General features: G+C 39.9%; 7 protein-coding genes and 1 long non-coding RNA gene across 19 annotated transcripts in view; 6 read left to right on the top strand and 2 right to left on the bottom strand.

Moving 5' to 3' along the window:
- The first annotated feature begins 9,459 nt into the window (after positions 1-9,459).
- Positions 9,460-16,775, top strand: LOC115010169 (neuroepithelial cell-transforming gene 1 protein-like). Its single transcript, XM_029434630.1, has 12 exons — positions 9,460-9,754; positions 11,367-11,433; positions 11,662-11,721; positions 12,242-12,349; positions 12,448-12,615; positions 12,710-12,772; positions 12,873-12,969; positions 13,362-13,438; positions 13,527-13,784; positions 13,900-14,070; positions 14,171-14,357; positions 14,955-16,775. The coding sequence occupies exons 1-12, from the start codon at positions 9,615-9,617 to the stop codon at positions 15,284-15,286; spliced, it is 1,728 nt and encodes a 575-aa protein (XP_029290490.1). The 5' UTR covers positions 9,460-9,614; the 3' UTR covers positions 15,287-16,775.
- A 1,404-nt stretch (positions 16,776-18,179) lies between these two features.
- Positions 18,180-24,085, bottom strand: asb13b (ankyrin repeat and SOCS box containing 13b). Of its 2 annotated transcripts, none has more exons than XM_029434567.1 (6): positions 23,646-24,085; positions 22,560-22,759; positions 22,321-22,471; positions 21,468-21,602; positions 20,703-20,894; positions 18,180-20,608 (listed from the first exon to the last, which is right to left on the bottom strand). In XM_029434567.1, the coding sequence occupies exons 1-6, from the start codon at positions 23,686-23,688 to the stop codon at positions 20,427-20,429; spliced, it is 903 nt and encodes a 300-aa protein (XP_029290427.1). In that variant the 5' UTR covers positions 23,689-24,085; the 3' UTR covers positions 18,180-20,426. The 2 variants fall into 2 exon arrangements, with proteins under 2 accessions (XP_029290427.1, XP_029290428.1); XM_029434568.1 differs by having other exon boundaries at positions 22,617-22,759.
- A 2,774-nt stretch (positions 24,086-26,859) lies between these two features.
- On the bottom strand, positions 26,860-29,127 carry LOC115010019 (uncharacterized). The gene is made up of 2 exons (XR_003832403.1): positions 29,023-29,127; positions 26,860-28,644 (listed from the first exon to the last, which is right to left on the bottom strand). It is a non-coding gene; the product is annotated as an uncharacterized LOC115010019 (long non-coding RNA).
- tasor2 (transcription activation suppressor family member 2) lies at positions 27,577-45,431 on the top strand. 3 transcript variants are annotated; one of them, XM_029434388.1, is made up of 22 exons: positions 27,577-27,717; positions 28,023-28,171; positions 28,522-28,617; positions 28,713-28,785; positions 30,503-30,594; positions 30,703-30,840; positions 31,033-31,166; positions 31,281-31,297; positions 31,966-32,065; positions 32,176-32,270; positions 32,448-32,554; positions 33,014-33,086; positions 33,212-33,283; positions 33,384-33,491; positions 36,386-36,701; positions 36,909-37,371; positions 38,594-42,210; positions 43,213-43,335; positions 43,416-43,569; positions 43,668-43,773; positions 44,051-44,232; positions 44,541-45,431. In XM_029434388.1, the coding sequence occupies exons 1-17, from the start codon at positions 27,684-27,686 to the stop codon at positions 39,488-39,490; spliced, it is 2,964 nt and encodes a 987-aa protein (XP_029290248.1). In that variant the 5' UTR covers positions 27,577-27,683; the 3' UTR covers positions 39,491-42,210; positions 43,213-43,335; positions 43,416-43,569; positions 43,668-43,773; positions 44,051-44,232; positions 44,541-45,431. The 3 variants fall into 3 exon arrangements, with proteins under 3 accessions (XP_029290248.1, XP_029290247.1, XP_029290246.1); XM_029434387.1 differs by having other exon boundaries at positions 33,384-35,561; XM_029434386.1 differs by having other exon boundaries at positions 33,384-35,561; positions 35,948-36,701.
- Positions 45,432-48,038: 2,607 nt separating this feature from the next.
- Positions 48,039-54,719, top strand: taf3 (TAF3 RNA polymerase II, TATA box binding protein (TBP)-associated facto). 2 transcript variants are annotated; one of them, XM_029434390.1, is made up of 7 exons: positions 48,039-48,460; positions 48,919-49,161; positions 49,955-51,765; positions 51,848-51,930; positions 52,290-52,545; positions 52,826-52,932; positions 53,836-54,719. In XM_029434390.1, the coding sequence occupies exons 1-7, from the start codon at positions 48,295-48,297 to the stop codon at positions 53,948-53,950; spliced, it is 2,781 nt and encodes a 926-aa protein (XP_029290250.1). In that variant the 5' UTR covers positions 48,039-48,294; the 3' UTR covers positions 53,951-54,719. The 2 variants fall into 2 exon arrangements, with proteins under 2 accessions (XP_029290250.1, XP_029290249.1); XM_029434389.1 differs by having other exon boundaries at positions 48,057-48,460; positions 52,290-52,560.
- A 3,828-nt stretch (positions 54,720-58,547) lies between these two features.
- Positions 58,548-86,944, top strand: LOC115010123 (CUGBP Elav-like family member 2). 8 transcript variants are annotated; one of them, XM_029434547.1, is made up of 15 exons: positions 67,199-67,215; positions 67,491-67,565; positions 68,671-68,867; positions 72,284-72,366; positions 74,003-74,051; positions 74,546-74,680; positions 75,585-75,664; positions 76,862-77,023; positions 78,310-78,373; positions 78,809-78,943; positions 79,941-80,060; positions 80,784-80,957; positions 81,277-81,423; positions 82,185-82,366; positions 83,259-86,944. In XM_029434547.1, coding segments are annotated over exons 1-14 (1,551 nt in total). In that variant the 5' UTR covers positions 67,199-67,213; the 3' UTR covers positions 82,313-82,366; positions 83,259-86,944. The 8 variants fall into 8 exon arrangements, with proteins under 8 accessions (XP_029290406.1, XP_029290405.1, XP_029290404.1 ...); XM_029434546.1 differs by lacking the exons at positions 67,199-67,215; positions 67,491-67,565 and adding an exon at positions 58,548-58,780 and having other exon boundaries at positions 78,812-78,943; positions 81,280-81,423; XM_029434545.1 differs by lacking the exons at positions 67,199-67,215; positions 67,491-67,565 and adding an exon at positions 58,551-58,780 and having other exon boundaries at positions 78,812-78,943.
- Positions 86,945-90,236: 3,292 nt separating this feature from the next.
- On the top strand, positions 90,237-102,424 carry dhtkd1 (dehydrogenase E1 and transketolase domain containing 1). The gene is made up of 17 exons (XM_029434465.1): positions 90,237-90,500; positions 90,795-90,947; positions 91,210-91,421; positions 92,153-92,347; positions 92,532-92,801; positions 93,723-93,894; positions 94,156-94,354; positions 95,172-95,484; positions 96,025-96,109; positions 96,199-96,338; positions 96,475-96,625; positions 96,733-96,839; positions 98,424-98,588; positions 98,672-98,754; positions 99,066-99,232; positions 101,089-101,174; positions 101,280-102,424. Exons 1-17 carry the CDS (start codon positions 90,329-90,331, stop codon positions 101,379-101,381), a joined length of 2,772 nt encoding a protein of 923 aa, XP_029290325.1. The 5' UTR covers positions 90,237-90,328; the 3' UTR covers positions 101,382-102,424.
- A 1,369-nt stretch (positions 102,425-103,793) lies between these two features.
- Positions 103,794-109,288, top strand: part of camk1db (calcium/calmodulin-dependent protein kinase 1Db) — a 21,197-nt gene continuing 15,702 nt past the window's right edge. Inside the window, exon 1 of the mRNA XM_029434057.1 lies at positions 103,794-104,500. Coding sequence (XP_029289917.1) covers positions 104,406-104,500 — 95 coding nt within the window. The 5' untranslated portion in view covers positions 103,794-104,405. The remainder of the gene's footprint in view (positions 104,501-109,288) is intronic.

Below are 109,288 nucleotides of genomic sequence, written 5' to 3'. Positions count from 1 at the left end.
TGAGTGAGCACAGCTTTTTGAATCAATACAACATTAACATTCTGAATTCTCACAGTTGTTGTTGTTGGAGCACTAATAACGGATTTATTTTTCTATCGCTTGTGTTCGTAATGTGAAAGATGTACCATATGTTTTGGGCAAAACAATCTTCACACAATATATTTCTGTCTTGAGGCGTCTGATACAAAATCATTCTGTGAAAATTAGTAAAATCAGAGTAACTGTAGCATTTCGATTTGTTTGAAAAATGTAGGTTTCCTCATTCCACAGATGAAAGTGTCTTCATTGTTGCCCTGTTCATCTGTCCCTGTCTCCAGCTTCTGCTCACTTCCCTCAGGCCATGTACCCTCCTCTCACTCCCCAGACCTGCCATCTTTAAATCATCCACCAGATGCCCTCAGACTTTCTTGCCAGTTGTCTCCTGACATCCCCTCCCACCCACACACACACCTGTTGCCATTTCCCTCATCAGCTCCCTGGCTTTCCCCGCCCACCTCCCCGCCTGCATATGAGTCACTCGTCAGCCACTGCACACATATAGAGGGGTTCCCACTGGAATCATATCACAACGTATCATCACATAAGCTTAGAGTGTCTACAAAAAGATCTAAAATGTATATCCACTGATGAATTTAAGAGCGTTAAAGATTGTGATGATGGAGGCGTGCGTGTGTGTGTGTGTGTGTGTGTGTGTGTGTGTGTGTGTGTGTGTGTGTGTGTGTGTGTGTGTGTGTGTGTGTGTGTGTGGCTTTGCTGAAATAATCCTAACTTTAGGTACTGAAACATAAAGATCCAAGCATCAAAGTCTTCTCAGTGTTACCTGAACTGTACCTACTGTATGTGGGTTTATATCTGCTGCATTTAGCTGGCATTCGAAGGCATTGAGTTTGTCGTTATGCAATCCTGTCCTTTCTTTGGTTGTGCTATAGTGATTGTTACCAAGGACATTGTCTGAAGCCTTCAGACTACTTTAGTAGTTTGTTACATAACGTGGTTTTCTGTTGTCCCCTTGTTACCTGCTCAACCTGCAGGAGAGTGAACAACACAATCCACTTGTGACAAAAGGTTTTCATGCACCAGTGGTTTTATTACAACCTGCAATGTTTACTTGGTCATTTTTCAACATATAGATATTTCATCAAGCTTTATATTTATCAGACAAACATAAGAGTGGTATCGATCTTCTCGTCTAACTCTCTGCCAGAAAACAAATAAGCATTTCCCAAAATGTCAAACTACTCCTTTGATTCAAGTCTTCAACTTCTGCTTCATGTTCTGCCAACAAGTACGAAAGTAACACCCACCAAAGCAGTCAGGCTATCTGGGTGTAGCTCTAAGTCGAGCACAGACTGAGAAGTTAAACTGAGCATTCAGCAGTCTGGATATAGCTCATGTCTGTATGCTGGTTGTCAGAGTAACGCAAACAGAGAGAGGGGAAGGTGCCTTAGCGCCTGTAAAAGAAAAGTGATACTAAGTCATTTTAATTGAGATAAGTAATTATTTAAATAAGTTTGTAGTTATTTTGAATTACATCATTATTTTGAGAAAGTTTCACAATATTTTGAGTTTCTCCTCATTTCCCCCCGAAAAAGTGTTCATCTCATCCATATGCATCAGAGAGAAGAGTCTTTATAGCAGAGCTGTCGTCGGGTGAGGATGGTCAGGATGTTGGGCAGCAGACAGAGGCCGACTGCGGGACTTTGGACATCTGGAGAGGCATTCCTTGTGATGCTGCGGCTGTGGATTCACGCACAGCTGGAAGCATGCATTAGAGTGAAAGAGAGGAGAGTGGGAGGTCAGAGGAGGAGATAGTGGGAGCAGGTGCACACAGCGCTGGAGGAGGATGCTGGACGACTGATAGCAGGATCAAAGTGTAGATGTTGTTTGGATATGAGGAGGAGGAGGGGGTTTTGGGGTGATATTTGATGTTACTCAGCCTTTACAGCCACTTCCTTTGGCATCTTCAGTATGGCAAGATAAAAGGAGGAGAGGGAGCGACTCATCGTGTGGTCAGCTGACTCACCATATTGGAACGGATACTGGGAAAGGAAGCATGTGCTGGGTAATGGGTGACCGGCGGGCTGGGCTTATGTATACATGTTTATGAGTGCTTTATGCCTTTGGTGTTTGACAGAGGCACAATTATTCCATTTCCCGTCACATCAGAGGAATGCAGGGTGAGATTCCTGCTCTGTGAGTCGTGCCCTCTCACCTGCATCACCATGCGGATACTATTTCATTCTTCCCTTTCGCCCCTCGGCCGGGAAATTCCCCAGTTTGTGTGCTTTTACTCAAGGAGGAAGTTACAGAGTTTTTATAAACTGTCTTGTTCTGGCAATCATTGGATACAAGTTGTGGCTTAGTTCAACAATATGTTCCTGTTTTCTCTCTTTCACACTTTATTTTGCTCATTTGAAGAAGGTCAGGAGTCTAATCCAGTCATAAAAGAGTGTAAACAAGGAAAAATACTGATAATTTATGCTGGTCACTTAAAAGCATGGAGAAAATAAAGCATGAGGATCATGTGAATGAAGTGGGTAAATGGGGTAAATTGCATGTTTGCGTTGGCGAGAAAGAAAGGGTGCTTTGTCATGCTGAGTGTGTAATGTTTGTAAGGGAGTGAGCTTTATTGTACATTTTATTTCCTGTATGGTTAATTATCTTGGCTTATTAATATATTCGCTGTTAACTTACATAAATACATATATTAATACAGGGCATTTTGTGGGTGTGTGGTGTGTGTGTGAGCCCGTGTTGACTCACAGTTACAATAATGACTCTGGCAGAGCAGTTGGGTGAACAGCTCACGCTGACTGTAAAGAGAGGAGAAAGGAGAGGGGGCTGTGCTCTCTCTGGCATCTCCATCTCATAACTCCTCTGCCGCTCAGTGTGTTACACACACACACGCAGAGAAACGCACACATTCATACAGCCTGAAGACAACCCTGAGGACTACAGCACCTGTACAGTTCAGTATAATGGGCTTCTTCAGTCGCAGCAGCGATTCTAAAAACGTCTCCAGGAGGAAATAAGGCATTGTGTGGTGATTGACGGATCATTTGCAACAGGTTAGTGTTAATCATGATTGAGCTCATTTGTTTTGGTTATTTCGTGTTGTAAAGAACAATATCCTGTTTAGTTACTCTACTACTGTTTCACAACTTAAACAGATAATATGTATGGGTTGTTACTGAAAGTGACGTAGCAGTTTCACTTTCAGTCTATTGTTAAATCACTGTCACCTATAACCATGCAGAGTGACTTATATCACGTCTCCAACTTGTTGGGCTTTAAATGTATTTACTGGGAAAAGTAAACAACTCTGACGTGAACAAGATGAACACGTTTGTGTTGATGGTGGGAGGGAAGTAATCAGCAATCTTACCAGGAGGAGATCCAACATGGAGGTTTCTTCTCTGAGTTACTATCTAGAGATTTCAAATGAAATGACACAAAGTATTAGAGGTAGTCCTGCTGTCTCTTCTCAGAGATTCTCTATCACTCTGTCTGCACCCACAGAGAAATGTGTTTCTACTTGAGTCTGTGAGATTTCAAGATGTAAGATCCTTCCTTAATACTTGAATAATCTTGTCTGTATGGCACTTTCTGTCTTTAGTGTTGCGTATGTGAGTGCCAGGTGATCACACCTGGATCCTATCTACATTGGTTCAGGTATATATAGCTATAGTACACATTCCCTGCAAACCTCATTCTGTCTTTTCAATCCTGCTTGTTATGAAGTCTTTCTTTGTCACTGATCTCAGGCAAGGCGTTAAAGGTCCAGACTAATTAACGGCAGACTGGCAGGTCTCTAAAATCCCCTAGTGGTTACTTATCCTCCAACTTCAAATAAGGTGACATGTTTTTCCATTTTTTTTTCCACAAGTAAATCAGTTTCTGCTTCTCTTACGCACTCGTCTTCATACATAACCATCACCGTGCAGAGACAGATACAGGATATCATGAACAGGAGACCGTCGCTGTCTCTTCAAAATGAAAAGCCCAGGAAATATTTTCTATGACTTATCTGTCACAAGGTATAAGACAAGTTAAAGAATCAGAGTTGTTGTGTTGGCACATGACTCACATCTCAGTTTGTCAAGTGTTCACATGATGTTCACATGAGGCTGTATTTGGGAGGTGGATTGACTAATCTCCAGTTCAGTGTCCTATAGTTAAAGACAGTGGGGGTTTGGCTTCCTCCATGTGGCCGAATGTCCAGAGCTTTACGAGTTTCTTCAACAGCGTCCAGTAGATTCTCATAAAGCAATAGAGATTTTAGGAAATATACTTTGCTTTCTTGTTGATAGTTTGATGAGAAGATTAAAAAAACCACTGTCCATTCAATATGTAACTATGGCCAGCAGCCGGTTAGCTTAGCTTAGCATAGGCTACAGACTGGAAACAGATGTAAATGGCTAGCTTGGGTCGGTCCAAACAAAATCCACCTCTAAAGCTCATGAAATCCACAATTTGTTGTTTTTACACTTCGGTTTTGTACAGATTAAACAAGAAATTGTTAATTTGAGAACTTTGGAGTCAGGCTAACTACTCCTGTCTTTATGCTACGCTAACCAGCTGCTGGCCATAGCTTCATATTTGACTGACAGATATGAGAGGTATTGCACTTCTTACATAACCCTCACAAGACAGAATAAGTGTATTTCATGAAATGTAGAACTACTCCTCCTCTAACCTTAAGGAAGCAGGGGCTTTTTGATAATGCTAATATGTGTCTGCATCTCACAAGAGTAAAAAAAAGCCTGATCATTGGGAGTGGCTCATCATCAGAATGATCCACCAGTACTTGTTCTGCTTTGTTGCTGTAAGTAGAAGTGCTGTCTAGGACTGTTAATGCTTCAAATACTTTAGTTTCACTCACCCAAAGATGTGACTCATGGTCCCCTCCCCTCCTAAACGTCAGAACTTCAGGAACCTCAATGTCAATTCTGATTTGCTTGGGATAACATGCCTCTCTGTTAATGGTTTGATGAATAGGAAACTTTTCCATTAGATTCACTCCTTCCTCCCTTCCTCATCTGTCTGCCTCATGAGCACATGATTTCACATATTCATAGGGTTTTATCTTCCACCATTAAGGATAATTGCTCTGCTTGCCCTCGGCATGAACTCGCTTAAGCATTCTGAAGAGCATTCAGTCCAATACGAACATGAAGCTGCAACGAGAGACACACCAGCCTTCACAAAGGGATGGCCTCGCAAGTTGCATTTGCATTATATGGGAGGCCTCTGTGTGGTGTTTTTAAACTTGAGTAGGTTTGTTCCCAGTAAATGTCCCGTTCCTTACAATCAAGGGGTCCTTCAAATTAAAGCTGTATATTTGTCCTTTTCAAGTAATAACTCTCACTGCCACAGGGGAGAGACAAAATGTACACTCCAGCTTTAACTTGCACTTTGAAATTCAGTTACGGCTTTTGGATTTGGTGTGCCAGCCCAAGATTGTCATGGGCCCCATCCGTCCACTCCTATGAAAGTGTCTGGGGGCACCACTCAAGAGCTTAGGGGATAGATATGGTGCAAATATCATATCTTCCTCCTCCATGAGTCTCCACTGAATTTGGCTCCTCATATCCAACTGACTCACTCTCGCTCTAAATTCTGAGATGCTTGATGACTCCAGACTAAAATATTGGGAGCGATGAGGGATACATTGATGACTACAGTCTCTTTGAATGCCTCCTATGCTCTCTCTCATTAAGTTGTGGCTCAGTCATTGTCCCTGTTTGGTAATGCAGAGCATTTACCATCAAACCCAGAGGACATAATTACATTTCCTGTCACTTAACTCATCCGGGGTTGATTTGATGTGACGTAGCAAAGATTGCACTGCAACAAACCTTTTTGTCTCTGCATGTCATTTTAATATTTCTTTAGATGGGATTTGGCCAACGTGGTACAGTAGGAAGGGGAAGAGGAGGTGTGATGAACAGTGTGTCATATGATACACCTTCACCCCCTCCAACTCCTGTTCAAAGGAAGCCATCTGGGAACAAATGTGAGTCATAGCATTATTATTGGACCTGATACCTTTTATGTTGCACATTTAATGTCAACAGTATTTCTATAGCTCAGGTCTGATTATTCAACCGTGTTATTTGTCCACGTCTTGCTTAATTTCCTGCTGCTGTTTCTTTGTTCCTAAGATCTTTATTTTTTTGACCAATGTTTAACCTTATAGGCGAACCTGAACGTTGGATTTGTCCTTGTAAGACAACGACTGATACACTTCCCTGACATGAGAGGGGCAGCATTGAGGTGTCCACCTTGCTTTTGCAACATTTCATACTCAAGTAGTGGTTTGACATTTTAGGAAAACATGCTTGAGTTAGAGGAGAATATCAATACCAGTCGAGAGTGGTATCAATCTTCTCATCTTATTCTAAGCAAGAAAACGAAAAAGCGTTTTCCCAAAATGTCAAACTTTTACTCTTATCAATGCTAAAATCTAAATAAGAATAATAATAATACCAAAAATGTCCGTTTTTTCCTGTTGTAACCTGATGTACGAGAGCATGTCTGTCTGATTGTACTGTAATGTTTGTGTGTGATGAGTCTTTAGGTGGAGTACCAGAAGACACGCGGGGGCTCCCTCCAAGTTTGTCGCCACAAAAATATCCCTTTTGAACTTCATGAGGTTCACTTAAAATGTTCCTCCAACACGGGGTCACTGGTTTGGCTCTGCATTTCAATGTAACCATACCCTCTACTGTTCATTTGTAGAATAGGCCATCGTGCAGCGAGAGGAGCAAACAGAAGACGGCCTCCCTCTCCAAACAACAGCTACTTTAGACCAACATCTTCAACCTGTTAGCAGCACAAGTCCATATTATGCAATATCTCTCTTTTCTGTATCCAACATGTCTCGTATTGCAATGTCTCAAGAACAATGCACTGTCTATAAAATCCGAAGACTGCACTCAGAAACTGATTTCATTTGGTGACATAGATGTTTGTACCCAGTCTCTAGCACCATATGAAATCAGAGTTCTGGGAGGTGGATGATCAGCATGTATAGGCGCTGTACTACGATGTTTTTTAGTAATGCCACACAGTAGGTCATGTTTGTATAAATTACCATACTTTCCTGCTTCATTCACTAACTGGTCACAGCTGCTGCCCTGATTCTTGTTAAGAAGTTTCTCTCTCTGTGTCTCCCATTGCCTCAAACATACTTTTATCATGAATTCACTTTCATTGATAAATTCTGAACCCATTAGCTTTGCTGTTTAATGCATTTAAGATATTTAATACAGTTTTATACGGTTTTGAGGCAAAGGTTGCTTCACATATTTATAAATACTGAAATGAATTTGTATTTTGTTGTCATACAATTATCCTGCATGTTTGTTGTGTCCTTAATAAACCTCCCAGCACCAAAATAACTCACAATAAAGCTTTTCATTGCAGCTACTGGTACATTTACACTCCTCTGTATTCAACTAGAGGTAATGGATTTAATCCATCTGCCTCATTTGTTGAAAATATATTACATAGGAAAAGTTTAAAAGCCTTAAATGGATTTAATGGATTACATTATTATTAAAAAAAATGTAATACCTCCAAGTTGAGAGTGCAAGTTCTTCCTAACCTTGGAGAGTTCATTTAATTGCTGCTTTTGGGTTTGTACATGTCAAGGAATTGTTGAAATCTCTGCACTTTTGTTCTCGCCCATGTTGGTTTGCAAGGTCAGATTAATTGTATATGACTAAGAGGCTCCAGAACAGCCACTAAATGGTCCTTGTAGGATTGTTTTCAAGAATTATCCTTCAGTCTAAACTTTTGCTGACACAGATAAGAAGTGCGGAAAAATAAATGACAATTTCAGGACAATTGGGCAAACATCGGCTGAGGAAGTCTGTCAGATACGATAGAAAGCTCCAAAATACACTAAATGTTACTTGAGGTGAGAGTGGTTTATCAAATATATCCATGTGTTTTGTTTTTCTCTCATCCAACTATAAACACACACTACTACTAATACTTCAGATGGTAAAGTCTTTCAAAATGCCCTCTCCACCCTGACGTTATGAAGACACTACAGCCGTGATGTCAGGCAATATATTTCATGTGACTGACAGGTATGTTGATTAAAGTGGAAATGGATGGCCGCACTGAGGTGATGATGTGCTCATGAAGGACAGAGCTGCAGGGTTCGGGAGCTCACCGTGTCATGTCCTATAAGGGATGGTCAAACAGGCTCAGGGAGTATCTATAAAATCTAATCCTGATCTTTATGTTTTAGTCAATTATCTCCTTTAAGTCCCTTCATAAAACATACTTTTATCAAAAGGCCTTTCCTTATTTTATTTGTGTTAATTTCCTTTGAACTGTCTTTTATTTCCTTTGTTTTTATACACCAAATTGTTTTTGTTTTTCTTTAATTTGTCTTCTTTTAAAGGGTTCATAAAGAGTTTTTCAGGTTCAGGTTCATATTTGTATTTTGGGCTTCTATTAGAGCATGCTTACGTGCTTTAATATTCCAAAAACACATTATTTTCTCATACTATCTGTCTGAATCTACCTGTATTTTTTTTAATACTTGCTTTTATTTTTTATTTAATTTCCCCTTGCTTTGTTCATGTTTTGCACTAATACACTAAAGCAAATTCCTTCTTTTTTTAAATATACTTGGTAATAAATGATCAAGTATGTTTACTAAATATACAAATGTGAGAGAGAAAATCTAAACCGAGGTACACAAAGACATAGCTGCTATTTACAGGCAAGTATTAAAATAAATATATGTATCAAACATTTGGACAACAAACATATAGCAGCTATGCACAGTTCAAATTGTTACTGTAAATTGTTTATACAAGGTTGTGGTCCAGTTGTTATTGTGCTGTTGCCTTCGAGTAGTGAAAGAGGGCATGGTAGACTACTGGAATAAATATTGTATGAGTATACAATAAATAAATCTATATACAGAGGTCGTATGTGCATTATTGATGGATAGAGTATGTACAGCATATCATATGTCACCTTGTGCTCCAGAAACCATACAAGCTCCTCCTTACAAGTTACAAGTAAATATGTAATATGACTGTTTGGATACATAAATGTGAAATGCCACTGTTTCAAGGCCATTATCACTTCTATTTTGGTGCAAATTATCAAAATGATTTGAGGCAAGAAAGCATGGCCGAGAGATTAAATGAATTAATATCAATCTGAATTTAAAAAATAATAATAATCTGATAAAAAAAAATGTTTTATTGTTATTGTTATCAATTACAAGTGGGACAACTTCATATATATATTTATTATTATCGTAATTATAATGTATTTCACTATTGGCTTGCTTTCCATTATCCCCCAATGGTAAGAAACTATGCTACATTCAAGGACCTTTTAGTCTCACTGGCCCCTCCCACCTCATGGTATCCTAGCAGCGGAGCTCTGAACCCTCTCCTGATTGGGCCATTTCCAAGAATCCGCCATATTCAAACTTCCGCCGTGGTGCGTTCTGTTGTCATCGATCCTCCTCTTTCTTTGTACACATCGGGTCAGTTTTCATACGTCTGGACTTTTTGTTTGCTTTAGCCATAAATACGTCTCGGTATTACTGATCTCACAACGAAGCCTTCTGCGAAATGGAAGAAAATGAAGAAGTTTGTGTAAGGTCGGTGAGAAACAAAAAACCGAAACTACGCAGGATGTCATCGAGGACGTCAACTACATCAGTTATCAGCGCCGCGTCTCCACAAATACTGCGGAGAAACAACTCCAAGAAGTGAGTAGATCACGTCAAAAAAGACGTGATATTATATCATCATAACGTCATGTATATATTATTTATTTAGAAGCTCTGTTTGTAATGTAAAACGACTTTAGCACATTTTGAGCTAACGCTATCAGTTAGCCAACTGTGACGTGCAGGGCTGTTATTGTAACTGGCGAAGGCTGCGTTCAAGTGCACCTCGGAACATATTTAATGGATGTTGTCTCCATTATTCGCCATGCTTCAACCCAGTTGTGCCCAAAGAGTATATTTAGTACGATAAAGAAAAATGCTACAAAAGTTGTTCTGATTGGTCTAAAGTATAACTTTGACATTTTTAGATCACATGAAAAATCACTTTAATCAATTGTCAAAGTCTTTTAAATTAGGAAAAACGTGAATATTAGGTTTATTAAATGTCCTCCATATGAATACTTTTTTACAATGCATATCTGTGCATATGATTTATATTCAACCTTTTATGGGTATATAGATACCAAATACTTGATTGTGGTCCTTGTAGTAGCGATAAAGCAATTTATATTACTATATTTAGTCTTTGACTACTGTTTTTTCCTCAAATATTATGAAAAATAGAGAAAGACATCACTGTATTCCCAGAATGTAGTAATGTAAGATTACAAAGAACCCCCTACAAATCACTTCTCAATGACTTGGCTTTCAGATAAATACAACTTCATGTAATGTTATCCTCACTTTCTTTGATATTTCACTCTCCACTCATAGTTCTGTTATTTCCAACATGTCTTGAAGGCAGGATTACAATGAGGGTGTTGTGTAGCCTGTGTTCAGCTGACCTTGGCCTTAACAGCAACCTCGGGGTGTTATTCACTGAGAAGAAGACATTGTAACTCTGTGGCTGCATTGTTTTGTCACCATAACTGACTTTTTTCTGCAGCAGCAGAGGGCAGTCCAGCTCCTTATTTGGTTTTGAATATCAACGTGCCTCTGGTATTATCCTCACTGATTGACATGTTTGAAACATAGCAGTGACTGGAGCAAACACGGCATAAAAAGGCATCCATCATATTAACAAAGCTGAAATGCATTCCCTGTGAAAACAATAATGCAGTTATGTTCGTGTTAGGGCTGCACAATATATGTTTTTTTTATTGTCATTGCAATGTGAACTTGTACGATAAACACATAGGAAAAGTTAGTTGAAAGAGAGTATCAATACAAAACTGCACTTTAGACTGAAACTCATTCTTTTTATTATTGGTGCCTTTTGTGTTCAGTTCAATTTGTTCAATAAAAGAATCATAGAAATAATTTCCCTTTATTATTCAACAAGCAACTTGTTGTATTTTAGCAGTGAAGCAGCAGAACTGAGTACACTTTATATCTGTTTATTTATCGCAAGTATAATGTCATTGTGACATTCAGCAACGTTATCGCAGCCCTAGATTGTTTGCCTCAACATGCTGTTTGTGCAGCGTTTCGGCTGCCAGTGGCTGCACGTTTGATTAGATTCTGTACGTTTTTCATTCAATAGAAGACAAAGAAACACTCTCTGAAGAGTAGTAGGCAGTCACTCTGCAATGTAGATATAAACTTTTTGTCATTGTGCTTGACCGTTGCTTATCTGTCTCATTTCCCGAAGACCTCCACTGCAGAGAGGCAGCTCCTTCACCTTTCTCACTCCTGGGACTCCGTGGGACTTCAGTCTAGTGAGTTAATGTTAAAAACAACAACCGTTAGGTTGCAGTGGTCACCTATGATCTGTTGAAGCGACTATGTGACTGTTATTTTAATTATTCTACATGTATCACTAATATGTGGAAGTATTTTGGGCTGTGATCCTTTTACATGCATTTTAGAAATGTTGCTGCCAATGTGCTGTTTGAATGATCATCAGATTGTGAAAGTAACCATTTTGTATTCTTATGTTACTTCAGAAGAGAAAGCGCAAAGAGAAGGATGATGACACAGTCAGTCTGTCCAGCTTCGACCTCAAGGTGAGAGTCAGGGCAAACTTTAATCCTCTGTGTGACTCAGGCACTCGCCACAGATGACCATGAGTGCTCTTGTGCGTTATGAGCTCAGGATAATCCCACCATCCCTTTAGACTGTTACAAGCTGCTGTCTGAGGAAATGATAATGGTGACAGAAGATCTGAGACACATTGTCCTTCAGCATGATCACAGTCTCTTGGCTCTTTGAAAGTGGTTTAATACACTTTTCTAAAATTGACAGCATACACAAACAATTGTGTAACTTTTATTTTCTGGAAAATTTAAGTTTAATTAAAAAAGAAGAAAAAAACCTTGACTTTTAAGTAACTTTTCTCCAAAACTGCACCAAGTTACAGGACCTTCTTGTTGTCCAGACCTTGTTTCTAAGTTTTATTTACAGTGTGTTATTGAGAGCCTTGTATCCAACAGCACTGTATTGTTCAAGGTATTGTTACACAACTGCAGTTTACAACCTCAATACAATCGAGTGGATCTGAAGACCATTTATTTCCTTGATTCCCAGGAACCCACTAACAAGCGTGTCCGACCTCTGACCAAAGTTTCTTCCCTCGTCAACTTGATATCTCCATCAAAGAATGGAGCCGTGCGGCGCTTTGGACAGACCATCCAGGTACATTTCAGAATCTTGTGACGCTTACTATTTACGTTATAGAAATTTAAATGTATAGAATTTGTGTTAGACTTTAAAATAATATTTTTTTTCCCTAGTCAATGTCATTGCGTGGTGACAGCAAGTCACCAGGGATGTCCCTCAGAGCTGGCAGCAAGGCAGCAGGTCCCACTCCCACTAAACGCAGAAGCAGCATGTTGTGGTCGGAGACGCTGGACGTCCATCAGAAGAGCACTTTCTCCACCAAAGAGATCAAGAGACAAGAGGTTCTGCAGTTCAGTCTTTTTAAAGTTTACAGCACAGTCAGAGAATACAGAGAGCAGAAAAAAGTAACTTCTCCTGCTGTGGTTTCTTCTTCAGGCTATTCATGAGCTTTACAGGGGAGAGCAGGATCTCATAGAAGATCTCCAACTTGCACGAAAGGTTAGAAAATCTTTAAATTTAAAATTGTACAAAAAAATCAATCAATTTGTACCGTAAATGTTTTTTTGTGCGCTCACACTGCTGCTTTTCTCACATTCAGGCATACCATGATCCGATGCTAAAACTCTCCATCATGACGGAAGAAGAACTAGCTCACATATTTGGGGACCTGGATGCATACATCCCCTTACATGAGGGTAAATGACCACTAACCATTCTTAGTGCTTTAATTGATGCCTGAATTGTTTCTTAAAGTAGCCCTGAGAACACAATGCAATGCACATGTAATAAGACGCAAACATGTGAAGAAACATTAGCACCAATTTGACAACACAGCATATAGAAAAAGCACTGCAAGAAGATCAGAACACAACGGAAACTGTTTTCAGGGGACACTAAAAAGTGACGCACACGGCTAGTACACGCTTTTTGCCATGGTTTGTGTTTTAGGAAGTTATTGAAGCCGGCTTTCCATCATTGTAATCGCATTATTCAGAATTTATAATAAATGTTGTCCTAATTTGCAGTGCTTTGAGCTCTCAGGGCCACCGTAGTTTCTGACCGTGTGGTTTTTGTTTTTAATCTGCAGATTTATTGATGAAACTGACGGAGGGAACTGGCTCCGATGGAACCGTAGCTCAGATTGGACAGATAGTTATAGACTGGGTATGTGTTGATGTTTACCTTACACACATTATCTTCAAATATGATCAAACTCTGCAAACAGTTCGTAACTGTCACCGTATCTTCTCAGCTGCCTGGTCTGAACGCTTACAAAGTATACTGCAGCAACCAGCTCGCAGCCAAAGCCCTGCTAGACCAGAAAAAGCAGGACAGGCGGGTCCAGGACTTCCTGCAGCGCTGCCTGGAGTCCCCCTTCAGCAGGAAGCTTGACCTCTGGAGCTTCCTAGACATCCCACGTTCACGCCTGGTGAAATACCCGCTGCTGCTGCGAGAGATCCTCAGACACACTCCTCCTGATCACCTGGACGTAGCCAGTCTGGAGAGAGCTGTATGTTCTCCACCTTTTTATATTTAGCTGCACAATCTGATAATTAACACGGCTATTATTTCACACAGTCTTGTGGGTTTTGCCAAACTAATTAAATCTTTTTTTAATCATCCAGATCACTATAATCCAGGAGATTCTGTCTGATATCAACGTGAGAAAAGGGGAGTCTGAGTGCCAGTACTATATAGACAAACTGGAGTATCTGGATGATAAGCAGCGGGACCCTCTCATAGATAACTGCAAGACTCTACTTTGTCATGGCGAGCTGCGGAACAAGAGTGGCTCTGTGAGAATTAGGATTACTCTCTTTGCTATTATCACCCACATAACATTGTGTTTGTCTTGTATTAAAATAAGTTTAATTCTTTATTAATGTTTCTTCGCAGAGGCTGCATGTGTTCCTCTTCTCTGAGCTCATGATTATGACCCGACCGGTGACCCGGAACGACAGGAGCTGCTTCCAGGTGTATCGACAGCCCATCCCAGTGCAGGACTTGGCTCTAGAGGACCTGCTGGATGGAGAGATCCGCATGGGGGGGTCCTTCAGAGGGGCTTTCACCAATGGAGAGAAAAGTGGGTTGAGTTGTAAATGTGATGTTTGTCAGAACATAGTTTGAAGACGTTACTTTGGGCTCTGAGAGATTTCTTTTCAGACTTTTTATTGACTAAATGATGAATACAAAATGTATTCACAGATTAATCTAAAATGAAAACCCTCTGTGGTATTTTCTGCCTCAATGTTGTTTGCTCACTATGATCAAAAAGTACTTAAACAAACAATACTTACAGTACCATTAGACAAAGACAAATCAAGAGCCATACACTATAATTCACCACCAACATAACCTGACACTTCATTAAGTCTAATTATTCGTTCTTTAAACATTTTCTTGAACTGAACAATATTTATGTAACCCTTTTAAATCATTCTGTAGAGTTCTCTACGCCAACACTGAAATACACATCTGCTTTAAAGTAATCCATACTATTGTCCTCTTCCTCTGAACTAAAAGCAAACAACTTTTGTATATTTTCTGATGATACTCTGCATTTTGCCCTGGACATAATTCAGTCAGTAACTCAACTAAAACTTTAAGTTTCAATAGACTGAATACTGACGTTGCTGCCTGTTGTCCAGCTGACTGAACTGTTTTCTGTCTGTCCCTCTAGCTAAGAACGTTTTCCGTGTGAGCTCTCTGGATCCCTCCCATGGCCAGTCCCACACCCTGCATGTCAATGATGTCTACCACAAACAGCAGTGGCTCAACTGTCTGCGTACTGCGATGGCCCAACAACAGGGGCCTGCACCCAGAGTTCAGCCGGGAGAAGCTGTCAGAGCCAAGCGTCGCTCCTCCACTGTCTCAGCCACCATGTCTGACGAGGAGACAGACGAGAACTGTCCGCCTGTCTCTGGCCCCAAACTCAGGCCTCAGACACTCTCCAAAGCCCGACTAGACCAGAAGTTACAAGGCTCGCTAAAGAGGAAGGAGACTGGAGTGTAGACATTTAACCCGACTCAAGGGTTCCTTTCGGACAGATGTGCGCACCATGAGTCCTGTTTTGTCACATGTCTGTCTGTGAATTTCATGCAACCACCATTGTTATTCTTTTGCTTTGTCCTTGTCTGTAGCTGCACTGAAAAAGGCCTTTTCAATAGTGTCCGTCCAAATGTATTGTCAAATTTCAGTTTTTAAAAAGTGTAATTAGTTTACAAAAAAAAGTGAAATGTGTCTGTAATGTGTGTTTACACGAGCTAAATGTGTGTGGAATTGTTATGTGTTGACCTACCTATGTTTAAACAACTTTATACCACTTGTAGCTGAAATTCATTCCAGTTACTGACATTTTTAAACTTTCTGTTTTTATTTGCTGCAATCAAAATGTCAATGGATTTATATTTTAGGCCATATGTGTGCAGTTGTCAGTTATTATAAGTGGTATCTGTGTTAAGGAATCAAGAAACTGAGAAACTGTGATGTCTTCAGCAATCTGTGCAGCAAGCCGACCAGTCTAAAAATGTTTGAGGTTAGTTATGAGATAATGAGCAGAAATTAAGGAGGAACACTGACCATGAATAAGAAATTAAAAACATTTCTTGAAAGGAAGAAATTTAATGAATTTAGACAAGTTGTTAAATAGAAAAGGATACAACATTTTGTACTTTTAAAAGAGTCTTGGATATGAGTGAGATTGTATGTTACAACACACCAACATCCTCTTGGTTGTACTTTGACCGCCTCTGTCACTTCCTTTCACTGTTGACATAGCTGTTCAGTGTTGCAACATTTGTCAGGCAAAATGGGGGGGGGGGGAAAGGAAAACTCTGAAGTGTGCTCCTTTCCACTGTGTTGAAATCCTACATCTGCTTATTGTAGTTTTGTTCATTTCTAAGTTTAGAATGCTAGAGTTGTAAAGGCCGTTAGAAATAATGTCTTGAAACATTAAAAACCCATTAAAAGTCAAAAATAACTTTTACCTATTTGCAGTTCGGGAGCACGTTTGACTCCCATTTACTACCTTCACACTGTAGTTCTTATCAAATGCTGATGACTGCTTGGGGAGACTTGTTCGTAAATGATCTGCCCTCTAAACAAGCTTCTTTTTGGCCTGATAGACTTTGAATACTGACAAAGCATTAACAGTGCAGTGTTTATGTATTTGCAAAGCTATCTGATCTGTGTCTCGTACTATGCCATGTTGGGTCCTTGAATGTGATGTTTAAGAAGGTGTGGGAACCCTGTTTGCATGCAAGTAAACTATAGCTGACTATCTCTTGCAATGCTTTGGTTTGTACTTGTGGTAAAGCCAATGATTATCAACATTTTGAGAGATGTCAAGAGTGACACGCTAGATCTTCAGATAAGAAAAGGAGATGTACTTTGTCATGCTTGACTTTATCAGACTTATTTATGCAGAATTGTAATGTTTAAAATTCAAACAGGCAACATCACTGCAGAGTTTCATATGGAAATAAAAGTGCTCAAAAAGGAACTAACTTTTGAATTATTTGTGTCCTAGCACTGCAATTGGTGTGCAGGTGTCTGGGACATAAAGTTAAACCAACATGTGCTATGCCTTTCAAAGTTTCTTTTTACACGAGTTACATGGCGGTTGTATTTTCCTACTTCCTTCTTTCTGATGCCTGCTGGTACAGTGATAACCCTGGCTGCACTGTCAGCTGCTGAACATGCTGTATTTATAGCTCATGGTGAGCCATAACCACTAACAGCTTCTCAACAGCCCTGTTGATACCATCATCCACAAGGTGTGTTCTGCTGAAGTAAGATGCTGTTGGAGTCTTTCTTATAGGGTTATAAAGCCAACAGTTCATGTAAAACCATCTGACATTTCTCTCTCCCAATTCACCATCCCCCCCCGATTATTATTTTTGGTAAGCATTAGCTCAACGGTGCCCCAAGGAAACAAATATCTTGCTATTCCTGATGCCCTACTCTTATAAACCTTAACACCTCCTTTCCCTAGAGGTGATCAGTGGAGACAGCTGACTGAGCCACTGTGGTTCAGGTAGGATCAAATGACAACAAGCTCAGGGAAGCACAAAGGTGTTCAATACCTCCAAAGAATGTGTCAGTCTTTCTTTTTCACCATTAATAACCAAACACATTTAACTTGTGAATTGTTTGCCAATTCAAGAAAAAAGTTAACCTCTCAGACCTAATTTAGCTGATATTCTTTCCATAATTTCCTTCAACACTCCTTTATAAAGATCTTTGTTTCTAGGCTTGTTTACTGACCTGTTAACTACCGGTTATTCCTATTTTTAGAGTCAGTTTGCACAACTCCTGCCATAAATGTGTTTCTGCCATTGGGAATATCCAGTATGTCCTGTTCTTCCGGTCAGCTCCGGGAGGTAGGCTATCAAAGGCTTTTGTTTTTATCATTCTTTATATATTGAAATTAAATTAATTAATGCGCTATAATTATGAAACCATGTCCTAGCGTTATTTCATCCATTCCCCAAAGTTGAGGATTCAAGTGTGACGTTATTGTGTTAGTAGGAACTAGTGTTACAGGTAGTTAGTCCGGTTAAACCGGAAGTAGCACCAAGCTAACTGTTAGCCGCAGGCTAGCCGCTGAGGACAGGATGTGTCGAAACCAGGGACACAATCCTTACCTGCCTTAACATATTTAAGCTGATTGAATCCAAATTCAGTTTCAAAGCCTTTTATAAACTGTCAGGAATAATTCTGTTGGAGAAATGCTGCGTATTTTATATCACAGCAGTTTGATATATTTTGTTAAATGAAAAAAATCTAATCTCCAATGTAAGGAGTCGTAAAGTCACACATATTGATTCCCAAACCTTTAACCCTTTGTCTGTTATTTTCTTTTCTTTTTAAATATATTGAGTTTAAACATACTGGAATGAGCCTGTAAAATACCCAACATAAGTGTTTATTTGTAGACTGTAAACTCCCACAAGTTGCAAAAAGCTTAAAATATCTCCAAAGCATGACCTTATATGTATATTTCCAATCTCCAAGATCACATGTCTGTTAAAATGGTTTCAGTTCATGTAAATAACTATCAGTTAAAACTGTTTTATTGCATTGTTATAGTATTTTTATTCTTATATTTTATTGTAATTTTTCTCTTCGATATTTCTGTACTTGACTTTTGCCTGTATTTCTATTTCATCTTAATATGTTTATTGTAATCACCAAACACCAAGGCAAGTGAAGAACCTACTTGGCAATAAAGCTTATTCTGATTCTGACCAATACAAAACATTTCACACCCGATACCTCTGTAGCAGCGATGCAAGTTCAGACATGTTTTTGTGTAAGTCAGACTGAATGAATGCAGCTATTATCTGTGCGTGGGTGCATCTCATTTCTCTCATTTTCATTTCAGGTTGTAGCTCCATGTTGTCTTAATATAATCTTCTGTAGGTTCCTCTCTAACCCACTACCCTGATATCTGCACTGAGACGACCTTGACGAGGCCAGTGGTGCTGTCAGCCTTTCATTATTATTGACATTACATGACAGTTACATAATTATTGCTTTTTACAAAAAATTGCCCTTACAGAAATTCTTCAAAAATGATCATTTGTCAATTACACATCCTGTGTTACCTTGAGTTTGTGAAGAAAAGTGCATTTTCTCGAAAACACTTTGGAGACCAGTAAGTGTTTTAAATAGTAAAGTTTAAGCAAATTTGCACTGGATAAATGAGACTTGGGTTATACTGCACGAGTTGTGTGAGAGTTTGTAAATGAATGTTTTGTTGTTGTTAAACACGGCCCCCATTTACTTCAATTTATCAAGACTCTTCATTCAATGTGGAGACATGCTATAAAAACAAGGTGTTCTTCCCGAATTCAAGGTAACATGCGCTGAGTAATTAATATACAAATGGTCATTTTTGGTGGGAATATTTTTTTAATTCAGATGGAAATTATGAACTAAATTACCTCACAACAATATTATAGTTTTGCCAAGTGCAGACGTTTTGAAGCAATATTTTCCTGAAACATTATCAACAAACAAAACAACAAAAACTGCGTGTAGTTCAGTTACAACAGAAGACACAACTCTGAAGAATTATTTTAAAAATATTCCTGTAGTAGTCTATTAATTTACACAAATTAAATAGAGGTAGAACCATCTGTATTATTTACAAATTTACATTAAAAATATATTCTTCCATAATATATACAAATACATAGTGATATAATCATAGTAATCAAACTTATTCATGTTCCATCTGGGTTCAATGAAATATTACAACATCTTTGATGAAGTCACACTAACTTGATCATGATGATCAACCCAAGTTCATGTTTATATATTTCAAGATTAAGCCATTGTTCTGATAAAGCTTCTGGGAATGAATTGATAAGGGCCCTAAACTCCCGCACAGGTGTGGCTGATAAGGCCTTTGCTCAGGGTAAACTATGATGGAAGTTATGCATTTGTTGCCGTAACAAGTGCAAATAGCTAACAGGAGAGTCTGTTTGAAATCACATCCTAACACACTATTCTTACTAAGTACACATAATGTTGTATATAGTGCATTCCAGCTGCATACTATGTGGATTTTGTGTACGTGAGAAATGCCAGGATGTATACTAGATTAGCAAGAATTTCTAGGTATGAGAGAATGAGACGTGAGTTTACTGCACATGCTTGACCGCCCCCACAATGCATTGCGGCTCTTCAGACGGAGCAATGGTGGACTGCGATGCACACGGTAAAAATATTGAATTGTGTGCATTAACTAATTGTAAATGATTTATCACTAAAAAAGAATATATATTTCAATTTGCTTTAAAATAATGCTGGAAAATATGAAATGGAGTGGAAGAGGTGATTCGATTTATATTATGTGATAAACAATTTTGTTGTGTTTGCTGCATGTGTAACCATGCAGTTGTTTGCTGACAGGTTCGCCAGAACATCTCGAGAAGCTGATGGTACATAAATCAAGGCTGTCTAATTTGATTGGGTAAACTAATTATTTATGTTGTGAAATCTCTCTGCACCCAACTGGTGTCTTCACAACAGTGTGAAGACATTTCTTCTGTGCCGCACCTCTGCAGCTTCAACATCCTGTCATATGCCATTCTGATGAGGTATCCAAGGAGTCAGCAGACATAACCGGTCTCGATTTAACCTTCTAAGAGCTGCATCTTGAGTTTCTCATAGGCGATTCAATTTCAATGACTGGAAGTGGCATGTAAGAAAGAAAACGTATGATGCGATTGGGCAAGCCCAGCTTGGAAACAACTTCACATGCTCTTATGCCAAGAGCCCCTCTCACAGCCACTCTGCTGATCTGCTGTAGACTGAGAGGGGTATCTACGGAAGAGAAAACAACAGAGATGAAATTTTATCTGTGCTCTTAGATTATCTATATTTTTAGCAGTGACACACTTTAAATAAACAAACGTACTCTCGTAGAACTCAAGGCAGAGATAAGAGGGAGATCCCAGACTGGTGTAGTGGATGGGTTTTTTTTTCAGGTTATCTCTGGCGTACACGTTCCCCCCAAACTCCACAAGTAGATCGATCAAGTCAACGCTCTTTGCTTTGGCTGCATGATGAAGGGTCGTCTCGTGCAGCTTGGCAGCATTCACATTTGCCCCTTCGGGAAAGAAAGACATGTAAAACTGTATGAGAGAGAGCAGTCTATCCTGTCTGGGAGCATTTGTGTTTACACACTTATTATAAATGCCATAATAATCACTTTATAATAGAATATAATTAGCAGTGATGATAATGAACCAGCAGTGAGCTCTAGACACATTATAGGCAAGGTGCACAGAGTTATTTTGCAACATATCTACACACGATATTTAAAAATACATATAGTTACCATTCTTTAAATGATTTAAATCTCAATGAACATTAGTAAATACAGTGATTTACAAAATAAATCCTTACAACTCATCTTACAGTGATATCAATATAGTTACATAGTGACACCTAACTTTGATATGGTAATAAGCTGGTTACTATAATTATTATATATTAAATGTTTGGTTTTATTAAGTGGTTGATTGATAAATAAGTACCAAAAGTCCTTGTGACTTAAAAACGTTGCTGCCTTGAAATAGTTACAACCAAAATATCACAAATTATGCACATCCAGGTTTTGACCCAAAAATATTGTGACACTTAATTTTACCCAGCTCGGGTGCAGAGAAGAAAACCTCACCTGCATTGAGGAGAACTTTGGTGCAGTCGTAATGTTGCCTTGCACAGGCTACATGAAGCGGTGTCCCATAGTGGCAGTCATGAGCCTCCATGAAAGCTCCTCGATCAATCATTAGCTGAACACAATCTGAATTACCTATTGTGAGAGACAGAAGAATTGTCTGTTTAGTACAAAAATAAATGCTCTGAGTGACTTTCCTACCACAGCTGAGAAATAAATCACGTATGCAACAATCATTTCCTGTGGGCTTTAATGGGGGCTGTTATTTGGTTGCAGTTTCATCCTCCACAGTACAGGAGCTGTTGCTCAGCATGAATCGATTTTGGCTGGAGTTTCAATTTAAAGCTTTCTATTTACTGGTTTTAAAATCAATACTGCAATCATCCAAGTGTGTACCTTAGCAAGCATAGCCAGTACACCCATAGTCTTACTGGTAATTGTGTTTCTGTTTTATTGCTACATCTTGATAAGCTTTTAATTAATAATCAAGAGCTCAAGAGTCACGAGCTCTGGTACTGCATTCCGCTCTCCCTTCCTGTTTTGTCTTCCTGTTTTGTCTTCCCTCTTGGAAACATTTCATATTCATTTTTTTTTTTTTTTTTTTTACAACCTGAACACAACGAATGGCATAAGCCATGAGCAAAATGTGCTCCCAGCACTATTTAGAAAAAACACTGAATAACCTTTATGATTGATTTATTCACTACTAGTTTTTCCACTTCTCACCTGCATTGACACAGTACAAACACTGTATGAAATCGGTTCTGGCAATGCAGATGAAAAAAGGGACAGATACTTGGCTCAACATCCAGTACTTCCATTCCTGTACAATGTTGTATGTAACAAGACGCACCTCCCATGCAAGCCTCGTGAAGCGGAGAGAAGGTAAATAGTGGAGGATTAACTGTTGCTCCGTACTCCAACAGCAGCTTGACACATTCAAGGCTGCCGGCTGCGCAGGCATCACACAGCGGAGTACTGCCATCGATGTTACGAGCATCCACCTGGAAGACACAGAATTATATAAAGTCAAAACCAAAGTCAATCCTGTACTGATGAAGGAAGCCATCAACATTACTGACTCCATCTCACATGTGCACCAGCTTCCAGCAGCAGTCTGACGCATTGGGTTTGTCCCTTTATACATGCCTCATGCAGGGGGGTGATAGATTCAACTGCCACGATGTTAACTGCTGCACCTCCCTCGATCAGCTGCTGCAGCTGGAGGGCCCTGCCCTGTGCAGCGGCCTCATGCACTGCTGACCGGTCCGTCCAGAATCCAAGACCCTGAGCTGCAAATATGTGAAATCAAACAAGACTGAGCCTTTAAAGTCATGATGTTGAAATCTTTTTTGTCTCTAATGACTTATGATTAACCGTGATGATTAATAACCGCTTCAAGCTTTCAACGTCTATAACACTAGTTCATCCTTACTTTTGTAGTTCATAATACCTATTTATTTATTCATTTCAACTAATTATTTGTTTTGGTTATAGTCGACAGCCCTAAGTCTTTGGTGAACCACTGTACTGCCTTGTTGGCTACATATTGTTTTAAGTTGATTGAAGCTGTGTGTCGAACTATTTCCCAAGCTAAATTTCCCCTTGGGGACAATGACATACATGTTATTTTGTCTTATCTCAACAAAATTCTCTCTTTGTTTATTTTGTCATTGGCTGAAATATTTTCTTTTTTTCATTATACCTACATATTTAGGTCTTCATCCTGGAATAAAAGTACTTCATCTTCAAGTTTGGAAGCTCAAGACCATCTATATTATCGGGCACTGATAGAGGCATAATAAAATCACTCATGTAAACTACAGCAGGAGCCACACCATCACTAGGTATAGCACTAGTGTCTTGGTTTGTATTACATTGTAAGGTGTGTGTTATTGTGCCCATTGACCTGCACATTCATACAGTGAATATGTTGTATAATAGGCCTATATATTTCTAAGTATGTCACATTTGCTAAGTGCTAAGTGGACTTCAGTGCCTGCTGGCTTAACTAACGAGCTAAATCTAGCTATCTTGCTGTCATGCTATGAAACTAGCATCCACTTTAACACAAACACAGAAAGCTAGCCACCATGAAGCTGATGAAGGCTATGCTAGATCCATCCGGTCAAACTGTTGTCCTGGGTTACTGTTGGTCACCAACTGTAAGCTACTTACCGATTTCTCCATACAAGGACGGTCTGGCCCGAGTCATCTCCATTTCATGTTACCGTTTTCTTCTCCGTTAACCCCGTAGATTCAGCCACATTTGTTATTCATTTTTGAAGCGAAAGAATAAAGCCTAATATGGCTGCATTACTGTAAATCCCGCTGGAGCAGCCCCGTGCTCAGTAAAAGAGAGCAGCGGAGGTTCAGTCCAAATAAACAATGGCTGGGAATTCTGGGATATGTAGGCGACGGACCTACATGAGAGAGAGTCCAGTCATGGTGTCCTATCTATGTGTCCTGCATTCAAGTTAAATAATTGACTGAAAATAGACACTAATAAATACTAAAAAAAACATATTTTACATTCGTGTTAATATTGTTATTCAACAATGCAGAAGAAATTAGACAAATGTAATTATTTACTAGCTTGTTTACTTGCACATGATCTCTGGCTAATGTTAGCTAGCACAATCATTATAGCTTTTGTGCTAGCTAACATGTTAGCATTAACCCATTCAAAGAAAGTTTTTAACTAAATCAACATGATTCAAAACTGTATTGATGAGTATATTACACTTGCTAATACATGATGTGTTGTATCTTGTGTGGATTTGCATTTTTTGTGTTTCTACCATTTGCAGCATCTGCATTCATTTTATGTTTGAAAGGTGTCATTTTGTGCGAACATGATTAGAGTTAATTGAAAAAGATATAGGCTAAATCTGCACTTCATTGTGAGAGAACTCAAAACTTAATATGATAACACAAAAATGGTAACACAAAAGTTATTGTAAGGGATTGCAAGGTTACTCAAAAGTATTGCGGGGAAACAACACTTTACATCACTTACAATCTTCCTGTTAACCTCCAGAGTGATGACCCTTAACCTCCCTATAGAGTGGGAACAGTTGTTTTCCCAATTAATATCCAACACAGTAGATCACAAATGTTTTTTGGAACTTTTTTGATTAACCTAGTAGTCCTACTTACTTATTCTCTTATATTACTCATTTGTGTAGGTCATGTGGTTAGATGTTTCAACAATATCAAATTTTTAGGATTGCATCACACATTAAATCCTAGTTAAGAAAGACACGTTGCCTTTCATGTCAGTAGCAACAGTTGAACATCATCAAGATTGAGTTGCAAAGAAAAACACCAAATATCCCCATGTGTAGTGGCCAATTATTAGTGACTTCTTGCACACTGCAGCTAAATATGTTTAGGTGAAGATACAGATGGCTCAGAAACTCCTAGAGTTCCCCTTGGAAAAACCCTAATGCTTCGGCAGGAACATGCGGCCTTGTGGTCTTACAACTCTGAGGAGTATGAGCTGAATTTTAGAGCCTTAATGCTATGCAAGTGGTACATTAACTTGACAACTAAATATATTGAAAGAGCAGTAACCTCTCTCACCAGCTATTAAGATAACATTATATTATAGCAATAAGGGCTGGGATATGTCGCCACTTCTCAACATTTCATAATATGAATTGCTAATCTTAAGAAGGCTACAGAGTTCCGTTGCTATCGCCGCAGTACAAAATCGTTGCTTTGCAGTAGAATCTAACAGACTATTTTTCTTTGCTGAAGCAATACAATAATATTTAAATCTATAAAAACAATTTTTAAATCATATTTTTAATCATAAATTATTTATATATTCTGTAAGTAGCCGTGTAATAAGCAGGATAATACACAGCGAGCCGGTCATTATGGTAAAATTAACCCCGAAAGTGTGAGCAGGACTCTTGCATTTTGAATAACCCTGAAGGGCTTGCGGTCCATTGTCCCTTATACCAATCAGTGATATGTGGATACCAGCAAAATAGCGTGTATTTGCCAGGGCAAATACGAGAAAATGTCCCAAGTAATGCCAAGGTAATGCAAAAGTAGTTCAAAAAAGAAATTACCACCATGACCCTTTGGGGGCGTCGTACATTTTGTATTGTAATGCAAAAATAAAACACAAAGCATTGATTGTAACTTACAATTTGTATATGTTGGCGGTGAGAGGAACCACAGGACTGAAACCATGAAGTGGTTTTCAGCTGCACAGAGATAGATAATTGGGGGCTAATTGATTCTCAGTTGATTCGGCACTACTAATGACCATTTCATATTATACACTTATTCACAATATATATATATATATATATATATATATATATATATATATATATATATAATAATATATATACATTGTTTAATGGAGCTTTAAAATCTCATAAAAGGCTCCCTTCACTGGCTACCAGTGGCGGCCCGAATCTGCTTCAAGACTCTGGTGCTGGCCTACCGTGCTGTGAATGGATCAGCCCCTTCCTACATCCAGGCCATGGTCGAACCATACACCCCAGCGTGTTCACTTCGATCTGCTTGGACCAATCGGCTCGACAACTCCCTCACTACGAGTGGGACCCAGATTTCCCTCAAACAAAACCCGCCTGTTTGCTATCCTGGCTCCAAAATGGTGGAACGACCTCCCCATTGATGTGAGGTCAGCAGACAGTCTTCACACCTTCCGTCGCAGACTGAAAACTCACCTGTGTCGACTGCACCTCGGCGAATGAAGAAAACAAAATAACTGTTCTTTGTATCTTGCACTTATATTGGTTTGGCTTATTTATAGCTAATAGTTGAATTTGTATTCTGTTGTTTCTGTATGTTGCACTTCAAACTGGCTTATTTGAAGACAGTGTTCACTTATACAATTGTACCTATTTGAAGCTATTGTACTTACAAGATTCTTGCTGTTCGGAGTTAATAATAATAATAATAATAATAATAATAATAATAATAATTATATTTATAAAGCACCTTTCAAAGCTAAAAGCAATCTCAAGGCGCTAGAGGAGTTGTATCTCCATGATTGTTTGCACTTTTTGTACGTCGCTTTGGACAAAAGCGTCAGCTAAATGAACTGTAATGTAATGTAATGTAATGTAATGTTAGTGATCACTATATAACAACTCAAGATCACAAATAACAACTCACAGAGGCAGAACGGTCTTCAATCCAAATTGTCAAAGTAGCCTACTGGTATATTGTAGAGCTGCAACGATTAGTCGATTGACAGAAAAATAATCAGCAACTATTTTGATAATCGATAAAGTCATTTGTCATGCTAAAATGGAAGTAAATTGTGTTTTCAGAGATTTCCTGCTGTTATATAACATACTAAACTGAACACATTTGGATTGACAAAAAGACAAGACATATTTCACTATTTTTCTGACATTTTATAGACCACACGATTAATCAATGAATCTAAAAAGAATAAGTAGGTCACTTGTCAATTAACATTATTATTTTCCGCCCTAGTTTCTTTACACAAATACATCATAATACCAGCAGAGACAAACAGGAACTAAAGCTTGGTGCTGTGTGTCCATGTGAGAGTCGGTTATGTCTCCACCCAATCTCTAGTTACACCAAACTAAACTACGTGCATATAAATTGTACATGTATAATCCACGCTACAACCTTCAAAACGGTCACTCTGTATCACGTTGAGGGACGAAACAGGCTTTTTTTTTTTGTCTATGCCATTTTGTGTACAGTTAGCAATCATTAATTTCTGACTGCAAAGAGGAACGCAGACACACAGGAGGAGAAGTGAACCGCAGGCGCAGACTAGCTTCAACAATCACCAGCACCACAGTTTGGTGTACACTTTCAAGATGGATGCTTCCCCCTCGATAGGTTTCTGTTTCTTTTTCGAAACGGACTTGGATGCGTCGACCACCCATGCATGACGAATTGAGGAGATATAAACATTAAGCGGATTTACTACCTGTGAAACCATGAAAGTGGATTTAACTGGATATTTGTATGTCTACGTGGTCGGACTGTCGCCTCTTTTGTAACTTCCTGGTTGTCGCATAAATATGTCTGTTGGAACTGCGGCTCAGGCTCAAGTTACTTTAAAAGGTTTACTGGATACAGGCTACATGGGACTTCGTATTTCTGTTGTAATGTTTAAAACCAGAGAGAACTGTTTTCAACGAAGGGCAAAGGGAGAAAGACAGATTTCTTAAGTGTACAGCAATGGAAAGTGGGAATGGTGGTGCCTCGAGCAAAGGTGACGAGCTTCTTCTTCTTCTCTTTCTCCTCGTGTGACTTTCACTTTTAGGTTTAACAAATGTGGATCGGATGGTTTATTTCCTCCTTAACTGTAGGCTACTCGAGACATAAGCCTACTGCTGTTGTATGATTAGATCAAAAAAGTACATGTAGTTCTGCTATGTCGTGTCTCACAGGACAAATAGTTTTCGGAAACTTTTTGTTGTTGCTGGGAAAAAAGAAAACGCAGTGGGCTTTAATTTTCACAATGTCGCTTGTATACTATTCTCATGTTTGCCCCCTTTTTTTTCTTCTTTTTTTTAGGTGTTTTAATACCTGTCTCAGAAAGTTCTCTGGTCTTTCTAAACAATATTCTGGCTCCAGTTAAAAGTGCGTACTTGTATGAGGAGTCAAAGCAGTCTTTCAGGTATACGTCCGCTGCCTTGGTAAAGAATCCAGTACTGGAAGAAAAGGTCAGTGCATATCTTATTCCTCATGTTTCAACATTTAGATGTCATTAAACATGAAGCCGAGATTGTTAACCTTACATCTGTTCACATTTATTAAATAGCTGCACAGAACTTGATGTCATAATCTCATACAGTGTATATATATATTTATAGATACCATTATGATTACTGAATCTTTTAAACATTATCAGTAGCTACTAGGAGACTTAATTTGTATATTAAATCCTTTATGTCAGAAAAGAATGAAGTGAATATGTGAACATAGGCACTTTCTATTAAAGGGATCCTCAAACATGAAATCTAAATAACATTTGACAGCTTTCATACTGATTTCTTCTTCTTTTTTATATCAGTATAATGCTTTCCGAGCAAACAGAAGAGACGTAGGATATTCAGAGGAGGATCTGGAGGAATCCTATGGGTTTTTGCTGTTTGATGATGTCAACAAGGTAAAACAACTTGAAATACTGGCACACCTGAAAAAAAACAGGTTCTAACTATTATTCCTGATCTTGCTCATACCCATATTTTCATTTGTTTAAAGGCTAATGCACTTGGTGAAACTGGTGTGCTCATCGGGAACAGCACATGCACAACTCTGGGAGATCCCTCAAACGGTAAAATATAATGATTCATGTGTTTTCTCCCCCTCATACGGCTACAACCAGTAGTGAGATCACAGTGTCCTTTTAGTATGGACAGCTCAGCCACAGCAAACGAGGTCATATTACTATGCAGAAAACATGAGATTTGTACACAACATTTTCTGTTACATATAACATTGATACATTTACTTGGATTTGCAAATGCAAATAATTAAAATAATACTTTCTCATGAATTTAAAGTATTTTACCTTGATGGCTCTATCCAGGACATTACCCATGCTTGCAGCCTATCCAAAGTATCTGGAGTGCAGATCATGCACCAAGGAATAATCCCTGTTGATTTACTGGTGCTCCACTGCATATGAAAGTGAAAGCTTAAAAGCTGTACAAATGTATATAAATGAAAGTGGAAGAATGTCTGTTGTGAAACAGAAAGTGCAAGTTGGTGCATAGCAGTTCAGGATATGAATTGTGTTAAAGATGACATCAGCATTTATATCATGTACAACATGGATCACATTTAACTGTAACATGTATTCCTGTAATATCTGTTTTTCTTTATATTGTAACATTTGAAATGTGATGAGAAGATTTAGTCTGTTATCCCTCCACTCACTCTTTTCTGTGATAAGTGTGGAATTCATCAGATACGTTGGTCAAAGTCCTTGTTTTTCTGTCAACGGTGGTATAAAACCACACTGGAGGTGAACATGACAACAAGAACTCCACTGTTTCACATGTAATTGAATGTAGCAGTGTTGCATGGGGTTAATCCGATTCGATCTGTTAAGTTCCTGTGCAGATCGCAATGCTACTATAACTATAACTTCAATAATAAACTATAATTTCCTCAAATACCTTCTCATACCAGACACATGCATGTCTTAATGGCTGAAAGAGACATTTGGAAAGGTGATGCAGTTAGTATTTGTTCTTTTTACATGTCGTAACTGTCTTCTCTTTGTCAGCACACTGATGGTGTAAACCTATAAACCTACCAAACTGGTTATAGGCTCTTTGTTTAGCCTCCTGTGTTAAGATTTGCAACCTGAGAGAACTGAATGTCGCTCATTGTCCAGTGTCTCATCTATCCATTTTCATATTCCAGTGCATTGAAATGATTGAATTATACTTTTTTATATTTTAATAACACAAGGTCTAAAGCCCTATTGATAACAATTGGCTCTTAAGAAAATACAGTATGTTGTAAGACATGAACAGGAATATAAATGTGGCCTTTAGTGAGGAAGCAGCAACACCCGCTCCTTATTCTTCAACCAGCGAATGTTGGACTTCTGTCAATACGTTTTTAATAAATCTTCTCCAAGATACATCAGAAGTAGTGAAAGTAACTAGTAAAATCCAAGAGTCTGGCCATTAGAAGTACTTTCTGCTGCTAGGAGTCTACACTTTCTCCTTGTGGAGTCAACAAAGTTTATTGATTTGCTACGATCTATAAAAAAGCAAAAAAGATTGTCTTAAGTATCTATAGTATTCACTCTTGTTGGTAAGTGCAGAGAAATGTATGTTTTATGACTGAGACACATTCACGTTTCAAGGTGCAGCTTCGCTGCTGTAGGAGTGTCAGTTGTTAAAGAAATGCACTTTGAAGTTAGGAGATAATTATTGTAGTTTTTTATGATGTCCTCAAATCTTGATAAGTAACTCTCCCTGTACTTCTTTTTAAACTGAAAACATAATAAGTGAAACTTTTCTGTGTTTATTCAGGTGTTTACATTTCAATGTACTCTGACTGTTTGGATCTGAATCGCTGGTATCATGGGAAATCTGGATACATTGCCATCATCAGGCTGACAAAGGTACTAAAAAAATATATTGTGATAGATTGCTTAGGTATGTTGTCATTGAAAAATGATAAATTATTATTATTAATGATCAACATAATTGTCCTTTCTTGTTACCAACAGGGTAGAGTGAAGAAGGTTTTAGAGAACTACACGCAGAATCTCACCGCGCCCACTGTGGGGTTTGACTGTCATGTGTCCGAACAGTTGCCTTCGGTATCTTCCAAAACCAGCTCTTTTCTTGCCTTCGAGAGAACCCAGGTAAGAAGAGGCATGTGACTGGTGATAAAAAGCGTCAGTGATGATACTATGTGTCTTTCTTATCTATCTGTGTGTAAATGCATCCTTGTGAGCACACTAGTGTTGAGTACCTTAATGCATGATTGCATGTTAAGAAGGGAAAAGTTGCAGAAACACCAGGCATCTCAAGTGCGTCTTGTTTTGTCCTTGCAGTATTACATGTATGAGCTGCTAAATGATGACAGCAATGTGACAACTCAATCTCCCAGCGCTGCCTGTCCTTTTGCCATTGTATCATTTTCATATACGGATACCAAAGCAACACTAGTAGCACCCCAGGAGAAAAGGTACTGTGTTGCTACAGCAAAGCACATTCTCACCCCTGAGTGTTTTCACAATCACATACAAATTGAGAATGTTTAAGTCATATGAATGAATTGTTTCCTGATTTCTCTTTTCAGTGAGGAGAAAAAACTTGGTAAGTAACATGTAATTAAGCGAACGTGTTTCTTCCTACATATTGCTGTCAAAAGGAAATACTAAAGCTCTATCATAAAGGAGTTCAGCACAATAACAGCCCATATGGACCACTGTTTAACCTTTTACTATTCCAAGGGGGGGTAGGGGTGGGGAACAGGGGATTTTCCGGAGTAGATAAAAAGTCAACAGTACTTTTAACAATTCTTTACCACTCGATAATTGACTAAATGGTCAAAACGCCCTCCAAAATGCCACACTATGACACCAAGGCCTTAAGGAACATCATAGAAAACTCATGCTGTGATTCGATATCAAAAACCTTTGACATTTGGAGATTTGCAATGCGAGAATTGCATTTTTCGGCAATTATATGGCGAGCACATCTGTTCTGGAAGTTGCTCAGAAAACTCCTTATTTAAATCCCTCAGTCTGTAGTTTGTGGTTGTAAAGTTTCATTCGGCTGTGATTATCCTAGAGGTCAGAACAGTTAATTATATACAGGGAGGTCAAGTTTGAATATTGGTCACTCTTAAAAAAATTAAGAATTTAAAGAATGTCGTCATAATGAATAGATTGCAATTTAATAATTAAATATTCTTGCACCTTTTTTTAACCATTTACTAAAAATATACTGTCTAACTGTTTTATTTAATGATTTTTTGATAGTTTGTTATTACTTTCCGTGGAGGGGTCAGCTTCAAATAGACACACTGTTCTATGACGTTGGGCTGAGGTCTACGGCAGGAGCCTTAATCCCTGTAGAACTGTAAGTTAAAATGTCAACATGAAAAATACAACAAGAAATGTTAAATCTTACATTTCTTTTATGAATTATCTAACCTATTTTCTGTGCTCTGTCTCTTTTTGTCATTTAAGGCCATCAGTGGTGAAAATTAGCCGAGCCATTTCCATGTTAGATCTGAGACAGCTGTTGCCAAAGGCCGTCTTTGAAACCTGCTTCTCTGGTGAAGGTTAGAAAATATTATAACAAATCTGACTTAGACTCAGAAGTGAGTAAACACAGAACAGTTTCACTTTATGTGTTTTCAATTAAGTTCAGAAGTTAAAGTTTCAAAGAGTGTCTGAACACATAGCTTAGATTAATTGAACATTTGATTAAATAATTTTGTTTTTTGGCTGTCTCTCAGTCTTTCTAGATGGCTTATACTACACTCTGTGTGAGCTGGTTTCTACGGGGACGGTAGAAACCCAGTCACTCTCTCTGCTTCTGCGGGAGATCAAGGAGAAAGATCTTGTGAGTTTCTGTTTATTATCATCATTTCAGAGGTAGTAGGGACAGTCATTCCATAAAAGTGTCAAAAAAGAATAACAAATACCTATCACAATTCATCAGAGCCCAAAGTGGTGGTTTATTTGGTTTGGCTAACAGTCAGAAACCTAAAGTATTCCATTTATACTGATATGAAATGCCAAAAACCAAACAAACCCTTACATTTCTACAATTATAACCGGCAAGTGATTGGGAATTCTTTTTAATTTTTTATCAAAGAATGATTATTAACTATAATATTGTCAATCATTTTCTCTGTTAATTGTCTAGTCAATAGTTTCAGAACTGGAAATGTCCTATGCCTTACAACAGTCTGTCTCTTTTTTGTATCAGTTTGCACTACAAGATTATATTTTTGTCGAGTTTTACTTGCTACCCAACATCCAAAAACTGTATCTGACAAACTTGCTCATTTATGCACAGGCTCTCACTATTCAGCTGCACAGTGGTGGATTTCTTATCCTGCTGCACTCCTCCCATTTTCTCACATATGATGGTAAGATATAAAAATGATGAGCGTACTATGTTGTCAATCTCACAACAAAACATGCTGAATTCTATCATTGTTCATAATTCCACTTCATATCGGCCACATACAGTCTCTTTGCTTTTTCTTCTCAGATACTGGGTCCAATGCAACTGAGGTTCTGCAAGGCATGTTTGTGTTTCCAGCCTCACATGTAATACAGAGAGGTGATTACAGCATGTTTTAACAGTGGATATTTCCATTTGATATGTTGAAATGTTAATTAATACAAAAGCAGAGATCAAAGTACTTTCTTGTTTTTCACAGACACAAAATGTGGACATCAAAAGACTGCCATGTCATCTGAACTCCTGCGGGTTTTACCGGTGCTAAGTTATGCAGAGGGTGAAGTTGAGAAAACACCCATTGACCCAGGTGAAGAGCTGTGTGAAGTATTGTCACAGCATATGCAGAGTTACGCAGCACTGATAAATCCTGGGTTGGCATTAAGTCCCTCTAGGGAAGTCAGCATCTTTCCAGATCAGTATGACGTGCCGGATGCCCACAAGCACTTCTACACATCCCCGGAGTGGACTAACAGGGCATGGCAGAGCTTCAGGACATACCTGAACAAACCAGTCTCTTTTCAAATGCTAGTGTCCAAGGCTTCAGAAATCCTGGCAGCTGGACAAGAGCGAATAGAAGACCTTGATGATGATGTCTACATCTGTCTGTCATCTCCTGAGGAGGCACCAGCTAATCCTGTTAGCATGGAGTCAGAAGACCAGTTGACAGGCCAGAGATCTCCTGTAAACGTTGAAACACCTGTGGACAGTTGTATAACAAATGCTGAAGCACAAGTGGACTTAACAACTGTGCCTCAAAATGTTGTAGCAGAGGATTTGCAAGCTGGAGATGCTACCAAAGACACTGGCAAATTTGATTTGACTGTGCTGATCAAAACTGATGACATGGGGGCAAAAGATCTCCCGTCTCCCTCTACATCGGATGACCTTCCTGCAGAGCTGATTGTCAGCATCACTTCGGCAGAGCGAACTGTCACTAATGAGAGTTTAAGTATAATCAGTACTGTGTCTGCCACAGAGCATAAAGACTTTCAGCTTTCCTGTTATTCAACAGCCAAACTACAAACGGCAGGAGTGAACTCTCTGAATGATGAGACTGTTACAACCAAAAAGGTTTTGGATTGTCCCGAGGTCACCAATCTCACAAAATCTAAACGGAGGAGACTACGCAGGGGACATTTCAAAGGTCGGAAAAAGGTATCTAAAACTTGTGTTGAGACTCCCAGTTTACAAATACCAGTGGAGGATGACAACTTCAAGAGTCAGAAAGAAGGTCAGGCCAAGGAATCATCAGGCCACCCACAGTTAAGTAATCCTTCAGATATTGATCGGAGGGAAGTTCAGCAAAAGTGCAAATTGAGAAAACGGTCATCAAAAAATGAAACGGTTGGATCGGCTTCTGTTGGATTAGCAGTACCAGAGGAGAAAGAAACCGACCCTGGACAGCAGAGCTTGGAAAGCACCATTTTAATGGAACTTGAAGCTTGTCCTCTGAGAAGAAAAACAGAGCGCTGGGACTTAAAGCCGGTCATCAGCGAATGTGGCAGAATATTGGTTCCTCATGGCTCTGTAGATATTGCTGATCAGATTAAGTCTTTAAAGGATAAACTTCAATCTACAAAAGATGAACAGTGCCCTGGAGAAATGTTGGTTGATGACTCTGCGAATGCTAATGACACAGTCGAAATGGAGCAAGAGTCTAGCACTGCTTCAGAGACGGCAGTGGACAAAACAGAGGCCACAACATCCAAGGATGGAGGGAACTATCTTCAAAGTGTTGTGGACAATGATGTTAATCCTGAACACAATATTTTGAGAGTGTCAGATGATGGCAATGGTTCATTGACTTTGAATCAAGAGAGTAGTGAGCATTCTTCGAAGACCGCAGCAACGCCTCCCTCAGAAGCAGTTAAAGAAAAATTCACTAATACCCTCTCTCCAGAAAAGATTGCCACAAAGGGTGCATTATTGTTGAGTAAATTAAAATCAGTTCTTTTAAGAGGAAAGAGAAAAACGGATCTCCTTGTGTCAGAGAAAATAACTGCAGATGTTGCTCAAGACACTGAGCCCTGTCTCAAGAAGGGCAAAGTTGAGACACACACCATGATGCTGAAGAGTAATTATACAATCACAAGTGTCCAGGACACTAATGTGCATGTCAAGGAAGTGTCAAACATGCTGTCAGTTGACCCTCTCTTTGCATTTGCCCTCGGCCTTACCCCGAAGGAGACACCAGATAAGATACAGAAAACTAAGGATACTCAACAAGGGACAGACTCATCAGAGACGCAAGAACAAACCATTTTAGACAAACAACCTCAAATCGTACCAAGGCCTCCATCAATCTTTCCGAGAAGAGGAAGGATTAAAATGCTCAAAAAGCATCAAGGCATCTCTACAGAGTATGTCAAAAAGAAATGTAAGTCAAATTTCTACAAATATTGAATGCTTGTTTTTATGTGCATGATGTGTAACATCTCCAGTATTATGTATGACATTGAAACTGACTGACCCTTTTCTTGGATCTGGCCCTCTGCATCTGTCCTAAGTGTGCTTTTGTATCCTTTTTTGCTAAGTCTCTGCTAGTTCTTTATTTGCTTATGCTTTTGCTGCATGTTTGCATCTGCACCCTAATGTGGTGGTATTGACTGATAAACCAATCCCTTTGTTTGAAACAATAGTATAGTTTACAAGTTGGTGACAGGTTCCTAATAGTAATACATTAGTATATTTCAAATGCTTTCAATGTGCTACTTTTTATTTTCATGCTGTTTTTCTTTTTTCTCCTCTGTTTTGTCTTCACAGGGTGGTTGCATTTTCAAACCCCAGCTTGTTATGCCAGTGACAAACTCAAAAACAAAGAGAGTACTAGGGATAATTCTGTAACGAAGACTGTTAAGGAAAAAATGAACAGTGCTTGCTCATCAACAGATGCTTTGAACTTACTTGCTGACTTGGCACTCAGTGTCAGTAATGACCAGGTCCCACCACAACCAGACCCAGCACTTGAGCGAAAACCTGAGAAAAATTTGAAGAAGTGTGACCTTACAAAAGATGTTACCAGTACTGAACAAGAGTCAGTTCTTCATGCTCTGCTTAGACAGCCTGCTGTTAGACCAATGCAACCTCTTGAGTCTCTTTCAACAAGCCATCTTGGCGGAATCAATGAATTGGTTGGTTTGCTATCTAAAGAACATGCTTACTCATTGCCACCGTCTTCCTCTCTACTATTGGGTTTGCCAGGTACGCCTTTCCAGGTTTCCCCTTTAAGTGGTTCGACCAGACTGCTGCACCATCACCAGACAAAGTATGGCGATGGAATTAAAACACTACACCCCTCTGTCAGCCAGAAAGTCAGAAGTGAACAAAACCACATGACTCCAGAAAACTTGAAGAAACACATAATGCGCAGAAGAAAGTTCAGACACTCCCGTACCTTTGTTAACAATGATGAATCTATCCAAGTCACAAAGCAATGGAAAGAAAACTATGACTTTGATCTAGACAGCAAGTTTACAAATGACTCGAAGGATAGAACTATCGTCCGAGCCTTGCATGGGTACGTACATTGTTTTACTTATTTATACAAGGAATCTCAACATAAAAGTTAAAATGTATCTCTTCACATCATTTCAGTGTTATACTTGTTTGTATTTAGTTAACAAATGTGGGCAATATGCGGTAAATTGAGTTTTAGTTCAGATGACACGATCATCAGTTATTCAGCTGAAAGTGCTAATTCTTGTACATTTCACATCTTCGATAGCTCATGGGATTTCTCCATGCAAGACACCAGTGAAGAGGTGCGGCTGATCGTCCACATGTGGATAGGTTTGTTCTACAGTCGGTCTACAGCCAGGTTCTTTAATGTTGACTCGTACCCATGTTCCGAAGAAAGTGATTCTTTGGAAATGTCCAGTGGAATACTATCAACCACAGCACAGTCTGAGCTCAAGGCCAATTCATTTGCTCTACTCCCAAGTGTGACAGCCACTGCAAACCCTTCCATTTCAAAAGCTTTGGACCTCACCAAAAAAGATGACTCTGTGTTGGATCAAGGATCTGTGATTTTGGACTTGTCACTGAAAAACTCCAATGCGAAGATTGTCACCGCAGAGCCACAAGTCAACAGAAAAAAGACTTTTGTGTGTGGTAATCTGAAAGAAACCAGTGATACATTGAACACACTCAAGTCATCCGTGGGACTACAGGAGGCTATCACAATTCAGGTTTGGTTCTAATGTTACTTTTGTGCCAATTTCTTATGCATTTTATATTTTATCATGATTTTCAGATTGTCTTTAGAATATATAACAATTGAAAGAATCTGATCTGAAGCACACGCTTGTCATGTAATAATAGACATGCCATCGTCGACATAATTAAGGGACTACCAATAACGAACTGTTGAAGGGGGTTAGTTGAAAGGGACAATCCAGTTTGCCTTTGCAGAATGCATTTGAATGGGAGTCACAAGCTCTCTCCACATATCCCCTCAGACCTTTTGGCCACAGCTCCAAACAGTTCTCACTGCATTGGAGACTTTGAACAGACCTGACTTTCTAGCTTCCCCTGGGATGCTGAAATATATGTGGCTCTGACAGAAATTCAGAGTTCCATTCACTCCACCTTTAATAGAATCAGAGGGATGAAACCCTCTTTTTAATGGTCACACATGCAGAGTACACAGCACACACAGTGAAATGTGTTCTCTGCTTTTAACCCATCCTAGTACCAGGAGTCGTCTACTAGGAGCAGTGGGCAGCTAATGTACAGCGCCCGGGGAGCAATGGGAGTGAGGGGGGAAGGGGGATGTCCAGTGCCTTGCTCAAGGGCACCACAGCAGGGCAGGAGGTGAACTGGGACCTCTCCAAGTAGCAGTCACACTCCATTTTTTTTTAGGTCTGGTCGGTGACTTGAACCAGCAACCCTACGGGTCACAGTCCAAGTCCCTACTGACTGAGCCACTGCCGGACAAGGTTTTAGGTTTATTCTGTCAATATACCAGGTTATATCACCATCTGACCAAAGACTCTGAAATGCTGTTTGACACAGGCACAAACACAACTCCAGATTCTAGCTTCTATACAGGAACCCAACCACATATAGTGCACAAGCCTTAGCTCCTCCACCAAAGGTGACATTCTACATACTGACTAGAAACGGTCTGCACCTTTTACCTGCTGCCCAACTAACTATGTACCAGACCTTTTATTCCTTTCCTTGCAGGTGGTGTTCTCAGAACAGAAAAGACCCTGTCTTCTTTGTTTGGAACCTACCTTCTTAATATCTAACTTGATACAATGCATGTATCTACATTTTTTTAATTGCTGGTTGACCTTTAAAAAATCAGGGCAAATCCTTCAAAACATTTAAAAACTCACAGAGAAACAGCAGTAATGGTTTTCACTGATAATATGTCATTCTTATTCTGTTTTCTTTTTATTGCAGTGTTACAAAAAAATGGTACAGTCCACAGAGATTATCAATGAGTTGAATGATCTCAAAAGAACATATGAAAATGAGAGGACTTGTACCCCTTCACAAAAAGCTGGGAGCCTGGAGCACACTGCTGTACAAGCTTGTAAAGATGATGGAACATTCCTTCTTATACAAGAAGAGATGAAAAAGGTATCCCTTCAGCCAGAAATCTATCAGATTTCTTCAGGAATTGGCCATATTTTACATGGATGCAACCATGAGAAGATCGATATGAAAGATGGCATTGAAAATTTGGAAGCTACAGAGATGAGTTTATTGCAAAAACATGGAAGGGATTCATCCAAATCTGTGACCGACATAGAGGTAGACTCCAACAAAGACACCGGTGATATGGTTCATACAGTTAAGCATGATGAAATTGAATTGAAAGAAAAGCCATGCCAAGAAGGCAATGTAGAACCTTCTCCAAAAGTGATTCATACAGATGATGACTCAAAAGAAGAATTGGGTATAGTCTGCAATGGAAGTCTTTTGGAAGATGAGAAGCAGTCATCTGGAGTGGAACCTATAACAGTCTCACTAGGCAAGGCTGAAAATGTTAAAGATGTGGATTGTTGTACAGTACACAACGGTAAAGTGATTGAAGATCCCTGTGGAAAGGAAAATGGACTTGATGAGAAAGACCGTTGTGTTTCACCTGTGGACTTAGTAAATAAGGACTGCATCACAGAGTGTAATCACAAACCACCATTGGATGAGCAACCACCTGAAGCAAACAACGAAGAAGTTGCCTGTCATGATTTGCATTTCAGAAAACCTTTTGCAAATGGTAGTCCATTGATAGGAGGAAAATGCCATTTCAGAAAAATCTCCTCAAGCGCCATCAGAAATGGAGCCTTTGTCTGATGAACCTTCAATTGAGGAAAATTCAGAAAATGCTAATTGTTTGGCAGATAGGACACATCTTCAGAAGGCAGCATTACCCATGTCTGATGAGAACAACTGTTCATTAGATGAGTCCTACGCAGATGGGCATATTCCCCAGACAAATGACACAGGACAAACAGAAAGCCACAACAAAGTAATGGCAAACTTCAATCTGAGTAGTGAGGGTCACAAAGATCAGGATACAAAATCAATTGAGGGAGAGCAAGAGGTTGGTAAGACAACTGAAAAAGAACGGATTCATCATCAGTCTCATTCACCTCAGTGTGAAGCTGAAGTGGCACTGACAAAAGAAACAAATGAGGGATTGGAAAAGATCCACAATTTGGTTTTAATTCCATTTATTGGAATAGACACGTCCAGAGAGGATACAGTACAACCACACAACTTACGCTCCCAAAGCAATATTGAAAAAGTTGGCCAGGAAGAAGTACCTTGTATTAGGGAAACTACCTACTCTGAAATGGTCTTTCCCACGGGGGTATGCAGTACATCTAAAATGAACAGTAAAAAGGAAGAACTGCCTGCTGGCAAAAGAAGAACTGCCTGCTGGCAAAAAGGAAGAACTGTCTGCTGGCAAAATATCTCTTTCACTTCTTGATGTAAATGAAACCAACCAGCCATTGGTCTCGGGAAGTGAGTCTGACGACCGGTGCTCTACCCCAACTATGGATGAGAAGCCATATGAGTTCTTAACTTGCTCTGGCCCAGGTAGTACTAGTGCTTCTGCTTTTAGTGGCAGTGAAAACTCCGAAAATATGAATCAGAAATGTCTTAACAGAGACTTAACATTCCTGCAGGATGAGATACCTCACAAGTCTACAGTTAACAGTGATGCCAACCCTCATCGTGATCTTGACCCTGACGTTGAACAACGAACTCTAAGAGTTCTACAAAGTATTGACAAGTTCCTCTCCAAATCAAGCCAACCTGACACATCCAGCCAGATTGAAGTGGCTGACATGAAACAATCCCTTGATCAAATCAACCATAACCCCAGAAGCAAGTCCATCCCCACTTGCTTAGTCCCATGCCACACCTCATCTGACTTTAAGGACACCAAAATGAGCAATACAACGCCAGCTGTGGTGTCAGCCTCTACCTCACAAGAACTGCACACAGAATCAACAGGTCACTTTCTCATATCACCTTTCAAATGTAAATTAGAGGAAGTACTTGGTGTAAAGTTGCAGCTTCAGGAAACGGTCTCATCAGTTCATCAACCCTATTTTGAAAAAACAGATACATTAAAGGAAACCTCCGTAGAGCAAGATTGTTGTCATCCCTACAGATCTGTTCCCTCTACTAAGAGTTTGCAAGCCATTATACCAAATATTGACCAAGATGGACATAAAACAACATCAGAGACCAATTTAAGTCAAGAACCACGTTCATACAGTCAGCGTCCTGTCATGGCAGTGAAACCATCTAAGAGTGATGAAAGTCTTGCAGATTACATCTCTAAAGACAAACAAATTGAAAACGCTGTAATGTCACATTTTTCAAAAAATGAACACCCTGTAGTCACAATTACCACACCCATTACCATGCCCTCGGAGAAAAAGACAGAAAGTGTCATGGTTACTTCTGGAGGACTAAATGATGATAAGCAAGAAACCAGTGAGCTTCCTTCGAAGAGCAGTTGGTTATCAAATGTTAGTGACAGTACGCCTACATCAGATCAAGCTAAATGTGTACTTCTAGATCCCTTATATCAGCACCAAGGAAGGGACCTTTCCAAATGTGTCAAGATTCCTTTACCGTCTCTCCCTTTGCAGTCTTTTGAATCTGTAAAAAGTTCCTTTGAACTTGTTGATGGAAACCAAGGTTTCATGACTCATAGTATAGTTGAGAAAGTTGGGCAAACAACTAAACAGAGCATTGAGATGGATCAGAAAAACTTCTCTGACACATCAACTTCACATGCAGATCATAAAGATGGTGGCATAATAGAGGACAGTCTTTCACTTGGACCTCAAAGCTCAATCATGTGTACAGTCTATAATACCAGCAGGAAGCGATCTCATTCTTTTTTGGAGCAGGTTTCTCAGAGGTGCATACAAGATGACCCAACTGATGCGTCAATGGAGCAGGAGTGCCTGATCTTCTCAGAGAGAATGAAACAACTTTTGAAAAGGAGTAAGAAGGGAGTCATCTGCCAACAGGACACACATGACAAACTGAATTTGTCTTGCGCCAGTCCGGTGACTGTGCACTTTTGCAGTCTAGAGGAGCAGGAGGATTTTGTGAATCCCTTGATGGCACATTTTGATGGACAGTCACTTGATGGACACATCATTAAGGTAGACATGTCTGACAGGAAAGACCTGGCAGACACCACAGAGGAAGAAAATAGTAAATTATCTCAAGGACCAGAGAACCCAATGGAACATGCTGGAGTTTCTGGTTTGACTTCAGAGTGTGCCAGACTGTACAAAGAAATGATGAATGATGTTTGTACTGTCAAAAATGTCACATCTAGACCTAAGCACTTCAGAATGGATAGAGGTTACCCAAAGACTGAACCAAGTAACCATTTTGACTTCTGTGATCAAATGAAGAGAGAGATGGATGAGAGTTTTCGCAGTAATCTGAATTCAGTCGTGAAGAAATTCTGTAAAACAAAGTACAGATTCTACGTATTGGTGACGTCGGAGGATACCTTCTTTGAGGAAACCAAGGTAATACATTTTTACAAACTTCCAATGCAGTATTTCTATTAACTATATTTTTTCTAAGGTATATTTATGAGATGTATATTCTTATAGCTTGAATTGCTGAACTAACTGAAGTGATATGCCACGCAAAATGTATTTTTTGACAACCCATAAAATGTGCCAGTAGAATTTCTATTTTTTGCTCCTTAATGGAGGTCAGAGGTTGTGGTCAGCTTGGATTCAAGTTTGCACAGCCAAAATATTTATACAAACTTCTATGTCTACTTCTCTGGAAAAAGCTCTATCTATCTATCTAGCTCCATCTCTTTTTTGTTCATTTGTTGCAATAAACGGTTAGATGAAAAGTTGCAGAAGAATTTTACAAGCCTTGAATTTCCAATTAAGCGGCGTCTTTCCCTTTGCTACAGCGAAGGGCTGTATGGGCTCTGATTACAGCCTGAAAAAGTGCACAGCTAACAGCAGTTTGCAAGCTAGATTGCAAATCAACAGGTCAGCTACAGCACAATAAATGGCATGTACAGTACATGCACCTAGATATATCACTTCTGTTCATTTAGGTGCAGGTGTAGTCCTTACTCTTCAATACCACTAATGTGTGTATGTGACAGCGCAAGTTTGCTTACTTCCCCACTTTCCCCTACCGGTGCTCAGCCTAACGGCTCCTGTCAATGAAACACAGACACCAACACGCACCACTGAGATGAAAAGAAATATTTCCCCATAAATCTTTTTTCTTTCTTTTAATAATAAAGAACTAGTTACAATACTGTTTTTCAAAGCAGTGTATTCCTGTATCACTGGAAGACACTGAGTAATATGCTATGAGCAGCAGGAGATGGTAGGGAGTTCCCATGGTCATTCTCATACTTTTTTACACCATACAAAATTGTCACAATTGTACTCAAAATATTATAAAGGAAGTCAAGACGGGACTAATTTTAATGTAAGCAGTTTAATACTTTCTAATGGAAAATGGCTTTTAAAGTTTGGGTAATTTCTCCTTAGGCAAAGTTAGAGGCAGAGGGCCACACTGCTGTACAGCCAACAGAGTTCTTCCTTGGTGAGGGTAGTCCTTCATCTCTACTCATCATCCTCAGGAATGAAGACATTGCAGCGCACATTTGTGAGGTAATTGATCAGCTGGTGAAAAAGATCAAGACGTGACTTTTGCAACAGGTAATCACAAATTAATGACTCTGCAATCTCAGGTCCCGCAGTTGCTCGAGCTGAAGAAGTCACCAGGTGTGCAGTTTGCTGGAATTGACGAACCAGATGATGTTGTGAATCTTACCCATCAGGAGCTCTTCACGAGGGGTGGCTTTATAATGTTCGACAGAGCAGAACTGGAGCATCTCAGCCTTTGTATGTGCACTTTTAACTGAATACCAGCTCTCTGCTGTTTAAGATTGTGTCTCGTAAGCAGCCAGTTTAACTCGTATCAAATTTGTTTGAATTTTAAGGCAACATCAAAAAAATGTCAGACATTTTGCAAGAGCGAAGCAGAACGGGGAAGTGGAAATGGATGTTGCACTACAGAGACAGCCGTCGACTGAAAGAAAATGCAAGGTAGGGATCGGGTCAACTTTGGAAAAATAACTAAAATAAATAAGGGTGTATAGAAGGTTACAGGGAACAAGTCTTTTTTGGTCATTTAATTAGCTTACTGACCTGGCATCGACCGCAATGATTTTCCATATATCCTCTTTGATATTTTAATTCAGATCTTATTCACACATATTGTTTCCCATAATTTTATGAAAGACTGATGCTGATTGTCCAGTTTATAAAAGCCTTTCTGTTCAAATGTTTCCTGTCTGAATATTATGTCTCCTCTCACATCCAGGTTGAGTGCAGAGGGAAAAGAGAAGAAGCACTTACTTAACTGTTGCCAAGAAGCTGGGATATTGGAGGTCTTGCCTTATCATGAGTGCGACCTCATGTCGAGAGATCAGCCCGACTATCTTGCATGTTTGGTCCGTTTGCAGGTCCAGAATATAACCGCGCGTTTCCCTGTTTTTATAACCGGTGAGACACTAATGCACAAATACATTAACTATCTTTTACATTCAATGAGTCCCATGATATTGTGGTTTTATTTCAAAGGCGTCATTTGCAAGAAATCTTTAATAAACATCCGTAATACATAATTTAAATTGATTGCTTTTAATCCTGCAGTGCCTCAAAACCGTTGAGACACTGAATTTTATTTGGAAATTAAAAAGATCCTCAAAAGACACATAGTGCTTGTTGAGTTGAGCATTGTATTTAGGTTAACCTGGAGAGGTTTTAGTTATTGTGCAAAAAGAATGACATGTTTTTTCTTATTCTTACAGATACAACAGACAATGAATTTGCAAAGAATGGAATTTTAACAATGACTTTCAACTCTTTCCTGACGTATTCTCCAAGTGAAACATTTACAGCCTGACCTGGACAAAGTCAGATGGGCACTCTTTAAGTTGTGCTAATTCAACAACCACACGACAAATAACTCACGGGATGGGTGAAAACAATCAGTAATTTAACATTTTATGGTGATTTCACACATACTACATTTTAATTATTTATTTTTTTGAGTACATCACTTTAACTCTTTTGTATGGAGCAATAATTATTGATTTATTATTTGTCATGTTTTTTTGTTTCATTTGTCATCTAAGTTATCATTCAGTTAATGAATATAGTGACAAAAATGCCGAAATAAAGGCAGGTTACTGTATATACTGTATGCATTTTGTATTATATTTTTATTGTAAATTGTTTGGTTTTTTTACACTATATTTTTTTTGTCTTCACCATCTCAACTTTATACATTTGCTGCAGAATCATTATTACCTCTGTCGAGAAGGTTATATTTTAGGTTGTTAGTTTGGTTGGGTTAGGGTGTAGCAGGGTTAAGGTGTATTATAGGTACATTCTTCACTTACAAAAACAGCCTTGGCCTTAGTTTTTGAGTAAAATTTAACAACACAGCTAAATTAGGCTGTTTTCAAATGGTGTATATTTTATATATGTAAATATACTATGGTACACTGTTGAGGTTTCTGACTGATTCCTAAATAGTGAGTGTTGAATAGTTGGAGCACAACCATTTCACATTATTACTAAGCACATAATGTGTGTATATACATGACTGTACAGAGCAACTTGACTGATAATAAAGATGTTTCTTTAATTGTTTTGCATTAATAAAAAAAAATCAGCCATACAGGCTGAATAATCTACACTTTGAGCCTCACTTCACTTTCACAGACCACCCTTAGAAATAAGATTAAGATGAAGTTGCCTTTATCGTGGGAATAAACTCAAATCAGCAAATTAACCGTCTTTACTCAACTGAAAAAAAAGAAAGATTTGTGTGTTTGTATAGTGACACATAAAACATGCAATGTAAAATTATAAGAACTTTAACCAGGAGAGGGCCTCACTGAGAATAAAAATGACAGGAGTGTCCTGTACAAGACATCAGGGTTGCAAAACATTAATGTCAGACTTATTAATTACATTAAATTAAATATGAAACTGATAAAATAACAGTACATATAACACAGGGACAGGGAATATAAAAACATGTATATGCATAGGCTTCAAATTCGTCAAAATAATACAATACAAAGGATAAATAAAACACTGATCATTATTTATCCAGACATTCCTAACAGACTGACAGTTCAACTTACTCAACATCTGTAAGATTTTGGATGTGATTTAAACCAAATGAGGAAAAGTTCCTTTAAATAGTATTCATAAGTCTAAGTCCTATTTCGCCTGTCCACTTAACATTTTAGTTTAGAGGTGAATAGGAGCAGATCTGTGAATTTGTTCGAAAAAGGGACGAGTCGTATCTTGTAAATAAAAGCATGAAGTTTGTGTGTGATTTTGACAATTAAGCTAAAGTTGACATTTAAAGGTACTGTAGGTAACAATGTATTAATTGCTTTGTATTGCCAATGCGTGAACAGATTGTATCACAATTTAAAAACTGAAACCTTCCCCAACTTTCTCGGTTGTCCACTCTACACTGCTCTCTTGCTCCCTTCACTGGTTACCAGTGGCGGCCCGAATCTGCTTCAAGACACTGGTACTGGCCTGCTGTGCTGTGAATGGATCAGGCCCATCCTACATCCAGACAATGGTCAAACCATACACTCCAACTCACTCACTTCGTTTTGCATCGTGAGCTAAGGTGGGACGCTTAGGAAAAGAGAGAAAAAACCTGACTTGGCATTATTGTTAATGCCGGAGTTCTGTCATAACCTCTTGCAGTTCTGTGACTTTTCTTTGTATCTCTTCCTAAGTACTTTGGACTTGGTGATTAGCTGGACCATGGCAGTGCCTGATTTAGGATACCATCAGTTTGTCTGCATCTCTATCCAGGCTGTTTTCTACCTCACTCAGTGTAATCTTCTTTTTGAGCTGCTAAAGGTGCTGCTCTCCTGCTTTCTTTGTGTATTGCTCACCTTCTTCCTCTTTTCCTGGTCTGAGGTTTAGCCAATACAGAGATTTTGCTGAAGCTGCCAGGAGCTCCTTCTTCATAGGTACTAGGCCACTATCTTATCAACATTGCTTGTATGTAATGACATTGACTTGGGCACATTTACATCATTTGAGTATCTCGCTATTGAGCTCAAAGCAGAACTATCTTTGCTCATCATCACATTGTACAGGCCACCAAAATATTCAGCACTATTTCTACAGGAATTCTCAGAGCTGATTTCACTCAGCATCACTAGATGTGAAAGAATAATCCTGCATGGAGACCTAAATATTCACGTAAATAAGAAGAATGACCCCAAGATTATTGAACTTGAAATGTTACTAGACAGCTACGATCTATAACAAAATATCAGTGAAGCCACTCATCAGCATGGTAACGACAAGGCTGGATATCGATAAAGTCTCAGTAATCGAATTACCAATATCTGACCATCACGGTGTGTTGTGTTGTGATGCTAACCTAATCTTAACAAAGACCAAAAGAGAGACAGTAGAATACTAGATGACACAGCAGAGGAAACACTCTCTAACATCATGAGATCATTTGAGCCATGCTCAGACTGGTCCTTAAATTGCATGGGTGAAAATCTAAACAACACCTTGTCATCTACCCTGGATACTGTTGCTCCATTAGAGAAGGTTCTTGTAAAACAGTCCAGAGCTCAGAGGAGCATTGAAGAGGAGTCCATGCAGAAACATCCAGCCTCCAGAAGAGGATTCAGCTTTTGAATCCAGAGAAAATAAGTTTCCAAATTGCTGGGCAATTGTTGTAAAACAGATTAACACAAAAATAAATAGCCTAACACAATAAATAAATTAATGTAATGAGTAAAAAAAATACTGAAGCAGAAAAATATCACAGGTATCAGGTCCCTGAATGCGTGATATCGAAAACACAACCGGAAATGAATTTGAACCGACTCTCTTGCCGTTTTAATTATTTTTTAAATTGAAAGCATGTAGGCTAGTATATGCAGACTATACACGACTTAAATAGAAGCTGAACTAAACAGTTTCTAAAGTTTTGCTTTGGGTATCTGAACAAGAAATCGTTGACGGCGTTATCTCCATTTACAGCGCGACACGGCGGATGTGTATGTGAAGCAAAAACCGAAACTGATCGTCGGTGTTTGTTTTGCAACGTTACGTAAAAACTATTACTGAGCAAATAGCCAGTAACTCGTTAATGGCCAGTCCTCTTCAGTCAATATTTTCACGGTCCAACAGATGAACTGCCTCAGTTTGTGCTACATATTATTAGCTACATTCATTAAACTAACGTTTCTTTGACAGACGGAGCCGTTGCTGCGCATCGTCAGCCGTTGATGAACCGCTCGAATACAACAGAGCCGTGTAGGCAGACGCTGATTTCTGCGCATGTGCAATCTGGATTTCGGGGATGGGTCTATCGATGGAATCAAGATGGCGACTCTGGCGAAAGCGCCAATATATTTACTGAAGTAGATGTCCAAAATCATCTGCGGTAGCGGGTTTTCTCAAGCCCCTGAGGGGTTCCGTGAAACATGAAGACCGGAAACATGTTTTGGAAAAGGAACTGACTGGAATTAATACCGTAACAAAGTCAGCGAGATGTGCGAGAGCTATGCCCGCTCGCTGCTGCGCGTTTCGGTGGCGCAGATCTGCCAGGCTCTGGGCTGGGATGCGGTTCAGCTCACTGCATGCGATCAGCTGTCTGATGTGCTGCATCGATATATCCAGCAGCTGGCAAGGGTCTGCCATCGGTACTCTGAACTCTGTAAGTGCTTGGTTTAGGTCCTGGATTACTTTTTTAACCCATCAACCTGAAGTAGTCGATCACGTTGTTTTTGCCTGGGTCTGTAGCTGGCGCCCCCTAGCAAAGGTTGATGTGTCAAAAAGTACAGTAGCTACATAGCTAAGTAGCCTCCATGTATTGTTATTATTATGGCTATGATGCCTTCCAGTTGTGGTAACTACAATGTTAGTAGAGTAAGTATTTTTATCTCTACAAAGATTTACTCTATCAACCTGTTGAGCATTGCTTCTTGCTTCAGGTTGGATGTCAACATCAGTCAGGACACCTCCTTGTATCTGCAGCACAATCACTAGTATGCAGTCAATATTCTTCCCTTAGCTACTATTAACCTTAGCAGTATAGTTTTGTGATCAAGGGGCATGTAGAGTGTGTGTGTGTGTGCTCTTGGTTTAATGGTTTGTTGTGATGCTGCATTTCAGATGGAAGAACAGATCCGGTCCTGGATGATGTCAGCCAGGCCTTCAGACTGCTGGGGGTGAGTCTGAGTGAACTGGAGGACTACGTCCACAACCTGGAGCCTGTGGCCTTCGCCCAACAAACGGCACTCTTTCCTGTCAGCAAAAACAACGTCCTGCAGTTTCCCCAGCCTGGAGCTCGAGATGCAGAGGAAAGGAAAGATTACATTCCAGATCATATGCCACCCCTGGTCTCCTTAGAAGAAGGTCAGTAAATATAATGACTATATGCACATCTCTGAGTGCGGCTGTATTCAGTGTTTTCCGCAGCGTTTGTTTTTGGTAGATAACATGTTTTCAACTAATCCATAGTTTATAGAATATACATAATACTTCATCTAACGTAGACTGCAATTAATCCTATGTTCATGATGGTTACAATGATTACTTTTTGTTGACTCTCAGCATAACTCAGTACAATTCAGTAGCACCGTAAACTACATCCTCTACAATTATCATAAAGTCGAATCAACATCTTTCTGTAACAGTTTGGAAAAAAGGTGATAACATTATAGACTTTGTGAAAGTCCGATTGTATTAGACTTGTGTTGTTACGCTACTGGGATACAATACCGTGAAAGATATTGATAGTCAATATCATTTTTGATACCATTTGATGGTAAAACTAACGTAACATTAAAGGCATATGTTTTTAAAAGAGAAATATAACAACGACAACTTTTCTTTTCTTGGCTTGTCGCAGAGAATCAGCAGAACAACTGTAGAAAACATTAACAGTAACTCAATCTTTTTGACATGAATGTAAACTATTTTAGTTTTTTAAGGAAGTGCACATGTTCAAAAGCCTCTGAGATTGTCACACAATCAAATAAAAAAACAAAACTGTACAATCTAATGTATTTGTAACCATGTAACAAACGGTTTGGATGGGCCACCATAGTATCCTGTATATGTGTTGCAACATGTGATGTGGTTGTGAGAATCCTTTTCATTCATTCAAAATGATGATCATCTCATTTTCTGTCCCTTTCCTCTCTAGAAGAGGAGGAGGAGGAAGTCCTTCCTGACATGGGCACCTCAGCCGAAGCTATGCAGGTGGCACTGGAAGAGGATGAGGAGGAAATGGACGAAGATGAGACGGTCAACGATGAGAACCACCCACTGAAGAGGCACCCTGACAGTCCTGATGCAGCTATGGGCATGATGCCTACCTCCAAGAGACCACGCATGTACACTGGTCTCAGCCCAGAATGGGCGGTTGAGCCCAGGGAGCCCCTTACCTCTCTCAACCCTCAACGTGTTCCCCCAGGCATGCTGCCTTCTCATGATAGCCTTGACCCCATGTCACCTGAAACACCTTCTGGAGTCCTGCCTTCCTTCAGACCTCAGCCAGTAGTACCAAAACACTCTGATCAAAAGGGCCTCACCACTCCAGGAAGAAAGCCTAAGGTCTCATCGCCTGGCAGACAACGGACTAAGTCCCCAAAAGGGGTCATTCCTGTTCCGGTGGGTGGAAGTCCCATACATTCTCCTAAACCGTCTAAGGAAAAGAAGAAGTCCCCAGGGAGGACAAAGAGTCCTAAAAGCCCCAAGAGCCCAAAGATGGTTTCAGCCAAAGCACCCCAACCCCAGAGCAAGACTGATGGTGTGCATAAGCTACCGCTGTCTGCACTGAGTGAGAGGATGGGCAAAGAGAACATCCATATGCGTCAAAATATAGAGGACAGGGAGTTGGATGCGGGCCCCTTCAAGAAACTAGAGCCTGATAATGCAGCCATCGATGACTCCATTGATGCTGTGATTGCCAGAGCGTGTGCTGAGCGGGAGCCTGATCCTTTTGCCTTCTCCTCGGGCTCTGATTCGGATAGCAATGGATTCTCTAGCCCCAGGAGGCTGACTATCATGGAGCCATCTACACCTAAACTCTCGATTGGGATCCCTGTAAAAGACACATCAACACCACTTCACCTACAGGCACATGCAGGCCTCGGAAATTGGACTATGGATGATTCAATCAATGAGGTGATCCGAAAAGTCAACCAGGGGGGTCCGTCCGCACCCCCACCAAACCAAGGTGACTATGTCTCATCAGGATCAGCCTCACCACCTACTCCTGAACCTTTACTCAAGGTGTTTGAGGAGAAGAACAAGATTGTGTCGTCAGTAGATGTCAAGAAAAAGCTGAAGAAGGAGCTCAAAACTAAAATGAAGAAGAAGGAGAAGGACAAGCCAAAAGACAAAGATCGGGAAAAGGATAAGAGCAAGCTGAAAGAGAAGAACAAGGAAAAGAACCGGGATAAAAACAAGGACTTTTTCAAGGATGGCAAGATGGCCTGGAAGGAGTTTGGAATGAAAGATGATGAACACTTCCTTCAGCGAGACTTTACTCTGCCTGAGGGCTCAATCAAGATAAAAACCCGAGATGGAGATGGCCCTAAGAAGGAGAAGGAGAAACACAAAGACAAAAAGAAGGATAAAGAAAAAAGTAAAAAGGACAAAGATAAGAGGGACAAGGGTAAAGACAGAAACAAGGAGGACAGACAGAAACAATCTGCTTTAGCCCCCTTTGCTCTGGGTGAAATCCAACCACTGTTCAGCCCCTCTGCCTGCCTGCGCATCCCCTCTATGCTCCCTCCTTTGGCCCCCATCCTCCAGGATAAGGAAATAAAGAGTAAGGACAAGAAGAAAGACAAGAAGGAGAAGAAGAAAAAGAAAGACAAGGAGAAGGAGAAGGAGCGAGAGAAGGCCAAAGAAAAGGAGAGGGAGAAAGAAGAGAAGAGGAAAGAAAAGGAGAGGGAAAAGGAAAAGCGAGAAAAGGAGAAAGAAAAAGAGAGAATTCGATTGGAGAAGGTAACTTTTTATCCTTGTTATGTCATGATGTGTTTGTGTTAGAGTGTCTCTGTTATTTACCTTGTCCTTCCTGTTTCCTCAGGTGAAAGTAGAGACTCCAGTAGCTCTGCCATCTCCAGTGATCCCCAGACTGACGCTCAGAGTGGGAGCAGGCCAGGACAAAATGTAAGCACTGAATAAGTGTTCAGATTCATAGTCTTAATTACTTTTTTGATAAGCTAGTTCCTGATTTCTCAAAATGTTACCAATTGTAGACTAATTATGCAACATGAGCAGAAAAAAAACAAACCAAGTAGACAACAATCCAATAAAAACAAATCAATACAGGGAAATGAAGAAACGATACGGAGAAGTTGTTAAAGCAATATTATTACAACATATTTCATTCACTTCGTGGTTAAAATGATTCTGATGATATTTATATTCTTACATTAATAACCTAATATCTCCTCATTTTATTATGGTTATTATTATTATTATTATTATATTTGTGTTAACTAGTATTTGTCTCTGTCTGTCACCAGTGTCATCAGCAAGGTGGTTCCAAATTCAGAGCCCAAGACGCCAGCACCAAGGACCCCTGCTGCCAAGTCTGGGCCTGGGAATCGCCCTCGGACGCCGCCGCCGCCCCCAGTGCTCGCCCCAGTGGTACCCAGTCTGCCCCCTCCTCCCTCTCCACTTCTACCAGCTCCTGCCCCATCATCGTTGCTCTCCGCTGCCCCTATGCTCTCTCCTGCCGCATCCTTCAAAACACCGGTCCGCAGCGTAGTAACAGAGACGGTCAGTACTTACGTGGTGAGTGCTTGTACTTTTGGTTATTGATAATTGGTGCATATGATAACATAATATGCATATGGTACACAAGTACATGCAGTGCATTTGAACTTAAATAGTTTCTTTTGAGTCTAGGTGAATTAAGTACACCTAAGAGAAAACAAATATGGTTATTCATGTTATCTTTTGCCTCTTTTATCACTAATCACTAATTCTTTATGTAATAGTCATTTTGTTATTGAGCGGTGTGTTACCAGTTCTTTCTGTTATATGTATTTTTTACTAGATACGAGATGAATGGGGAAACCAGATCTGGATTTGTCCTGGATGCACAAAACCTGATGATGGCAGTCCCATGATAGGATGTGATGACTGTGATGACTGGTATCATTGGTAAGAGACTAATGACTCCCTTTGTACCATGTTGTGTTTTATATAAGATTATAGTTCATTAAAGGATTATTTACACAATATTATCATATGTGTATTATTAACATGTCATTAACATATCAATGTTTCATTTTTAAATATCACTCTTTTCGTCAATAACGGTATATCGCGATTTTATATTTTCTAACCATTTTCTCCCGCTTCGACTGAGAATCAGGCTCATTAGATCGAATAGTCGACAATTCAGTTTCACCTCTAATATTTGCAAATGTAAGTAGGTAAGTATCCGAGTAGGGCAGTGGATAATTCCTGGATGGCTGCAGCTTGTCTTTGACTGAAATGCACATGTCAAGGAACATTATAGGGACGCTCAAGCCCTGTAATCCACAAACTGGAGTGATGGTGTTGCCAACAGCTTGTTTTGTTGTTTTAACTTTCCAGAGACAAAATGTCCCCAAAAAGCAAAACAAAACAGAAATATATATATATAGATATAGATATAGATATAGATATATATATATATATATATATATATATATATATATATATATATATATATATATATATATATATATATATATATATATATATATATATATAGATGTGTGTGTATATATATACATATAGATATATATATAGATATAGATATATATATAGATATATATATTACCTTGTAGCTGGTCTACCGCTGCCTCGATCAGTTAGTTTGTTTGTGTTATTGTGTGACTTTGGTTAATCCGAACTAACCAAAGTACATTGGAAGTACATTGCTTTACTTCATTGAACGTACTCCTGTCGGTTTTTCCGAACTGGGGGCGTACCGACTGTCATCGACTCTGTTTGGGACAAATGCATCCTCTGCACCTTTTCATTAAACTGAGCGCTCTTCTTCTCTTGTCTCCTCAGGCCTTGTGTTGGGATACTTACAGCCCCTCCCGAGGACCAGCAGTGGTTCTGTGTTAAATGTTCCAGCAAGAAGAAGGACAAAAAACACAAGAAAAGGAAACACAAACTGCATTGAGACTATGCAAAAAGCACATATTTTGGACTTTTTTTGGACTTGAAGCCATCACTGAACACTAGTGGCACTGCTGTAAAATAAAAAAGAAAGTTTAAAATATGGCTGATAATAACATCTGATGATTTTTTTAAATGATGTCAGCCATGATGCGTTGTGAGTTGGAAAGAAGAAAAAAGGCTTTAACCAGCACATATCCAGCCTTAGTTCTCGTGTGGGCTCTGTGGTTTTCTCTTTTCACTTGTAAATTGTTTGCTCGTTGTTTTGGATGTCCAATCGTAGGAGATCATGACAATAATGTTTGTATAAGGAGACCATGACAATTTGTCTAAGAGGAGAGCTCAACAAAGCTGAAAACCACATTCATTGTCTTTTATTTCTGTTTCCTTTGTGTTGCCACAAAAGGAATGACCAGCAAGTCAAACCTTTCCCCAGTTTTCTGCAGTACCATTGACATGTCATGTATATAACGATGATGACATCAGGTGTGTATAAATGTGTCTACCAACTTCCAAGCCAAGTGCATTTTGTTCTTAGGATTCTGACTTGTTAAATCCATTTTCAGATATTGGTTTTTAACTCAAATGATTTTCTGTAATTTCTGTACATTTTTTAAATTTAAATTTAAAGTTTGTATTTTTATTTTTTCTTCATATGGATATGTCCTGGAGTTAATACTGTAGCTGTGCTTGTAATGTAATTCATTTCGCTGATATTTCAATATTAAAGATGAACGGTCTGTGCACTCACAGACTTTACGATGTAAATCTCATTACCATCAAAATTGTACCCTAAACTTTCAACCACTTCTGTGCATCTTTTTACTTTCAACTCGGACAGCCGTCTGTAAAAACAAAAACATTTATAGTAGCTGATGGTTTGAATTTGCTTGACAAATGGAATAGATTGGAAATATTTTTAACAAACGAGTTTCAGATGTTGAATTTTGTTCCTGCTCATTTCAAACTTGATGACAACTATGTGTCAAATTCAGGATCCTCCCTTGCAGCGGTCTGTGCGATGCATTAGCCTAGATTTGGGTTTTTTATCTGCTGAGTTTTCATCCTGCACTTAACCTACATGAGCTACGTTGGAGAGCGCGCGGCAGTCACATTGCACAGGGGGGGAATTTCTAAACGATCCATTGTGGATTGTGAGGACGTTTCTCTCGTCTTTTGAAGTCTGTCTTGACGATGCTCCATTAATTTGCAGCAGGGTTTTTGCTTTTCCCCTCAATGACCACACGGTGTCATTCTTTATGCACTGTAGCGTGCAGCTCATGGTGTACAGACACTACAGCAGGCTCACAGCTCACAAACCACATTATGAATGTAAGAAATGTGACTGGTGTCTCTTAGTTGATGCATGTGGAATCCTTATCTAACAAGTAAAACCAGCTCCTCATGAGAAGAAGTATAGATGAAATAGGATGTACAGCCTCGCGAAGACTTAAATACAGAAGAGACTGAGAGATAGTGAAGAGTGTCCCCAGTTATCGGTGGACTATTGTTTTTTATGAGGCAGGTTTCTGCATGTTTAAACTGGCCTTTTCCATTCAAGTCCAATGCTCCAGTGAACATTTTGCAACTGTTACGTCTATCGCAGAAGATTTTATTACCACTTAAGCTTTACTTCATGATCTGAACTCTGAAAGGTTGAGATGTTTATCAGATTCTCTGTTCTATTTATTTCTGCGAACAATCAGCAGACCAGTGCTGGCCTCAGAAGTCTACTTGCTTGATGCTATAGCATATCAGAAATGCATTTTGCTGCAAAACCATTTAATGATTTATAAACAGTAGCAGTACTTTAAAATCAATTATGGTGTGTGGTGTGCAGAGCAGCATTGTTCTGAACGAGCTGTCAGATAGCTCTTAAGAAAACCTATGTAAAGCCCATTAAAGTCTTTCAACCTACTATGGGTAAAAACATGGATTGTTTCAGTTTTAATCTCATTTAATCGAAGGAAATTGTGTCACACCCACTCATTTATTTATTTGGTGAGTTCAGTCACAGACAATACTCATAGTTTCTTAATAAATAAGATTAATCCTCGGGGCTTAGATACCTTGATTATATAGGACTGGTTCATATTATCTACAGCTGCACATCTGACTTTTGAAGCTTGTGCACTATTCCGATAACAAAAACTCAAAGAGGAAGTGGAAAGAATGTTGTCTGACTGAAGTAAAAGGGGAAGTAAAATGACTTCTGCTCATGCAAAACAAGCTGACATTTCAATGTGGTGTTGCTTTTATCATGGGAGAAGCATTCACTCATGCAAGCTTACGTGAGCATTCATTTCACACAGAGTTAGACGGGAACATCGAGTGTATTAATAAATAAGTGTGTAAAAAGTAAAGAAAATAATTCACCAAAAGGTTTTGTTGTGACGGACAGATGAAACTTTATATGAATTAAAATGTCAAGAAGGTCATAGATAGCTGTGTCCTCTGATGCTAAAAGGCTAACTCCACTCGTGGCTGCGGGCCTCTCGCTGTCTCTCCCCCTCTTCAGTCACACATGCTGGTGTCAGGTCTCGTACAGTCGAAGCTTGTTGCTAGCATCTGTTGGATCATAAATTTCACTGCCAAGTGCCGGTAAAGATAGACCTCTGCCACGTCTGGCTTAAAAAGGATTAAGTCTTTATTTCACAGTAGGTAAAAAATGTTTTCACCATCTATGCTGCCTCATAAACAGAAGATAGATCGGATGTAATACAGAATAGGAATTCTTCAATGTTAAAACTCACATGTGCAGTACTGTTCATAAGCACACGCTACAGAGCACAATGTGCACCGAACTGTAACAGTTTCAGTTTTAATACACAAAACCACAGACAGCATTTGTTTGTGCAATCAGTCCCAAGAGAGCCCAAAGTGGCAAAAAGGGAGAGCTGATGGTTGCTGTCACTCACCACGAGGCCACCTGCAGTGCCGTAAACATGTGTTGGAATTTGAAATATTGCATGACAGGCATGAGTGCGTTTTTGTCATGCATTAAGACACACTAACACAACACCACCTTTCTCTTCACTGTGGATGTGAACAGGATGTGGTGGTTTTCTCACAGCAATTTATCTTTGCTGCGTGTATTTACGGCTTTCACAAGATGCAATTCATACAGCATTCGAACACCATTTTGTGTTGTATTATTTTACTGCTGCAACCTCTTTTGAATGAGGTTTCAACTGGAAAGCTATAGTGCACACACCATTATCATACTGAGCGTTTTCCATTGCTCTTACATGTTGGTAGATCAGAGCTCTGTGAGATCCTGTGCTCTGCATGACGCCCATGGCACTGACAGTCATACTAAGCAGCAACACATCATAAAAAACTGGATTTCAACATCAGTGTTTAAAATATTCATGTCAGCAGGAAAGTGCAGGGCTGAAATGAAGAGGGTTTTGTGCTATGATCAGAGGAAGTGGAGCCCCTTCGTGCTGATCTTCTCAGCTATGATACCAGCACACCGACATGACCCTGTTTCAGATGACTTTCCTAGTTAATGTCATGTGACTCTAACAGAACACAACACCTATGGGAGAATGAGACCTAGATTTCATTTCTCCTGGGTTTTGTGATAAGAATATTGTAACACATTGCTTTCAAATTTGTAATCTAATGGAAAAGTGACAGCAAAACATGCTTTAAGTGTTGTTAGTTAAAATATGTGTACTGCAGCTTTAACAACTGCTTTGCCTTCATCATATTCCCAGCTTTATGGCTCAGAACATAGGCAAATTATTCTCTGTCCAAGGGAAGTTAACATGCAAGGACTTTTTCCATAACACTGTTGTTGAGTCTTTCAATAGGCCATCAGTTGATGGTTAGGGCTTTTAGTAATCTAATTGTAATGTGGAAAAACATTTTCTATCCTAGATCATTCTGCAGAATGACATACGTATGTACCGGTATGTCATAAGTATACGTACATTATGCTCTGGAATACTGTAGGTAGGCCCGTAGTGGGCCTGCAGCAGAGTCACGGGCAGTATGTGCATGTATTTCAGAGGTAGACAAGTATTCATGCTGACTACAATGTAGGCTTATATTCTAGCAGGCTATCTTTATCCCTATCCACTCCAGAATAATAATGACATGAGGTTGTCAGCTCTCAGCTCTCTACCTGTCACCCACTGGTTTATCACCAGCCAGCTCATAGAGGAACAGTGACATGTACATCCCCACAGGAGCTGAATATAGAAAGGTTGTAATATTTACCTACAATATGTACAGGTGATGAGCAGAATGTTTCATATTTAAAAAAAACTTATAATGGACACAGTTTTTATAGGATACCAGGCTTGACAACATCGATTTGCAGGAATGTGCCTTGTGGATGAGATATTGTGGCAACTGTTTCGATGTTTCCTCTAATTTCCCCCTATCTGACAGTGGGAATAAATCATCCATGTCCAATTTGCTGAAGTTTTCCTAATATGGGTGTCAATTAGTCCAAGAGTGCTACTGTGGCCACAGCTTTACAGGCTGCAAACTGGGCTGCCGCAGGCAGCACAATGCATTAGCGCACGATGAGCTGTCAGAGAGGATTATTTCAGCCACGCCAGTCAGCGAAGGGGGTGGGCGCCGCTCTGCTGCACTAAACCGAGGAGAAAGAGTGGGTGGGAGACAGAGAAAGGGAGAGAAACACATAGAGGAAAGAGGGAAAGAAAAGAAAGTGTCCATTACACCGGGTGGATTTTTCCAGAGCACCGATGTTGGAACACTCTTCTGAGCTGGCCCTGGTGCAGAGTTTGTATGCCAACAGCATGCGATGTCCCCCCTCTGCAGCCGGGATCTCTGTCAGGAATGAGGACCTTCCTATGAGGTACGTTGGGGTTGGTCCCTCATTCAAATCCCGTATTTGGACTGCTTCTTTGTCTGGGCTGAATATTGTCATAGGATGTATTGTTTCCAGCTGAGGCGTTCTCTCATGCTGTGACTGTGGGCAGGGTGGTGTTCCTCTTGTGTCCCAGTATGTTTTCCCCCCCTAGCATCCCAGAAACCATGTATTTTAATGTTTTAGTTCATGTCAATCCCTTCTTCCCTAGTCCAACATGATTCACTCAGGAGGTAGTGGATTAGTTTTAAATTGTGTCGGAATAGAAAAATCTATAAACAGCATTCTCATGTCATTTAATTACCTTCCTCTTTATCTCAAAGTTCCACAGGGGCTCAGATTCTTGCATGAAGAAATAAAGAAAGAGAGATGAATCAGTGTCAGTGATGCAAATGACAAACCCGTGTAATTAGATATCCACTGAAACCAGCCCCAGCCTTGCTTCACTCCCTCAGTCAAAAACGACAAAAAAATATAATTCATCTTTAAAAAAAACAAGAAGGAACATTTATATCCATCTTGAAATTTGCATAAATTTAGAGGAACTGGACCCTGTTAAGGCAGTGTTATCATGCATGCTTAGTACATCTCGACCCAGTTGATAAGAAAGCATGATAAGATGAAGTTCTCTCTCTCCATTTTGAGAGCTCTTTAGTTGGTCGCCATTCTGCAATTGCTTTCACGAAAGGCAGAGCTGGGAAAAAGCGTGCCGCCAAGTTCAAGGCGACGTGTTCAAAAAAACATGATGTGACCCATTTGGGTTTGAAGCTGGCCTATTTTTACACAGTGCAGTTTGTCACGAAGGGGTTCAAATTTAAATTTGATGATGATGATGATGGGGATGATTGGGACTTCAGCTCCACTGAATGAATGGAAAACATTTGATGTAAACAACAAAAGCATGGGTGTAGAAGATTATGATAGGATTACAGTAGTAATAATAATCTGAGATTAATAATAGGAGGCTAGTATTAGAAGGTGAAAGCAACTAGCCATCCGCCATCATCTCTTAGAAAAGACAAGGAGATGCAAAAACTTGTGCGATGGCATTATGAATTGTTCAGAAATCTGCATATATTGTACATACTCACAAAATAAACAGGGGCTGCTCTTTACAAGAATGTGGCTCCTTTTAAATCAAATCTATTCAATAAGATCCCCTGAGATCTAATTGAGTCAAAGGAAATATGTGGATGCTGCGGATGGGATAGCATCATTGTATTTTTCCTCCATTTTAATGAAACCTGATTCTCCAGAGAGGTTCAGATTATCTTTTTATAGAAGCCCCTCAAGCTAAATGGTAATGCATGTTGCATAGTGGGCTTTTCAGCATGTATGGCAAAATAGGTCGCATATCACATGCATATGCATACAAACCTCTTTTAGGCACTGTTTAATAAAGCATGTTCTGCACTGGTGCCAAGTTGCCTTGAAATTGCTATGGATACAAGGATTAAATCGGATTCCATGAATGTGATGTTTCTTAACGCTCGCTAAGAATAATATTTTTGGATTGTGCAGCTGCTGGAGCAATAATGAATGGTTTGCTAATTAGGATAGACTCCCAGCCTCTCTGCTATGGCAAACAGTACTTGACAGCAGCCCCCCTACCTTTCCCTCCAAGTGTAGAGGCCTCGCCCTGCAAGTCCAGAACAACAAAAGAAGATAAGCTTCCCCTCCCCCAGGGAAACAACAGCCCAGCACAAAGGGGAACATGACCTATGACCCTGGTGAAAAGCATGACTGAAGATAGCAAGAAAACAGCATTTTAACCATCCCACTTTTGTTGGAAAAGATTTATGGACCTATGCGCAATGTAAGGCAACAACAAAAAACAAGCTGGAAATAGTCTTACTTATTTGCGTAATCCAATCAGTGCTTAATTTAGAGTCTTGAGAAAATATGGAAACAGGAGCAGCATTATTAAGCTTCATTATAGAGGCCTGGGTTTTATATTTAAACGTTTTAAATGGCCCTCTCATCAGGATCATTAGTTCCCTGACTCATTCACAGACTAACCAATAGAGAAGGACATGATCTAATTCTTTTAAAAGGCTACATAATATAAATCATAACGAGAGTATATGTCACAGCAGATAAAACATCATAAACTACAAATAGGTCATTAAAGTCTTTATAGAAGATCACGTGCCAGACCTTATGGGACATTACAGTAATTTTACATCGGGGTAGAGGCGCTGTGAGCAGCAGCAGGCAGCATGGTTTCAGACTTTTGTTGAAAAGGCCACGCCTCTGGTTTGCTGCAGCTCGGTGTGCAGTGTGACAGCGGCTTGCCTGAATTTATTTCAGTCGGAGACGAGAGAGAGAAATTAAGAGGAAGGAATAAAGGCGGATACTGGTTCCCTCTCGCTCCCTCTCTCTCATGCAGTTTTGAAGAAGACGCCCCCTCCCTGCACCTGCTCTGCTTCGTCTTGTCTCGCAGGAGTTGAGCCTCTTGCGAGTGAGCGGACGTCGCTTCTCATTGTTAGATAGACGTTGTTTTGAGCATGACTTCGGCGTACAACCTGGATTTCCACCCTCTCACCGAAAGTCGGTTAATGACTTCGAGCGACACAATGTAAGTAATCCAACTATCGATCCGCTTTGTGTGCCTGTCTCTGTGCGTTAGCAACGCCACCATATGTGAGTGTTTTTACAGCGAAACAACACCGTTCAGGGGCGAGTTGGGAGTTAGCTACCGTTAGCTCAACTGCCAACTGGGATGCTAACGTTGCTAATCATACGAGCAAAGACGATACGCTCACCTGGAGTTGAAGTAGTTTATTTAACTTAGATCATAAAGAAAGTACCCTCAACAGAAGTCATTTAAGTAAATGTAGTGCCGACAAGGACACAGTTTGGGCTAACACCATATTACCCGAAGTTACTGGATAATAAACGCAGTTTGCTAGCTATCGGATACTAGGCGCGCTACAATAGTCAAGTGACATGTGCTTCCGGAGATCACACGTTTCGGTATCAGACTAGAAAAACATTTATGAGCTTTCAAACACAATATATTGGTTGTCTATTTTGTGTTAGTTTGCTTGTCGAAAAACCACACCATATTCCGAGTAAGTTGAACAAGTTTCACGTTGACGTGAGCTCGATCGAAACTGAGAGTTAGGTGTTACAACAGTCAATTATCAACGGGTTAAAGGGAAGTGTGTTGAGTAGATTTGTCCTAAAGTCTGCTAATAATACATATTTTTGACCACCTGATTTAGTTTGCTTTTTAGTGTTATTAGATTAAGCTAAACCGTAGAAGTGAAGCTTGTTTGCAGGCAGCACACGGGCTATTAGCTTGCCTGGCGCTCTCCCAGTCCCTCCCTCTGCTAGCTCTCGAGCTAGCTAACATCGTTAGCTTGGGTACCCCCGTCCATGTTGAATGTAGAGTGCTTACTTAACGGCAGAAACACGTGGTTTGCTACATTATTGAGCCATTAATGGAAATCTTGTGACAGGGCATGTACACACAAGGGAGAAGAAACATTCACCAAGTACATAGGGCCATATTATAACTCTGTCCTCTCGACATAACGCCAGCTAATCCTGTTAGACAAAAACATTTCCATAACCACAGGCCTGCTTTTACAAGACTGTTTTGGAAATTTAAAATCTTACACTTTCAGGAGTGCTGCCTTTATTTTGCAGCAAAATGGGCCTGGGCCTGTTTTATTTAATGTTTTACACTTAGGACATGTCATGATCAAACTGTTTTTTTTGTAGGAACTATTTCTTCAGACCTTTTTTTTTTTTAGTTTTATCATTAACTTATGTCAGTGTGTGTTTTGTGAATGGCTGCAAGGTCAGGTCTTGATGTGTACTTTTGAGCCCTTTTATTACATTTTGTGATTTATAGCTGAAACGGTCAATAAATACACAAATTATTGCCGATGCTTTTGTCATTTTTCAATTAAAAAATACCAACATTATCTAATTCCTGCTTAATAAATGTGAGGGTTTGTGGCTTTTTTTGTCTATAGGATATCTTTTTAGGTTTATTGAATGTTAGGACAAAGCAAGCAAATTGAAAATGTAACCTTGGGATAAAGGAAATTGTGATGGATGTCTTTCACTATTTTATAACAGTTAGTTGATTGGGCTAATTGGGAAAATAATTGGCCAAATAATTATTGTAATAATAAAACACATTTTTCACAACCATACGATGGCGATTGGAGGAATGCTTAGCAAAATTACGGTGTTTAAATATACTGAATGGTTTAATTTTTATAATATTTCACACTTTTACAGATATTCTTTAAAAAATATGGACTTGGAGATAGTGAGGTGGCGATTAGATCTTGTCCCAGCTGTATTTGATTGATTTATCCCCCTGATTGTTGACCATGAGAGAGACTATGTGGGCTTAAGTGTGATCCTTTGGCAGCCAACACAGCCATAGTGCTATGTCAGTAAGCTAAGCATCACAGTGATCCCCTTTGTTGTGGTCGGGACGCTGTTGATCAGTGCAAAGTGTAGGATCTTGGCACTGGGTCTGGGGGCTGCCCAGGCCAGCTGTTCTGCTCACTGTGAGGGTGGTAGTGGGAGAGTGCCATGCAGCCAGATGTTGAAGGCCAACAGTAGGAGGGCTCTGATCTGCCCTGTCACCTGTTTCTCTGCTCCTGCTGCTAGGTTGACGCTGCAATAATTACACGACTGGCTGTCCTGGCGCTATGTGCACACACAGCCTTGAAACGGTCATAATCACGTCCCCTATGCGGGGTGGTGTGATCGAAGGTTGAGCAAATTCCTCGCCAAGCTTTACAAACAGATATTGTGAGACAGGGTTACATAACACCAGATGCACCCACCATGTCCATGAAATTGTCAGTACTGTGCGGCTGTTTGGTTATTAACCAAGTCCATACTAGAGGCATATTAAATCAGCAAAATAATCAGATGTTTGAGGTTATGATTCTAATGTTGGATATCAATTAGCATATTTGTTTTTCAAGATTATGCACTGTTCAGGTCAGCATGTTTCTGAAAAAGCGCTTGTTGAGTGGATAGGTCAAGAGTAGCAGTAATGGATTGGATCGAAGGGATGTGACAACAAGAGAACCTCTCTTTTGGATTGATGGCTTTATGGAGCAGAACGCTTCTTTCAGAAAATGGTTATTTACTATATAGTGTAAATGTCTGCCATTTTTATTTGAGTGTTCAGATTCAGAGTGAATTTTATGCATTATATATATTGCCTCATAGCATGTACAGAACTCAGTGCTTACAGTCTATTAATTACGGTTGTGATACAAAATCTTTCAAATCTTTTTATTTACATGCTCGCTATAGTTTAAACTAAAGTGCTAGTGTCTACAGTGGTATTTGTAAGAAAAATAAAAAACATGTCAAGTACGGGGAGTTTTGTATTAATTAAAGATGTCCTGTTGCCTATCACAGGTAAGGATAATGGATGACTAGGTAGGGCAGTATCAGAATCAGAAATCCTTTATTAGTCCCACAACGGGGAAATTTAAGCACACTCTGTCAAAGTAATGAAGTGTAATTGCTGATTTTAGTGGGCTGTTTGTCTCTTCATTTGGAGATGCATTGGTAAGGCTGCTGCCTTTCCGGTGAGCTCCACCTGAAGATTTAAATTCATGCTCCACCTGACACAAACAGAGGTGTGATCACAGTTAATTTAGTTGGATTTGTGACTGTTCGTTCACACAAGCTTTACTTTAGCAATGTCATCCATAACCGCCAGGGATGCTTGGTGTGATTATGGAGCTAATGGGGCGGGCCTAGTCATCAGATGCTGGCCGTCTGTTAACATGCGGCCCATTCAGAGGCTGATTGAAGATGTCTGTCTTCATCAGGTGGAATGCAACAATGAAATCAAGCCATATTGAGCTGAATTGGAGTTAATGCCAAGATGATGTATCATAATGACTTCATCAGAACCACAATGTGCTGATTAGGGTTGACCACTTGGTATGGAAATCAAATATGACACAGCCCTCCTGTTTCTTCTTTTTGGCCTCAAGCGACAACCATCCATGGTCGTCATTTGTTCTTTCAAACCTGGGCCACGAGTCTGACTGGTTCTTCCTCGGGGGTCCTTCAGTAAATGTTATGTAAATCCTGCTGCTGTCTTCTGTGACCGGTTTTTAAGTTACAACTCCAAGCCTGTCTGGAAGATATTTTTATGCCAAGCTTTTGAAACCTTCAACCTGTCAAATGATAATCAGCCTCTTTTTGTAGTAGTGGAGAAAATAGATGGAGCTAAAAGAGTTCGCCTTCATCTTCTGTTTGACAGCTGTCAAATATATTGCCACGTCATTAGAGGCATTCTGTGTCTCGTTGAATCAGCTTATAAGGCCACTGGTTTCCTAAAAGAAAAAGCAACTCATGATGTTTCTGAGGGTATTACTAGCAAACAGCTGTTTCAGTCGAGTGATTTTCCTCTTTTCTCAGAAGCATTACGTTTGTCCATGTGATCTCTGACTTTCTTTTCATCCCCAATAAAGCATGACAGTAGTGTGTTGCTGGTTGCCAAAACAGCCCAGGCCAAAGGAGTTTTAGTTTATTACTCAAAACAGGAAGAGACTAAGCATCATGTGTAACATTGCTTAATATTTTATTCAAAGCAACATTGTGATAGTTTAATTTGAGTACCAAATAACATTAATGAATGTCTAGTGTTGCTATAAATAAAATGATAGCATGTTTTTTCTTTTATAAATATAAGTGACCACAACTATTGCTTTTTATCAGCAGTGGTTGCAAAACAAAATCATGTTATGTGACATGTGTTGCTGCTCTGACCCCTGATGGTTTAGGGATGAGTAACGTAACACAATGCTGAGCTTTCTAAATCTTGTGCATTACTAGGCAAATTGGCTGGCTTTCTATTATGGGCACAGCAAAGGTGTCGCTGGCATACTTGCGCGGTCAGAGGGAGCTCACCAACAGGACAGACACATGGTCCAGATAAATCACCTGTTTTTATGGGTGGTGCAGCAGTGAGCATGCAACTGTCGTGGCTCTGAATGACTTGTCAGCTGCTGCAGGGTGTCTTGGAGCTCGATGAAATGCCACATCGCAGGGCTGTTCGTGGAAGCTCAGCAAACGACTTAATCACGCCTGTCTGGGAGCACCTTTGCCGGGCCATGTAGGGAGTGGGGCTGAGCACTATTGACGGAATCAATTATGGTATTTTTGAATCTGTATCCTTATCAATGATGTGCCAACATTTATTGTATTTCTGTTTGTGCCTTTTTTTAATTAAATATGTAATTTGAAGTAGGGCTGACTGATTTAAAGGCTTGAAACTTTAATTCCACTGACACTACTTAATCAGCAGGTGTCACTTCAAACTGATATGCTACTGGCAGATGCTTTTTGGTTTCCTTTCGAGAGTTAAATGAGAAGCCAAACTGTTTATTAGCCTGTACTGAGCTTTAGAGGTGTTGATGGATGAATTTTGTAGCCATTTGGACAGAGCTAGGCTTACGGTTTCCCCCCCCCATTTCCAGTTATTTTGCTAAGCTAACACGAAGCTTGTGTTTACGTCATATATACCCTACAGAGATGAGTTGGTTAACAATGGGCCTCACTCACCAACCGTTAAAACACGCTGGAGTCTGACGTTCACCCATGTTTTTTCCTCAATTCTAGAGTTGTGTTAATATAGGATTTAAATAAATCAGTTTTTACAATACATTATGGTCTTTAATTATGAAATTACTTACTTTTAACTGAAATGCTCTTCTAAAGGTTCTATGATTTTCTTTTTTACCTTTCGTCTATGTTCTTGCTCTTTTCTCTTCACCCCAGTTTCAACTCAGGCGGTCAATACAGCTCTTAGTGTGACAGTGCACTTGTCCACTTTACAATATTGTTCCACAATGTAACGTCACTGAGGCAAACAATTTTAATCAATTATTGTTATTGCTTGAGTAGTAAACATGCATTTCTTTTTGCTGTAAAACTGCCATTTTTTGAAGGGGCTAGAAGGAAGGTCAAATGTATTATTGCAGTTACTTTTCTCTTCAGTAGTCTCTTAAGCTGAAGAGACGATGCACTGCTGCAGGGGGCTTGTGCGTTTGATGAATGTTAAGGAGAGACTGTCAAAGGGAGTTGATTTTGAGGCTTCATGTTTTTGAATGCTGTGACACCAATCCAGTTCCTCAAGTGAGGTTAGCTGGATTTCATCAAAGGGCCCTCAGCAAAATGGCGTCTGAGTGCCACTGGCAATACTGAATAAATGGTGTCACCCACCAGTGCTGTGGCCTTAGCAGACGTAGCCTTCGATGTGTTCCAAAGCATCTCTCTGACTTGGCCCATTGTGCTGTAGAGGAACGGTGAATAGTGTTCTCCAGCATGGGCGAACAATATGTGATTGTTCCCCCTGCTGTGGTGAAGAAGCTGTAGGTTACTCTCTGTACCATCGCCAAAGCGCCTGAGGAGGATATGTACGTCAAAATCTCTCTGCTAACCAGTGATTCTTGTAGGTTTAGAGCTCTGCGGTGCTGTTTTCCTTTAGCTGTCAGAGCTGGTGGGAGGGGGGCACTCACCCCTTTTTGGTGGAGAGGGACTTTTGTTTCACTGTTTTTTTTTTTTTACTGTTTGTTTCATCATTCGAATGTATTGACAGGCCTCCAGGAGATAAAATAGATTCATACTGAGGTGTGGAGTTGGATTTCAGAAGAACAAGATTTGGGGTGTGATTTGTTAGCATGTCATTTAGGTCCCTCAAGGAGTTTGGTGTTTCTGCGGAACGGCTGGGCTCAATTTGTAAGAGATGGATGGCTCGTGTCCAAAGGTCTGTGTGCGATATTGTTTTTACATTAGTGTATCTTTTTTTCAGTCTCTCCTACGATGTTTTAAGAATTTTGTGTGTGCCTGATATCTTTTGTACCTTAGTCTACACCTTGACTTGTTTTGTAATTTTTAATTCTCTGTGGTAATTGTGTATTGGGAGTGAGGCTTTATGCTTTGGCTGATTTCTCGATGCCCGTGGATGGCTGTAGCTTCAGGCTGGCCTCATTCCTTGTTTCCAACACCTCTGCCCCTGTCAGAAAAATGTTGGTGTTTGATTTTGTGTGTGAGTGAGACAAAGTCGCTGTAGTCGTAGGTACACTAGTGGGTATTGATTCTCTGTCCCTAAGGCTTGCCTCAAAGGAAAATGGCACGATTTAGTACTTCACTCGTATCCATCATTGCTCTACTACCCCCGAACACCCAGATTGATACTCGATATGTTGTTGACTATGCAATTCAGTGTTGTTGCACCATCCATTATTGTAAACGATAAATTGTTTCAGCATCTACTTCGGTGTACACAATGCAAATGCAAAGGATTTAATGCTCCATAAACCATTTGACTCCTTGATAGTAAATTTGAAATGTATAAAACCTATATATCTCAATACGATTAGTTATGACTAATGACTTGCAATTAATCCTCATTTCAGAAAGTTGGGGTTATTGGTTTTTACACATGCCTGCACAGTGACGATGACCAATCATTCTCTGAGCAGGCCGATTAGCAACAAGCTAACAAGAGTCAAATAATTGAGAAAAGTTGCTTTAGCTATTTGAAAGTATTTAGGCTTTAAAAAGTATAATGTAGAACTGTACATGCCTCTTATTAAAAAAAAAAATGTGTTATGTATCTAAAATCGCCCAAAAATGTTTGTGCCCAAAGAATCACAATTTAATTAGTTTTATTGTTTTTAGTTAGCTGTTTTAGGAGACACATGCATAAATGTTTATGACAATACTTTTAAACTGCACGTTACTAACAAAGTATTTGGCAGCATTTAAGTTATATTTTCTTATGAATTGGTGATTACCAAATATGTGAACTGCATTAATTTTGTTTGGACCCCCGTGTACTAATGACATATTTATTTTGTTTCTCTTAGCAACGGCAACGGCAGCAAGATGAACGGGTCGCTGGAACAGTTGGACCAGCCGGACCCAGACTCCATCAAGATGTTTGTGGGCCAGATCCCGCGAGCCTGGTCAGAAACGGAACTTAAAGAGCTTTTTGAGCCCTACGGCGCTGTGCACCAGATCAACATCCTCCGCGATCGCACCCAGAATCCCCCTCAGAGCAAAGGTATGGTCAGGGCAGAAAATGATTATAGTGATGGTTTGTTCTTCCATGTCACACACGTTGTTGAATTATATAACCTTAAAATTTAGTTATATAATTAATCAGTTGGATTAACCAACCAGCCGTTTTAAGACAATTGTCTTGTAACTTGTCATGAAAAGTTGGTAGTCTTTACATCTTGTATAGTAAATGTTTAAATTAAAACATACATTGTTTAATTCAGTATTTAATTTGTTAAAGCCATAATCAATTGGAAGACAACCAACCAATACTTAGATGTGCCAAAGTACAGAGAAATGTAGACCTTTTTATATGGTCGCCGTTGTCCTCTACCTGTATTTGCCTGGTTTTTAGTGGTCAAGCCCCATAAACAAAACCCTGTTATTGCCACGTCACCTACCATCACATTTCCGTACAATCCCTTTAGGCAGAGCACAGCATTGCTTGTCTGCACACGCAATGCAGCTGTTTGCTTACGGATGAGATGATTCAATAGTCTTTTGTTTCAGGGTTAAAAGAAACACCTTTTTTTTCATAACCCTGCCTTGTAGGAATATTTTTTTCTTTTACTGTTTAGTGTTTGCTTAAAAGCAGCACTGCAATATTCCATTAAGACATCTATCGATGCGCTCACCTTTAGAAATGGTGCTTGAGTTGAGCGATTCAGTTTAGGTTCCAATTAGAAGAGACGGTGAAGTGAAAGCCTGCTGTCTCCACCCTTCTGCAGAGAGCTGCAAAGTGCCACTGGAAGTGCTCAGTCTCCTGTAACTAACTGCAGGTGAATAAAGTGAGCTACAGTTTCCCTGATGTCATTGTCCTGTGTTTACGACATCACCCAAATTTCAATTCCCTTGATGGTTGGATGGCTAAAGGCACTAATCCACTCTGGGGTTTTAATGTGGTAGGACCTTTTTTGATGCTCTGAGGAGTTTTGGGCTACCAGTGGTTTCATGGCTCTGATGCACCAAGCCAGACCAAACCGCCCGTAGCCGCTTGGCTGTTATTTAAAGGACTCTGGCCAACCATCACCGGTCAATTTTTTAAAGTCTCATTGGCATTATTCAACCCTTATAAGCCACTGTTCCACTGATTGAGACTGTAAAATCATTGACTGAGGCAGAGTGTTGCCTGACTGACTGTTCAACCAAGTGAATCAGTGATTTTATCCATTTAGCGCAGTCTTTTTTACCTCCGCCCTTTCAAAGACATGCTGACAACAAGGCTGCTACTTGGAGGCCGACATCTTTCCTTTCTGGCACTTATATTCTCAATCTACGTTTTTTTTCTTCTTCCTTCATTCATTCAAACGTCAGTCGTGCAACAGTAAATTATAACATGACAACTTTGTGTTGGCTGTGCAACTCAATCGGATGCCTTTAGTAAATGATTAGCTGTATAATTTGCTTAATCTTAATGGAATGTGCAAAAATTAACCCCTGGATTTAGATTTAATTCCCAGGGTTCCTCACGTCACTGACTATTCTGTCAAAACGAGCATTTAGCTGGGTTTGTACAAAGTCTTGAACATTTATTATTTTAACGGTTATGTTTAGAAATATGTTAGGAATATGCTTCAATTTGAATACAGTCCTTGAAAAATGCTTGATCTTCAACAAAATATGAGGTTTTCTACTTCACAATAACTCTTGGAAACCTAAAATGTGAAATGAAACAATCCTGTCGTCATATTTGTTCCTGGCGTCTCACACCTGAGCGGAGCTACCTAAGCATTAAATAATGATCAAAACATACAATCAAAATTGATTGCTGTGTGTATAAATTTATTCTGTAAACATTATTTGTAACAATTTGAGATTTAGTTTAGTCTTTACATCTTTTGTTTGAATGAGGAAATAATCTGTAAGAACCCTGATTTAGTGTTTAAGGGACCTAATGGCAGCACACCATGTGACCAGTACTGCACTTGATTCACATGATCTTTTTTACAAATATATAAACACATCTAACGTGACCAAATGGCACCGAGTGTGTTCAAAGGTATACTGCAAAACCTCAAGGGTACTTATTATTAGATAGATAGATGGCTAGATGGATATACAGCCAACACTGTGCAGTTCATGGGGAGGCTCTTTTTTTTTTTTTTTTTTTTAAGAAGAGCCTCCCCTGTTCTATGTGGAGTGTCAGCTGTGATGGCCTATTGACATGTTAATGCATGTTAATGTATTCTAATAGATAATCTGGCCTGATCACAGCGGTCTTTAGCTCGCTCAGACTGTGAGATGAATATGGTGCAGCGGCACCCCCACGCCCATCAATTTCACTGCCGTCCTCCATTCCCAGTAGTCTTGCTCCTGTTGGGGAAGTTCTTTTTTTAATCAAAGCAGGATGGCATGAGGATAACTGGTTTCTGCATATTTGCATTGCAGATGATAGATCGTTCACACCCTTCCTATGTCATCAAGCTTGCTTTTGTTTGATTTGTTCGTTGAAATGGCTGTAATCCCACTTCCATTTTGGCTGTTTACTTTGCCACGGATCTATTGAGGAGCCATCAGATTGCAGTGTTTTTTAGGTCACGTCTACTGCAGGTCATGAAAAAATCATCTGATAACTATCACGCCTCTCTGGATGGTTTATTTATCTCCAGTAAATCGGAGGCAGGGCTAAGCAGCAGAGAAAGAGAGAGCTCAGCTGGTTGTGAGAGAGAAGAGAGCAGCTCGATGCATATTAGAGTTCAACAGCCCTCCCCGCGGCCTGGGAGCTCCAGTAACGGCATAATACACACTATGTAGGTCAGAGACGCTGCAGTGCTCCACTTCCCCAGCCCAGTGAAACTGACAGGCTGGAACGCCACTGGCGGTCTGCTGGGACGGAAGGATGAGAGGCTTTTTTTCCCTCCCCCGCTCTTCTTTTCTTCATCCCCCTCCCCCACCTCCTCTCTCCTCCCATGATTCCTCTTCCTTGCTCTCACTCTTGCTCCCTCTTGTCTCTTTGTGCGGTTTTCATGCCTCCTGTATGTTTGTTTGTTTGTATGTGATTGGATTCTTATGTAATGCGGCACTACTCTCTCTGTGTTGATGTGTTGGTGCTGTGCCCTGGCATGCCTGGGTTTTGTTGACCTGTGGACTGCGCATCAGTGCCTCCTGACAGCTATCTAACCCTGTGGTCATGTCTATGGCCGTGTCACACAGCAGCCTTCAACTACCTCATTACTCCAGTGTCCCTGTGACAAGCTCCTACATGATCTGTGCACCATCTAACAGTTGGTGCTAAGAATATCCTGTCACATGTTTCTAACATGTGATATGTGAAGAACATGCACTCATCCGTTGAGCTTCTTTCCTGCTCTGCAGCAGTTGTGGTATTTCATTTATTGCCTGTATGTGCTGCGTTTTTAATGCTGTTTTTGTCTCCTTCCCCCCCACCCATTGTTTGTCCCTGTTTATCTCCCTCGGCAGGATGCTGTTTTGTAACTTTTTATACAAGAAAAGCTGCACTGGAGGCCCAGAATGCAATGCACAACATAAAGACTTTAAGTGGGGTGAGTAAGCACAGTATGGGCTGCGTTTAGCTGCTTGAGCCCTTCTACATCCCTGGTGCAGGCTGTGAGCTGTGTGCCGGCCGATAATGAGCTCCCGGCTCACTGAACGCCAGTCTGCCCTGAAAAATATCTCGGTCCCCACGATGCACTGATGACTGCCCAGAATCTCAACACACTAAAATTGATAAGCCAGCTGACCACACGCGCAGGTATCACGTAAAGTGTGCTTGACCAGGCCGCAGGTTATTCACTGAGGCACTGGACCCAATTGCCACAAAGTGGAACAAATTATTAATGCTTGTCTTCATGAATCATTGATGAACATCTACATTTTTATGTCCCAAAGTTGGAAGAATAAAAGGAGGCGAGATGAAGTCTTTTGTTTTTAACAATGAAGCCTGGTTGAGAGTGAGTGTTGTCTCTTAATTCCTTACCTGATTTATCTAGAGATTAGAGCCCAGTCAACTGGAATAAGTGCAGTTGCTTGTTAAACCACTACATATCTGGCCCGCCTATACACCGAGCTAAATGACTCTCTTCCAATCAATTAGATCTATAACAAACAACTCTATCCGTCGATTTAAATCAATAGCCCAGTCTATTGGAAATGGTGCCACTGTCAGTAAGTTTACAGGTAAATATTGAACCCGGTTGATAAATGAGTGTAGCCGGCTGGGTATACAGGCCTAGCTCTCTTCACTGGAAGACTATCAATCAGCCAGACATTTCAAATAAAGTGTGGTCTAACAGCTCAGCTCTCGAATCCCAGTCCCCGATCATACTGTTACTGGCATTGACTGCCGGTTTGGTTTGCGTGACAGTAGAAAAGCTTGTTTCTGTTCCTGTTTTCTCTCCCTTCTGTGCCTCTCTCTCTCTCCTTGGTCAGTGACGCTAGCCAGTACCCATACTGAGCAGGCCATCTGTCCGCTTCTCTTTAGTGCGTGTCAAAAACAAACCCACCACTTTTCATAAGCACAACCTGCTCGGGCATCTCGTGGCTAGATTTGTTTTTTTCCTATTTCACGTCACATGGCAGGTAAAATGTGCTAAAAATATATTCTCTTGAAGTTCTGCGAGTCGCCTTGGACAAATGTGTTCATTAAATGGCATGAAATGACGAGCCCTTTCTCACATAACGAAAACTGCTTTAGAAAGAGCACACTCGCAGATATTAGGCTGAGATGTATCACAGCTCAGATTTGCCACACCTTGTTCTGTTTGTATGTGATGAATATAAAATCAAAACCGTGCTGTACATTTGATAGTAATACAGAACTGGCTTGTCAACCATCTTTGTAAAATTCTTCTAAAGAAGATGAGGGATGTTGACGGGAAGAATCGATAAGTTCAATCACAAGTCTACACTACAGCGAGACGTGAAATTGGATACTGGAGAATTTGATCCCCCGCCATTATCTCATCGACATTTCCTCCTGAATCTGGCAGTGGTGAGGGATGGTGTTTTTAGTTGGAGAACAAAACAGGAGGCAGAGAGAGATGCTTGAAGATGGAGGGGATGAGTGTGATGATGTGAGCCTCTTGTGAAGACGGATAACGAGGCCAAACGCCTGCATAGTTTTATAATGGTAACAGGTGTGGCGTTAACCAATTCTCTACCTTTTCTCTTTTCTCCCAGATGCATCATCCTATCCAGATGAAACCCGCTGACAGTGAGAAAACAAGTGGTAAGTGGATTCATGTGAAATGCAGGGTGACACGGGGACAGAATGGTACAGAGACGATGTCTGTTGAGGAAAAATTTAGATTTAGCCAAAACGATTGGAGTGTGAGATTTTAAAAGAAGGCCGGAGAGGGACTTAGTTCAGGGAATGTGCCGCAAAACACAATTTCTATATAGTGTCATGGGTTAGGAGGATTAAGGGCTTTAAAAGGCACCGAGGGGAGAAGAGTAGAGCAGGTACAGATGATCTGGAGGAGAGCACAAATAAAAGATATAGTCATCTGTCTCGAGAAGTAGACACGGAGGAAAACAAAGCTGCAAGTTGCAGAGATTTGTACAAGAGGCTGGCACCTTGAGTGAGAGGCAGAAAATGTGGCAGCATGACAAGGAGGGAGCTTGAAAAAGAGAAGTGCAAGATTTAACGCCTGATGTAACTGCCGCTCTCGTAGCTCCATTATTGTTTGTCTGAATAACTTTCCTCTTTTCATCCTTCTGCAGCGGTAGAAGACAGGAAACTCTTTATCGGAATGGTTTCAAAGAAATACGGCGAGAACGAGATCAGAATGATGTTCTCGTCTTTCGGACAGACCGAAGAGTGCCGAATTCTCCGAGGACCAGATGGTCAGAGCAGAGGTAGGTGTGCTTTCAGCGTAGGCACAGTGTTATTTGCCTCATAGCCGCCATCTTCAGCGTAGCAGAGTACATATTCTCATCAAGTATTTATACAGGCCCCTCCCTACTTCTTAATTTCAACCCCCTAAAAACAAGTGCTATTCACCTCTAGCGGCAGCCATTCCATCCCCATAGTCCCGTCCCTGTTACACTCAGCCTCCACATCTCACATCGAAGGGCAACGGCACTCGCTGTCCGGCACAATGGCCCGTCTCCTTGGCAACCGCTGGCTGTCGGTGTTCGTGGGCTCAGCTGGCAGGCGGCTCGGCTCAGCTCAGCTCCTCCTTTACCGCCTCCTTCATCACACTCTACAAAGGCTGGAATTAGCTTGTCGTCGCATCTCCTACATAGCTCTCAACTGCACAAAGCCTCGGATAGCGGGCGGCTTGAGGCTCTTGAGTTGATGTATACGATAAAACCTCACAGCAGAGACCGTTTGCCATTAATTCCTGTATGAATGCAATGTTACATCAATTTGAACTTAACCTTGAAATACCCTTTTAATGTGTGCAGATCTTACACATTTTAGCAAATCAAAGCCTTTCAGTGTATTTGTGTGCATTTTATGTGTTTTATAATCATTGACTGTTTCACCATGACACGCCACATAGTCGAGCCTCTTCGGGTGGCAATTTAATATGTCAATCACTGTGCTCATGTGACACGTGTTACTGTTCTCCTTGTTGTGTTCTTTCTCTGTGTGCTAACCAGTGAGGGTGGTTCTGTGTGCTTGGGAGTTGCCATTCTCTGTACTGTAAAGTGTTTTTTGGGGTTCATAACGAGTTGTCCAAACCTTTTTTGTCTTGTTTTGTTTCTTCTTGTCCCTCCCTCCCTCCCCCCCTCTCCTATTGTTCCCCCCCTACAGGCTGTGCGTTTGTCACATTTACTACCAGGGCAATGGCACAGAATGCAATCAAAACCATGCATCACTCTCAGACTATGGAGGTACTGTACCCCTTAGCACCTATTTCTCATTTCCCCCCTTCCCCCTCATACATTCTGCTGCCCCCTTGTGTTGGAAAGATGAAGAACCTGTCCAAGCAGATGGCATTCATTTATCACAGAGCATGAGTCATTCCCAAAACCACTCTTGTTAATTACAAAATTACATTGTCGTCTGCAAAATAATTGAATAAAACGTAAAACACTGCCTCTCACATAGCTGCTGAATCCGGAGCTAACGGGACACAATGAGAATGGCTGTCATCTCTAATTTTGGGCTGAACTAAATGCATCTCATTTATTGATTTTGATAATATTTTAGAGCCTAGCCATCAAACTCTGACATAATCTATCTTTATTTTGGACCACAGGGAGAGTTCACTTCATCAAATATAGGTTAACAAATAATTAACCCAGACTGGAGCAGCTACTCTATTAGATTTCTTCAAAAACTGGGTCCATGTCATTGTGTAGCCAATGGTGTCTTTGTGGAAGTGGAGCAGCAGTAATTTGACAGCTAGCAGGTCAGAGGCTCCCCAGTGAAGCAGCAGACCAAGTCTAATTAGGAGCCCAACCAAACATAACATTCCTCCTACCAGATTAAACACGGGCCCCAGTGGTGCTGCCACCTATTTCCCTGCATATCATAACCTCCCCAATTCTCAGCTGCCATGGGAGGTGCTGCTGGTGCAGAAGCCATTTTCCCTGTCCAGCCTGGTCCATGTCTGGCTCGCAACTCTCAAAATACTTAAGCACCGCATGCCTTGTGTCCATGAGTCTTTCTGAACCGTATGGGACTGTCTGTTTGTGACATTGTGTGTTTTGTAATGCATTTTTCTTGTTTAATGTCTGCTGACATCGTTTGAATGTCTGCTTTTTAAGTGTTGTCTCCATCTGTTGTCTGCTTGTCTGTGGACTCGATTCAGCTCAGAGTGCTCAAAAGATTCACTGTCTGCAGTATTGTCCTGTGCCCCTTTTGGGAATGTGGCCTGGCTCAGCTATGCATGGCAGATGTCCTCTGTGTGTTAGATATGAATGCAACAGGCTTTATAAAAAAAAAAAAAAAAACTGTCTTGAAGCATAGATGATACCCTTTTGAAATATTCCTTGCAATGACTGTGTCCTTGCATCGATGAATGAACTGGATTCTTCAGTGTGCTTCTGAATCGGTCTAACTCTATCATCTCTTCACTGCTTCAGGGCTGTTCCTCACCTTTGGTGGTGAAGTTTGCCGACACACAGAGAGATAAGGAGCAGCGGCGCCTGCAGCAGCAGCTAGTACAGCAGATTCAGCAGCTCAACAGCGCCTCCACCTGGGGAAACCTGGCTGGCCTGGGGACCCTCACACCGCAGTACCTGGCAGTAAGTGTTGCTAAAACATGCAACCCCGCAGAGCTGCACAAGTACTCGCGTATTATTATTATTATATGGCACAGTTTCAAAATGTATTAATAGTTTAGCCATATGTTTACCATATGGGCCGCTTGACTTGCAAAGTACAAGTGTAGAAAAGAACAAACCCAGAACTACCTGACAATATAAAGGAATATATCATGTATACAATACGTTTGAAGTTAGTAATAAATTAATTTGTGTAGATGGAGATAAGAGAGGTGTTGATTTAATCTTCTAATAATTTTCGAGGGTGTATTGGTTGTTATATTGTGAGGTGTTAGTGTTTGAACAGACTACAAAGTCTCAACAAAGGCAGCATCTTTCTCAAAGATTTGTTGAATTGAGATGTAGTCAGCGGATCCTGTTTTATTATCTCGCTGTTTGTTAAAAGTGACTGACTGTTCAGGATGGAAATGCAGCAGCCATTTTGTCTACCGGGCTCAAACCTTTGCAGAAATTGTTAATCAAAAAAGATTAGCTTATCATAGGGCTAATGCATATAGATGGTGTGATGGTGCAGCACTCAAATAAAAAGGTTTATACATTAAACAGATTCTCTTCAGCTCAGAATGTGTTCTGGCTGAAGGACACTGACATGTGCCTTGAGCATGAGACTTAAACATGAACATAACATGAATAGTTGAGCGGTTAGAGATAGTGAGACTATTGTATGCACATTAAGTAGTGACGGGCACAAACAGATTGACGGCTGCAATTTCATCTATCAAAGTATCGCATACATTTTTGATTTAGAGAAATGAGACAGAAAATGTTTAAGTTTTCTTTAATAGACAGAAGACCGTGTCAATGCGAGTTTCTGTACAAACATTGCCCCTGCTTTGTTGCTGCACCTCAAACTACGACCCCGCACGTAACAAGTTATTCTTACTTTGGCATTCGTGGCAGTTACCAAATGGCTTCCTGTACTTTAACAGCACTGACCCCGGTTTGCATGTAGCCCGCGAAAACAAAGACAAATGTGTCTTAAATCTCATCTGGATTTAATCAGGATATGAGACACTTGGAAGTGACTCGTGCAAATGTTGCCTAAATCACCAAGACATTGTTTTCTCATTAAACACATTAACAGAACTCTGCATCACATATTCAAAGATGAGTGAATGAAAGTTAGGATTACAACATCTAATCTTTGTCCTCACGTTAACTCAATAATGGCAACACTCGTGGTTATGTTGTTGATGAATTAAGACCTAATTGTGTCCTTTAATCAATTCTTTCTGTGTCCTCAACAGTTGCTCCAGCAGGCCACATCTACCAGTAACCAAAGCAGTTACAATAATATGCAGAGGCTAGGAGGTGAGTTCACCCTCTCCACTGTTCACAAGTCATCCTCTATAAATGAACAAGCCGACACTTCTCATCTCCACAGCCTTGTGACTCGGTGCCTGACGCCCACATGGCTTTAACTACCGTAAACCCCATGACTTTTTCAGATCTGTGGCAAAATACTAATGAATGCTTTTATTCTAGGCCTGTGCAGACTGCTTAAAGACAAACGGCACATAACCATGACGGCAACATACCTGAGAGCACACATGTTTAAATCAAGAAGCGACACACAGCATGCGTGTGGGGCTGGCTTTATATTTTGACACTAAAACCAGTATTGCATTTTCCTATTGGTATCTTAATTGACAAGTCAAGTGTAAAGATGTATTCTGGACAAGACTTTTTGGAAAGGCGTTTGACTTTGGAAGTCATTGATGGCCACCTGTTTGTTCGTCCTTGCAGCAGGTGTGAACCCCCTTCAGCTGCAGAACTTGGCCACATTAGCTGCTGCGGCTGCAGCCCAGAGTTCTGGCAGCAGCTCCTCTGTCAACGCCCTGTCTGCAACCAGTGCAGCCCTGGGAGCCCTGGGCAGTCCAGGTAATTAAACAATATGAACTATATGTACTGCAGTGGTGGAAGAATATAGCAATACCTCACTGTAATACTCCAGTAAAAGTCGTGCAACAGAGCGGCCCCCGTCAGTGTGACCTCATATTATTGGATTATTGTTGAGTACGTTTTACTTTTGTAAGCAGCATTTAATGTTGTAGCTGGTTCAAATTAAGTTGATCTTAACTACGTTGTATACATTTAGGTAGTTTAATCTTTAACAATGAATCTATAATCCATCATAGTTTATAAACGGAGCATATATTTTAAATCTTAAATCTTAAATGATCCGATACATGTATTGGAGTAAGAAGTGAAATCTATTTCCCTCTGAACTGTAGTGGCGAGATGTATAAAGGAGCATAGAATGGAAATACGTTCGAGGTTGAATTGTACTTCGCTTAAGTACCGTACTTGAGTAAATGTACTGGTTTACTGTACGTACAGTATTAAGTCACTCTTGTGTTTGTAGTTCAGTTGGAGTGCTTGTTTATATGTTTTGCTTGCAGTTTTGGACCTTGTTTGCTAAATTTACACGTGTCTGTTATCTTAGATTATCTTCACACATTACATTTAAATAAAACCCCCTCACCCACTGAGACAAACGTACATGTTCACAGTTGGCCCTCCTGCAGCTCCTCCTACTGTGATATTATCAACCAGGCTCTGGAAGCCTCCCTAATCCGCTATTTGCCTAACGGCCCTCAGCCATTCCTCATGTGTTTTATGGGATTTAATCAGCCACATATAACATTTTATGAGAGCCCCATTTCCCTTTTAATCTGTGTAAATATACATTGGCTCCGTCTGTCTGAGTTTGGCATATTGCTGCTGCGGTAATGACCACTCCTCGTTAGGAGACATATTTTTAACTGCCCCCTCGCTGCTGTGTCGTCCTCGCATAACAGAGGGATATGAGGTGTTTTGATCATGAGCTAATCACCCTTGTGGTAACCCATATGTCCTTTTCTTTGTCTTTCAACAGTTGGTTCGTCAGTGTCCAACGCGGGTGCTGCCATGAACACCTTGGCATCTCTGGGCTCCCTGCAGGGTCTCACTGGGACCTCTATGGGGCTCAACCTCAATGCTCTCACCAACAGCGTCGGTAAGAATGCCCCTTTTTTTTAAGCTTCTTATTTAGCTTTTATCCTGCTAACAGTTGCACAATAACGTCAGTCCTGCATTAGGGAATTGTATTTCCACGAGGGAGCAGACCTTCAGACGTTCTAGAGCTGTATAGATTAAGTGATTAGTTAGTCAACTATTAAAAAAAAAAAATGACTCAAAACTGAACGATTATCAGAAAAGTTGCCAATTAAATTACATCATTTAGCAGACGCTCTTATCCAGAGCGACTTACATTGAGCTAAGTACAGGGACAGTCTCCCTGGTGCAGCTCAGGGTTAAGTACTTTGCTGAGGGGAACGATGGTGGCAGCCTGGTGTTGAACTTGCAACCGTCCGGTGTTATATTTGGAAGCCTAACCACTGGAACCACCACTATATATTATAAATGCATTTCAGTATAATTCAGGCAAGTGAAACACTAAGACCTCAGTAATCAACACCTAGTTGAATTAACACCTTTTTGGAAGGTTTAATAACAAGCTGGCCGTTATAAGCGCTGTAAAGGTAGATAATGTGGCAGAGCTGCAGTAGATGGTGTACCTAAGGAAGTGTCTCTGGAACTTGACAAGTTGGTAAAAGCTTGTTTTTCTGCCCCCTGGTGGCCAAAGACATTTCATTCCCTCAATATAGTTTTCTGCAAGTTGAGTTGAGTAAAATGTGTTTTTGAATGTACAACCCATTCTTTTGTGTCTGTTTCACAGGTATGGGGGGCATGAATGGCCTGGCAGCCTCCATGGCCAACGGATCAGCAGCCAGCTCCATGGACGCTCTGACCCAGGCCTACTCAGGGATGCAGCAGTACACAGCCTCCGCCCTGCCCTCCCTCTACGGCCAGTCTCTCCTGCAGCAGAGCATTGCTGGTGGGCAGAAGGAAGGTGAGAATTATCACTGTAGCGTGCTGCAGGGATGTTGTATTTTTGTAGGCCAACCTGGAAGGTAGCATCAGCCTAGTTTCCACTGCACAAAGACAATAGGGTTTTTCCTTTTGGATTATTGCAGAAAATAAACTCTGTGGCAAACACAAGTTTGATACTTAACGTTTTGTTCAGGAAGAAAATCTTTAAAAATCAACACCACTTTACCATAACATTTTTATATATATATTATTAACTTGACAATTGAGTCTGTGTGTATGTGTGCATCTTGATACCTATCTAACTAGAGTGTCTTTTTTTTTTTTTTTACCGAATGGAGTAGGGCCAGAGGGCGCCAACCTTTTCATCTACCACCTGCCCCAGGAGTTTGGGGATCAGGATCTTCTGCAGATGTTTATGCCTTTTGGAAATGTGGTCTCTGCCAAAGTCTTCATTGACAAACAGACCAATCTGAGCAAGTGCTTCGGTAAGTGTGTTGGCACCACTGGTCTCCAAAGCTCTCTTTATTATAATTGATGAACCTGCTCTGTTGTGTGGTAGACATTAGTTTGTCTACGTGGCAGAAACAATATTGATCTACAGCAAGCGATTACCATGCACAAGTTTTTATTTTCTATTCAAACCTGGGACAAAAGTCTCATTATGCTCATTTTGAGGCATTGGCCCTCACCAGCCGTGCACAACAGTAATTGTTTACTCTTTTCATTGCAACTTAAATGCTTTTGAAATGATATTTTTCTTTATCGCTTTATAGATGACATAAATTGATGGCTGGAAAAGCTGGTTAGTTTATGTATTAAGTAGTGATCTTATCTTGAGTTTAGCAACATGTAACTTATGCAACTTAATATGATCTTGGAGCATTAAATATATTATTTGAGTTATTAAATGTTCAGTAGCTTAATTATGCAATCTTCTTCTTTTCTTATCAATGATTGCAACAATAAAACATCCTCTTTTACATAACATTACATGACAGTTTCTCTTACAAGGGGTTATAATTATAAGGTTCTATATATCCAATAACAAGTCAATATGGAATCTGTGATGCTGCCTTCTGTAGTTCAAGGCGACCTTAACTTCAGTCTGGAGCTGTAGTTTGAAAAGAGATTGAGAGCATGTGACGGGTTGGATGCATTTAGTTAATATGTAAAGACATGTTCAAGTTGTAAAGGGTGTTTCCATTTAAATGTATGTAATGTGTGTCTTCCACCTTTTTGTTCTCAGGGTTCGTCAGCTATGACAATCCTGTGTCTGCGCAAGCTGCCATACAGGCCATGAATGGTTTCCAGATCGGCATGAAGAGGCTGAAGGTTCAGCTGAAGCGCTCCAAGAACGACAGCAAACCCTACTGATCCTAGCCCCGGGGCCTCCCCCCCCTCCCCAGCTCTAATGCTAGCACTGCTAGGGTAAGTTCACCCTCCAGCCAAGGTCACCACAGCAGAGACTCAGTGGGGCAGGGGGGAAAGGAACCCACCACAGGAGGGAGACTCGCGCTATTCCGAGAAAAAAAATATGGTTGCAATGATCTTTCCACATTTTACTGTATTTCATTCCTGCGGTTTTATCATGTAATTTGAGTCGGATTAAATATTTTAATGTATATGATTATTTATGACTATCACTGGAGTCGGTGTTCGCTGGAGGTATTTTGTGTCACTGTAATTAGTGGAGAGCATCAGGTGTGTTTCCATGCCATTTCATTGCCTTCAGGTCAAGCTAGTAAGGTTGACTAAGGATCAGTCAGGCCACGTAGACCCAGAGCTTCTACCCGTGTTTGGCTTTTTACATTTAGTCTGTCTCGTTCGTTTGTCATCCTTTTTAATGTGAACATCTTTTGCACTCTAAGTCCCCCCCCCCCCCCCCCCCCCCCCGAACCCATCTTTCCTTTTTCTGTCTCCCACTCTTCCTCTCTCTCATTATCTAAGCCATGTTGAGCTTTTCTTTATTAACAACCTCTTCCAGTCATTCCATCCATCTTCCAAGTCTCCCACATGGGGGACTGGCTCTAGATGGATCTCTTTGGGTGCCAAGTATTCAGTTTGTGCATGTTGGAGTCTCTGCCATATGTTGTAGTGGTGTCACTTCCTTAAATCTGTGTATTGTTTTTGTGTGTCGGGTCTGGGGGGGGGGGGGAAATGTTTGTCCTTATTGTACGTGGTGATTGGCGTTGTTTTTGTTGTTTTTTGTGCCTCATGGCTAAACGATTCTTGTGCTGTGCCCCTAACTTTCTCTCCTCTTTGTCCTCTCTCTCTTTCTCTCTCTCTCTCTCTTCCTTTCGTGTTTTTGTTCCTTTTTTAGAACAAATCTCCATGCCTGTTTGCTCATCATTAGCCTAGCATGTCTTCATGATGTTGAAAGCCAAGCCAAACTCCTGGCCTCATCATCCCACCATTGTCTGTGATGTCTCTCTAAGCTCGCCTGACCAATACCTGGCCACCCACTGACCCTTGACCTTAGCTCAACCTGATTTTTCTGCATGTATATTCATTTAGTTTTTTGTTCTGTATAGAAATGTGACAGGTGGGAGAGAGGTTAAGCAAATCAATGTGAAAACGTACCTGCGTTGAATTCATTTAAGAGACATTTTCTTTGTTTTTGCGAATGTTCTTTGTTTTTGCGAAATGTTTTAAAAACCTGTGGGATTTCTTTTTAATTTAGCTTTCGTTTTTTATGTTTTTCTTTTTACCTCTCTCAGTAAAGTTCACTTGAAAGTTGAATACAGGGATTGGCACACAGCTGTGCTCTTTGGTGCCATTAGCAATATGTTGGCTTCTTAAAAAAATAAATAAAAAAATGCTACAGACCACTTTCCAACACTTTTGAAAGTCTGACCAGTAAAACCCCTCTCAGTGCTCTGTAATGATCTCTACATTTTGCGGGCAGTGTGAAGATTTACACCAAGGCTATTTAAAAATATATTTTCTTTTGATTTACAAAAATATTCAGTGTATTTACCTTTTTTCTTTTTGAACTATTGATGGCACAATAAAAGGTACATTTGCTCTGTTTAGAGAAATGACTACCTACATGAGTCAACTTTTTTAGAACTGATTCACAAATAGACAATCTGTGGTTTAAATGCACACTTAGATTACCTATATTTTATACCATTGAATCTATAGAAGTTTAACTAACAGAACCCAGGCAAAACTTTGGGTTTTTTGTAGATTATGTTGTAATGTCATCTGTGTTGTGGGGGGGGTCTTCAGTGTATTTCATTTTTAAAGAGGACTAAAAATCAGTTTGATCAGCGTGACCGTTTGAGGGTAATTTCTAGTAAATTAAAAACACTTTAAGTCAAAAAATTCCTCTGCATTAATTGTAATTTCAACTTCTGGGTAAAAAGTACTTCTCTTTTTTTCTTAAGGGTCACAGTATGTAGACTTAATTTGTTTTTCTCCTGCGTTTAAGAAATTTTTTTAGTGTTCAACTTCCACGGTACGTGTTGTTGGCTTTCTGTGAATTTGTCATTAATAATTAAATTAATGGATGTTTCACTTTGGTTTAGTTTGGATGCCTGAAATATGATGATTTACAATGTCTGTTAATCATACAGATGCCAGACAATGTTTTTGTTTCAGTTTGTTGTTAAAGTGCCCATGTGTCAAACAAGTGTTTTTTTGAATTCACACATTTTTTCTTGTAATATTACCTAGTTTTCTTTACACACACACACACACACACGCACACACCGTGACACACACAAAACACTTTCTGTGGTTGCAAATGTGGGAGCCCCTGAAGAAGAGATCACTTGGACACCACACACGACCTGTGGGTCTCTGCACATTTTATAGACACACTCGCACACTCTTGCTTTTTTTTATTTTAGTTTTTTTGCCGATTTCTTTTAAGTGACTTCCAGTATCATGTTTCAGTCGTACACGATGCACAGCACATATTACTAAATCCACCACAAATAGTGTTGGTTTACAAATACATTCCATTTTTTCAGCACGAAGTTTACACTTTCTTTTTACCGGGGTGGTTTTTGTCTGTTGTACTACAAGTTGTTGAGACAACCCTGGTAAAATAACAACCACTTCACCCCCAACGAAGGGTTCCCTAAAACTGCGTACCTGATGGCGCTAAAGAGTTGTCAACTCAGGGGCTTTTTTTGTGTGTGAAACTAGACGCTCACACAGGATTACGACACAAAATGCACAATTATCACCATTTGACCTTTTCGGTTTGGATTTATTTTTTCCGTTTCTCAAAAATACATAAATATTCCAAAAAATATATAAAGAGGTACCAAATTTGAAACAGTGCTCGAGGAAAGTGTTGGGAGTTTTGTAAGGAAACGTTAAGCACAATTGTGGGAGCTAATCACTTTTGCAGAATGTTGTGTGTGTGTGTGATTATGATCCCCAAATTTTCAAGGTACCACTGATTTCACTTTTTAATATGGGCATGTGCTTTTTACAGTGTGTTTTTTCTATCCAAATGCAATACAATATTCAAAGTGCCATATATACGTCTAGAAACTGCCTACACATCCTTATCAGGCCTTGGTTTAGAGATTGCTGCAGTTCGCCTTTTTTTGTCTATTTATGCCAGTGTCATGAAAGCTCTTGTCACCTGCTTATGTCCCCCCCCTTCTCCTCCCCCCACTCTGTGTTGAGTCATTGGTAAACGTGTATTGTGATGTACTCAATTTGAACAGTTGGTAAAAAAAAAAAATTGTAGATAAACAATAAACTTCCCTATACATTTGAAGGTTAAACCTCTTTCTTAGTGAGTGTGAACGTGTGTACTGTAACACTTTGCGATACAAAATATTGGTGGCCAGATGTGTCAGGGAATTTGTTTTTAAAGTCAATAAAGTAAAAAAAAACAAACAAATGAGCTTAAACTCGAGATTAAAAACTCGGGTGCCATGTTAATAAGATCTTTAAAGGATAAAATTGTGTGTCTAACACTGAAATGATTGCAGATCTGTGGTTGGTATGCAGTGTATGGTGAAGTGTTACTGTGAATGAATAAAAAAAGCACAATGTACAGTCCACCGGTCCTTACAGGAACTTGACTCACTTCAGGGGCTTCCATCACAAATCCCGTTCAAGCTCTAACAATCACTTTCTTTCTTCTGTTGTGTTCATATTCTGAAGTGCTATTTTTTTTTTTGACAAGTGTGGTAGCTTTGCATCTCTAGATATTGTCTTGATCCAAAAGAAAAGAGGAAGAAAAAAAAAACCTTTTCCTGTGTTATTTTTCTCGTCTGATAATCGGTAGGACTTTGTTCACGTTCCACCAATAATTTAATAGATGTTTTATCTTGTCTTGATGAAAGCCAAAGTGGGTGCATCTTGATGTGATCTGTATTATACATACAGTAGTTTTTCTTTCTGTTCAGTCAATATCAATTTTTTGAAACAGGGTGGGATTTGAAAAAAGAAAAAGGAAAAAAAAAAAAAAGACATACACAGGCTTTCCAATTTCTACAACTGGTTGTTCATATGTATTTTGTACCAGTGAAGCTTTTTATATTGGAAATTAAAGAAAAAAAAATCTATATTGGGAAAAAAATTGTCTGGCCTCTCAATGTGGCCTCGCCTTGACCAGGTCTCGAGTTTGGCCTCTTGGTGGTGTCAAGCAATTTTTTTTGTTTTTGTTTTTTTGTCTCTAAAAAGATGCCTGACTTTGATTTTACTTGGATCTCTTCGTGTTCCTCACTTCGTTAATCAATTTCCGTTTCGGGGGGGTTGGGATCCTCTAAATCGTGGTAAGTTTCATGTTAGTAATTGTGCTGTCCACATAGTTAATGGTCATCAGGATTTCGACAACTTGTGTGGTTAATTGTCTTAGTTGAAGAGTTAAGTATCTGTTTAGTTTGAGCCTTGCTTTTTACCTGTGTAGAGTTTTCTGTTTTTTTCCCCATAGCGGAGTGTGTAGCCGAAAGACTGTGTTCTTTTTTGGTCAATGTTTGTTCATGTGTGGTGTGTTTCTTTGCCTCTGTCTCCAAATTAAACCATTTCCCCTAATATGGACTGTGTGTCTTTGTGTGTTGTGCTCGTCCAGTGTTGTAAAGACATTTTACAAACCACCCCTCCCTCCCCCAGTGTGTCATGTCTGGCTAACTTGTTTCTCTTCGTTGTGCTTCTCTTTGCTTATTTCTGAGCAGTAACGGATGAAGGAACGCAGGTTTATCTAAATCTGTGGGAGGTTTCGGATGATTATTTTTGGGTTTTAAATACAAAACTACATTCAGCTACACTGAACACAAATATAAACGCAACACTTGGTTTTTGGTCCCAGTTGTCATTAGTTGAAATGGAATATCTAAGACTTTTTCTCTAATTGTGGTCTCAAATTTGTATTGAGATACTGATTATACGTATAAAATTGAAAAAAGCAGTTTGAGAATAGAAAGTCTTCGACCTTTTTACTTAAACTTAGGCGAAAACAGATATTTGCGATTATTTTTCTTACTATTTTTTTGTGTTCTACATCTGTGAAGCTGCTCCCTAAGGTGTTTACACATACATGAACATTTGTGTGAAAACGTAAATAAATCCTCAATATAAAGTTGAATTAATAGTTCCAGCTTGAGTTGAGTCTCTAGTACAAGTGGAATAATCAATTAGTTTGTTTGTTACAACATTCTGACCAAAAGATGAATTAATATTGGAAATAGTCATTAGGTGCAACCCTGAAAAGCAATGATCCCACATTTGTTGGTTCAAGATTTTATCTATGATTATATAATCATTGTATATCATCACTTACTCAGTAATGCCCACTGATTTATATTATCAGACTGCAACGTTATGTATCTTTCGGAGGTTATTATAAGCCTCAACCACTGCAGACTGTTAATTCCCAGAGTGCCCCTCTGCAGCTCAATGTTGGGTTTTGGGAAAACATAACTTTATACTAAGTATAGCAGTATAATATGATATAATGAATGCAGTATAATATGATATAATGAATGGAGTATAATGTGGAATAATGAAGGTATATCTAGTATTCTACCTCAACACGTCCTGCTGCATTGCATCATGGTCTAATGACGGTGGCGTTGGTGGAAGAACTGGAATCTCTGCTTCTTTTACTATACAGTTTCCCTCTGTTGTTGAATTAATATAAAATACTAGCTGTCCTTTAGAAGCTTTAATAATGTGGGCAACTGATATCAAAAACTGATGTTTACCAGTGTTTAGGATAGCTAAACAATGTTGTGCTTAATAATGTGAATACTTTTAGGTTCAATTGTCCTTTAAGAGGATTCAATGTGAATATGAAGACGTCGTTTCCATGACCTCAATTATCAAAACACACATTAAAGATGTGATTTCATCATAAAAATAATATATTATAGAAGGTAAATCTGCAGTTTGTGTACAGCTCTGTATCTTAGCACAGTTTGCAGACTGGGTGAAATTGCAAAAAGGTAATTACTCATCATTTCCTTCATCGGTTTTTCCTCTTCAGCCTCTTATATTTCCACAATTTCACAGACAAAACTACTTGTTTGATTTTCCTCCCCCAAGTTAAAACTTAAATATGGCCACTAAAAGAAATATATGACTTTATAGATGCTACTTATGGCTCCCTTCTACTAAGAAATGTTGTAAAATATCCTAATGTATTCCAGAAAATAGCAGACGTGTCATTCTAGGCATTAGGTATTAAAAGATATTATATATATATATATATATATATATATATACATATTAAAAGAAAACTACGATATTTTGGTGCAAACATCACAGGAAAGCTGTGCAATACATTTACAGTATGAACATTTCCTTGTATTACAATAAACTTACTATAAAAGCCAAAATATTTAAATTGTTCTTCCCTTGTTAACATGTGCGGGTCGTTCTGTGTGGACTCAGGCTGTCCAACACAAAGTTGATCTCAGGAAATGGGATCAAAACTCATCTTGTATTATGCAAATTATAGCAGCACAAGACAAATGAATAATGATCGTTTCCTCTTTGATATACTTATGAACACATACATGTATTTCTTTTAAATTCCACACTGAAAGCCTTATGGAAAAAATCATTTAACACGTTTTTTTGGTTCAGAAATAAGCACAGAAAGAGTCTTAGTGAGAAGTTAGGATGTTCTCTGGAGGGATGAAAACCATTTCTTACAAAAGATATTCCCTCCTTTAGTATTTCAATGATGGTGGTGGGAAGAGCTGTCTAGCACATTGCTCCAAAACCTTTCCTAGGTGTTAAATTGGGTTTAAATCTGGTGACTGTGAAGCCTCATCATTTCTCTCACTTTAATCCATCACCTCAAATGTTTACTGCAAAAGTTAAAATATAGGTATAAAACATAATATATATAAAATAATTTGGGTTGTACAGGTTTACAATAATTATAAAGTGAATAAAATGAATGTAAACAGGAATGAAGTAATCTATATGCATAATGAGAAGTAATAAATACCTGTGAGCAGGTTGTAAAACAGCTCGTAAAAGTATATAAAGATAAACTGATAGTATGTGCTGTCTGCTATTAAAAAGTAAAGAGAATGAGCAATACATAAAGATGTAGGAAAATAGAAGTGGTCAATTCCTTACCAAAACCACGTGAAATCCTGCTTTCCAACTGTGGAATGTGGAGTCTGGAATTTACAAGGAGCACTTGAATGCAACACTGATCTCGTTCCTTGGCATGTGTTACGTCATATGGCTACTTCAGGTACTTCGGGTTTGTTTTAAACTTGCTCAAACACAAGGAGACGTTGTTTCAAATTGTATTAACGTGTACTAAAACTAAAAACCTTACGGTTTTCTTTTTTTAAAGTAGTAAAACACTAACAGTAAAAGCTTTCCTCGTGACAGTGTTGTGAAACGAGTAGGTGAACCTCAGCCAATAGGCTTTCGATGCGGCGTCTCCTCCTCTCTCGCTGACGCTGAAGTTAGCTTCCGATTGGGTAGTTGAGGGGAAAGTTAAGGGATACTCATGTATGTAAAGTCTAGGTATAGCTTTGTGGTTTTTGTGATCTAGATGTGAAACAAGCACGGACATCTTCCCGTTCTGCATTTTCACAAATAGAATAAAGCATTCACAGGTCTGAAACATTGTTTAAAATAATCCTTAGATTATTTAGTCTTGATCACATGACTCCCTTTTATTGCACTGATTAAAGGTTTCACAAATGAGAAAAGTTGGTTTCAGACTAAATGACGAACACACACAACAGTCATAAATGTAAACAAAATATAAAAAATAAATAAAATGGATAATCAGTCGCCCCGCAATGCAAATTAAGTTTCCCTTAAGTTTCCCCTTAACTGACGAATCAAAACCTAACTTCCGCGTCGTCCTCTCTCGGCAGTATGGCCGACGTCCTGTAGCCGTTGGTGTGTGAATATTTAAGATTATAGCTTTACACTTTAAAAACAATGTCGTCCGTACTTTTCCTTAAAAAGTCGTTAAGCAGACTACCACCGAGTGTCGCTCGCCAGGTGGTCGGCTGTTGTTATCACACCGAGAAAGGTGTTTACGGGTACCGACCCAAACACAACGAGAGCCCCCACAAGTTACAGAGCGACCGCATCGCTGCACTGAATCAAGGTCAGTATGGGGTTAATTTAAGGGGTTAAATACGTTGATAAATACATTATGGACAACTTAACATCCCCAATAAGAAGGTGACGAGTCTTTAATAACAGCTAAGTATAACTTTTTGTTTGTAACGTTATTTTATTCTCGTGTTTGTACTTATCTAATCTAAATATCTGCTTATCTGTCAGTTGGCTAATTGTTGATGTAGCTAGCATCAACAATTAGCATCAGCTAGGTTTGTTGCTATTAGCCGAAGTTGCAATTACATGTCACCCTGACTGACAGCGGCCTGTTGTCTTGCAGATCATGGTCTTGCCCGTCTGGTGGAGGCATACAGAGCACATGGACACAAGGCTGCTAAAATTAACCCCTTACTGCCCCAAAAGCCTGTTGCTGACAACGTCCCGGAGATAAACATGCTGACTGGCACCATCACAGGACAACTCAACACCTCAGGTACACTACAGCTGTGGAGGGAGACACATGCAGACGTGGGTCTCCTCTTCTAACTCTCTCTAAGTACATTTTCTCAAGTACTGTACTTTACGTCAGTAATTCCAGTTTCTTTATACTTTTACTCAACAACATTTCAGAGGAAAATATTGTACTTTTTAAGTTACTAGTTACATGAAAAACACCAAAACGATGATCTCCTCTGTTCACTTGTCATTTGTGTGTGTGTGTGTGTTCTCACGGCTCATTCAATGTGCTTCTGTAGGTCTACAACATTTTGGCAAAGCAGTGGCTTCAGTGGAGGAGGTTCAGGCCTACTTGGAAGAAGCCTACTGTGGCCACCTGTCAGTGGAGACCAGCCAGCTGAGCAGCCTGGAGGAGAGGGAGTGGTTCGCTGACCGCTTTGAGGAACTCAAGAAGAAGAGTTTCTCCACCGAGGAGAAGAGGCAGCTGGCCAAGATCATGCTGGAGTCTCAGGTAGGCCCAAATGCAAAATAAATGTACTGTATTAATTAGAACATCTTATCACGTTTCGTATTGACTGATGTGTTTCTTGGCAGATTCCGATTTTCTTTCTTATAACTATTATTGACCGCATACTCAAACATCTTTGTAAATTTTCTTTCATGGAAAATATGTTCATACATTTCAGAGAAGAATTATTCTATACTGTTTAAGTAGGCCTATTATAGAGAGTCAACTAGCCTATCATCCATCTAAAACTATGTATTTATTTATACAAAACTATTAATGAATCAAGATGTATTTACAAGAATATAAAGGTGGTGTAATATATTATAATAACTCCCACTTCTGCGGCGTCCTCCTGCTAGGGCTGGGCAATATGACGATATGTATTGTCAAAACGATGGAAAAATGTCGATAATTTCACTTAAAACTTATGTTCATTCTGCATTAAAATACTCAATACTATTAAATAAGTATTTAATTCACACAGGAGTATACAAACATAAGCTTTAGCATGTGGCTATTTCTCTGCAATTACTCTGAGCAGCATGCATGGGAATAGCCTAAACTACAATATAAAATATTTGAATATATGTCTCACTTTTTCTCTGATGGTCTGAATGAGTCGCTGAATTTGAGGCTTTTTAGACATAAAAGTCACTAAGAGGGTCAAATCAAGCTGAAGTAGTGTCATGTATTATTGTCCATCTGTTTCTTTACTTTTCTCTCGCCACCCGTAGGAATTTGACCACTTTCTGGCCACCAAGTTTGCTACTGTGAAACGTTACGGTGGAGAAGGAGCAGAGAGCATGATGGGCTGCTTCTACGAGCTTTTCCGTCAGTCGGCCCACAGCGGAGTCACTGACCTTGTCATCGGCATGCCCCACAGAGGCCGGCTCAACCTCCTGTCAGGCCTGCTGAAGTTCCCACCAGAGGTTAATCTGCTTTAGACAGCCACATTTAATGAGACCTGTACACTTTATAGGATCCGTGACCTGACAAGATTATATTGTTTATTTTGCACAACTGTAATCAGCAGCACAAGTAAACAGAAAGTCACAGCTGGCTGCCAAAGAGTAAACAAGGGTAACTTCAAACAACACGCATTTTTCTCTCCAGCTCATGTTCCGTAAGATGCGTGGCCTCAGTGAGTTCCCCGAGATCTCGCCTGCCACCGGGGACGTCCTCTCCCACCTCACCGCCTCATTGGAGTTGGATTTTGGAGCTGCACAGCCTATTCGTGTGACCATGCTGCCAAACCCATCTCACCTCGAGGCGATCAACCCCGTGGCTCAGGGCAAAACCCGAGCCAGGCAGCAGCTGAGGCAGGAAGGAGACTATTCACCGGAAGAAAACGCCCAGCCAGGGGATCGAGTTGTCTGTCTGCAGGTACACAACATCTAATACACACATGCAGCCAAAAGGTTTAAAAGAAGAGGAAGAGCAACATAACACTTGTGCATCACGAGTTCAAAGTTCATCCTCAGCTCCTATAATGAATCTATAATAAACTCATAAAGAACACAATGACATTTAAAGGGTTACATTTTTGAAAATGAATATATGGTAGTGATGATCAGTGTGGAGAATAATATTAATATAGAATTTATGGCAATTTCTTGACCTTTTTGTCATTTGGTGGACCAAATTGGGTTTAAAAATATTAAATTAAATATTTATTTTAGTTGTGATCAAATTTGTATTTCTTGTTCCTGGAGAGCAAATCAAATGTGTCCAGTGAAACTTCATATATACTGTATTACTGCATATAAAGTATTCTTATTCTTTTACCACAATCTGTCCATATGTTATCGGTTCATATACAGTGAAACTTCTCCAGTCTTTTAATCACCTACAGTATTGTGCTATTTTTAAAGCATTATTTAATAATATTTTAGTATTAAGTATTATTTTTCTCATTAACCAACAGACTTACTACAATAAAGAAAATTTGGCACATGAAATCTGTGATTGAGGATTCACTACATGTGTTTTGATGCAAATGCAGGTCCAGCTCTGAATACTACTTATAATTAAAATAACAAATCTTAAGGATTGTGCAGCCTTTGCAGAGGTATACACTTGGATGGGTTCACGCACATATAAACACTAAACTGATCAGATGTAACAGTGTTTTACACATAATTCACAGTCAAAATCAGAAGTTTACTGGTGTCCTCAATGTCCTTACTCTTCTCTCCTGATTCAAGGTTCATGACACTAAACCCCTCGTGGCCTTGTTAAAGATTTCATTAACAGTCCTGCAGTGTTGCTAAAACTTCAAGACAATCCCTGTTGTCTTCTCCACAGGTCCATGGTGATGGCGCTTTCACCGGCCAAGGGATCGTTCCAGAAACGTTGACCCTTTCAAACCTCCCTCACTACAGAGTCGGAGGGAGCATCCACCTCATTGTGAACAACCAAGTGGGTTTCACCACTCCATCCGAGAGGGGGAGATCCTCTTTGTACTGTAGCGACGTCGGTCAGTGAAACAAATCTAAATAATTCAATATTTTCTACTCATCGAGCATAGATACCGCACATCTGTCCATTTGTATTTGCAGATGTGCTTGTGTGCAAATTTGAAAAGGTGATATCTGTGTACTTTTTCCGATGGGAAGCTATTGATACTATTTGAATTGCCAAAGTTTGGTAAACCCCAAGAAACGTTCTTAAAATATGACTTGACACAGGTCATGTATCCTGTAATAATCAGAAACTAATGCCCACACTTGTACCACAGGTAAGATGGTGAACTGTGCTGTGATCCACGTAAACGGCGATGATGCAGAGGAGGTGCTGCGAGCCACTCGGCTGGCTGTGGACTACCAGCGGCTTTTCAGGAAAGACGTCATCCTGGACCTGATCTGCTACCGTCAGTGGGGCCACAACGAGCTGGACGAGCCTTTCTTCACTAACCCGGCCATGTACAAGATTATCAAGTCAGTTAAATGTGTTACTTTGTATCACAACGCATATTTACCATCACCTCAAATGCTAGTGTAAGCTTATACAACATATTTCTGAGGATTCTTTCTGAACAGATGATAAAACACGCCAAAAATCGCTTTGAAAAGTAATATTGGTCAGTCCCATCCTGTCGATATTTGGCTGATTGTGGGTTTGTGTTACGGTATACCGATACTAGACAGGTATCACAATACTCAGCTGTTAATAACACTACTATGCCCCATTTTCATGGCACAGATACTTTTAAAAAATGTCAGTGTTTTAATCGTATAATATAATAATAATTGTGTGTGGCAGTGTTTTGTGTGCAGCACTCTGCTTCCACTCACTGCAGGCATGGTGGGCGTGCCAACCCTGCTCTTTTCTAAAGTACTGTAGTCAAGAGTTATGAGTTGTACCTACACTTGTCAAGGTAATAAATTAATAACTAGAGGCTCTATATTCTGAACTTCGGCAGCGGTGGCATAACGGCTTCACAAAAAAAAAGAAAAAGCATCACAGCTTCACTCATTTTGTTTTCAACCTTTCATAATAAAAGCCCGAGACGTATACATCGCATCACTGCTTACCAGAGGGAACTTAAATTCACGCTAAGAGGCAACTCAACAAAATGACACGCATATTGTTTTTAGGGTCTCCAATATGAGTAAAACAAAAACAGTTTGTTAGAAATATTCAGCACTTTTAAAATCATTTGTGTAGATTTACAATTTCTTCCCCCCCATAGATATATTGTACATCGTGTTCTTGAAAATATTTAATGAAACAGACATTGTCTCATCCTCACAGAACACGTAAGAGCGTCCCTGACTCCTACTCAGACCAGCTGATCTCTGAGGGTCTGATGACCGATGTGGAGCGCGACGAGATCAAGTCCAAACACTACGGCATGCTCAACGACAAGCTGTCCAACATGACCCTGTACAGCCCGCTGCCCACCAACCTGCAGGGCCGCTGGGGCGATCTGGCCGAACCCCAGGCCAGAGTCACCACCTGGGACACGGGCGTCCCCGTTCCCCTGCTGCAGTTTGTAGGAGCAAAATCTGTGGACATCCCTGAGCAAATCCAGCTCCACAGCCACCTTAGGAAGACCCATGCACAGGTGCGGACATCGTCTCATCGTGTGTGTGTGTGTGTGTGTGTGTGTGTGTGTGTGTGTGTGTGTGTGTGTGTCTGTGTGTCTGTGTGTCTGCCTGCCTGCCTGCCTGCAGCTAATCTCGCATACTACTGGACACATCAGCCTCATTGTTTTCTTCTGTAGCGAAAGGCATTTCCAGCAATCGGCAAGTTAACAAGTCTGCTGCCGGCCACATTCTGTCCTTTTTGTCGTGGCCCAAAAACTGAACTGAAAGTTTGTGCAATGAATATGTTACGGGTCCCAAAGTTGGTACCACAGCAGCAATAAAGAAAAGAACAGTTTTGTGGTGGGCCACAAATAAATCCCTGTTTGTTGTTGTTTTCACCACCATCTTGACTGTAACGGAGCCAGAAGGGTCAACTCTTCCTTGTTTGGGAGGGAGAGAGACACACTTGGTTTAGATCTGTACTCTACTGAGTGCATTAACTTTACCAGTTACTATTGGATTGTCTTTTGTTGACATGGCTGCAGCTAGTTGATGTTTCTTTTTCTTTGTGACCTCAGGCTCGGTTGCACAAGTTGGAAGAAGGGACCAAACTGGACTGGTCCACCGCAGAGGCCTTGGCTTTCGGCTCTCTCCTCTCCCAGGGTGTGTGTGTGTTCAAATATAAGAATCATTTCATTAAGTTGCTGTCAAGAAATGGATTTGTAGAAAATTATAAATTATTGTTGTTACAGGCTTTAATATTCGAATCAGCGGACAGGACGTCGGAAGAGGAACGTTCAGTCATCGACACGCTATGGTGGTGTGTCAAGACACGAATGACATGTACATCCCTCTGAACCACATCAGCCCTCAGCAGACGGGTTTCCTGGAGGTACAATCTTTATAAACCACATATTATGTAATCTTTCTAAATCATGACATATTTATAACTTTAATTCTTAAATAATATCAAACAATTACCTCCTTTCATGTGGTGTATTTTGATGTCTATGTGTGTGTGTGTTTAGGTGTGTAACAGCCCGCTCTCTGAGGAGGCGGTGCTTGGATTTGAATATGGTATGAGTATCGCTCAGCCGAAGCTCCTTCCCATCTGGGAGGCTCAATTTGGAGATTTCTTCAATGGAGCACAGATCATCTTTGATACCTTCCTCACTGGAGGTAAACTTCTGACTGCACTGGTGCTATCTAAAGATTAAAAATATCTCATTATCTTCTACTTTTGGAACAATCTTCACACATCAGATGTGAAACTGCTGTGTCCCCAGGTGAGGCCAAGTGGCAGCTCCAGTGTGGGATGGTGATCCTGCTGCCTCACGGCTACGATGGAGCCGGACCTGAACACTCATCCTGCCGTATGGAGCGCTTCCTCCAGGTCTGTGGGACTGAAATGTAATCCATGTCAAACCATGCTACCAGTTTCTGATTTTCTATAAATAACGTTCATGTCATCATCGCAGTTATAATTATCCTCGGGTCAGCCAAAGTTCAAGTGAACTAAATGTATTGCATATAGTGCCATTTTGTTGACTCACTGTATTTATTATCCCTCACACAACCAACTTTGCCATCATACAACGGCCTTGAGTCGTCGGATGTCAATCACAAGTGGTGATCTTTCCAATTTCCCGACCGCCGCATGACACCATGGAGGTTAAATGTTTTACCAGGTTATCTTTTCACTCCCTCTATTTGATTTTCACAATATGAGAAATGTCGTGGTACAGTGATGTCGGCCCATATCGGCTTTCTTTAGTACAAAGAACCGCGATGCAGCACAGAGGATATCTATCTTTTACAGGTCACTGACGGGTGTAATCAATAAACCGCTCTAATGTTTCTTAATTGTCCATTAGCAATCAGCAGACAAATGGCGACCGATTGAGGGAAAATCACTCCTCGTTTACTCAATCACTACTCCCTACACAAGAGACACTGTAGTTTACACTATAGTGACGGCTTTAGTGTCACATAACCTTTATGTTTTGATCCATAAATGTGATGTAGTGGGATTGTGAGTTTACAGTGCATGCCATGGACTGTACTTTTTCAAGGACACTATGTAGAGCACAGATTTCCCACTCGGAATTAAAGGGAATATTCTGCACCTTTTTTTTAATGTCTATTTCTTGTCATTCATCCTTTATTTAGCCAGGAAGGTCCCATTGAGATACAGAACATCTTCCTCCAGGGAGTCCTTGGATGTAGATATCCAATCAGTGTTGATGGTATTTGTTGTCAATACAAACTTCTCAGTGCTATATTGAGTGAGAAAGCTGAGTTCTCCTGCAGGCGGAGCCGTGTGAGCAGTGACGACATGCATTAGGATGCATTGCGTGCGAGCTACTGACGCTCAGGGTCCCCACCGGCCATATCCTCTTGCACGGCTAATGCAGCCTCGGCCTCTCTCCGCTGCATTTCTTCGGCAGTACACTCTGTCTCAAATAAACAGAGCTGCCTATCCAAGTCAGTCAAAGCTCAGAACCCGGGTTTCTAGCAGGCACTGAGGAATTTATTGCTTCAGTCGACTACATTTACCATCGACGCTGATGGTCAGAATGTGTAGTCTGGTTAAAGCCTGTGCAATGGACTCGCATCATTCCACATTGCAAAATACTGTAAGAAGTAGAGATTTAGAAGTGTTCAATCATGCGGTGCGCAGACGGCGAAAAGGTGGATTGATGCAAAGTGAACCTTTTTTTATTTTTCTATAATAAAATCCAGCCTGTCAATCCAGTTTTCCTATTTTTAACTTCTTACAGAACACACGCTTCTGTGTAGAGAACATTTTTAGAGTATTGTTTTCAAAGCCCTGCTCTATATCTGCTGTTATTTGTTAACTGGTTTACAGCTTTATGTCGGGATGTTTCTCTAAATGTGTGTTTTCCACCAGCAGATTTCTAGTTGGTTATGTGCTGAATTGTAAATGCTTGCTAACTCGTCCCGTTTTGTCTCTTAGATGTGTGACAGTAAAGAAGAGGGAGTGGACGGTGACAGCGTGAACATGGCTGTGGTCAACCCCACCACATCTGCTCAGTACTTCCACCTGCTGAGGAGGCAGATGATCCGTAATTTCCGCAAACCTCTCATTGTGGTTGGACCCAAGACACTGCTCAGATTCTCTGTAAGCACTAACATAACATTTCCAACTCCTTTTTCACAGACCTTTACAAACAAGTGGCTGAATAATGTGCGTTGTTTTCACAGGGGGCAGCGTCCAGTCTGACTGAGCTGGCACCAGGAACATCTTTCAGACCAGTGTTGGGTGATACTTCCGTCTCCGCAGAAAGGTACAGAAGTCGCAATATTTAATTATTGAGGACACACTACAAATGAGTTAACGATCATTAGTATTCTTTTTTTACATTCAAAGCTTCAAGTCATATTTTATTGCGTCATCACCTTTAAACCAGGTGTAAAACTGTACTTTTGTTATTGTTATATACATGCTGCTGGACCGTCCCACTAATACAGGTGTGTGCCTGCCGTTCCTTTCCTCTACGTTTTTTCATTGGTTGTTTTGAATAGTCCTGCTTAAACGTGGAAGACACTTTGAAGACATAACCCATAATTTTTGCCATTTTTTTGTTATTCTATGCAGTGTCCAGAAGGTGGTGCTGTGCTCAGGGAAGCATTACTACGCCCTGCTGAAACAGAGGGAGACATCAGCAGCACACCAGAACACAGCACTGATCCGTGTGGAGGAGCTGTGTCCGTTCCCGCTGGACGCTCTGCAGCAGGAGTTTAAAAAATATCCCAACGCCAAAGGTACGTGTGGGATCTCCACCGTCATACTGACTGAATAATGCCGTCACAACAACATCTTGTTTGATTTCAGTCCAGTCATTGAGGAAAGGTTCATTTCTGTATGGTTTGTTTAGGTTGTTGCTTGCACTGCTTGCTGTATTACAAGCTTGCAAGTAATTAACACTTTGTAAACATTTCAGCATGAAGTGTTTGACTGTGTTCCTCACCAAACATTACTGGCCTTCATATCACAAACTCACAGCCACTACAAGAACCCCACAGTAAATAAATGCTGAAGCTAATACTATGAGATTTAGGGATGCAAATGATGTATTGTTTGTTTTTATTTTCCGCCAAAGGGACGTTTCAAGGGACGAAGTCCACTTTATGATTGATTACCATAATGATAATAATATTAAATGTATTTATATAGCACAAAACGGATGTTACAAAGTGCTTCAGACAGTAAAAGCAGACAAAGGAAGCAAAAGTAAAAAATAATAAGGTAAATTTAAAACAGAAGATTCAATAACAGTATAAATGGTAACATAGTAAAGTGGTAAAACGACTAAAAAGGTTTATTTAAATATTATATAAATATATATATATATATATATATATATATATATATATATATATATATATATATATATATATATATATATATATATATATATATATATATATATATATATATATATATATATATATATATATATATATATATATATATATATATATATATATATAAAAATATAAAAATAAAGAAAGGTTTAAGGTCTATGTCTTGACACACAAGTCCTTCAATTCTCGTTTTTTTAATTAGATTTCAGTCTTCAGTGAAGCGATTTAAAATTATAAATGACCTTTTTATTGACAGCAGGAAGTAATTTCAGTTTTATCATTGATTACTTGGAGAAAAGCTATTTTTCTTCAATACACTCGGGACCAGAGTCACTCAATGATAGTCATCTAAATTTAAGTGTCGGGCAGAAAAACAATTACAAAAGCAGCACCTTAAGTGAGTCACAGGAAGTGGAATGGCATCTTCAATAGAAGTCTGTCAGTCGCCACTTTAATGAGTCCTCAATAGAAACCATAAATCTGTCGAACAAAAATCTAAAGTATGAGTTTCCCCAGACCGGTTTTCACTGCACGGCCTATTGTGTTAAGTGTTTCTGTTATTTTGTCCACCCTCTGTCATACAATCAGTCAGCTTCTTCTTCTTCTTCTTCTTCTTCTTCTTCTTCTTCTTCTTCTTCTTCTTCTTCTTCTTCTTCTTCTTCTTCTTCTTCTTCTTCTTCTTCTTCTTCTTCTTCTTCTTCTTCTTCTTCTTCTTCTTCTTCTTCTTCTTCTTCTTCTTCTTCTTCTTCTTCTTCTTCTTCTTCTTCTTCTTCTTCTTCTTCTTCTTCTTCTTCTTCTTCTTCTTCTTCTTCTTCTTCTTCTTCTTCTCTGTTTAAACCCAGTATTTCGGCACAGTTGCAGATAAAGATTAGGCTACACTAATATTAGTATTATACTATTTATAGAATTAGATTTCACTGATGGTCAAACTTTATTGTAGTAATTTCCTGAATTCCCAAAATGCTTTTATATGTATGAAAAAAGGTTTTAATAGAATCTTTTTTAAGTTATTCTTTTTTTTATCTGTGAAAACGGGTGAAGAAAAAAGTTTTGTCAGGTGCATTTTTGTTGTTTGTTGTTATTATACTTCTTTTGACCACAGTCCAGTTTCATCGCTGCTCTGTGGTCAAAGTGCAAAAGAGAAGAACTCCCTTATGAACAATGAACAAGTCACATGTTTGGTGAAAAAACACACTGAGTCATGTCCTTTTTTACTTTCAAGGTAATTAATGTTTAAAAAAATCCCCCCACAGAGTTTATCTGGAGTCAGGAGGAGCCACAGAACATGGGTCCCTGGTCTTTTGTAGCTCCCAGGTTTGACAAGCAGCTGGCCTGCAAGGTGAGCGAGTGATCCAAATGCTAAAATCTACCAAATGAAACCTCATGATTCTGAAATGTGTTGTTAATATTACACATGCTAAACCGTCTTTTCTGTCTTTCTCAGCTTCAGTTAGTGAGCCGACCTGCTCTGCCCGCCCCTGCTGTCGGTATAGGGATGCTCCATCAACAGCAGCAAGAGGCCATCCTCACCGCTACCTTCTCCTAAAAGACTCAACAAGACTGGAAAAAACTAAACTAAACAGTTAACAAGTATCAGCACTACACTGCATACAGCCATCTGCGTTGGTCCCCCAAACTCGTCGCTAAATGTGCTGCACGTCAGATGCCCGGGACCTTTTTTTAGACTATATGGATGTGCAGTTAAAAAATGTAATTAGTTAATAATATCAAGAACAAATCAAAGGAAGCGTTAAAGAGAATAGTGTGATATTTTTTAAAAGAGGTTTGTAATTATTATGTTTATGGTTTGAAGGAAAGGCCTGAATTTCTGTCTGCTTGTTTCTCTTATTTACTCTGCATGTATTCGTTATGTGAGATAAGAAAAAGGGCAACTGCTAATGTGGTTCGGATCTGAATTGTGGCCTTAAGATACAGCATATTTGTGAGGAGATTTTAAAGATCTTCAGTAGGAAACAATGCGCTTAGAGCTGAGGATTCAAAGTATTCACAGGCGGTTTTAGCTCCGATTGTCAAGTCTAACAGTATAATCTCAGGTTGCGGTATAAATTATTATCTGTGGCAGGATTGTTCTGAACAGCTGCCGGTACAATAAGATGGTCATGAGCTGAATTTCAGGATCTCAAGGTTTGATAACGATAGCGCTCAACAAGAGTTTTGATTCCTGCATCAACGGTGCACTGATAACTTCTCGGGCCTGCTGGTTGACTCCTCTGTTACTGCGGCACCTCATGCATTCAGTCTCCACCAGAAAACTCAATCTCAATACGTTGTTGGAAATATCCTTGAAATATTTATGTAGGAAGAAGAACAGGAGAACTTGAACTGGATTTCTGATGAAAGAAGAAAAGAGTTACCATTTTGACTGTTTTTCCAACCTTGAGTGAGATGTATTTGGACATTTCATGGTACAAATGTGTGCTTATAAGTACTTGAGCATGATCTATATTTAATTATGGTTCAAACTGAGACTCTAATAACAAATAGGCATTGAAGGGCTAATGTAAATAAACCAAATCAGATGGATTTCAAATGGAAATATTTTAAAAAATAAATCTATTTTCACGTTTATGCATCGTGCCTTTTCTTCTCTCCTAATCTCATGCTTGTATAAGAGCGTGATTCATTTGACTTGTAACGTAATACAAAAATGGGGTTTTTCAAGTAATTATTTATATTGATTGTTTTATGCTCAACAAGAGATCATAATGTCACACTCCATGAGCTCCACGGTTAAAGCCAATCTACTGTGACAGGACTAAATCACTTTTACAGTCAGGAGCTGCTGCAAGAAGATGGCTTGAAACTGACTTCAAAATTAAAAGTGTAACATGGTTCATTTGGACAACTAGTACATACTTGTAGTTAGGATAAGGGACATGCTGGCGAATATCGGTAAGTAAAGCTATTAAGCTGTACATTTACAGCTTGAATACAACATGTATATAATTCAAAAGTCTCCACAGATTTAACTTTGCACTCTTATACGACTGATCTCCTCTTTTTATTCCCCACATCAGGGATTTCTCCCAGTCCTCCATGTGGCCAGTTTTATTTTACATTCAAAGCTTCTATTGAGGTTTTCAAATTAAGCTTTGAATGTTTGTCGTCATATTTTATGTCGTCACCCTAAAAAAAAAAAAAATCCTTAAACAAAATCCATAATTTTAAATTAAGTGATTCATCGGATTACATTTTTTAAATTTCTTTTAATTAAATCAACTTTCCTTAGTGAATATAACAATATCAGTTTGATCAACATAAATACATGTATGCACGGACTGAGCGTTGCAGTGTTGCTGTCTGGGTTTGAGAGCGTGACAGAGAGAGAAGGTGCACTATTGCAATGTTTGTGTAAATTATGAATAATTTACTGAGAACGCTGCTTTGTCAGCCTCCTGCCCAAACCCCCCAAAAAATGTATATTTTCTATTAAACTTACCCAAACCAGCATCACTACTACGCAGCCACCACTGGAATCTAATACCGTGTTTCCACTGCATGATACAGCTTTGTTTGACTCAACTTACTTTTGGTGCCAGGTACTTTCCACTGTGGATAGTACCCCCTAACATGGCTTAATTCTACAAATAGTACTTCACTAATATTAGTCTGCAACTTGATGCAAAAAAAAGAAAGCTAAGCAGCACTCAAATGTTCATTTAGACTCTATTTTATTCTAGTTTTGAAGCTGTTTACATACAAACAGACACAACATGGAGAAAGTTAAAGGGGGCGAAGGGTAACCTGCTGCTCATGGGCCCCTAATTCTCCTAGCTACGTCACTGCCTTTTAAATCTCAACTCGTATCAAAATGAAAGCATCTATTTGTGCAACAACCAGACACAAAACACGAGACTTGGTTTAAATGTGTTTTTTTTATTATATATATATATATATATATATATAGCAGAAACGGTGACTCTGATCAGTCCAGCAGAGTTTCCACCGGGCCGGTGATTTGGTGCAATGCGAACACTTAAATCGTTCATTGTGCACGCTGTCAGATAGACAGGCGGGAGCAGCAACCTCCCACTCCTCCTATTGCTATAACAACCACAGGGCGCGCGGTGGCACACAGCAGCTCGGATGCGACTACCAAGTGTCATCCTCCTGCAAGCAGCCCGACCTCAGCTCACCGCATCGCCGCTTTGACACTGACTGAATCCCGCCCGTGGAGGAGCAGGAGGAGGAGGGGGGGGGGGGAGAGCCTGTGTTTCCCCCGTCACACTGATCTGAACAGTGGGGAAGCTCAGAGTCGGGATCCGCTACGTCAAACAGATTAGTCAAATAACCTCTCGGGGTAGGACATACCTCCTTCCTTGGGCTTGCCTGGCTGCATGCATGCATGGGCTGAGGAAGCGAGATAGTCAGACACATAGCCAGGAAGCTCTTGGCGAAATACAGAAGTGCACTACTTTTTTTTTTTCTGTGTCTGGGTAAGACGACTGTGGTGATCCTCCAGCAGCGTCTCTTCTCCTTCTCCTTCTCCTTCTCCTTCTTCTTCTTCTTCTCCTCCTCCTCCTCCTCCTCTCCCCACCCCTGGTGCGAAATGGCGAAAGAAAACGGCGAGTCCAGCGATGGATCTTGGAAAAAGAATGTCGATGATATCAAGAAGATATTTGACTTTAAGGAAGTCCTTGGGACGTGAGTAACAAGACAACACAAGCCTCACAGAAACTTTGTATCCAGTTGTGTAAATTAGCGTTAGACAACAATGACACACTGCTTTTCATTTCCGTTAAATGGGCGCAGACTGACAGCTGTTGAATATTCGTTACAAAGAAAAAAGGGCCTTTTTAACAGAGACATTGAAAAAAAAAATGTTAATTGTTCAGGGAGTGGAAATAATATTTCATGAGACAAAATAATGTGTGAAGTCAGACACGCGTGATGCCCCCCCCCCCCCCCCTCGTTATGTCACAGTTCATTCAAAAACTACTGCAGCGTGTTTTTATCCTTCCAGAGCTGAAGCATGTACATGGAGCTCCACACACCAGGCAGCCATTTATTTTGGGTTCCTTTTTTGTACAACATGATACAACTATGACAAAGACATTTGCATACACAAGTCATGGCAATTAAGAGATCATCTGTTTTGACTTGATGTTCTTGAGCTCAATCTCTTTCTTCCTCAAAGAGAAGGGCAGAGACACAGTATGTATGGGGGGGGGGGGGTTTCAGATAGATACTTGTTTGCACAGTAAACACTGCTCAGTTTCATGCGTGTAGGGACCATTTTGGACCATATTATTCTCTTGCCCTTGGACCACAACGCAGACAAATTCCAGAGTGTATTTTGGTCCGCTGTTACTGCTGCTTGACTTCATGTCTTTCTCCTTTTTGAATAAGTTATGCTGCAGACAGAGAACATAAGTGTTCCCCTGAATGGAAGACCCCAAACTGCTAAAGGGGTCAGGCTGTCAATCACACAGTATATTTCTCATTTTTCCCTGCTGGTCTTCCCCCCTCCCTCCCTCCCTCCTGGACATGTCCATCCTCCCTTGGCTGAGAGGAATTTAATGATGTTAGTATTGTTGGAGATTCTGGGAAGGGGTCTCCCTGGGGAAATATGTTTGTTTTTTTTCAAATTTGGACTCAGAAACTGGTGTGAAGCTGAGCAAAAAATGTTCTTTAGTCAAGCTTGGCCACAGATGATAAAACAGACACGTTGAGGTTTGTAATATGTGCAACCTCATCTTGTGTAAACTTAATAATCTGTGTCTTCTTCTGCATCATCTTCTCATTTTGTGCTGTTTGGCATCACAGCAGACTTGTTTTGTTTTCTACCGAGGAACAGGATCATAAAATTCTCATACAGATCGGTGATTCACAAAGCGCACTCGACACTTCATCTGTTGTACTAAACAGTCAGACGGTCCTACCTGGAGGCTGTTCTGATTTCCCCAAGGCTTTCATCTATGTGTGAAGCGCCTCTGAATAACACCGAGTGAATCATCGTGATTTACTGTCCACACAATGGCCAGGTTGGAGGAACACACATCCCTCGCCCACAACATTTACACACATCTCCCGCTTCAGTTTGTCACTATTCGGCCCTTATGTTACACATTGTTCAGCGTGTACTCGCCTTGATTAACTTCAGGAAAGTTTAATTTGCTAGTTCCTGTGTGTGTTCAGGGAGTGCCTTGTTGCTGCACGTCCGGGTTCACAAGAGGTCACCCGAGGCAGAGAAGCCCTGCAGCTTTGCTTGAGGATTAAAAATGGACGAAGAAGAAGTGTTGGCCAGAGGAAGAGACATAGATTATCCTCTTCCTCCTGCTGCTGCTCCGCCTTTTTAACTGGAGCCTTCTCATCAGGTTTCCCCATCAGTGTCCAAGAGGGATCATCCCTCTGCAGCACACCAGCAGTGGAAGTACATTTACTTAAGTTCTATACTTAAGTACAATTTTGCGGTTCTTTACTTGAGTACTTCCATTTTATATGACTTTATACTGATACTCCGCTACACTTCACGTTTGTCTGACCGCTATAGTTACTTTGAGGGCTGCCCTTCTTTGTCGATTAGTCGACCAATTGGTCGTTTGGTGTTAGTCGACTAAGATTATTTTAGTGATTGGTCTATTTTAATATATATTTGTAATGCTGGACGACTTATTTCCAAGAAAGTAATGAGCACATCTCTGGTAAACACAAGATTTAAAGTGGTACGTTTGCACGTTTTACAGATCTTTTGATTAAATCAACTCCTCGAGTGTTAGTTAACTTGTTTTGTTTAGATGATGACAGCCCTCGTTACTTGGCAGATTAATATTTGACACACTAAACCTTTGTTAGTTTATGAGATGGGATGTGTGATTAGCTTCACCTCCAACAGCGACAACAATAAAATCAGTAATAATAATAACATAATGAACAATACGAAGCTGACATGGGTCCTTCTGCTGCATATTACTTACATTTTGAATGCAGAGCTTACACTAGTGTGTCGTGATAAACCGGTATTGACGATAACCTTGATATTAAAAAATGTAAATAATGATTTAATGTTGATAATACACATATGATAATATTGTGTAAATAATCCAGCGCCTCTTAAATAATTTCCTTTTCTTTCCATTCTCACTTTGCCCCCAACAGACAAATTAATTAATTTGGCAAAAAAAACACTTTCAATTTGACTGATAGAATTATTATTAGTTTTAAAATCTTCTTTAGATGTCGAGATTACATCGTTATCTTTATTTGTTTTAGCCACGGTTATGGTTTAGTGATATCTAATATTGCGACAGCTCTATTTGACACTAAACCTCTGTTTAGTTGATGAACTATAATGCATTGTTATACATAAAAAAACAGTCTAAAGTAGTTTAGCTTGACCCGCTACAACAATAAAATCAGGAATAATAATAAAATATTAAAGAATATGAAGCTGACATGGGCCGTACGGCTGCGTATCGAGTACTATAAAGTACATTTGACGTATTTTATTGAGTTATTTTGGTAATACTGTATTTTTAAGTAACATTTTGAGTGCAGGACTTTAACGTACGATTTTTCCACTGTTATTACTACTTTCACTTAAGTTAAGGATACATTTTCCACCACTGCTGCAGAGATTTGATTTCAGCAACAGCTGGAGGCCGGACTGTCCGTGTGTGAACTTTATGACTGATTAGATATTGATAGGAGTTCTGGGAGTACAAAGCCGGCGGCGGTGTCAGTTAAGCTTTGGTCTCACTTCTTATCCCCGTTTTCTTGCAGTAGCTGTTGTTGGCTAATGAGATCTTCGACACTGAAGCCAGTCCCCCCCCCCCCCTACTTCACTGCCACTTTGCCTTGTGGCTAATTTCAGAGCGTTAAGATGTTGATACTCTGTGGCAACAAATGAAGTAACCTGACCACAAGCACCTTTCAGAGACCGTTGTAAATGTGCAGCAGGAGAGGGGTTGCTGCTCGCAGGCGGGATGTTGGGATGTTTGTGTGAGATACTTTTTACTAACTTCCTAGAGCAAACTGAGTAATAGGGATGCACCAATTCTCTTTCTGAGACTCAATACGGAGTACTGCTCCAATACCATTCACAAATTTAAACAACTTTGTGTACTCCACTATACGCGGCATGCATGGCGTGTGGCGTCGTATATATGTCAAGTAGCATGAAGATTGTAGTGGCTCTAAAATGTGTGCCAGGGGCCGTCACGATTTGCAAATGTAACAAAAGATAGTGGAATAACTGACAAAGGAACTGTATTTAATGTGGATGAGTCACATCATCTATCTGCTTGATATGGTCTGGATACTGATGCAGCTCATCGGATCGCTGCAGCCCTACGAGTAAATGAATGAGCTCATCATCAATATATTGTTATCTGTGTATTTCGGCAGAGAAATGATAAAGATATGTTTGCGGCAATTTAGAAACGGTGTCTTATTTACACATTCAGCAGTCAAGGAGAAACATTATCCTTCCTTTTTGGAGTCGTGTTGCCGTCCACATGTTGAATGTAAGTCCAGTTTCCCCACCTCTACCAACTCCTGAGATAAATATCTGTCTCTTTTGCAGCTACGGTCTCCATATATTCACCAGCTAGTTGTTAACGATGTCTGGCGTTTGGTGCTGAGCAGATTTATTTACTGCTTACTGTGGGTTTTTAAACAAAATGACTGTAGAGCGGTGAGAGTGAAAACATTAACAGAGAAACAATGAGATGAAAGATGCAATAAAGCTCTGTAGAGCTGAGGGGAACTGCAGATTCTTCACTACGAGCGACCCTTCAGTGTTAAAAGAGAAGTATTGATTTAAAGCCGCTTTGAAAAACAAATTATCGATATATCCGTATCAGCCTAATATAAATCCAGTATGGGTTTGGCGCTACGTCATATTTCACACTTGAAGAATGCACATATTTACATGTCATGACTAAAAAAAAAGCTCTTTCCAGATTCTTTGCCATGTTTTTCCAGAATCCCACCATCTGAGATTTAAAGTGCCAAAGTTGTCTTCTGTTGGCTTCACTGCGGACCCAACAGCTTAGCTGACACGTTCATGTCACTTATTGCCTGCTAAAGCCAAACAAAACAAAAACACAACATAATTGTCTGTCATTTCTCAATGTTGGTAACATGTTTTGTATCATTACGATATGTTTTCTTAAATTTACTTCAATTCATTGTTACAACTATTCCATAACTATTCCCTTTAACTGTCACACATCTGTTTTTGTTTGATTAACATTAATGAATAAACCGACCTCTACGTCAGATGTTAAACAGACCCTCTGACGACGCACTACTCGTCCGTGTTGCATTAAAGTGACTGCCTCCATGCATTGATCATTTTCTGAAACGCAGCTTCCGTAGAGACTAGTTGGGTCCTTGATGCAGTGAAAATGGCAGCTAGGCAACTAGAAGTCCTTGGTTGCTCTCCCTGAAGAAGACACTACCTACCACTGTCCTCCAGCTACGTTCACT

Source organism: Cottoperca gobio, chromosome 6, assembly GCF_900634415.1.
Source record: "Cottoperca gobio chromosome 6, fCotGob3.1, whole genome shotgun sequence".
NCBI classification, from domain to species: Eukaryota; Metazoa; Chordata; class Actinopteri; order Perciformes; family Bovichtidae; genus Cottoperca; species Cottoperca gobio.
The sequence above is the reverse complement of the archived record's forward strand: the minus strand, read 5'-3'. Positions and strand labels throughout refer to the sequence as shown.

Bases quoted from the DNA above. Each gene is read 5' to 3' on its own strand.
- LOC115010169 (XM_029434630.1), top strand. From the start codon at position 9,615: ATGGAAGAAAATGAAGAAGTTTGTGTAAGGTCGGTGAGAAACAAAAAA. The intron at 11,722-12,241 runs GTGAGAGTCAGG...CTTGATTCCCAG, and splicing joins TGTCCAGCTTCGACCTCAAG to GAACCCACTAACAAGCGTGT. The intron at 13,785-13,899 runs GTATGTTCTCCA...TTAATCATCCAG, and splicing joins TAGCCAGTCTGGAGAGAGCT to ATCACTATAATCCAGGAGAT.
- asb13b (XM_029434567.1), bottom strand. From the start codon at position 23,688: ATGGAGATGACTCGGGCCAGACCGTCCTTGTATGGAGAAATCG. The intron at 20,895-21,467 runs GTGAGGTTTTCT...TCTTTCCCGAAG, and splicing joins CAAAGTTCTCCTCAATGCAG to GGGCAAATGTGAATGCTGCC. The intron at 20,609-20,702 runs GTACGTTTGTTT...TCTCTTCCGTAG, and splicing joins CTGCCTTGAGTTCTACGAGA to ATACCCCTCTCAGTCTACAG.
- tasor2 (XM_029434386.1), top strand. From the start codon at position 27,684: ATGGAAAGTGGGAATGGTGGTGCCTCGAGCAAAG. The intron at 32,066-32,175 runs GTAAGTTAAAAT...TTGTCATTTAAG, and splicing joins GCCTTAATCCCTGTAGAACT to GCCATCAGTGGTGAAAATTA. The intron at 35,562-35,947 runs GTAAGTCAAATT...TTGTCTTCACAG, and splicing joins AGAGTATGTCAAAAAGAAAT to GGTGGTTGCATTTTCAAACC.
- taf3 (XM_029434389.1), top strand. From the start codon at position 48,295: ATGTGCGAGAGCTATGCCCGCTCGCTGCTGCGCGTTTCGGTGGCGCAG. The intron at 48,461-48,918 runs GTAAGTGCTTGG...GCTGCATTTCAG, and splicing joins CCATCGGTACTCTGAACTCT to ATGGAAGAACAGATCCGGTC. The intron at 51,766-51,847 runs GTAACTTTTTAT...CTGTTTCCTCAG, and splicing joins AGAGAATTCGATTGGAGAAG to GTGAAAGTAGAGACTCCAGT.
- LOC115010123 (XM_029434543.1), top strand. From the start codon at position 58,668: ATGTTGGAACACTCTTCTGAGCTGGCCCTGGTGCAGAGTTTGTATGCC. The intron at 68,868-72,283 runs GTATGGTCAGGG...CTCCCTCGGCAG, and splicing joins GAATCCCCCTCAGAGCAAAG to GATGCTGTTTTGTAACTTTT. The intron at 81,424-82,184 runs GTAAGTGTGTTG...TTTTGTTCTCAG, and splicing joins CAATCTGAGCAAGTGCTTCG to GGTTCGTCAGCTATGACAAT.
- dhtkd1 (XM_029434465.1), top strand. From the start codon at position 90,329: ATGTCGTCCGTACTTTTCCTTAAAAAGTCGTTAAGCAGACTACCACCG. The intron at 95,485-96,024 runs GTGCGGACATCG...TTGTGACCTCAG, and splicing joins TTAGGAAGACCCATGCACAG to GCTCGGTTGCACAAGTTGGA. The intron at 96,626-96,732 runs GTAAACTTCTGA...CTGTGTCCCCAG, and splicing joins TGATACCTTCCTCACTGGAG to GTGAGGCCAAGTGGCAGCTC.